The 144,179-nt window shown below is 31.0% G+C and overlaps 15 protein-coding genes across 32 annotated transcripts; 6 read left to right on the top strand and 9 right to left on the bottom strand.

Annotated features, from left to right (window-relative positions):
* The first annotated feature begins 52,188 nt into the window (after nt 1-52,188).
* LOC123193699 (respiratory burst oxidase homolog protein D-like) lies at nt 52,189-56,900 on the top strand. Its single transcript, XM_044606776.1, has 11 exons — nt 52,189-52,973; nt 53,062-53,218; nt 53,309-53,357; nt 53,476-53,589; nt 53,682-54,107; nt 54,200-54,583; nt 54,782-54,993; nt 55,076-55,178; nt 55,294-55,367; nt 55,760-56,265; nt 56,534-56,900. The coding sequence occupies exons 1-11, from the start codon at nt 52,346-52,348 to the stop codon at nt 56,641-56,643; spliced, it is 2,763 nt and encodes a 920-aa protein (XP_044462711.1). The 5' UTR covers nt 52,189-52,345; the 3' UTR covers nt 56,644-56,900.
* A 6,165-nt stretch (nt 56,901-63,065) lies between these two features.
* Nucleotides 63,066-66,662, bottom strand: LOC123192885 (TVP38/TMEM64 family membrane protein slr0305). The gene is made up of 2 exons (XM_044605582.1): nt 66,345-66,662; nt 63,066-63,678 (listed from the first exon to the last, which is right to left on the bottom strand). The coding sequence occupies exons 1-2, from the start codon at nt 66,644-66,646 to the stop codon at nt 63,192-63,194; spliced, it is 789 nt and encodes a 262-aa protein (XP_044461517.1). The 5' UTR covers nt 66,647-66,662; the 3' UTR covers nt 63,066-63,191.
* A 291-nt stretch (nt 66,663-66,953) lies between these two features.
* On the top strand, nt 66,954-72,382 carry LOC123192882 (pentatricopeptide repeat-containing protein At5g16860). Of its 16 annotated transcripts, none has more exons than XR_006496956.1 (4): nt 66,954-67,090; nt 68,214-71,014; nt 71,166-71,252; nt 71,352-72,382. XR_006496956.1 is itself a non-coding variant. In XM_044605581.1 (3 exons), the coding sequence occupies exons 2-3, from the start codon at nt 68,429-68,431 to the stop codon at nt 70,991-70,993; spliced, it is 2,472 nt and encodes an 823-aa protein (XP_044461516.1). In that variant the 5' UTR covers nt 66,954-67,090; nt 68,214-68,428; the 3' UTR covers nt 70,994-72,382. The 16 variants fall into 16 exon arrangements, 4 of the variants coding, with proteins under 4 accessions (XP_044461516.1, XP_044461514.1, XP_044461512.1 ...); XR_006496955.1 differs by having other exon boundaries at nt 71,327-72,382; XR_006496954.1 differs by having other exon boundaries at nt 68,214-71,048.
* Nucleotides 72,383-76,827: 4,445 nt separating this feature from the next.
* On the top strand, nt 76,828-77,912 carry LOC123192605. Its single transcript, XM_044605216.1, has one exon. The coding sequence runs from the start codon at nt 77,018-77,020 to the stop codon at nt 77,804-77,806; it is 789 nt and encodes a 262-aa protein (XP_044461151.1). The 5' UTR covers nt 76,828-77,017; the 3' UTR covers nt 77,807-77,912.
* A 7,706-nt stretch (nt 77,913-85,618) lies between these two features.
* Nucleotides 85,619-88,231, top strand: LOC123193239 (pentatricopeptide repeat-containing protein DOT4, chloroplastic-like). The gene has a single exon (XM_044606090.1). It carries the CDS (start codon nt 86,105-86,107, stop codon nt 88,067-88,069), a length of 1,965 nt encoding a protein of 654 aa, XP_044462025.1. The 5' UTR covers nt 85,619-86,104; the 3' UTR covers nt 88,070-88,231.
* Nucleotides 88,232-88,374: 143 nt separating this feature from the next.
* On the bottom strand, nt 88,375-90,581 carry LOC123192026 (calnexin homolog 1-like; the record flags this gene model as incomplete). Its single annotated transcript, XM_044604504.1, has 5 exons — nt 88,375-88,745; nt 88,826-88,948; nt 89,060-89,131; nt 89,229-90,352; nt 90,434-90,581. Coding segments are annotated over 5 exons (1,608 nt in total), but the record flags the coding sequence as incomplete, so codon positions are not given.
* Nucleotides 90,582-91,064: 483 nt separating this feature from the next.
* LOC123192223 (DNA replication licensing factor MCM2) lies at nt 91,065-96,177 on the bottom strand. Its single transcript, XM_044604698.1, has 16 exons — nt 95,904-96,177; nt 95,624-95,814; nt 94,864-95,205; nt 94,536-94,755; nt 94,243-94,450; nt 93,947-94,081; nt 93,666-93,857; nt 93,404-93,576; nt 93,123-93,311; nt 92,907-93,023; nt 92,624-92,708; nt 92,384-92,536; nt 92,140-92,265; nt 91,828-92,010; nt 91,554-91,721; nt 91,065-91,456 (listed from the first exon to the last, which is right to left on the bottom strand). The coding sequence occupies exons 1-16, from the start codon at nt 96,095-96,097 to the stop codon at nt 91,340-91,342; spliced, it is 2,793 nt and encodes a 930-aa protein (XP_044460633.1). The 5' UTR covers nt 96,098-96,177; the 3' UTR covers nt 91,065-91,339.
* A 2,364-nt stretch (nt 96,178-98,541) lies between these two features.
* LOC123193578 lies at nt 98,542-99,322 on the bottom strand. The gene has a single exon (XM_044606616.1). The coding sequence runs from the start codon at nt 99,211-99,213 to the stop codon at nt 98,644-98,646; it is 570 nt and encodes a 189-aa protein (XP_044462551.1). The 5' UTR covers nt 99,214-99,322; the 3' UTR covers nt 98,542-98,643.
* An 8,257-nt stretch (nt 99,323-107,579) lies between these two features.
* Nucleotides 107,580-108,392, bottom strand: LOC123192025. The gene has a single exon (XM_044604503.1). It carries the CDS (start codon nt 108,390-108,392, stop codon nt 107,580-107,582), a length of 813 nt encoding a protein of 270 aa, XP_044460438.1.
* Nucleotides 108,393-109,361: 969 nt separating this feature from the next.
* Nucleotides 109,362-111,997, bottom strand: LOC123193727 (probable 3-beta-hydroxysteroid-Delta(8),Delta(7)-isomerase). The gene is made up of 4 exons (XM_044606812.1): nt 111,754-111,997; nt 110,149-110,295; nt 109,933-110,041; nt 109,362-109,846 (listed from the first exon to the last, which is right to left on the bottom strand). Exons 1-4 carry the CDS (start codon nt 111,884-111,886, stop codon nt 109,582-109,584), a joined length of 654 nt encoding a protein of 217 aa, XP_044462747.1. The 5' UTR covers nt 111,887-111,997; the 3' UTR covers nt 109,362-109,581.
* Nucleotides 111,998-113,525: 1,528 nt separating this feature from the next.
* Nucleotides 113,526-114,203, top strand: LOC123230331 (60S ribosomal protein L27a-3). Its single transcript, XM_044656508.1, has one exon. It carries the CDS (start codon nt 113,608-113,610, stop codon nt 114,046-114,048), a length of 441 nt encoding a protein of 146 aa, XP_044512443.1. The 5' UTR covers nt 113,526-113,607; the 3' UTR covers nt 114,049-114,203.
* A 631-nt stretch (nt 114,204-114,834) lies between these two features.
* LOC123230330 lies at nt 114,835-116,764 on the bottom strand. Its single transcript, XM_044656507.1, has 4 exons — nt 116,482-116,764; nt 116,258-116,333; nt 116,047-116,142; nt 114,835-115,356 (listed from the first exon to the last, which is right to left on the bottom strand). Exons 1-4 carry the CDS (start codon nt 116,649-116,651, stop codon nt 115,027-115,029), a joined length of 672 nt encoding a protein of 223 aa, XP_044512442.1. The 5' UTR covers nt 116,652-116,764; the 3' UTR covers nt 114,835-115,026.
* Nucleotides 116,765-120,315: 3,551 nt separating this feature from the next.
* LOC123192282 (probable protein S-acyltransferase 7) lies at nt 120,316-124,733 on the top strand. Of its 3 annotated transcripts, none has more exons than XM_044604767.1 (6): nt 120,316-120,462; nt 120,568-120,733; nt 121,295-121,477; nt 121,891-122,193; nt 123,645-123,878; nt 123,978-124,733. In XM_044604767.1, exons 2-6 carry the CDS (start codon nt 120,629-120,631, stop codon nt 124,416-124,418), a joined length of 1,266 nt encoding a protein of 421 aa, XP_044460702.1. In that variant the 5' UTR covers nt 120,316-120,462; nt 120,568-120,628; the 3' UTR covers nt 124,419-124,733. The 3 variants fall into 3 exon arrangements, with proteins under 3 accessions (XP_044460702.1, XP_044460704.1, XP_044460703.1); XM_044604768.1 differs by having other exon boundaries at nt 120,329-120,462; nt 120,559-120,733; XM_044604769.1 differs by lacking the exon at nt 123,645-123,878.
* A 2,395-nt stretch (nt 124,734-127,128) lies between these two features.
* On the bottom strand, nt 127,129-129,557 carry LOC123230393 (zinc finger protein GAI-ASSOCIATED FACTOR 1-like). The gene is made up of 3 exons (XM_044656579.1): nt 129,389-129,557; nt 128,550-128,946; nt 127,129-127,948 (listed from the first exon to the last, which is right to left on the bottom strand). The coding sequence occupies exons 1-3, from the start codon at nt 129,555-129,557 to the stop codon at nt 127,129-127,131; spliced, it is 1,386 nt and encodes a 461-aa protein (XP_044512514.1).
* A 7,546-nt stretch (nt 129,558-137,103) lies between these two features.
* Nucleotides 137,104-140,087, bottom strand: LOC123230292 (potassium transporter 5). Its single transcript, XM_044656445.1, has 7 exons — nt 139,938-140,087; nt 139,628-139,850; nt 139,266-139,553; nt 138,834-139,147; nt 138,598-138,712; nt 138,259-138,513; nt 137,104-138,173 (listed from the first exon to the last, which is right to left on the bottom strand). Exons 1-7 carry the CDS (start codon nt 140,085-140,087, stop codon nt 137,104-137,106), a joined length of 2,415 nt encoding a protein of 804 aa, XP_044512380.1.
* Nucleotides 140,088-144,179: the final 4,092 nt, after the last annotated feature.

Genomic DNA, 144,179 nt, shown 5'->3' with positions numbered 1-144,179 from the left:
TCTTGCGTGTAAGGTTGGTATGTTTAGATACCTAGATTTTTCTTTGGTTATATAGGAATAATCATATTTTTTCCACCATTTAACTTTGAATTTCTTTATTAATCAAGGAATTTGGATGCTTAAACCAATAATTTCATAGTCCCATGAAAAAATCCATGAGAGATGGAATTTAGATGAGAAATGAAGAGCTAGTCAAAAATAAACTTCTCCATGGGGATATTTGAAATTTGATTTAAAAAAATTATAAGATTTTTAAACAGTTTTTAGGAAGATTTTAGACATAAGGCCAAATAATCTCTATCATTAAATAAACCAGTATGAAAATTTGAATATTATGTTTCTTTTGAAGTAAATCATCCAAAAATGTATAAATTGATCTTTTTGACAAATGAGGGCATGAAAAGACGTATTTTGGTAATCCCTATATGTATAATTAGGAGGATCAAACATTTGAGAAAATTTCTTAAATTTTACAAGATCTTTGCCCTAATAAGAAGAACTAAGGACTTTCATGATGTGGAGACATGAATGAGTTATAAACTTAGGATTTTATTTACATTAGTAATGCTTGAATTAATAAAAATCCAAGTCTACTAAAATAAATTCATAAAATTTTTGAGTTTTTCTTAAGTTACTCGGGATGTAATGGAATACCTTTGGAAAAACATTTTTAATCAAAATCTTGAAATTCATCTTCTAAGATCATGACAGTTGTTGATGTTTTTTTTTCAAATATTTTTGTCCTAATCTTAGGGTTTATACAGCAATTGCAATAACTTCAATTTTTTTGTTTTTTGAAAGGATAATTTTAGCTGTTTTTTCTCATATCTTCAAAAGAAAATTTTTCAATATTCTAAAAAACATTGGGATTTGTAAAAGCGATTTTGATAAATTGTTCTAAGATCTTTTCTTTTCTTCTTTAAGTGTTTTTCTCTTTAATAATGGCTAACGTCATTTTTGGAGTTTGTTAGAAAGATTCTATCCAAACTTGAATTCTTTTGTCTTTGGAACTCAGAGAAGAGCTAGTTGAGACAATTCTTTTTTGCTTTTAATTTTTCTTTTGTTCTTCTTCCTAGGGAACAATTTCAAATTAGGTTTCGAGCCCACAGCTTTTTGCCTTTCTCCCAGTGAAGAATAATGTTTCAAATTAAACAATGAAGCTTATACTTTGATTGGAAACTATTGACTAGCAGACATTATTAATCTCTCATTTTTTATTTTTTGGCAAAGAGAAATCTTATCTAAAACAGACCACGTTATAGTTACTATATCAGTTTATCAAAATTTTAATCTTGAATATTTTCAGAGAAAATTTAAATTTTTACTCTATTATTTAGAATCTCTTTATTTGTCACTCAGGACGACGTTATTAATCTGATTAGAATGTTTCACAAGAACAACAAGAAATTGAAGAAGTTAACAGCATGCCATTAGTCCAGTTAGTAGCTCAATGCAATGCCACGCTGTTTTGACAACAAATGATTTCATATGAAACTAAGTTCTTTCAAGGTATGAACTGCAATTAATTCTCCCAGATGCTGAATATCCTTTAGTTAGTGAAGCAATTTGGCGTTTCAGCTCTTTGGAGACCTTCTTGATATGCGAACAAGTGTTTCCAAATAAAGAGAAACCAACCGAGCTGGAAGAGCACCTATTCTCCAAAGCTTTCTTGAGTATTGAAAATAGTTCTGGATCTTCACTTACGACCTTTCCTTGAATGCTATGAATCACAACAGAGTCATCATCAAAAATTTCAAGAACAATCTCAGCGTAAGCTTCATTGTTACCGTCATCGCTGTTTCTCATTTTCATCTCTGAAAAAAGATTGAACCTGGAGCTCATTTTGCAGATAAAAGAATGAAACAAGAAGCAAGAGATCGAAAGAGAAAATTTTATAAGTGTAAGGCGTCTATGAAAAGACTTTTAGTGTCGAATTTGATATGGATATTCTAATTTATACGCAGATATATATAGGTTGAGAAGTTTGTATGTGGATGCTAAGAGAAAAATTTTGTAGGAAAGTAGATGCAGACAGTCAAATAGAACAGAGAAGGTTGTAAAAGAAACTTCTAAATCATATGATCTTTTAATCAAACGGTTCTTACTCGGTATAGAAAGATATAACTTTTCTAAAATGAAATAATTATGGGTAGGCCACTTAAATTAAAATGTGAGAACAAAACTTTTAGGCAAAAATAAGGTAGTAAAAATTAATGATTCGGTTATGCATCATTTTCCATGCACGTGGAAAACAATTATAACATTTTTTTGCCAAATTTTTTAAGGTATAAATGCATGTATGTGTCAGCAGCTAGACCATGACATAAAAAAATTACAAAAATACATATGTATGTGTAGGATATTTATAAATATTTTATTAGAAAGATGTCAATAACTACCTAACTAAAAATGTATATAACTAAAAATGTACAGTCGCCTTAGTTTTAAACAAAGCAAAGGAAACGATAACAACTCTACGAATTTTTTATACGTCATTATTACGACATTAATGTGTCAATATTAGAATTTTTGTCATTTTCTTCAATTTTGATAAGCAACATATATAATTAGCAAATTTTTAAAATGATTATTCAAGCTATAATTTTATTAGTTTAGTGCATGAGCAATGTAATGCAGTTATAAGCTAATATTGAAGAATTTTTTTAAGATTAATATGGATATTTATAAAAATAATAATATTACGTATATATATTTTTTAAATATATAATTTGATTTATAGATGATATATCATAATGTAATAACTAGAATTATTTTGATTACACAATTCGACCTCTCCCGGCCATTTGTTATCTCTAAGTTGAATAGATTTTAAAAGGCCAAACGACTATTTCCCACCCAAAGTTTGATGTTTTCTCAAATGTCCTCCTTTTAACTATGGAAACATCAAATATCCACCCATGACCGGTTAGATTTAACAAAACCCTAACGTCTGAAAATTTTATCTCTTTTTGTCCCCCTAAACTTTAAAACCTTAAATTTTTCCTCAGCCTAAGTTTTAAAAAATGGCAGTTTCACCCTAGGGTTTGGTTTTGAAATCTCTGACGACCGTTCCGGCTCCATTGTCGACGACCTCTCCCTCCCGAAGCAGTCTCTCCTTTCGGCGAATGTTTTCCTCCAATTTGGAGGCTCGATCGACGTCGGAGACGCCTTGAAAGACAAAGAACTTCGTCGGAGAAGATGAAGTTCTTCGTCTCCCCAGACGAAGACGAAGACGAAGCCATCGTCTTCGTTCGGGAAGATGATCGTCTTCCCAGAAAAAGACCTATGGGAAGACAATCGTCTTCCCAAATGAAGACGACGGCTTCGTCTTCGTCTGGGGAGACGAAGAACTTTGTCTCTTCGTCTCCCAAGGCGAAGATGAAGCCGATCGAGCCTCCAAATGGGAGGAAAACATTTGTCGGAAGGAGAGGTTGCTTCGGGAGGGAGAGGTCGTCGGCAATGGAGCCGGAACGATCGCCGGAGATTTCAAAATCAAACCCTAGGGTGAAACTGCCATTTTTTAAAACTTAGGCTAGAGAAAATTTTTAGTTTTTAAAGTTTAGGGGGGCAAAATTACATTCTATTTTAGTTTATTTTTAATATTATATCAAAAATGACGATTTTACCCTTACCACCATTAGGGTTTTGTTAAATCTAACCAGCCATAGGTGGGTGTTTGGTGTTTCCATAGTTAAAGAGTGGAAACTTGAGAAAACATCAAACCTTGGGTGGGAAATAGTCGTTTGGCCATTTTAAAATATCAATTGTGTCAATAAGAGAAGTAAGACTCAATCCTTTAATATTTCCAAAACTAGCATGGATTTATGGCAAACAAGACTTGTCATCCAAATTCAAAGATGTGTACATGTCTTTAAAATCAATTAATGTCAACTTTGATTCAAATCTTGAATTTTTTTTTTTGTTGCAATGTTTGTCATTATGGAAAATTAAAGCAAAATTCCTTTCACAAATCAAAACCACAATCTTCTAAATTATGTGTCATAATTAGACTTACATATAATATGTTATAATGTAAATAGAATGATTTTGATTACATAATTTGGCCTCTTCCAAGCCTTTTGCCATCCTAAGTTTGATAGATTTTAAAATATCAATTTTGTCAATTAGGGAAGTAAGACTCAGTCCTTTAATGTTTCTAAAACTAACATGGATTTATGGCATACAAGACTTGTCATCCAAATTCAAAGATGTGTACATGTCTTTAAAATCAATTAATATCAACTTTGATTCAAATCTAATTTTCTTTTTGGAATGCTTGTCATAATGAAAAATTAAAGCAAAACTCCTTTCACAAATCAAAATCACAATCTTCTAAGCCTCTTGAACTTATATGTCCAGATGATTTTAGTAAATTTATTTGGATTTTTTGTCTTAAAAATAAGTTTAACGAAAAATTAGCTTTTCATTCTTTCTATAAACTTGCACAAAGATAATATGATACTATAATTAAATACATTAGGTATTGTTTTCAGGTATACTATCCTTACACACATCAACAAAATAGAAGATCAGTAAGAAAACATAAATACTTGTAGAAATAAGTACTACTTTATTAGCACAAGTTCGTCTTCCATTGAAATTTTGGTGGTTGGCCTTTCAGACCTCTATGTACCTTATAAACAGATTGTCATCCTCTATTCTTGGGTTTGTTTCACCTTTTTACAAGTTGTTAAATTAACAGAATTCCCGACACTACAACAAAAATAACATTTATTGGGCTTTTTTTTTTTTTATGGCATTTGATGAAAAGCCACTTGAAGATATGATGAGTCAAAATTCGGTAATTTTTAATGCTTTTTCCCCAAAAAGAAAAAGTAAAGAAAAAAGATACATATAGCAATTTATTCTCGAATTGGAAGTGAATGAAAAAATAGTAATACATAATTTTAAAAAAAAAAGAGAATCTAGGATTATCTATTCTGAATATTCAATGTATCTATTCAATGAACTTAGGTCCTTCCAAGGCATGAACTTCAGCTTATTTTATCTGATCAAAACGCCTTGTGAGTGAAGCAATGAGTGTATCGAGCTTTTGGTAAACCTGCTTGATATAGGAACAAGTGCTTGGAAATAAAGAGAAACGAACTGAAGACAAGGACCTATTCTCCACAGTGATCTTGTTGATCAGCGAAGCCAATTCTGGATCTTCAAGAACTGCCCCTCCTTTAATGCTATTAATGGCAACAGAATCCTGAAATATGTCAAGAATAATCTCAACGTATGCTTCATTATTATCATCATCACTGTTGCTAATGACCATCTCTGAACACAGATTGAACCTGGCACTCATTTTTCAGATCAAAGGATGAATCAAATTCCTGAAAGTAATAAACAGGGAGTTTGATTGCTTATGTGGGTGAAAGATGAACAAGTTTATATAAAACAAGAAGAGAAGAAACAGAAGATTTTCAAAGTGTTAATGACTCTGAGAGTTGGATGTGATACTGGTCAGCCTTATGCTGCATATACACACATATATATAGGTTGAGATTTTTAGAAGTTTGTATGTGAACTGGAACAGAAGAATGTTATGGGAAAGAGATGAAAGCGGTCAAATAGCTAGAAGAGAAAACGGTTGCAACAAGGAACTTATGAAACATAGGATGTTCAAATCAAACGGTTTTCTACTCGGTATGGAAAGAAAAAATTAGGTTCCATGACGATAATGCTTGCGTATGACATAAAATATCGTAGAAAAAGTTGTTTTGAAGTAAAGAAGAAGTTGAATTTAATTAAGATGAGATATTTCTACTAAAGCTTCAACTTTTATTTAAAATAAGTCAATATATTGAAAAAACTTGCGGCTAGCCTACTTAAAATGTGAAAAAGAAACTTAATTTTAGGCGAAAGTTAGGTGGTAGAGTGCAATGACTCGTCATTATTTTCCATGCACGTTGAAAACAAGTGCTATAAGATTTGTGCACTTTATCATCTTTTAGATTATACGAGTATACGTGTCTACATTATGCTGTAACCACAAATTAATAGATAAATACATTAATTTTTTAGGTATATGTTAGGCTATACGAGTTAGAAATATTTCTCCAAAGATAAAAAAGATGTTAATGGCCAGCTAGCCAACTAAACTAAAGGTAACGATTGGTCAGAGGACATATGCTCTGCTTCAAAAATACGTATAAAATATGCCATGGTTTTAAACCGTAAGTACCTTTAAATATTGATGTAATATTAAATTTATAAGTTAAAACAAGGGATGCTATAAATTTAAGTTATATAATATAGGGTTTAGGGTTTAGGATTTCTAGTGACCTTTTCATTCAAAATATAACTTGAAATCTAATGACATTTTTTGTTATATGATAATTGGGTATGAATAACAAAGTGAGTAAACAAATAATTTACCTAATAAAGAACAGTTACTATTTTGTTTAACATTTTAATTTCTATTTTCGTAAATTTACATTTTTTTATTACTTTTAATTATTTTATCATTAGAAATTATAATAAAAACTTTTTTCCTTTGATTCAAACACTTGTCATGTTAATTTTCTTGGATAAAATTATATATACATTATGAGGAACATTTTTTTTTTCTGATTTTTATGTTATTAAAAAATTATTGTTTTGACTATTTTACTTATAATTAGATAAGACAAAAAGTATTTCCAGTCTTTCTATCAAATTTGATGTGTTAGATAATAGATTAGATTATCATTTTTTCATTTATAAATGAAAATGTAACTATGGTATAATATTTGACTTATAATATCACTTGTTTTGAACTTTTAAGCCTAATATATTTACATTCAACTTTAAACGTGTTTATGTTTTAAAGCCCTTAATTTATGTTAAAGAGATTAATTTTATCTCACTATAAAATTGAGTTATAAGATAGGCATAGCTAGGATTTAAATTGTGGATCGACATAACCTAATAAAATTTTAAAAGAATTCAAAGATAATTACAGTGTTAATATTATTCTTATTTTCAATTTGTTTTAATTCTGACAAAAACTAAAGATCTTTATTTATTGACCAAGTCCCTCTCACTAAGTTGGACTTCTTGAGCTTTGAGCCCGTTTCGTGGTTCAACATCACCCTAAAGCTAAGCAAGGAAAGAGGCGATTATTTTGTTAGCCAGTGTTAATTATTTTCAGTGCTAAAATGCACCATATAATGATTATGCAGTATACTTATATTCGTGTCGATCATTTATTAAGCGTTTTCAGTTTTTACCGGGTTCGTTGACATGATCAAAGCCAAAATTAACAATTGTCTTACTATTTATGAACCTTAATCTCTGCGAATTCCACTGCATCTGCGCGCCGGGTTACCGTCATTTAAAAAAAAAAAAAAAACAACTCTATCCTCATTTGTGCTTAGCCTATCAACAACAAAGTAATGAAGTTTTTTTTATAGTTTTATTCCTGTAATGAAGTTTTTTTTTTACATGAAAATTGATACTCCCTAAAAGTAAAGAATAAATATAAATAAAAAAGTTAACAGTGTTCCATTGCCTAATCAGTAAATTTGCGTATTGAATGCATTTGCCATATTTTTTAATTTTTTTAACAAATGATAAAACAATGTCACTTCACAATACACAAGACAATGTCATTTTACATAAAATATATAAAACCTAACATAAACAATGACAAGTTGCATTTTTTTTTTTAAATCGAAAATCTCTTATAATCTTTTTTTTTTTTTATTTCTATTTCTCATCATCAATTCATCATTTTATCTTTCAGTTTCTTGATACTTAAAAATAACAATTCACATCTTGATTTGATCAAGATGAGAAATCTATTACTTTGTTAGATTTATACTAACATAATACTGCAATGATAAATTTTGACTTTCACTACTTTGATTGTAAAAGAAATTTGAACTTGATTGATAATGGTTTAATAGATCTATGTTTATCTCAATCATTTGGTGTCATAGTCTAATCTTGATCCATAAGTGAAAAAAATATGCAAGCCTAATTAATATTATTTTGTAATACAATCATAAGAACTTAAAACTTTTTCAATTAGGACAAATGATGTAGGGTAATATAAATATTTCAAAGATATAATATAATTTCTTTAGATTTTTAAATATATGGTTTAGCATTTTTTAATTAATTAAAATGTTTTTTATTTGAAATGATGATATCTATATAACTTAAATTTGATTCGGCCATAGAGGATAAAGGTAGAATATAAATAATCTATTCTTGTTAAAATTCTTCATTTTAAACAGAAAAAATAACTATTGTAATATTTAATTAGATATGTTGTGTTTGAGAGATTATAATTGAATCTTAGTTATGTATTGTGTTTAAAAATATTGATACTATAATTTAAAAATTGATTATGTATTATTTTATATATATTGGGTCTAATGTCAATTAAATAATTTGATTTGAAATATTATGTTGATTTTAATTAGATATATCCATAAGAAGTGTTAAAATTATAATTAATATTGTCGTATTTTTTTTAAATGTATTAGTAATGATGTATAGTATTAAACTCATATATACATATTTCATATTTTTTCTATATCTAAATTTTATAAATGTATTTTTATAAATAAATTTTTTATTATTTATTATATTATATTTATATCATTTTTTTCGTTCTCGTATATACTATTTAGGTTCCATTGGTCTGGTCATAGCTCAATGAAATGCTATATTGTTTTGACAATGAATGATTCCCAATTCAGTCAAGTTTCAGATTTAGCTAGGGGTTTGTTCTTCATTTTTTCAGTCTTCACTACTTCAGCTTAGAAGAAGAAAGAGATCCAATGGCTGTGTTTAAGCCAAAATGTGTTTCCCTGTTGTTTTTCTAAGGTTGAGATTTATTTTTCACCACAGTTGCCAGCCTGGTTTCCTCCTTGTCATGTACATATACAGCACAGTTGAGAATGGCTGTTAGTCGGTTACTGAGATTTCAGAAAGTCGGTAATTCTTAGATTTTTGTTCCCCTCCCAAATAACTGTGGGCAGAACACAAGTTGCCACCTCATTATTAGTTGTGTAGTGTGAAAGATTTATCCCATAACTTCAACAAATGAGACTTGACCAAATATGGGAACTACATATATTTTATTTTTCCTAACTTTACAGCTATCTCTTGCTTAATTTTTATTTGTCATTTCTTTTTTTCATGTAGAACGTTTTTTAAGCAAACCGTACGATCTAGCTATTCATTAGTAGATAATATCATCATTACATCATCAATATTCTTTGCAGCAAGCATATGTTTCTCAGTTTCTCTTCATCGTGATCATTTTATGGAACTGCTTTGAGCAGTTAATAAGATATAAATGAATTAATTAAGAGTGTCCATAACTCCTCTACTTTTTCTCTTCCTTGATCCTTGTACACACACAAATTTCAAAATTCTTGATCAAACATTAATATAATTAGCCTTAAAGAGTAGTTTGAGTAATACTGAAAGAGATTTCAAGCATATATATGTGAACAAAGCTTCAAATTAACTCTTGATTTATTTAATGAAATAATTATTAAGTTACTTGTTTGGTGTGGCTAAGATTATCCTAAAAGAAAGGTTTGACCCAAATAAAGTATTTTCGTTAATTTAAAAAAAAAACATTAATAAAATAAAAGATATGTGGTCATAATCTTGACACAAATCCACACATATGTAAGAAATGTTTTCATCGTGCATAGATAATGTAAAGAAGTTAGCCACAACTTTAGCAGCGAAGGTTTGGGAAAAATTAACTTTTGCTATGACTATTGATTAGTCATGACACGCTTTATCATCTTAGAATCTCCAAGTAAGAACCTTTTGATTTAAAGTTATGTGGCAAATTAATTTTCATTTTCTTCTCGCGTCATTTGACCACCGTCCCTTTCCTTTCGCGTTCACATTCAAACTTCTACTCATATATATATATATATATGCAAAACCATGTCCACTGCCTTCCAACTTTGAAAGTTATTACCAAATCTCCTTTTTCGCTTCCTGTTTTAGATAAATTTCTTCTTTGATCCGCAAACGATGAGCTCAATGTTCAATCTTTGTTCAGAAATGACGATGAGCAACAGTGCTGATGGTAATAATGAAGCATACATTGAGATTTATCTTGACATCTTTGAGAATTCTGTTGCCATTCATAGCATTCAGGGAGAGGCAGTTCTTGAAGACCCTGACTTGCGTTCAATGGTCAAGAAGACTTTAGAGAATAGGCCGCCGTCCTCCACCTCCAGCTCGTCTGGTTTCACTTTGTTTGGTTCACAGATAAAGAAGCTGAAACACCAGATTGTTTCCTTCGCGAAAAGACCTTCTCCAGCTCAAGCATTGAAACGACTCAAGTTCTGTCGGTGAAACCATTGGATTCATATTAAACTAGATAAACGCTTACCATTTCTTTTTTCGTACATAACAAGTCTAAAGATCACAATTCCACTTATTAAATTATGTATGTCCTTTGTATCATTCATTTCCAGTTCAAGCAATGATAAATAAGTTCTTATACACATCAATTTTTCTTTTCCTTCCACCATTTTGGTGCTGCACATAGCTACTAATTTTTGTAGGAAGGACTGCTCAACAATTGATTAAAGATATAAAATTCATAGTTTAAAAGGGTAAAGATTTATTCAACAATTTGATAATTGATAATTGACCCGTTATAATTTTTTTTGTGTTGAGTGTTGCAGGACAATGTCATTTACTTGTACTAAAAAACTTACTAACTTTTTCAGTGAAGTACTCTCTGAAACTTTTAAAATTTATTTATTTTTAAGTAGACACAATTACTTGAGTATGAAAATTAATAGGATATAATGTAATAATTTGTATAAACTAATATAAAAAATGATGATTTCAATGTTAATATATTCTCTATTTGATTTGATACGAAGTAATAACTAGTCTAAACTGATATTAAAATTGGTATATAATTTTGTATATCATATGTGATTGGATGTTATTTTATGTTTAATTCAAATTTATTCAATCATATGATAACACATATTAAATATATATTTATTTATATATTCAAAATAGATATGCATAATTTTATTGATATATAAATATTTTCTTGAGAGAGGAAATACATATTAGGTTTTTATCAACATTCTTTGAGCATATTGGGGTAGCTAGTCTTGCAAAATTTGTGTATGTGATTTTCATTGTTCTAGGCAAAATGGTTTATCTTCATCCACTTACAAGTATACACACTCAATAGTTGTGGCAAGTGGAGGTTTCATTTATTTAAGCTAAGGGACTATTTCCACCTAAGTTTTAGTTTAATCTCAAAAGCACACCCGCGACAATTCAAAAATCCAAACGTCTACATATAGACTAACTTTTATTAAAATTTTCAGTTATTGATAAAAGTAAAATCGTCATTTTACCACTAAATACTAAAATCATAAATGTTACTATCATTTCCTCCCCCTCTAAGTTTAAAAAACTAGCAGTTTATCGCTATTTTCAAAGTTTGAAAAGTTTACATTTCACCCTTAGGCTTCGTTTTCTTTTTCTGGCCACTAGTATTCTAGCTGATAGTTGACACTTTTCACCCATATTTCAGATCTGACCCGAAGGATGACCACCCGCCACCACGAAGGACAATGTTTATCATTTAGATCTAAAAGATGTGAATCACCCTTCATTGCATCTTCCCGATCTAGATAACGAAGGGTTATCCTTAATCTGAGAAGATCTTCAAACAACCTTTGTTGAAGAAGATTGACGGCTAGATTCCCTAAGCCATTGAAGATTAAACCTATAAATAGAAAGAAAAAATGAATTTTTCAAAACTTAATCATAAGAGAAATTATTAATTTTCTAAAGTAAGAGGGGAAAAATAATATAAATTTTTACGATTTTAGGATTTAATGATAAAAATGACAATTTCACTCTTGCCTCTAATTGAAAATTCTAACAGAAGTTAACTCATAAGTAGGTATTTGAGTTTTTAAACTGTCACGGATGTGCTTTTGAAATTGGGCTACAACTTGGATGGAAAATAATCCTTTGGGCCTTATTTTAATTCCGCAATAATGATTTTAGTAGATGTTTTATATTGGTTTATTTAAAATAGATATAAACATCTAATAGTTGGTATTAGAGTAAGATACACTTGTCTAATTATTAGTTTTTATTCTGATTTTATATATTTAACAAATTGTTGGAGGATAATATATGGAATTTGTGACTATATACATTACAAAATCTGGCTATTTTATTATTAAAATTATATAATTATTTGTGACTAGATTGATGCCATTTTGATCATGATATGGTAGAAAATTAATGGCACTTTAATTATGATTGTCGAAAATGAGAGAAATGGTTCCTCACATATAGGAAATTACCATTTAATATTGGACAAATTATATGAGTCATGGTGGATATGGACTATAATTCCGTGTTTGTGACTTCTTGAAAAGATTGTGTCCCATTCAAGACTTCTTCTTCAAGCAATAAGGTAGCTTCTCGACCTATAGGTTGGTGTAGTACTTATCTACTAATCTCTTATCATCCTAATGGATGTTACAACAATGAGTATGATCTATGAGGAGTTTTGAGTGCATAACAATTTACCATCTATTTCTAGAGTGTGTGTTATATTGTAGAAATTCTTTACCTCTTTGCATAGATGAACACCCCATGGATAGTTAGGAATCCATAATGGCTAGTGTGGTTGTAGGTACTAAGCTTGGTGTTCCACGACAATAAATATGTTCTTGACATAACTAATGTCTACTCTTAGATATTTTCTAGCATATATGATGCCTATCCGAACTGATTTACAACATTCCATATGCTTTTCCTTTAAAGATATTATCATCTTAGATGACTAATGCCCTCAACTTCCAGTATTAGTCAGATACCTTACTCCTGATTTTAGACATTCTAGATGTCTTGTGAAAGCTTAATTGAATCAACAACCTAAACATCTAACTTCTACTAGTGCACACAATACAATGTTGATCGGGCTTACGGTTAACTATGCGTCAACACCTTGGCCACACAAAGAATTTGGTTGCAATCCCTCTTTTTCTATGTATGCATAGCTATGAGACTACTAATTAAAAACCATCATCGGATGACCTTACCATGGAGCACGTACATGAAACATCTCATTGACCATATGAGGAATAAACTAATGCAATTTCCCTTTTTATGCGCCCTTAAATGAAATGAACCATTTGACACCTTAGTGTCAAGTGTATGAAGTATTTCACAGGTATCTAGCTATAGCCTAAATGCTTTCACTCGGATTTGTGAGCTAGAGTTCACACAACAGTAACTTCAAACCTAGGCCATGATCACACTGTATGGACCCCTGAATTACTTATCTTATGCCACATGGCACACAACTAGTGGCTATTACTGGTTTATTTAATTGTCTCTTACTCATCATGACTTTCTTTAATTCAACTTGAATCTGCTTTGTTCAAGGTCCAACTCATATTCCACATAATCATACATTTTTTAAACTAATAGCCTTAATTTTAATGTATTCTTCTTGTGATGATTTCTTTTTTCCTAATTGCTACCATAGGGGAAAAAAGCAGCTGTTGGTTTTGGAGGAAAGGTGACGAACTAGCATTTAAGAGGATGAGGAAAATGGTGTAAAATTTGTGATATAAAATTCTGGTAGGATCATGCAATTAGTAAAACTGATACAAAACTATAAGGAAGAGGAGAAAGCTTTGGTATTTAGAATTTCAAACTACCAAACTGAAAGATATAATCAATCATTATTTGGATAATTTTTAGTTGATCGTTTAAATTTTGTTTGTTTATTGCTTGAATTTTGTTTGTGGAAATCTTAACTTGTTATAGGTTCCCTTTAGTGTGATGCTATTAACAAAAATTCTTTGCCAAATTTCTTAAATATTGTGTCACCAAATTCTTTATAAAAAATTCTATTTCATGATCTAACAAATTTAAAATAGGGAAAAAGAATTCAATTATTAGTTGGGCACACATGAATTTATGGAAATATACCGTTACAACATCCTATTCGTAATTTTTGTTTTCAAGTTTTGTAGTTTGATAAAAACTTTATGCAGAAAATTCAATGTGTTTTCTTATGATATTATCACATAGACATTGTTTGATGCTGTGCTATTGAGAAGTAATTAAGCAAAGGGAAAATGGAAGACTACTTCAAATTTGTGGGTGAGACAGTTCAATTAGCAGTTGTTATCAATAAGAATCACTCTTTGAGCAAATGTAGAATGACATTCGATTTCAAGGGTAGAATGTTTTTGTTCATCATAAAATGTAGAATAGCGTTCAATTTATATTTGCAATGTGAAATGCAATAATATTAGAGAATCATTATTGATGGAATTACTTTGTTGCTATTTTAAATGGCTATATTTTATCAATATTTTATCCTTTGCAAGAGTTTCAACGACAATGGCTATGTAGAAAATAATAAATGCGCTTAGTCATGTAAACCTGTTATCATTAGGCATACAATTTAAATGCAAATCTTTCAACTGCTAATGTTGAAATTATTATTTTATCTTGTATAATAACTTATGCAGATTATTTTAAATCATGTTTTATGTAGCAACCGTGGAAATTATTTTTATATGTTTTAAATGGTTGGTGGCGTACAAGAATCAGCTACTACATTAACAAAACTAAATTAAAAACTTATAAAAATTGCAAATAAGTTTACAAATCAAAGTCACACAATGACTACAAATATCAATCATATGTTAAAATTGATGAAATCATGAACTAGAAAATGAACAAGCTTCGATTGAAAATATTAAGAGAATTAAAATATACAAAAAGACATTAAATTCAATAGATCTATTTTTACAACATGATCCACAAACTATCCCTACTTTCCTTATTTAATCAGCAAAAGTTTCATAGCTGGTGTTAGACCTATTACAAAGCTATCTTTTATCATTTACATGTCTATATGAAACAAAAGAATTCACACTTATGTATATGTGCACTTGACAAATGACACTTTAAAATAGTTCTCATACAATATTAATGAAATACAAACAGTTTGTTACCATCATAAAATAATACCTTGAAAAGGGATTAAACAAAACTTCAAAAAAATATTACCATAATATTGATCAATGAAAATATGATTATAAAGAAATAGAAGTACTCTCATAACATTTAAATGAGAAGAAACATTCTCAGATTGTGTTTGATTGCACTCGTCTATCTTTGGAACTCTAATGCAACACCAACACCAAGTTTAGAGTTAGTTAATGAAGAGTAACTAATTCTAACACTTGTTTGATTTTAATTCTCATAACATAGCATGCTACATAATTATTCAATCGATACAATTTATATATATTGATGATAAATAAATCAAAACCTTTGTTATTTTAACATAAGTACAAATGAATATACAAACTTGAAACATGACCAATCAATACATCATATTGGTGAATTCTAAACTAGACTCAAATAATATGACTAAAATTTCGCAAGATCTATAAAGCACTCAGAAAAAAAATCACATCTTTAAGATGTCTTGACTAATCAATATACAATTAATAAGTCTTGTGTAATGCTTAATCTCAGAACTCCAGGTCTAGGCTCCACCTAGTTAAAATGATATCAAGCCAGCACATACTTATCAATGCACAACAAAATCCACAATGTAGAAAAACTGCATATAAGCAATGCAAAACCTATACTAATCACTAACATAACAAAGCTAAATTCACCATGCCATGCTACATATGGTACATAAAGGCATCCTTGGCATTTCACAAATTCCATAATAAAAATATTGCCCAATTATGCTTAACTGTAGCCATTAAATCTTTTTTAACTATAGCAATCAAGCTTTTACTCTCTTTTTAAAATGTAATTCCCTTAATCTGATTAGGTTTGAAACCTAGGCCTCTAAACATCTACAATTAAATTATTACATCATTAATTACAAATTAAATTAAAAAGAATTTTAATTAAAAAAATAACTCAAAAACGTTAAATCATGTTAAGAACCAATAAAGAGACGAAAAATAATAATGATAGTTTCATGAAAGAAAGTTAAAATCATGTTAAGAATCAATGAAGAGTTAAAAAATTAACTAACAATAAGAATCGATGAAGAGTTAAAACAAATTAACATACAGTTTTCTCCTTCACATCAACTGAAACCTAAGTGATGATGGTTTCATGAAATGACAGCCAATGTTGGTTTTAAAAATCGACGATTGACGATGGTGGAGGTGGAGGGTGGATAGCTGTTGGGAAGTTTTGCAAGGGTTAAGATAATTTAGATTTGTAATTAGGTTTTGTTTTTTCTTTTAAGATAATGTCATTTTGGGTGTAAAATGTTTAAAAAATAATTACTATATGTATAATGTGGCAATCTGCTAATGTGGTAGATGACATGGCATTTGTCACGTTAGATGCCACATCAATGGATACCAGATTGTATATTCAAACTGAATATATATAATATTCATAAAATTATAATTTGATTCTCTTTTATGGGCACAATCCAAAAACAAATTCAGTAATTATTTTGGTTTTTTAACTTTAATTACGCACCTTACATTTGTATTAGTATTTTTATATATAACTCCACTCATTTGTTTTTCTCCTAGTTTATATTATAATATTTTAAATAATATCCCATTTAGGGGGCGTTTGGTTTGGTTAATATTTTATTACCAAAATAGAAATATTACCTTGAAGATATATTACTTTAAAGATTACTGGGTATAAATGATTACTATGTTTGATAAAATTTGATAAGTATAAATAATTATTGTGTTGGTTAAAGGTAAAAAAATATTACTAGTAAATTATTTTACTTAAATGCCCTTGAATATCATTATTTTTAAATATTTTTTATATTATTTGTCATATTAATTAAAAATAAATTTCTTTTTGTCTCAAAAAATTAATAAATAATAATATAATTATAATAAAATCAAGATTACTTTGATAATATTTATACACCTAAGATGAAGGTAGTAATCAGATTACTACCTATATTACATGCCACATTAGTATTGGTAATAGGAGATTACTGTAATCTTTTATTACTGACAAACCAAATAAGGGAATAAAAGATAGATTACCAAGGTAATCTTCAAAAACCGGAACCAAATGTCTCCTTAGAGTTAATTGCCCAGTTTCCCTTTAGGAAGACATAAAGAGTCTTCTCAAAATAATTACAAATAAAAGCAGATATAAAGAAAACATTTAAAATAAATAAATAAAAAATTTAAAATTCAATCAAACTGTACTATATTGAAAACTACAAAATTTGTCTTCAATTCATAGACAAGCATTAATATAATAATCAATCTATGCTTTAGTGTAGCTGTTTAGGCAAGCTGTTCACAAGATCATAACGGCATCATGCTTTAGTGTAGCTGTTTAGGCAAACTGTGCATAAGAAACTTATCGGATAGAACTTTGTCAATGCATCAAACCTTGGTGGGAATGAGTCTTTTAGCCTATATTTAATTATACTCTTATCAAATATTAATGAATACATCAATTTGGGGTTGATTATAATATTCACACTTCTGAATAAAATATACACAAATGTTATATTTGTTTTCAACATGCATGGAGAATTCTAAGTCTTCATAAATTCAAATACAAGAAGCTCCTTACCAGAATAAAAGAGTTTGAAGAAGCTGTTACCCAATGAAACTTAAAAGTGATAAAATAAATATACATTAATTGGAGACTGTCTAGACAACTCCAGCTATGTCTTTTGATTAGTCACGACACGCAAATATTATCTTATAATCTTTAATTAAATTATTTCTTCTCTTAAATTTGAACACCCCACTTCCCCTGAATCTTCTCTCTTCGTGTTCATACACTAATACTATCTTCTACTCTTATATATACATGCATAGCCATGGCCAACTATGATATCCAAAACAACTCTAACTTGTTGCAAATTCTTCTCCTTTTCTTGCTTCTTGCTTTTAAAATTTATAGTTTTTATGTGCAAATGAGCACTGGGTTCAATCTTTATTCAGAGAATAACGATGATAATGAAGCATACATTGAGGTTTTTCTTGACATTTTTGAGGATTCATCTGTTGCCATTTATAGCGTTGAAGGAGAGGCAATTCATGAAGATCCAGAATTGCGTTCGATGGTGAATAAGGCTTCAGAGAAGAGGTCCTCCTCCACCTCCACCTCCACCTCCACCTCCATTGGTTTCTCTTTGGTTTCACTCACAAGAAGACTTCTTGGCTTAACTTCACCAATCTCATCACAATCCTGATTAATTGATGAAACCATCTAGCTTTACAGAATGATATCACCATTGGAGCTGTATCTTCGTTCTTAAAACTTTGAATGTGTAGTGAATTGTTTTATTTTTGTTATTTGATTCAATAAATATATTAGAGAGCATAGCAAGTTTTATCAAGATCAATTATATACCAAACTCTTTGAGTAACCCATGCACCCATAAATCATACATATGTAAACCGAGCCTTAATATGTAAAATAACAGTTAAATCCGTACTTTTTTATTTATTAAATTTCATAATTTATATATTTATCAATTCTTTAATATTTAAAAAGAGTGAGATTTTAGCAGTTTATATGAAAAATTTTAAACGTATACAAAACTTTAAACTTTCAAAAATCTATTGACTTAAATCAAACTGTAAACTTATGAACTTATCAAATTGAACAATAACAAACTTAAATAACTAAATTTGAGGTACTTAAACTCAAATTCGGTCAGTAATAATCAAGCTGAGTCATAAGCAACGATGAGTGACTCTGCTCATTTGCAACCATATTGTACCAAGGTGATAGAGCCTAGCTAAAGTTTAGTAATTAATTAATGCAACGAAAATATTTAGGTATAATTTTTTCATATCTAAAGTTGTTAAAAAAATGACATTCTATATTTATCAGCACTGATTAATAGAAGTAGGAATTTAAAAAGAAAAGTTTACGCAAAATTAATATATTTTGCTGTGATTAGTCAATAAATTAACATAGTTTTGAATATATATTCATATTATATGGATTAGTATAATGATGTTATGATTTTTGAGTGTTTATATATTTGATTATTGCCCATGAAAATTATTAATAGCCACAGTGAATGATTAGGTATGAATATATTGCTTTGATTGATTGAGCCCATTTGGTATAAACAATTTATTGACTCCTAGATTCAAAAATAAATCTCATTATATACCACATGCAAATCACAATCCTTTAAACAATATTAAATATTTAGACTGATAAACTTGATTTTGGCTAGCCTACTTAAATTATGTGAAAAAGAAACTTAATTTTAGGCGACAGTTAAGCAGTAGAGTGCAATGACTGTCATTTTTTATGGAGCATGGCTGTGTTTACATACTTTTTGTTTGTGCACAGATAACAAGTCATCATATAATTGGATATTATTTTATTTTTAATTCAAAATAATTCAATCACATAATAATACATCATCTGTATATCTAATTTGTGTATCAAAAATATACATACATAATTTGATTGTTTTTTATGCAAGTTTAAAACAACTATTAGATTTGTGCACTTCAGCATCTCTAAGATTATAAGTTTATGTTATAACTATTTGTCCAAGATTAAAAAGATAATAATGGCGAGCTAACCAACTAATTATGTTGCTCATGCTGCTCAAAAAGTCGTCCCTGCGCATTCCTTGATGACTCGGTCTTTTAGTCCACAGTATGCCCAAAAAATCATACATCTAATGAGTAATATTAAAGAATTAGTAGCTAAAGATGATGATCGGTCGACATATCCTCATCAGAAGACACATGGCCTGCTTCAATAATACCCATAAATTATTTCCCGGTTTTAAAGCATAGATCCCTTTAGATACTGATGTAATGTAACAATTAAATATGTAAGTTTAAATAAGTGATGCTATAAATTTAAGTGAAATAATTTATGGGTGACCTTTCATTCAAAATATAACTTGAAATATAATGACATTTTTTGTTATATGTTGATTGGATATGAATAACAAAGTGATAGAGTAAACAAATAATTTATCAAATAAAGAATACTTAGCATTTTGTTCAACATTTTTTATGCTTTTTTCTTAATTATATCATTTAAGTATTTTTATTATTATTTTAAAACATTTTTCCTTTTATTTAAAACACTTACTATATTAATTATATGTAAATGAAAAACATTTTTTTCAGATTTTTATATTATTAAAAAATATTTTTTATTATTCTTCTTATAATTAGACAAGACAAAAAGTTTTTTTTTAGTCTTTCTATCAAATTAATGTGGTAGATAATAGATTATATTACCTGTTGTTATCTTTTGGATAAAAATTTAACTACATTGTAATATTTGGATTTATATTAAACGTTAAAGGTGTTTATGTTTTAAAAACCTTAAATCATGTTAAGGGGAATAAATTTATCACTCTATACAAAGACAAATGAGTATAACATGGGCACAGCTAGAATTTAAATTGTGGATTGGCATAACTTAATTTGATAAATTTTTTAAAAAATTCAAAGATAGTTATAGTTTTAACATTGCTCCTATTTTCAATTAGTTTTAATTCTGAAAGAAACTAAGGATGTTTGTTTGTTGACCAAGACTCTCTCACCAAGCTGGACTTCGTGAGCTTTTAACAATCCTTGGTTCAACGTCACCCTAAAGCTGAACAAGGAGACGTGACTATTTTTCTATCCAGTGTTAATTATTTTCAGTGTTAAAATGCATCACATAATGATCAAGCAGTTTACCTATATTCATGTAGATCATTTATTAAGAGTTTTCGATTTTAAATGGGTTAATTGACACAAACAACGCCAAAATGAATAAGTGTTTCAAAATAAATAAGATCAAACTTTTTATTTATCTGATTCAGTAGTTATGAGGTTAGTCACTAAACCTAGGGTTTTTCCTATTCAATGTGATTGATTTGTTCTTGAAAGTGATGGACTGACTCAGATGAAATTTCTTATTTAAAAAAAAAAAAACAAGAAAGCTTATACTTACAGAAAGGAGGTTCAGTAGTTCTAGGGTTAATTTTTCTCCGATCGCTGCACTCCCAAAAACTGGGGCAGAAAACAAGTTGCCACCTTATTATTAGTTTTGTAGTGTGAAAGATTTTACTACGATTCGAGACTTTACAGCTACTTCATGTCTAATTTATACTGATCATTTCAGTTTTTCATGTAGAACTTTTTTTACGCAAACTGTACTATCTAGATATTCATAGTAGATCAACAAAATTCTTTGCAGGAAGCACATGTTATTTTAATTTGTTTAGGTAATACTTTGCATCTCTTTCATGAGCCTTTGGTGAAAGAGTAAGAACTAAATAAATTCGATCAATCCTAATTTTAGGATCTATGCATTAGTTATAAAACATTGAATTGAAAACTTTAGGGTGAAAAAATAGTTAAAACGTGATATATTTTGAATTTGCAACATTACCAAAATTACTTATATCAGAGTGATTAATCTTTTAATCTTAAAACCTTCCTTAAATGATAACTTTCAATAGGTAAAGATAGATTATATGAGTTCAAAAAGAAGATCTAGTCAATATATATAGTAGTTTATTGAATCTATATAATCCAACAAAGCTTAAAACTCGCACTAATACGTTTATATAAATTATAAACTATTATAATTAAACCAATAAAATAATTAATGTAAAACTATATTAAAAAATTTCCAAACATTGAAAAATACAAACTACATCTAATAATAAAAGAATCAAATTACTTTCCTTAAATTAAAATCTCTATTTTTTAATCTGAATTAAAAAAAAAATCAGGGTATATATATATATATATATATATATATATATATATATATATATATATATATATATATATATATATATATATATATATATAAAATTAACAATACGTGGTTATAATGTTGACACATATGCACTTTCACTTCCAAAGATGATAAACAAAAATGTTTTCATCGTGTATAGATAATAGAACAAAACCCAAAGTTTAGTATACATCTAAACTCTCCCTTGTTAACTTTCTAAATACTTATCTATAAGTCAATTTGTATTAAAATTTTAATTATAATTGAAGGTAAAAATATCATTTAACTAAAAATCTTTAAAAAAAATTAAAATTTTATCACATTTATCTCCTTTAGTATAAAAATCTAACAATTTTCTCTTACTCAAAGTTTGAAAAATAACCATTTCCCCCTAAAGTTTTCTACTCTTCTTTCTGACGATCATTCACCGTCTCCCATTGTCGATTGTCTTCTCTCCCACATTCTCTCTCCTTTTCCTCTTCGATCGTCGTCATCAAAGACGAAGACAAAATCATTTTTATCTTAGATAAAGACGAACAGTCTTCATCTTAGACGAATACATATTAGACCAAAACGGCACGTCTTTGTCTTATACGAAGACCGTTCGTTTTTCTTTAGTCTCCAACAAAGATGGTCAGAGAAAAAAGGGATAGAGAGACTGTGACAGTATAGGGTAGAAAGAGAAAGTCGTCGACGACAAAGATGGTAGTCAGAGAAGTAAAAAAAACAAAACCCTAGATTTGGGGGGAGGAATGTGACTTTTTAAAATTGAGAATAGTAAAATTATTAATTTTTAAAATATGTAAGAAAATTTTAATAAATTGTATAATTTTTTTAATATTATTATTAAAATGATAGTTTTACTTTTATATATAAGGGAGAATTTTAACCAAAATTAGTTTATGGGTAAAATTTTTGGCTTTTAAAAGTTAACATTCAGGGAGTTTGGAATTTAATTAAACCTTGGGTGAGAAAAAGTCTTTTGGCCCTAGGTAATATAAACAAGTTAGCCGCAACTTTAGCAGTAACACTTTAAATTCAACTTCTCTTAACTACCAACAAAGGCCTTCTGGAAAAATTAACTTCTACTATGACTTTTTTTTAAGTCATGCCCGCTATCCCACTTTTTAATTTGAAGTTATGTCCACGCCCACCCCCCCTAAACTTTTAAACTCACACTTGTTAATTTTCAAAAACTCAAACTTCTATTGATGAGCTAAATTTTATTAAAATTTTCGGTTAGAGTTAAAGGTAAAATTGTTATTTTGATAATAATATTAAATATATATATATAATTTATTATATTTTTCCCTCAAAATTTTAAAAACTAACAAATTTACCTCTGAAAAAGGTTTTTCAGTTTTGAAAAATCACATTTTCACCCCCAAACCTCAAGGTTTTTTTCTTCACTCTTCTGCCACTGGTGATCTCTTTTTTTAACCCTAAACCGTCACCGTCGCCATCTCTTCACCCCTCCAACAAGAACCCATTGTCATCTGACTTGAAAACTCATCATCATCTAAATCTGATAAATTTAGATGAATTGTTTGGACAACATCATCGTTTAGGCGAAGAAATCTCAAAGTGGTTTCTCGTTGTTGACAGACGATGCATGAAGGAAGACAATGGACGAAGGATGAACGAAATTGACAACAGATGAAATGTCTTTGCTTGATTTTGTTGTTATTCCTCGACAATGGATGAAATCAATGATGTCTAGAGAGAGAGGGAGAGTGTTGGGAGGAAGAGAGTGATGGTGACAATGACAAAAAAACTCACTGGAAAATTCTAAGAAAAAATTAAAACCTAAGATAGAAATTGCCACTTTTCAAATTTTAGGTGAGGGGAAATTATAAGATTTTCAATTGAGGAGCGAAAATATGATAAAACTTTAGTTTTTAAATTTTTTTATTTAATAACAGTTTTATCTTTAATTCTAACTGATTTTTTAAACAGAAATTAACGATAGAGGTTTGAGTTTATTAAGGTTGAAGGGTGTGAGTTTAGAAACACACTTAACCTTGGCCTTAAATTATTTTCTTCTCCCGTCATCTGACCACCGCCCCTTTCCTAGAACTTTCTTCTCTTCGCGTTCATATACAAACTTCTACCCTTATATGTACATGCAAAACCATGTCCACTGTCATCAAACTCTCAAAGTTATTGCCAAATCTCCTTTTTCGCTTCCTGTTTTAGATAAATTTCTTCTTCCCATATAAGCAAACTCCTGTCAGTTTCAAGAATGATGATGATTAACAGTGGTGATGGTAATAATGAAGCATACGTTGAGATTATTCTTGACATCTGTGATGATTCCGTTGCCATTCATAGCATTCAAGGAGAGGCAGTTCTTCAAGATCCTGAGTTGTGTTCACTGGTCAAGAAGACTTTGGAGAATAGGCCGTCCTGCACCTCCAGCTCGCCTGGTTTCACTTTGTTTGGTTCACAGATAAAAAAAATGAAACACCAGATTGCTTCCCTCGCGAAAAGGCCTTCTCCAGCTCAAGCCTTGAGACGACTTAAAGTTCTTTCGAGGAAACCAGTGGATTCAAATTAAAGTAGATAAACGCTTACCCTTTTTTTTCAGTACATTTCAATTCTAAAGATTACAAATCCACTTGTTAAATTATGTATGTCGTTTGAGTTAAATAAAATATATTTGGATCTCATTTAATTTAACTCTAATTTGATTCGATTTTGATTTGATTTAATTCAATATCATTCTAATTTAATCTGATTTTAAAATCTGATTCAAATTTATTATAATTCTGATTTGCTATATATTATTTTTTTCTATTTCATAGTATTAGGATTTTATTTTATATTATATTGTAATATTATATATTATATAATATTTCTTCAATAATATCGATTAAATTCACAAGTCAATTCATAATTCTACATAGTATTAAAGCTATAAAATCTTTTTGTATTTTTCAGTTTTAAAACTAACCTTTTACCCTTGCACAAGTTTTTTTTTTTTTTTTGGTTTTTCTCAGTTTTAGAAATTGACCTTTTGCCCCTTACCTAGGGTTGAAACTCTTCCTAACAACATTCTTCCTCCATCTTCGACCGTCTTCTCTATGCATGAGCATGTACATGAACTATTTCGCTCATGACAACACCACATGAGAAATAAACTAATACAATTCCCCTTTTCATGCACCCATGAATGAAATGAACTACTAGACATCTTAGTGTAAAGTGCATGAAACATCTTATAGGTATCTAACTATAATCTATTTGTAAGCCAAAGATAACACAACATTTACTTTTGAACTCGGGCCATAATTACACTGTATTAACCCTTAAATTACATATCTTACATCATATTGCACACAACTAATTTATTAGTGTTTATTTAATCGTTTTTTATTCATTCATGACTTTTTTTGAGTTCAACTAGAATTTGCTTCATTCAAGGTTTATGTAGTCTTTCACATTGTCTTATACTTTTCTTTTACTAATTATCTTAATTCACCTTTAATATGCTTTTCAAAGATCCCTACTTCCTACATGTAATATAAGAGGTAAATTTGTAATTTGATTCTCTCCCAAAAGGATTTATTAATTGTTTTGGTTTTTTAACTTTAATTACGTGCCTTATATTTGTATTAGTATTTTTATGTTTAACTCCACTCATTTGTTTTTCTCCCAGTTTATATCATATAATTTTAATTACTCAGTTTGCCTTTAGGAAGACAAAAAGAGTCTCTCAAAATAATTGCAAATAAAAGTAAATATAAAGAAAACATATAAAATATATAAATAAATAAATAAAAATTCAATCAAGTTGTACTATATTCAAAATGTAAAATTTGTCTGCAATTCTTTAGTGTAGCCTTTTGAGGCAAACTGCACATTCTGGACGCCGATATTAGATAAGATCATCACGGCATCATAAAGTATTTGGTTTGGCAACCACCGACATCTTTATTTGAAGTATACATTTAATTACTCTAACGGGTCGTTCGGTTTTAGTTTTTGAAAATTATCTTGGTGATCTATTTTTTATTCTCTTGTTTGGTTTATCAATAATAAAATATTACAGTAATCTTCTATTATCAATACTGACGTGACAGTTAATATAGGTGGTAATCTGATTACCACATTCACCTTAGGTATTTAAAGATTACCAAGGTAATCTTGATTTTATTATAATTATATTATTATTTATTAATTTTTAGAGATAAAAATAAATTTATTTTTAATTAATATGACAAGTAATATAAAAAATATTTAAAAGTAATTATATTCAAGGACATTTAAATAAAATAATTTACTAATAATCTTTTATTACCTTTAACCAAACACAATAATTATTTATATCTACCAAATTTTATTAAACATAGTAATCATTTATACCCAGTAATCTTTTAAGTAATTTTTCTATTTTGATAATAAAACATTATTCAAACCAAATGTTCTTTAAGGGTACGCACCAACTAGTTTGGTGCGATTTTGTAGTTTTTTTAAAATAAAACAAATTATTTTAGTTTTTAAATTAAGTCAACTAGTGTGGTGCGATTTTATGAGTGTCCGCATGTTTTTTTTTTTTAATATATACAGTTACTTATTAAAAAAAAACATGCATGGAGAATAATATATCTTCATAAATAAGTTTCTCACTTTTACAAGTTTAAAGAAGCTGTTACCCAATAAAACTTGAAAGTAATAATAAAATATACATTAATTGGAGACTGTCTATACAGCTTTAGCTATGACTTTTGATTAGTCGCGACACGCAATATTATTTTATAATCTTAAATTAATTTATTTCTTCTCTTAAATTTGAACACTCCGCTTTCCTTGAACCTTCTGTCTTCTTGTTCAACTCTTATATATACATGCATAGCCATGGCCAACTATGATATCCAAAACAAAACTTATTACAAATTCTTCTCCTTTTCTTGCTTCTTGCTTCTTGCTTTTAGAATTTCTAATTTTATGTGCAAAATGAGCACCGAGTCCAATCTTTTTTCAAAGAATAAGGATGATAATGAAGCATGCGTTGAGGTTTTTCTCGACATTTTTGAGGATTCATCTGTTGCCATTTGTAGCATTGAAGGGAAGGCAATTCATGAAGATCCAGAACTGTGTTCGATGGTGAACAAGGCTTTGAAGAAGAGGTCCTCCTCCACCTCCGCCTCCAATGGTTTCTCTTTGGCTTCAGTCACGAGAGACTTCTTGGATTAACTTCACCAATCTCAGCGCAATCCTGATTGATTGATGAAAGTGGCTAGCTTTACAGAAAGATATCACGATTGGACCTGTATCTTCAACTTTTAGCTATGAATGTGTAGTGAATTGTTTTATTTTATTTTTATTTGATTCAATAAATATATTAGGCAGCATGGCAAGTTTATCGAGATCAATTCTATACCAAACTCTTTGACTACCCACCAATAAATCAAACATATGTATACTAAGTCTTAATATCTAAAATTACAGTTAATTTTTATTCCTTAAATCTCATTAAGTTATTTATTTACCAATTATCTTATATTTGAAGAGAATAAGATTTTAGGGATTTAAATATAAAATTTTTAATTTTTAAGGATTCATTGATATTATACTCAAAACTGTAAATTCACAAACTTATCAAGCCAAATAATAACAAGCTCAAATTTAGGTAGGGAGCCGAACTTGGGTAGCTTAAACTCAAACTCAGTTTGATAATAATTTATCCGAGCCGCAAGCAATTTGTGAGTAACTTAGCTCATTTGCAACCCTATTGTAACTAAGGTGATATTACCTAGCTAAGGTTTTGTATTTAATTAATGCAATGAAAATATTTAGGTATAATTTTTCATCTAAAATTGTATAAAAAAATGTCATTCTATATTTATTACCACTGATTAGTTGAGGTAGGAATTTTAAAAGAAAAGTTCATACAAAAATTAATATATTTTGGTGTCTTTAGTCATTAAATTAACGTAGTTTTGAATATATATTCATACAAAACTATATGTAATATTTTTTATATATAATTTGAGTATATAAATAATATATCATCATACATGTGAGTAGATAATTTTGAATTAAAAATAAAATAATATTCAAATTTATAATAACACATTATCTATATACGTAAATTGTGTACTATATAAATTAGTATAATGATGTTATGATTTTTGAGTGTTCATATATTTATTTATTGTCCATGAAAAATATTAATAGCTACAGCGAATGATTGCTATGAGTATACTGCTGTGACTGATTGAGCCAAAGATTTGGTATAAACAATTTATTGACTCATGGATTCAAATATAAATCTCCTTTATACCACATGCGAATCACAAACCTTTAAACAATATTAAATATTTAGAATTATATATCATAAATCATGATAATAAAATAGTTCAAGTGACGCTGTTGTCTTTTTCACTTAATTCTGCTATTTTTTTTATATTTTATTTTTACAATATATAATTTGACAATTCCTTCCATTAGATTTGAAATTACTCCCATCGTGGTGAAATATGGAAATTAATTAAGAAAAAGGTAGGTGGGATTGCAGAGATACAGATCATTCATGACTGGAACGAGTAGCATAAGAGAAAAAGACTCCACAGTCAAACAAATAAAATAAAGTAACTGATCTTAGTCAAGTTTAATATTTATTTTCTTGTATGATAAGTATGACTTAGACATTTTAAGTAGAACTTTGAAAGTCCGCCGTCTCATGGAAGGTGAAGCCGCGTTCTCTGATAAGCCACTCTTATCTTCTTTCCTATTCTTACCAACTTGCCTTTGAAAGGCAGCTCTTTGCTTCATTATTTTTGCTCCATGCTCCATGCTTGTCCCCATTTGTATGACTTCAAACCATAAGACATGACCGTACATTTTTCTCATTATAGAAGCTGCTTTCCGACTGCCTACCCACTGCATATATTTTTCTTATTCTATTCATTATGTATGTTGATAGCTTTTTGGGCAGGCCGTGCATTCTAGACATTATATAACATTAGATAAGATCATCATACCATCATCAAATTCGTATAACCGATTAAAGCTTATATAACATTATTTATAAGTTTTTAGAGTCAGAATAATAACAACAGAACAATGATACATGTATCCATTTTTTGTATTCAAAATATTTATACATAGTTTTATTGATAATAATAATATAATCATCAAATATTTTTTATTTACAGCAATATTATTTATATATACTTTTGTGTATATAAATAGATACACATATAATATATTATTATATGATTTAATATTATTTTATCATTAATTCATAATCACTCAATGACATATTATATATATATATCTATTTGTATATTCAAAAATAGATAAATATAGTTTCACCCTATTATTTATGCACTATTTGTGCCTAGAATGCCGACACATCACATGCATATACACACGCATGCATTGCGAGCAAAAATGTTATAGTTGTTTTCAACGTGGATGGAATTTCATTCAAAGATGGAATGAAAAGTAGATAAAAGCCAAAGCTTCTTTTTATTAAGTAGTAAATACATAAATCTTAAATTCTAAGACTAAATTTCATTACTCTTGTGACTTTTCTTTAGTCAAATCACACGTAAGCTTTACCCACAGTGATCAAACCGAGTGAGAACCGTTTGATTTAAAGACCATATGATTTTGAAGCTCAATTTTCCAACCCTTCTCTCTTGTGTTTGACCATGCATCTCTTTCCTTCAAGTTTCTGATCTTTGAGTGTTCACATACAAATCTCTTTACTTATATATACATATTTAACCATCTACACTATCACATTCAACACTCAAACAGACTCAACATCTTCTTCTTCGACCTCTTGCTATTTTTATTTGTTCATCTTCCTTCAGAGATGATAATGAGCAACAGTGGTGACAATAGTACTGAAGCGTACGTTGAGATTACTCTTAACATCTTTGATGACTCAGTTGCCATTCATAGCATTCAAGGAGAATCACTTCATGAAGATGCAGAATTGTATTCGTTGGTGAAGAAGGCTTTGGAGAACAAGTCCTCCTCCTCCATATCCACGTCTTTGTTTGGAAACAGTTGCAAGCGCATGAAGAAGGTCTCTCAAGAGCTGAAACGCCAGCTAGCTTCACTCACGAAAACACCCTCTGTATCGAGGCGTTTTAAGCAGACAAACTCAGCTGCTGCTCATGCCTTGAAAGGACTTAAGTTGGTTGTATAGAGATCATTAATTATATATTCTGTTTAGTTTCTTGCTTCTTGAATTTCGAAGCATAAATTTAGTTCATTAAAAATTAGGATAATGTAGTCCGTTATTTAATCTGATTAATTTGTTCTTTTCTACACAAAAAGCATGTGGATTCAAATTTAATTTCAGTTTATAGCTTCATTTTATGGGATTATATTCATAAAATTACTGGAGATAAAAAACTTAAATTTATCAGTTGGGGTTCATTTCATCCGACTTGGGAGATTCTTAAGCTTCAAAAATCCGAGGTATTTTTGAACAGTATTAAATATCATATTTTAATTAGACCTTTTTATTATTTTTAATGGCTTTTTTTTGTAATTATAAATTATTTAATATATTTTAAATTATTTAAAAATTATAATAAATGGAAATTTACAACTAAACTCTTCATACATTTTAGTAAATAAATTGAATAAATACTTGCTTACATATTTAACTATACTAGAATTAAATAAATTTTTTATATATATAGAGACACACACACACAAATTTCAATATTATGAAACTTTATATATGCTAATATTACTTAATAAATATTTATTATTTAAGTTTAAATTAATATTTATTTGAATTTTATTAACTTAATATTGAAATGTGAAGCTACATATAATTGTCAACATATTTAAGGCTATGGTCGTGGACTCATAGATTAATTGGGCTTGTCATGAGGACCAAACTCTTGGACAACACATTTAGATGAATTATTGAAGGCGAAAGCATATAAAATTATGCGTGATTATTTTAAGTATATAAATAAATATGTATTTGAAATATATTTTTATATGATTGAATAATTTTAAATAAAAATAAAATAACATTTAATCATATAATGACACACATAAATATATACTCATTGTTTTATAAAAAAGTTAACAAAAACAACTAAACTATAAACAAGATTAAACTTTACATATAATCTTGAGGTCATATGATTTATAATTATAAATTGTCATTATTTATATGTATAGTACATTCATTTTATAAACAAATTTCCCAACATTCGCAATATTTAAAGCAATAATTTTGGGGCATATTAACATATCAAACAATTGGATGATTTAAATCTATTTTAATCCTCTAGATTAAAAAACAAAAGTGGATGGAATTAATATGATAACAAAAAATTTCTTAGAAATGCTCTTGTGGTTAAAATTACAGCAGTATGAGTTAGTATATAAAACAATTGGTGTACATATATTCTTTGTATATAGATTGAATGTTTAAATAATACGTAATTATATAATTATATATTAATTTATTTTTAATTTAAAATTATCTAATCACATAATGACATATCAGATATATATCTAAATTATATATCAAAAACAATATTAATGTAATGTTAATCCTTTCCTTTAAAGTTGTTCGATAGATACATTACAAACTCGTTATTTTTTTGGATAATACATTTTTCTTTACATGTTATAAGGGTATTTTTGTCATTTCTTTCAATGTACCCCAATTATACTGTAATTGTTCCAATAAAATTATTTAATGCTATAAATTCAACAAGTATCTCAAACTGTCGGTTTGAAATATATGAATCTGATTGTAAATCACATGCAAATTTGAAACTGACAATCAATATTAAATGTTGAGAGCTTGAAATCAAAATAATATAATCGATGTGGGACCTTTTCAATAGCTTAATTCTTCATTCACCAGCTAATCTCCATTGTTCTCATCTGCTTGTATGTATTATACGTTAATTAAAACATGAGCTTATATTATTTTCATCATATTTTTTACACCGGAAATTGCCTAATTAAAATACAAGACTCTTTCCTAATCCAACCATTTATGCAATTAAAATACAAGATTTTAAGGGATACATGGTTAATAATTAAATAATAAAAACAAATAATAAATATTATTTTTTAGTGGTTATAACGTCCAAATCTTGACCAATAAAATCCTCTTATTTTATAAATTTTAATCAATCTTTTGAATTGATCATATATAATTCCCGATGGCTAGTTAGATAAATAAATAATATATAAAATATTATTTAAATTTAATATTTGAAAAAAAAAACGTGATAATTAATCTCTAATATGTATAACAACTATTTTAGAAATATACGCATAATCCGAGCACATGCATAGAAATGTTGCAAAAATATACTAAAAGAAAAAAATTTTCCTGTAATATCTTTCTGTTAAGATTTAAAAAAAAATAAAAGACGTCCAAAAATATGTATATATATGTGAGATGTAAATAATCTAAAGTTTTAATAATAAATGATTTTTTCTAAAGATATCTTATATTAATATATGAGGTAGTCCTGGTAGTCTGTGTTATATTTATATTATATCAGTTTGAGTTTTGTATTAGAAACTTTTAATTCTAACCTGATCTAAATTATAATTATATTAAAATTTTTAACCTTAACTTAATCATTAAATATTCGAGTTAACCCGTTCTGATACAAATTGATCTAAAATTATCTATTGTTTTCATTCTCCAAATTGTTTTAATCGTTTTAATTTTTTTGGCTAAATTACTTCAACCTTCTATTTGTAAAGAATAATACTATATGCACAACCATATACACAACTTTGTGCACAAGTAAAGACATATTACTATATAATTGGATATTACTTTATTTTTAATTTGAATTTATCTAATCACATTGTGACATGTCATTGGTTTTGTACAAAGTTGTGCATATGAGTTGTGCACATAACATTACTCATTTGTAAAACACATCATACAATATAACATTTTATCTTATTTATAAATAGTTTACAAATTACATATAAGACATTTAAAACACATCAATAATCTCACTAACCAAATTACATTCTTACTACTTAATGATAATATAAAATATTTAAATAAAAATAAAAAATAATATGGGTAATTACAATTATATAAAAATATAATTATATACAATCTATAAAGATTTCAACTGTTTATGTTGTCTTTCAACATTTCTATAATTTATCTCTAATAAATTCTATTAAAGTAATATTTCTCCAAAATATTCGAGTTGATTTAGGTTATGTCGAGTTATTTTCGTGTGAATTCTAAAACTATTCGCTTAATTTTGAGTCACATCAAATTGACCTAAAATAAATTTATATAAAAAAATTTAACTCTAACCTAATTTTTTTTCATATCTTATCATGTCTTATTAAGGAGTGATATTGAAAATTGTTAGGTTTAATATGAGGAGAGGGGCATGCATACTCTTCTTATTTGTGAAGGCAAAGGACTATTTCCCACCCAAGTTTTACCCTAATCTCAAGAACATACTTACATCAGTTGAAAAACCAAAAAACTCATTCATAAACTAATTTTTATTAGAATTTTCTATCAGAGTAAAGGGCAAAATCATTATTTTATTATTAAACCCTAAATCTTAAATGTTTCTTCATTCCCCCCTAAATTTAGAGAACTAACAATTTTCTCTCATTATTAAACTTTAAAAAACTATATTTTCTCTCAAGGGTAATTTCTTCCATCGTCAACCAGTCTTCCCACCATCTTATTCTCACCTGGTTGACATTCCCACCTGACTGATTTTGTCAGATGAAGACAATTTATCTTCGTCTGATGAAGAGATGAAGAATACATCTTCTTTGTCTCTTTGACTGGACAAAGATGAATCATCTTTGTCCGACCGACAGATCAGCATCAGAAGAACATTGTTGTCTTGAGGAGTCATTATGCTCTTATTTTGATGATAACAAACTAATATGTCCCTAAACATATTGACTAATGATTTTACTTGAGTGTGAGCTTAGATTGCAAGGATTTATCTAATGCACTTGAAGGAGTTTCAAGATGGAAATGAAAGAGAAGAGTCAATTGAAGAATTATTGAAGATTTGAAGAAAAACTCAAGTGTTAGGTAGATATATTTGTAATTTAGAGCATTCGTTTTGATTAGAATATTTATTTGCATGGGATAGCTCACTTGAAAACTCATTTTCATATCTTTCACATTTTGGGTTAAAATGTCGTTTTTCAAACTTATTGGTTTAAGCCAATTCTTTCACCAAAGTTTATTAATTCTTTTAAAATGATGAAGTTTTGTGAACCACATTTTTATATCTTAAAGTTGGTTTTGAAAGAATTTTCAAAATTGGGTTAAATTGTCACTTTTCAAAGTTTTAGGGGTCAAATTGCAGTTTTTGAAAATCCAGGGGGTAAAATGTAATAAAATTCGGTCGACCGAATTTCACCGACCGAATCAGCTTCCGAATTATTCAGAAGCCATGTATTTTGGCTTCAGAAATTCGGTCAACCGAATTAAATTCGGTCGACCGAATTTTGGTTTGAATTTTTCCAACGGCTAGTGCCACGTAAGCTCCACGGAAGTGCCACGTCACATCCGGTTGACCGAATTCCATCCGGTCGACCGAATTGTGCGTTTTCTGGAAAATTAAAACGGCTATCTTTGTGCACAACGGTAACTTTCCTTATTTTTCCCTATATAAACCCAATCAATTTCGTTCGAAAACAACTTTTGCCACCAAAAATTTTCATATATTTGAGAGCAAATTTATTTTGAGCTATTGACTTGCAAACTCTTCTCTCTAATCAAAACCCTTGCTCATACACTTTGTAATTTCATTTGCATTGGGTTGTACTAAGCTTTAACTTTCATATACACTGTTGAGAGAGGTTATATTTCAATTTCATACTAAAATTCGTGCTATAAAAGAGTGAGGTTCACTCTTGGAGAGATTAGCAAATTTCTAGTGAGAGAAATTGAGCTTTAACATTTGTAAAGGTTAATAGCACCTTGGAAGCTATTTTGGTTGTGAAGAAAAGCTTGGTTGAGGTTTAGTCAACCAAGAATTAGTGGAATACTCCAAGGGAGAAAGCTTGGAGGAGTGGACGTAGGCCGGGTTGAGCCGAACCACTATACATCGCGTGTTTGATTTTCTCTTCCCTTAAACTCATACTTTATGTTATGTTATTTTGATTGTGTTGGTTATTTGAAATATTTTTAGTTATTCTCATAAATTGGATTAAGAATAGGCAATATTAATTGATTTGAATAAATTGTTCTAATTCTCTAATTAGGTAAAGATTGTTTTAAATTGCCTAATTCACCCCCCCTCTTAGGCCATTCGATCCTACAATTGGTATCAGAGCTTGGTTGCTCATTATCATAAACTTAACTGTTTAGAGCAATGGCCATGAACCTAGGAAAATCCCATACCGTTAGTGAAGGGCTTGCCCCTAATAGACCGCCATTGTTTGATGGCACCGGATATGCCCATTGGAAAAATCGCATGTCAATTTTCCTTCAAAGTGATTATGAATTGTGGGATGTAGTGCAAGATGGACCTTTTGTTCCTATGAAAGAAGTGGATGGAAAACAAGTGCCCAAAACTAGGGAAGAAATGACCCCTCAAGATAAGAAGAATATTGCCATTAATGCTAGAGCTATGAATGTGTTATATTGTGCATTAAATGAATATAACTTTAACAAGGTACAAGCTTGTACCTCGGCTAAAGAAATTTGGGAATTATTGATGGTGTCAAATGAGGGGACTTCACAAGTCAAAGAGACTAAAATTAGCATGCTCACACACTCATACGAGTTGTTTAGGATGAATGAAAATGAAACCATTAGTGACATGTTTGATAGATTTATTACTATTGTGAATGAATTGAAAAATCTTGGCAAAGTTTATACTAACCAAGAAAATGTCAAGAAACTTCTTAGATGTTTGCCTCCCTCTTGGGATCCCAAAGTAACGGCAATCGAAGAAGCAAAGGATGTCAAGACTCTACCTCTTGAAGAACTTTTAGGTTCACTTCTCACTCATGAGCTTACTATGAAGCAACGACAAATTGAAGAAGTGGAAAAGAAGAAAAAGAGTATTGCCTTCAAATCATCAATCAAAGAGAATGAAAAGTTCCTAGAAGAGGAAGAGGAGACATCAAATGATGAAGATGAAGACATTGCACTCTTGAGTAGAAAGATTGGAAAGCTTCTAAGGAATAGAAAGCTAAGAAGAAATGGAAACTTCATAAAAAAGGATGTTTCTAAAGGTGAAAGGGGAGAAAGACAAAGGAGGGAACAAATTGTGTGCTATGAATGCAAGAAGCCGGGACACATCAAATATGATTGCCCTCTCCTCAAAATTGGTAGATCGAAAAAGAAAGCAATGAAAGCTACGTGGGATGATAGCGATGAAAGTGAATCCGAAAGAGAGGATAATGAAGTGGCCAACATGTGTTTCATGGCAACTACAAATAATGAGGTAACTAACTCTAACTCATCTAATACTTTTGATGATTTAGATGACATAGATGATGAGATAGATGAAAACCCCTCATATGAAGAGTTATATGATACACTTGAAGAGATGAATGAAAAACTTGCTCTTTGCATGTCTAAAAATGCAACCCTTAAAAAGAAAAATTTTAATTTGGAAAAGGAAAATGAATCCTTAAAGAAAGAAAATGAAAATCTTAACCAAAAAATCCTTAAGCTTAAAGGAAAAGAAAATGAAGAAAACAAGTATTCCATTTTTGAAAAAGAAAAACAAAAGTTTGAAAATGATCTTTGCATAGCCAAAAAGGAAAAAGAAATTATAGAAAATGAAACTGAAGTTTTAAAAAGGGGAGCAAAAGATTTAAGTGAAATAGTTTTAAAATTTAAAAATGGAAAAGACATTCTTGAAAAAATGCTTGGTGTGCAAAGGGGAGTCTTAAACAAAAGAGGACTTGGTTATAAACCTTTTATCAAGGCAAAATATTTAAAAAATTATTTTGTTAAAGCTTCAACTTCAAGTGAATCAAATATAACTTGCAATTATTGTGGAAATAAAGGTCATATCTCATCATCTTGCCCAATTCAAAAGAAACATCATATGGGCACTAAGAAAGTGTGGGTTCTTAAGGGAACAAAAACTAACCACAAAGGACCCAACATGATTTGGGTACCTAAGTCAAATTCTTGAATCTTCCATTGTGTTTAGGAACCTAAAAATAAAAGGAAGAAAAGCAAATGGTTCCTCGATAGCGCTTGCTCAAGACATATGACCGGAGATATCTCACTTTTCTCGACAATAAGCAAGAAAGATGGAGGTCATGTCACCTTTGGAGACAATGCGAAGGGTAAAATTATTGGCATTGGAGATATTGGTAACAACTCTCATATTATCTTTGAAAATGTTCTTTTGGTAGATAGTCTTAAGCATAATCTTCTTAGTATTAGTCAACTATGTGATAAAGGATTTAAAGTCATTTTTGAGCCAAATAGTTGCACTATAGAAAATATGAATGATGGAAAAACAAGTTGTGTAGGAAATAGAGATGGAAATGTTTACACTATAAATGTAGAAAATGCATCTCATGAAAATCTATGTTTCTCCGCATTGCATGAAAATAGTTGGTTGTGGCATAGAAGATTAGGTCATGCTAGCATGGACTTGATTTCAAAAATCTCCAAGAAGGAGCTTGTAAAAGGTCTTCCGAAAATAGACTTTATTAAAGATAAAATTTGTGATGCATGTCAATTTGGTAAACAAACAAAAAATTCTTTTAAAAGTAAAACTCATATTTCTACATCTAGACCTTTACAACTTCTTCATATTGATCTTTTTGGTCCTTCAAGAACCGCAAGCCTAAATGGAAAACATTATGCTTTTGTTATTGTTGATGATTTTTCAAGATTCACTTGGGTACTTTTTCTTGCATCAAAAGATGAAGCCCTCCATGCATTTTCAAAATTTGTCAAGAAAATACAAAAAGAAAAAGAAATGCATATTTCTTGCATTAGAAGTGATCATGGGGGAGAATTTGAAAATCATTTATTTGAAAACTTTTGTGATGAGCATGGTATTGAACATCAATTCTCTTGTCCTAGAACTCCCCAACAAAATGGTGTTGTTGAAAGAAAGAATAGGACAATTCAAGAGATGGCTAGAACCATGTTAAATGAAAAAGCTTTACCTCAATATTTTTGGGCGGAAGCCGTAAACACCGCATGCTATGTTTTAAATCGTGTTTTAATAAGACCATCTTTAGATTTAACTCCATATGAACTTTGGAAAAACAAAAAACCAAATATTGGTTATTTTAAAGTTTTTGGATGCAAATGCTTTATTTTGAACACAAAAGAAAACTTAGGAAAATTTGATTCAAAATCGGACATTGGTATTTTTCTTGGATATTCATCATCTAGCAAAGCATATAGAGTGTTTAACAAAAGGACACTAGTAGTTGAGGAATCCATGCATGTTATTTTTGATGAATCTAATCCTTTAACTAGTGTGCAAGTTGATATTGATGATGATCAAGTTAAAAATGGTGACCAAACGGAAATTCATGATTCACCAAATGATGATAAGGATGAAGCAAAACAAGAGCTAGAACATGAAGAAGATAAAGATGAAGATCTTCCTAAGGCTTGGAGATATGCAAATGCTCATCCTAAAGAATTAATTATTGGTGAGGAAAATCAAGGTGTTAAAACTAGATCATCTTTTAATCTTTGTAATAACTTAGCATTTCTTTCACAATTTGAACCAAAAACATTTCATGATGCATTAAATGATGAATTTTGGATTTTAGCCATGCAAGAGGAACTAAATCAATTTGAAAGAAATAATGTTTGGGAACTAGTCCCTCGTCCGGATCATCAATCCGTTATTGGCACAAAATGGGTTTTTAGAAACAAAATGGATGAATCCGGAGTGGTTGTTAGAAATAAAGCTAGATTAGTGGCTCAAGGCTACAACCAAGAGGAAGGAATAGATTTTGAAGAAACTTTTGCACCGGTAGCTAGACTAGAATCCATTAGGATGCTTTTGGCATTTGCATGTTCCAAAAATTTTATTTTATATCAAATGGATGTCAAAAGTGCTTTCTTAAATGGATTTATCATGGAGGAAGTTTATGTTGAACAACCTCCCGGGTTTGAAAGTCATGATTTCCCAAACCATGTTTTTAAACTTCAAAAAGCTCTTTATGGTTTAAAACAAGCACCTCGAGCATGGTATGAACGTTTGAGTAAATTCTTGCTTGAAAAAGACTTTTGCATTGGAAAAGTAGATACTACATTGTTTATTAAGAGAAAAGAAAATGATATTCTTTTAGTTCAAATTTATGTTGATGATGTCATTTTTGGATCTACTAATGTCTCTTTGTGTGAAGAATTTTCTAACCTCATGAGCAAAGAATTTGAAATGAGCATGATGGGAGAACTCAAGTATTTTCTCGGACTTAATATCAAGCAAAGCAAAGAGGGTATCTTCATCAACCAATCTTCATACATCAAGGACTTATTAAAGAAGTTTGGCATGGAAGGACTAAAAGCTTCAAGCACACCAATGAGTTCAACTATCAAGCTCACCAAAGATGAGAGTGGGCCAAATGTTGATGTTAAAATGTATAGAGGTATGATTGTCTCTCTTTTATATTTGACGGCTAGTAGACCCGTATTATGTTTAGTGTATGCTTGTGTGCTCGATTCCAATCATGTCCCAAGGAATCTCATTTAAAAGCCCTAAAAAGAATCTTCAAATATTTACATGGCACTAGATTTTTAGGGTTGTGGTATCCTAGAGAAACTTCTTTTGACCTAGTGAGCTATTCGGATGCCGACTTTGCCGGAAGCCAAGTCGATAGAAAAAGTACTAGTGGTACTTGTCATTTTCTAGGTCATGCATTAGTTTCATGGTTTTCAAGGAAACAAAACTCCGTAGCTTTATCAACCGCGGAAGCGGAATATATTGCCGCCGGTAGTTGTTGTGCTCAAGCCTTGTGGATGCAACAAACCCTTAGGGATTATGGAGTTAGCTTATCTAAAACTCCAATCTTGTGTGACAACACAAGTGCTATTAGCTTATCCAAAAATCCCATTCAACACTCTCGAACCAAGCATATAGAAATTAGATATCATTTTATTCGAGACCATGTTCAAAAGGGTGATATTTGTCTTGACTTTGTATCCACCGAAAATCAACTTGCGGATATTTTTACAAAACCTCTTGGAGAAGAACGTTTTTGCAAAATTAGAGGTGAACTTGGGATCATGGAATCACCACATTAGCATTTGCACTTAAATATCATTGTGGTTGTGGTGTTTTGGTTGAATCGAAAGTGTCAAATATGCCTTGTGTATCATTTCATGTTTGACCATATTTGATAGTTTCCTTGTACCAATTATTCTTGTATTGATTTTTGATGTGTTTGATTTAATTTTTCCTTATATTTAGCATCAAATTTCGTTGTATTTTATGTTATTGAGTCAAAATTGCATAGTTGGATCATTTTGGGTTGTTTATACTCAATATAGGACAACAAAGTGCATAAAATATACACCAGAATTTTGCAGAATTCGGCTGACGAATTGGAAAATTCGGTCGACCGTTTGCTACAGTGATTCTGCAATGTATAAGGGCAAAATGTTTCTCTACCTTTTTTCATCATGTTTCTTCAATTTTTTTTTCTTCAAATTGGTTCCCAACATTTTTTTTTTCTACACTTTCTAAACAAAATTATCTTTCAAAAACATCATAGTTCACCTAAATTTTTAATAAAATCTCTAAAGATTTTAGACCCTAAAAATTTGAATTTTGCTCCAATTCATCCAAAATTCGGTTTTTGTCTTAAAATTTTTTTTGGTTATTCTTTTTGGATTTCAACTATACCATTGGATTTCTCTCACCATTTTTAACTTGGGTGTGTATTCAAATTTCAAATGTGAGAATGTTCATTTACATTTTTGCCCTTGTACATACATTTGAAGTCATGGTGCATTTCATCTCATTTTATTGCACTCAATATGACATTTATACTTCTTCTCTATTTTCCATTTGAAAACTTACTCTTGTGCTTCATTTTATTTAAGTTGATACTTATGTGATTAGTTTGTGCATAGTTAAGCACTTGTTAGTTTATGTGATATATTCGTGTATTTTACATGAACCTACATTTTACATTATCTAAGCATTAGTACTCTTACTTGGATGATTATGATTGTTTTGATTTTTTTATTGGTTTAGCCTTGATAATCATATCCTCTATGTATGTGTTAAGGTATTTTAGTCTCTCTTTGCCTTGTGGATATATATCTTGCTTATTTTCCTTTTTATAATGACAAAGGGGGAGAAGTTATATATGTTATATTCTATATTTGATTACGGATACATTTGATTATGATTATGGATGTGATATTTAATGTCTATGGATTTTCCACATGCTTTTATGTTTTATCTTGTTTGAATTGTTAATGCTCTTATTTTGATGCTCATACTTATTTAGACATTATATTCATGCACTATGTCTTGATGATTATTTTTGGACCATTTTTGTAATCATTTGCTTTTCCCTTATCTCTTTGCTTATCTCATTTTATTCATTGTCTTAGTCTTTTTGATAATGACAAAGGGGGAGAAAAGTTTGATTGATGATTGATACTTTCATTTCGTTGATATTGTGGTTATTGTGGATATCTTGATAAAGATATATATGTTGTGAATATTTTGATGAGGATATATGTGATTGATGAGATTAATGTTAAACATATTATTATTTGCATATATTCAGGGGGAGGAAACTTGATTTTTTAAGGCGAACTCTTGCAAAATTTTTTTTTAAAATCAAGTGTTTCTTAACTTCAAGGAAATACATTCATTGATATATTTTACTAAATTCCTTGAAGTGCATATGTGTTTGTCATCATCAAAAAGGGGGAGATTGTTGTCTTGAGGAGTCATTATGCTCTTATTTTGATGATAACAAACTAATATGTCCCTAAACATATTGACTAATGATTTTACTTGAGTGTGAGCTTAGATTGCAAGGATTTATCTAATGCACTTGAAGGAGTTTCAAGATGGAAATGAAAGAGAAGAGTCAATTGAAGAATTATTGAAGATTTGAAGAAAAACTCAAGTGTTAGGTAGATATATTTGTAATTTAGAGCATTCGTTTTGATTAGAATATTTATTTGCATGGGATAGCTCACTTGAAAACTCATTTTCATATCTTTCACATTTTGGGTTAAAATGTCGTTTTTCAAACTTATTGGTTTAAGCCAATTCTTTCACCAAAGTTTATTAATTCTTTTAAAATGATGAAGTTTTGTGAACCACATTTTTATATCTTAAAGTTGGTTTTGAAAGAATTTTCAAAATTGGGTTAAATTGTCACTTTTCAAAGTTTTAGGGGTCAAATTGCAGTTTTTGAAAATCCAGGGGGTAAAATGTAATAAAATTCGGTCGACCGAATTTCACCGACCGAATCAGCTTCCGAATTATTCAGAAGCCATGTATTTTGGCTTCAGAAATTCGGTCAACCGAATTAAATTCGGTCGACCGAATTTTGGTTTGAATTTTTCCAACGGCTAGTGCCACGTAAGCTCCACGGAAGTGCCACGTCACATCCGGTTGACCGAATTCCATCCGGTCGACCGAATTGTGCGTTTTCTGGAAAATTAAAACGGCTATCTTTGTGCACAACGGTAACTTTCCTTATTTTTCCCTATATAAACCCAATCAATTTCGTTCGAAAACAACTTTTGCCACCAAAAATTTTCATATATTTGAGAGCAAATTTATTTTGAGCTATTGACTTGCAAACTCTTCTCTCTAATCAAAACCCTTGCTCATACACTTTGTAATTTCATTTGCATTGGGTTGTACTAAGCTTTAACTTTCATATACACTGTTGAGAGAGGTTATATTTCAATTTCATACTAAAATTCGTGCTATAAAAGAGTGAGGTTCACTCTTGGAGAGATTAGCAAATTTCTAGTGAGAGAAATTGAGCTTTAACATTTGTAAAGGTTAATAGCACCTTGGAAGCTATTTTGGTTGTGAAGAAAAGCTTGGTTGAGGTTTAGTCAACCAAGAATTAGTGGAATACTCCAAGGGAGAAAGCTTGGAGGAGTGGACGTAGGCCGGGTTGAGCCGAACCACTATACATCGCGTGTTTGATTTTCTCTTCCCTTAAACTCATACTTTATGTTATGTTATTTTGATTGTGTTGGTTATTTGAAATATTTTTAGTTATTCTCATAAATTGGATTAAGAATAGGCAATATTAATTGATTTGAATAAATTGTTCTAATTCTCTAATTAGGTAAAGATTGTTTTAAATTGCCTAATTCACCCCCCCTCTTAGGCCATTCGATCCTACACATATCAACAACATCAGAAGAATCTTCTGATATAGATCTGTCAACTAGACAAAGACGATTCATCTTCATCCAACTGAAGAGATGAAGACGACAAATCTTCTTCACCCGACGAAATGGTCAAGTGGGAATGTCAGTCGGGGGAGAAGATAGTGAGAAAGTCGACTAAAGATGGAAATGGCAACCAGTGGTCAAAGATGAAAGAAATTACCCTTGGGGATATGGGGAATGCAGTTTTTTAAAGTTTAATAATGGGAAGAATTATTAGTTTTCTAAATTAAGAGGAGTAAATAATATAAATGTTTAAGGTTTTAAGATTTAATAATAAAATAATAATTTTACCATTCACTCTACTGGTAAATTCTAACAAAAGTTAATCTATAAATGGATATTTAGACTTTTTAACTAGTATAGGTATGTTTTTGAAATTTAATTAAAACTCGGGTGGAAACTTGTCGTTTGCTCTATGATAAAATGTGTGTGAATGAGGATGCATGTATGGAACGAATAGTAAAAGAAGAGGAAAAGAGTCGTTGTCAATGAATAAAATATCCATTAACCTGTACAAATTTCAGCTCGAACTTTTTCAGTTTGACTGTTATTTTCGCTGAAACTTGAAACTCATCCGTTTCAAGGAAGGTGAAGTGAAGCCGCGTCTTACGCGGTCAACTTCCACTCACCAATTTCCCCTTCAATTAGCGCCGGCTCTTCCTAAAACATGTGTCCATAATTTTTTAACAACTATTATTTATTTATTTATTTATATGATTCTAAATAATATAGAACAAATCTAAAAAATCAAACACGGTCTTGCTTCAGATGTCATCATAAATCTACTCATGGATCAAATAGAATTTTGCTTCAATATATCTTAACAATTGATATATATATATATATATATATATATATATATATATATATATATATATATATATATATATATATATAACGAGATATTTCACTTGAACCGAACCATTATATTGAATGAAAACTAATCATACTAAATAAGACAAACTCAAAGTTCAGTGATTAATCTTATAACTATCAAATCAAGTAAGTCAAAAATATTCTTGCAACATGTGAGGAAGACCCAAGTCTATGATATATGGTGGGCCTAATTCCTCTTTAATATAAAAATATATGTATGTAGAATGACTATCCCTTCATCCCTTAAATTTGAATATCAAAATCATTTTTTGTTTTAATAATTAAAAAATATTTTTACTACTTTGTTTGTATAATATATAATTATAAAATTAATATCATTTATATCTATAATAATAATATAAAAAAATAAACTTATTTTAAATTTTATAGCTTTTATCTTTTAGTGGTTGGTTGGAAAACAACTAAAGAGGAGAAGATGTGAGTTGCCGATTGGAAGTTGTCAGATAATGGAATCTAAAGGACGATAAGTGAAACCCACCCCACCCCACCCCACCCCACCCCGATCATCATGGTTGTTTCCCCCTCACCTCAACCCTATTCCAAATTGATGGCGCTTGCTTGCTTGCTTTGTCATTGACTGATACGATCCCAAATGCAAGGTATGAGACTTGGATCCCACATTGGAAAGTATGGGCAACTAGTGTGGGGTTTATATGGCCTTGAGCTCTCCCATCTCAATAGCTAGCTTTTGAGATGTGGTTCTCCTAAGGTTCGTATCATTTGGTATCAGAGCCATCATCATGTCTCTCAGTTGCAATCGTGCGGCGCGGGTGGTGACGTCGGCATTGCAGTGTTCGCCCGGGGCTAGCAGGGCGCTAGCGCACAGCCAGCCCACGTGGGCGCCGGGGCTGCGGAGCGTGGTGGTATGATACGATCCCAAATGCAAGGTATGAGACTTGAATCCCACATTGGAAAGTATGGGCAACTAGTGTGGGGTTTATATGGCCTTGGGCTCTCCCATCTCAATAGCTAGCTTTTGAGATGTGGTTCTCCTAAGGTTCGTATCATTGACAGACTAGGAGTTTTAGTTTGGATTTGCCAACGTGGATTGCTCTTGTAACTCATCAAGGGTGGATGGATTATTTGCTGCAGCATTCTGAATAATGAATCATCGCCAATCCAAAGGTCAAACTTATTATTATAAGTTAACCACGGCTCAACCAATTTTATAATTGGGGTAGGAATTAAAGCATTTTTTGATTACTCTTTTTATAATTAATTATTAATATGTGTTGAAAAATAATGTGTTCTTTAACTTTAATAAAGATATATAATAATATTTTTGTCTTTTTATCAACTTTATAAAAGATTAATAATAGATTTTATTAACAAATTTAACTAAATAAATTTTCAAGATGAAAGGTGATCATTCATCTAATCTAATATTTGGAATTATAAAGCCCACATTTCACTTTTTCAAGTTAATAAAGAGTGACTGACAAGAACAAACAGCATTAACATTCACTTTGGCTAGGCATTTGAATGCATGTAACATGCAATTGAAGTAATACTAATTCTAAAATTCATACACCATTGAACCAAAATTAAAGAAACTATACCATCTAATTCAGAAAGGTCCCCAAAAATTCAGAAACAATTTTTACCATCACATCACTTTCCATGACTCCAAGGTTGGGAAGGTGAAGAGGGCGTCAAAATCAAGCCCAGAACTCCCACCGTCACCCATCACTGACGTCTGGAAGTTAAAAGGGCCTAACTCAACACCCACCCCACCTACTGGCCCTATCTTTAGAAAATATTTGAATTCATATTTTTTTATAGATAAAATCTCTTCTCTTTTTACTTAAACTATCGATTGAAGTTGAAACATATAATTCTAAATCACACTATATTACCCTATAAAATATTCTTGATATCAGATTTTTTAGTACAAAAATCATAAAGAGTCTGAAATTTTTATTAGAATTTGCTTCATTTTATCATCAAGAGGAAAATAATGTACGGCTTTCAAATACGTGTTCTTGACTTCTTGGTCACATAACTCTTTTATTTATTCTACAATTAAATTGATGAACAGATGAAGTCTTCATTTTTTGTTAAATTATTCTCAGCTCGTCCTCGACAAATCTTCGTAAGAAGCATAGCTCGAATTAAAATGCTTCCAAATTCTACCTTTTCTAATATATTTATCATATTATAATAACTATACAAATGTTTTGGTGTAAAACCATGCGGTAACAAGAAGCACGCCAAATCAGAAAGATTTTATATATATATATATATATATATATATATATATATATATATATATATACACACACACACACACACACACACACACACACAAAAGAGATAGAAAGTTTTTTTTTTTTGGGTGATGGGATCGAAAAAATTGATATATGTTACTACTGAATTTATAAGACTACACTGTAAGCAATAAATAATGAGTTATTGAGTATTTGTAGCTAATTTTTCCAATCCTCCCTTTCCTTACTCATTGTTTGTATTTATAGTGATCAATAAAATTATAAGCATAATTTTATATATAAATAACGATATGTATCAAAAGTTTTTGTCTAAATTTATTTAGACAAATTTTAAGTGATTTTATTTTTTAAATAAATTTAATTTTATTTATAATAATACTTTTTTTGTTAATTATATTTGACTCAATATAGTATTTTGATAATTTTTCTTTTGAAACATATGTTATGTTTGATAAGTTATGTTCCAAAAATTAAAAAATTTATTCAAAAATAAATTAATTTTTGATATAATATAGATTGAAACGAAAAGATATATATAACTATAAAAAATGAGTGAAAATGTGAATAGATGTGTATAAATATGTATGAATGCATAAAGAGTGTAAATACACAAAGAATATAGATACGATATGAAAATATTATAATATAATATAATATATATACAAAATATAATTTATGTAAAAATTAATTCCATATAATATATATTATATTATATATGCAAAGATGTAAGTACTATCACACATTTCTATTATATATATAAAATTAGTGTGAGGAGTGCATGCAAATGTGTGTACTTTTTTGTACTTTTATATTTATATATATAATATAATATATCAAGTATCTATATGTATTTTATGTATTTGTATACATTTATATGCATCACACATATTTATATATATTTATACATATTTTTTGTATTTATATTTATCTTTTTATTTTGATTTGTATTATACTAAAAATTAATCTGTTTTTGAATAAATTTTTAGATTTTTAAATTATAATTTATCAAATATAAAGTATGTTTCAAAAAAAAAAAAAACCAAATTTAATGCAATTAATAGAGAAAGATACTATTTAAAATTATATTAAATTTATTTAAAAAATTAAAATTACTCAAAATATATTTTAAAAAAAGGATTTTATTATTTATGTCCTGGCTATCAGGCAACTGAAACAGTTTTGCTTTTTAGATGGAATTATAATTGTGCGGTTTGGTGACTTGGATGACATTGATTCTCAGCTTCAGTTATGTTTGTTTTGTTTTTTTAAGTTTTTGTAAGGCACACCCACCCACAACCATCTTAATATTATCCACGCAAGTTTAAAGATTCTCAAACTCCCATTTATTAAGTTTTAAAAATTTAAATATTTATTTATTTGTTAAATTTTATTATTATTATGAGATGTAAAAATGTTATTTAGATATTATATTTAAAATAATAATAATTTATCCTATTTTTCAACCTTAATTTTGAAAAATTAATAATTTCTTATTTATTTTAGTTTTAAAAAATTATTTTTTCACCTCATTATTTAAAGTTTCTATATTTTAGGGTTAACAACTATTTCACAAAGTTAAAAAATATTGTATTTATACTCTCAAAAATACATTTTCTCTTTCTGACGATCGTTCTTTCTAGTACATCGTCAACTCTACTATTAACACCTTATTTTTCTCTTCGATGGTTAGAAGAAATTTGATCTCTTATTTTTATGTTTAAAATCTTTATCTTTTATCATTTAAACTACTTTTAAATGTTATTTCGAGAATGTTAAACAAAATATGACATACATTTTTATTTCTTATCATAATGCGGATACATTACAGGAGAAATGTGACCACTTCAGAAAGAGAAGCTGAATATGGGAAAGTTGTAGGTCAAAATTAAAGAGGTGGTTTCATGTAATTTCAGCGTCCACATCTTCAGCTTTATTCTCGAAGCGCAAATGAAACCTCCCCAGGTTGACATGCTTTAGCTCAGTGTGGGTGTGTGGTCTCACTACAGGATTTGCTTTTGGTTCCTTGTTAGTGGAATTAGGCCAAACAAACAAAAGTTAGTGCTTGTGGTTTGCCGTCCTTCTGTCCTTCCTCTTTTTTCTTTTGTGCCTTATCTGGTGCGATGGGGGATTCCAAACAATTCAGTATATTTTACACCAAATAAATGCAACAGAAGCTACTAGGTCAGCCATAATGCTGATATATGGTCAAGCGCAACGAAAGATGTGCTTACATAGAATTTGATCAGGGTGAAGCTATCCTTTCGAGTGTTTTTGGTTAAGTGATTGGACTGTATTATTTTTTCCAATAAAATTATATATATATATCAATTTTAAATACATAAATAAATATATATATATATATATTTATATGTATAATCATATGATTGAATGATTTTAAATTTAAAATAAAATAAAATTCACTCATATGATGATACATATAAATATATATATAATTATATATCTTAAGTGAATACACATAATACTGCTATATTGTTTAGAGTAACATTTTGTGCAAAAGCATCTTATAAAATGCTCAAAATTAAAATTACTCAAAAAATTAAAATTACTCAAAATAAAATTATAATTACATGTTATTTTGTCTTTGTTTTTTAACTAATTTTTTCAGAATATTTTTTTCACTCATTTGTCAAAGTTAAACATTAATTTTCAGAATATTTTTAACACTTTGTAAGATTTATAAGAAACTTAAAATCACTTACATCTCTGAAAATACAAGTAAATTACATATTTACCTAACTATATTATACTTTTTTTATTTCCTACTCATTTAACATTTTTTTTCTTTTCTCTCTTTTCTCATTTCTTGGCCACTAGAAAACATTTAAGGGAGAGTCAACAAATCTGACCACTACCTAATCGTTTTGCCCTTTCCTTTAACATTGATCAATTGTGATTTTGTTGGATTTGTTTGATATTGTTCAGTCAAGAGGTTTGGTCTTGTTGCAACATGAGATCAAAAGTAAAAGTTATTAGGGGTCTCATTGCCACCTACGCAAGCCTCGAAGCTCAAACATGAACAGTTGTTGCCCTATCTAACTTCTTGAGCTGTGTCTCACACACTTAGATCTGGAAGCTACCACTTTCAGATACGCCAACAACCACTCGACATTGCTCTCGTAGTGTCTGCTAAAAGGAGGGAATTAGCACTAGCTATTGTTGCACATGTATTGATTGTCAAAGGCACTACATGCAACCTACGAGCAACAATCGTCATACCTTCAGATTTCCTGCAATTTTCCATTGTCATTTCTCATCCAATCCACACCTTTATAGTCGTTAGGATTTAAATATGATTCGACCATCAATCGGAAGAGGGGTTGACCCAAAATGGACCCTTGCTCGGGTCAAAGCCCAATTCGATTATTAAAACATTAATTTTTAGTTTTTATAATTATTGACTATTAATATTTTAAAATTTTATAAATTTCTTTAGGACAGGGTGTTATTTAGCTAAGTAAAGACAAAAAATATTTTTGTCTTTTCACAAATTTTATATAAAATTAAAAGGATTAACCAATTTTATTAATAAATTTGACTGAGAAGTAGGTAAACGTACTCTTCAAATTTAAAGGGTAAAAAGTCATTTCATCAAAATTTAGGTGAGAAATAGTGATTCATCAATAATATGTACTTCATCATAGCAAATTAGCTGCTTTCCTAGTATCAATTATAATATCTACAAAAATAATAATAATAATAATAATTAACAAATTATTTTTCTAAAATTCGATTACTAATCAACCAAAACAATCACAAACAAATACGATATTGAAGAAATTAATACGATAAATTCAATCAATCGAATCATAAAACAGGTTTACAAATAATTTTTTTTTCTCCGTAGCCTGTTAATCCAGACAACCCGCTTGTTAAACAAGTTAAATAGATTTTTATCAATTCATTCAACTTAAACCTAATTTCTGAAAATAATCGTCTCTACATTTTCTGAAAATAGAATCGATCATAAAGAGTCAGCATTTACGTAAGTCGTATGATTTGAAAATTTATCCCCCATTAAAATGACTTCAACAAAAACACTTTTGACCGACTAATAAAGGCAGAATATAAAGATGTTTTACACATTTTTCCTAACTTCATCGCGGCAAACTTCATTTCAACAGCTGTTTGGGCATTCATACATTCATTCTAGATGATAATTTCATCTCCGATTCATTAGTTTAATTATTTACAAGCTTTTTAGTTAGGTATCCATTGACATCTTCTTTTCCTTATATGTTTCTAATAAGAGATAGAATAGAATCTTTATATTTGTATTCATTTCTGTGTGGTTATAAAACTGACACTTCTGTCTTGTAAATTGTATGAGCGAAAATGTTGTAGTAGTTTTTAACGTGCATGGGAAATTAATAGTGTGTGTATATATATATATATATATATATATATATATATATATATATATATATATATATATATATATATATTTATATTTATATATTTTTGACGAAAAGACTTATTCTCGCCCAAGGTTTGATGTAAACCTGAACTCATATACACCAATTTTTGAAAATTTAAATATATGTCTCTCTGTTACATTTTATTGTTATTGTCAAAGATAAAATTATTGTTTAATAAAAATATTTTAAAAAACTAAAAATTTATCATATTTTCCTTAATTTAAAATTTTAACAAATTGTCCTCTCCCAAAGTTTAAAAAATAAGTATTTCTCCCTTAGAGTTTTTCTAACCACCATTGTCGACGACAATGACAACAACCAAGTTCTCTCTCCATCTTGGTCCATCCTTGACAATCACCAATCAATAACGATGTTTTTCTTTATTTTGATGAAGAGAATTATTGTATTATCATGTGATTGAACAATTGAAAATTAAAAATAAAATAATATCTAATCATATAGTAACACATTATTATTTTTATATATAATTTTATTATTTCTTTTTTTCATATTATTTAAGCACATGCTAGGCATAATTTTTTTACCTCAAAGAGATGATTGATAGAAGCCAAAGCTTCTTTACTAGTTGTAAATATCTTAATTCAGCTCTGTTTTTTATTTTTATTTTTTAATGACTTTCTAAACAATTTTTTCGTATGAGTGCTGGTCAGTTACGACACGTATATGTTATTATCAAATAGTATGGAATCTTGTTCATACACCTTAGTATGGAATTTTGTTCACACTCGAAGGAATCATTTTCTTAAAAAGTCAAATTTTAGACGAATAATTTCATTAATTACATCAAATCAATAATCCCTCACAATTTACATGTACTTTGCATACATTAAATCAAATCAATAATAGTGTGTATTCAAAAAAATTTTATACAAATTTTTGCATTTTAAGAAAATCAAATGACTTTAAATTAAAAATTCAAGGGTAATGAATGACTAATTATAGGAGATAAAACGATATCGTATTTACAAATTATCAAAGTTGAATTCTGGATTATACATTTAGTTGAATCTAAGGCTGATGAGTCTAAACCCTAAACTCAATTTGATCAGACGGTTCCAAAGTCAATACAGACAAAGAAGAAAATCATGCAAAAACATCTCCCCCTTTGGTATTTATTATTTATTTTAATCATTTCGTATACAAGTATTCATGCGAAATAAATTCCCTACATGCAAAAATAAATAAATAAATAGTAATATTATAAACATAATTTTTATATATAATTTTATATAAAAATAATTAATAATTATATATTTTTATATAATTTTATAATTAAAAATTAAATATAAAATAATATCTAATTATATGATAATATATATTATTATTTATATGTAAAATATATTAAAAGGTTAAACACGTAACTTTATTAATAAATTAAATGCCGTTAATATACGGTCTAAATAGTCAATTTCACCGGCATCCCTTTCCTCCGACCTTTCTTTTCACGTTCTCCCTTATTATGCATTATAAATACACCCTCCACCAAATTCATCATTTAGAGTGATAATCTTGGAGCCCAACACTTCCAAAATCTTCGTCTTCAATCACCCTTTTCTTTCCCATTTATAAATAAACTTGTTATTTCTCTTCGTATCTTTCAGTTCTAAAGTGAATTCGACTTTTTAGTGGGTTTTATCTTCTTCAGCATGAGAACAGAGGACGGGAAAGGCGCGTATTCGGAGAACAATTCCGATACCGAGAGCATTTCCAGTGACAGAACCGCTTTCAGTGGCCCTCTTGGCGCAGCTATTCACAACAACAAACGAGCGTCGAAGAAAAGCGCGAGGTTCAATCTTTCTCCAGAGATAATAAACGCTTCAAATCCAGAAGCTTCCAGCAGTAATCCTGCTGCTGAAGATGAAAACTACGTTGAGATTACTCTCGACATTCACAACGATTCGGTTGCAGTGCATAGCGTGCACCATGCTAGCGGCGGAGCAGCTCTGCACGAGGATCCGGAGCTGTCTTTGTTGGCGAAGAAGACGTTGGAAAAAAAATCGTCTTCTGTTCGTTCTTCCTTGTTTCGCAGTACGTCGTCGCATCTTAGACAGGTTTCACAGGAGCTAAAACGCCTCACTTCGTTTACTAAACGATCCAGCAGGCGGTTTGATCGCACAAAATCAGCTGCTCAACGCGCCTTAAAAGGCCTCAAGTTCATCACTGCCAAAACTGGAGCTTCCGGAAATGGATGGCCGGCCGTCGAGAAGCGATTCGACGACCTCACCGCCTCCACAAACGGCATGCTTCAGAGCCCCATGTTCGGCGAGTGTATAGGTAACATAATCAATCAATAATCTCCAAGAAATTAAAACTACGAGGATTATCAGGGTAATTAATCACTTTATTATCGATTTGAGTACAGGCATGAATTCGAAGGAGTTTGCAGGAGAATTATTTAAGGCGCTGGCGAGGAAGCATAATATAACTGGGGATTCCATTACAAAGGCACAACTAAAACTCTTTTGGGATCAAATTTCTAATGAAAGCTTTGATTCCAGGCTGCAGACTTTCTTTGACATGTATATTTTGTTTTTTGCGATTAAGATTGATGTTTATTTTCTTAGTTATATGTCATTTTTTACTAATTACACAATTATTGGTGATTAAAGGGTTGATAAGGATCATGATGGAAGAATCACAGAAGAAGAAGTCAAAGAGGTCGGTGAATTAGTTTATTGGTCAAATCAGTTCGTTCAGATTCACCAATAAGTGTAAAACTTGCTGACTTTTTTTTCTGATCAATTAACAAGTTGAATTTGGTTTTGTTTTTTTGTAGATCATAACTCTTAGTGCTTCTGCAAACAAGCTGTCAAATGTTCAGAAGCAAGCAGAGGAATATGCAGCTTTGATTATGGAAGAATTAGACCCTGATAATGCTGGATACATTATGGTAATTAAAAAATTACTTGATTAGTTCACAAATTTGACTTATTAATTTAATTTTCTGATGTTAAATTATGTAATTAATTAATGTTTAAACAGGTTCATAACCTGGAAACACTGCTCTTGCAAGCACCAAATCAATCTGTGAGTGTTGGAGATAGTAGAATTCTGAGTCAATTACTGAGCCAGAAGTTGCAGCCTACACAAGAAAACAACATTGTGACAAGAAATTATGAGCAAATGAAGTACTTTTTTATTGATAATTGGCAAAGAATCTGGATTATGATGCTGTGGCTGGGGATTTGTTCGGGTTTATTTGCATATAAGTTCATTCAATATCGACGCAGAGCTGCATACGATGTGATGGGGTACTGTGTTTGCGTGGCCAAAGGAGGAGCGGAAACACTAAAATTCAACATGGCTTTGATACTGCTACCAGTTTGCCGCAACACCATAACTTGGGTTAGAAACAAGACTAAATTAGGCCTGGTGGTCCCCTTTGATGACAATTTGAATTTTCATAAGGTAACAGCTTGCAACAAAAGCAACATTTTCGATGTTGTTTAGGGTTGACTTCACAAGTTGCTGATGTGCCCTTTTGGTGTAATTTTGATTAGGTGATTGCTGTTGGAGTTGCAATTGGAGTAATTCTTCACGCTGGAGCTCATTTGACTTGTGATTTTCCAAGGATTCTTCATGCATCAGAAGAGAAATATGAGCCTTTGGAGAAATTTTTTGGGGATCAACCAACAAGTTATTGGTGGTTTGTTAAGGGAGTTGAAGGGATAACAGGAGTTATAATGGTGGTGTTGATGGCCATAGCTTTTACCCTCGCCACCCCTTGGTTTCGACGCAACAAGCTCAACCTCCCTAAACCCCTAAAAAAACTCACCGGTTTCAATGCTTTCTGGTACTCGCACCATCTCTTCGTCATCGTTTACACTCTCCTTATCGTTCACGGAATTCGTCTCTATCTCAATAGAACATGGTATCACAAAACAGTAAGTATTAATTTAGTTAAGCAATATTATATATTCATACACGAATAGATATATACATGATATGTTATCATATGTATACTTATTTATATATTTAAAAATATATGTACATAGTTTTATTGAATTCAATTATATTGCTCTTTTTATTTAGAATCAAAGTCCTTTCTTAATTTGAACTATTTATGTTGATAATGATTATAGACATGGATGTATCTGGCCGTGCCGGTTCTTCTTTATGGCTGTGAGAGGCTGATTAGAGCTTTTAGATCAAGCATAAAGCCAGTTAAGTTTCTAAAGGTTGCCGTTTACCCTGGAAATGTATTGGCATTGCACATGTCGAAACCTCACGGCTTCAGGTACAAGAGTGGACAATACATGTTTGTCAATTGCGCAGCTGTCTCTCCTTTCGAGTGGTGAGGGGTCTATAGATTGAGTAAATTTTAATCTACTTCTAATTAATTGTGGCACCATCAATCTAATTAATTAAATCAACAGGCACCCATTTTCTATCACTTCAGCCCCCGGAGATGACTATCTTAGTGTTCACATCCGAACTGTTGGCGACTGGACTCGACAACTCAGGACTGTTTTCTCTCAGGTTAGCTAATTATCTTCAAATTTCGTGTATTATTATTATATAAATAGAATAACGTTATCTTCTGAATGAATTATGCAGTATTAAAGTAATTCTTCTTATTTATATATATATTTAGGTTTGTCAGCCACCACCCGCTGGAAAAAGTGGACTTCTTAGAGCCGATTTCATGCAAGGAGGAAGCAACCCAAGGTAAATACACATTTAGTCATTTTCTTTTATAAATATCTTCTTTGTTTCCAAGGATGTGGGTCTAGATTTTAAAGTAAGAAAAAGAAATATTATTAATCAAAAGGTGGCATAGTGTACATTTCATGAATCAGGATGATTTATATCTTATAATTTTTAGCGATAAAATGGGTAACTTATATTCAAGAATAAAAATATAATAAAACAATATATACACACTTTTGAGTGAGTATTCAAAAGTATATACATGTAACATTACTCATAAAAATATATAGCTATTATGTTGATTGATTGTTGGAATTATTATGTGGATTGATTGCTGAATTTATGTTAATTTATGGCTGAAATCATATTATGATTGACATTATTATACTAAACATATTGATTAAATGCAGCTTTCCGAAGATTCTGATAGATGGTCCATATGGGGCACCAGCACAAGACTACAAACAATATGATGTGTTGCTACTAGTGGGATTAGGGATTGGAGCAACACCCATGATCAGTATTGTTAAAGACATTATTAAAAATTTGCATTCGGATGAGGATTTAGATGTCGAAAGTGGGAGATCATGGCATAGCAAAGAATCCTTCAAAACACAGAAAGCATATTTTTACTGGGTGACGCGCGAACAGGGTTCATTCGACTGGTTTAAAGGAATAATGAACGAAGTGGCGGAGATGGATGAGAAGCATGTAATAGAATTACATAACTATTGCACCAGTGTGTATGAAGAAGGAGATGCAAGATCAGCTTTGATAGCAATGCTTCAATCTTTGCAACATGCTAAGAATGGTGTGGATGTGGTCTCAGGAACAAGAGTTAAATCCCATTTTGCAAAGCCTAATTGGAGACAAGTTTACAAGAGCATTGCTCTTCATCACCCTGATTCTAGAATTGGTAAGTTCAATTTATATTTTATATAGCTTGAGGGATAGCTTGAATAACAATAGAGGTGATTCCAAACTTATAATATTCTTTAATGATATTACTTGATATTCATAAATTAAAATTCTTGAGTTTTACCTAAATTCAGATAAGCTCAGCTTAGAATAGAGGATACTGATTCGCCTTTCACCTACTCAATCCACTTTTCTTTGTCTGCCAAATCGTTGAAAATTGAACAAATTAATTAAGTTTGATGTATTGTTTTATGTGATTTATGCAGGAGTTTTCTATTGTGGACCACCAGCACTAACAAAGGAGCTAAAGCATTTGGCTTCGGACTTTTCCCACAAGACATCCACTAAGTTTGATTTTCATAAAGAGAACTTTTAAACAAATTAACGGGAGGATAATGGAGATGGAGAAGATGAAATTGAGATTGGAGATAATAATTTTTTAACGCCTTGTAATCACCAAAAATTTCATCACGCAATTGCGAAGAGCCATGTAGTGTATCTTATAATTTTTTTAGTTTTATTTATAATTTAATTTAGTCCAAGCACATGTCTTAATGGGGCATCACCTTTTTAATAATGAAAGAGATAACCTTTGTAATCTTTCTGAAAATTACAATTAATCATGTTCAATAATTCATCTCTCAAAGTCCAATCTTTCGGCTACCAACTGTCTTCTACTTATAGTATTAGGATGGGAAATTTACCAACAAAAATACAAAATATTTTTATAAAAAATACACTTAAAAAGACCCTCAATAAATCGTTAATCATTCAAAATTGTTCGTACTCATCAAATCATTAAGACACAGCACACATTGATTTATTTTTGTGTGTAAATTCAAATGCACATGAAAGAAGAAATTACACTGAAAAGAATGGCAAGAAAAAGAGAAAAAAGTAAAAGCATATATTAATTTAAATTCGTAATAAAAACAATGGTCCTTAAGTTGTGCATACATATTTTGATATGAAGAATTAAATTATCAATTTCAATGTTTTGCATGACTGAGCTAAAGTCCATACCGTATAACGATTTGTTAGACTTACACATAAAAATGTACTCCACGTTTAAATTGCCGCTAGCTAGGCTTTGTTTTTTCCTTTGCAGAAAGTGGGGGTCATCATGTCATCATCCACAGGAACAGTGGTAACAATAATTGAGATGGTTTTACAAGTGAGTGGGTTCGATCATGATTTACAGCTTTTGATCTGATATACTGGATTAAAATATCTGAGAAGATAGTTTAGCTACAATGGCATATGAATCATATATATCAATATGGTATGTGATTATTGGATGAAGGTCTTGCCCCATCAAGCTAGTGACGGATTTACATTTTGTGCGTGTTCGAAAGAGATGACAGCGGATCAGATCTGTCACCGTCCCATTTCCGTTCCCATTCTCGTAGAAAAAAATTGTTTTTCCATTTCTGCACCGTTCTTGATACAAAGATAATAAGGTATTTTCATCCCACCCCACAAACAAATGTTCTCTCCTTTCCCAATTTATATTTTTTTATCTCTATTAAAAAAATAAAAAAATATTTATTAAGTGTTTGAATATATTTATAATTATTTTAAAATTTTTAAAGATAATTTAATATTTAAGAATTTAAAAGTATATAAAAAAAGACGTGTCAAGAATATATTTATTTTCATCCTTAATTACAGAGATTTTGATTATTCTCATTTTCGTTTTAATCTATATTTTTATTAAAAAAATTTATCCTTATTTCAACAAAGACAGATTGAAGAGTTGGTTTGAAAATTCGAATCACCATCTTTGATATTGGGGATACATATTCTTGAAATTTAAAAGTTATATCCATAAAAAACCCTAAAGATTTTTATCTAATGTCATTGTAGTACATCCTTATCATGTTTGTTTAGATCCATAAGAGCAATACATTGATACTTGAGAAGGATTTTCAATGAAATTGATTCAAACACGGCATATATAAGTTGTGTGTGACTTTGATTTATCCTATTGTTTTTAAAAAAATTAATAAAGGTGATAAATTATGATATTATATAAATCAAATGTATTGATGTGGCATATATTTATTGGATAGATGCATTGTCCCACCTAAAGGGGCACATGCCCCCTTCAAATTTGAAAAGGCCATTGGACTATTTTTCATCCAAATTTTGATGTTTTTTCAAAATCACATCTATAGAATTTAAAAAATTTAAAACCTCACCTATGGGTCAATTAAGTTAAAATTTTATGTTAGAAACATAGATAAAATCGTCATTTTACTAATAATATTTAAAAAATATATCAAATTTATTATATTTTCTCCACTAAGTTTAAAAAACTAACAATTTCACCACTACCTAAAATTTTTTAATTTTGAAAAGTCACATTCCCCTCTCCAAACCTAGGGTTTTTCCCTTTTCCCCTCCAACCACCATTTGTGATGCTGACGACCTCTTCTCTTAACCTTAAAACGTTGGCCTACACACAACAGGACACAAAGACCTCCCCTCTCCAAATCTCTTCGTTTTCAATGAAGAGATCGGTTTTTTCATCTTGAAGAGATTTGGAAAGTGGAGGTCTTCGTGCCCTATCATATTCTAACCAATGTTTTAGGGTGAAGAGAAGAGGTTATCGACACCAAAGATGGTGGTTAGAGGGATAAAGAAAAAAACTTTAAATTTGGGTAGATAATTGTGACTTTTCAAAGTTAGAAAACTTTATGCAGCATTAAGTTGTTAGTTTTTAAAATTTAGGAAGAAAAATATAATGAATTCTATATTTTTTTAATATTATTAGTAAAATGACGATTTTATCTCTGTCTATAACAGAAAATTTTAACAACAATTAACTCATAAGCGAGACTTTAGATTTTTTAAATTTCATGGGTATGATTTTATAAATACATCAAAACTTAGGTGGAAACAAGTCCCTTGGCCTTTGAAAAGCATAACTTCAACGTCATAATCATGTTACGTTCCTCCGTATGAACAACCACAACAATTCTTGAGAAGGTTTTTCAATGGTTTCATTTCAATCACGATATATGTGTAAATGACAATGATTGAATTTGTGTACTGTTATTAAGAAAATTGAAGATAATCATTCAATCAAATTATTATAGAAATATAGTGAAAAGAAATTGAGAAAAAGTATTTATAACCTACCCTATTTTAGTAAAACTAAATAAATACAACTAGGGGAGGAATGTAACTTAGGGATTCAATCAATATGACTAGGAATTAACTAAATAAGCAAATAATTAAGGAGATCATAATTAGATATTTTGCTATTAGAGTAATATTATGTATACGAATTTTTAATATATAATTTGAGTATACAGATAATATGTTATCATATAATTGAAGATATTTTATCTTTAATTCAAAATCATCTAATTATATGATAATATATTATGTTTATCCAAAAGTGTATACATATAATTTTATTATCCTTATAACTGTGAACTATGTTGTAAGATATACTACTATCATCTCCCTTCAAATTCAATATGGTAATATATCAACCATATAGAGCTTGTTAATGAGAGTACTAAGTCAAAGAGGTATGTGAGGCTTGGTAAATATACCTGTAAACTAATTTTGGTGGAGAACTTAAATAAGATGAACAGTATCCTGAAGCACATGATGATGAACAAAGTAACAACCAAACTTAATATGTTTAGAGCATATGAAAGACATTAGTGTGAACAATGTAGATGGCATTGTGATTGTTGTTGTGTAGCAGACGAATAAGAGATACTCATATCATGAAGTGGCTAGCGTAACCATATAAGCTCAAAAGTAATTTCAGCAAGGGCGCAAAACTCAGATTTGGTACTAGATCGAGAGGCAACAATTTGCTTTTACAATATTAAGAGAATCACCATTAAAAAAAAGCAATTACCTATAGTGGAGCATTGTAGTGGATCTCCCACCTAATCAATATTAGCATATGTTGTCAAATTAAAGGAGGGATAATTTTAGTAAAGGTCTTGAAACAGTGTATCTTTGACATGTCGGAAGATGCAAAACACAACATAATTAGTAGTAGGAGAAGTAGAGATGAATTGACGCATAATATTAACCACATAAGCAAATATTAGTAAGATGAAAACAACTCTCAACCGACAATAAAGGATATAATCACTAAAGGGAATACCATTATTGGCTAAATAATGAGCGTTACGCTCAATCATAATGCTAACAATCTTAGTATCAATGATGTATACACAAGAAATAAGATATGTGACATACTTTTTTTCTAAGATAGGTGATACCTGTATTGATCAGACGAGACCTTAAAGCACACAAAATAAGTTAATCAACCAAAATCTTTCATTTTAAATAGATGTTAAGAAAATACTCATAATTAAAATCCTCAGTAAAATTAAATGTCTTTATAAAACTAGAAAACTCTTTTTATTCTTCGAACTCTGGAAGTTTTTCCACTCATCTCATGAACTTTTCTTCCAAAATTACATTCTTCACAGAAATGAACGTTCAATTGCAACAAACATGCAAACCACACGTATAAATGTATTCTACAATTGACAAATTAGATGCATTGATGTGATATATTGTTATGAGGCCAGCATCTAATTTGAATATACCTATAAATCATAAGTGTGGGTGTGATGTACAATTGCTCGACAAATATATATACAAACTTTTAATTTTTTAATAATACGAGAATGAATAACAAAAATAACTGAGAAGAGAGGTGGTTGGAGGGTCGGCCAATGGCCTTCTTGGAGTGGCCGTTGAAAAGTGGTTATTAAAAAAAATCAAATTTTAGAGAAAAAATTATAACCTTTCAAACTTTGAATAGAAAAAAAAATTTAGTTTTTAAATCTAAAAGAGAAATGTAATATTTTTTAGTTTTTTTTTATTTTTTAAACTAAATAATACTTTTATCTTTAATTCTAACCATTAATTTTAATAAGTAGATAAATATTTGAGTTTTCAAAAATGAATGAATAAGAATTTATTTTTTCATTAAACCTCGGATGGGAAATTATCCTTTGGCCAACTTTTTGTTTTTTGGGGTAAGTTCGATGTTTATGGGATCAATTATTTGCATCACAAAAGTGTTGTTGAAAACAAATAATAGAACAAATAAATCTTCCTTTTTGACATAATAATCCCAATTAAGATTTGTCAAATGTAAACAATAGAGACTTGCTTCAACTTATTGAGAAACTTTTGCCAACAAACACCCTTCAATCACGGAATGGAGTCCTAGAAAATTCACCGACCAGATTGCAATAATACAAAAAAAATGATATATTATTATATGATTGAATAATTAAAAATAAAAAATAAAATAATAATTAATTATATAATAATATATTATTATTTGTATAAAATTATACATAAAAAATTATACACCTAATTTTATTGATTTAAAATTATCAAATTTTATTTTTCTTTTTGTCCCATTTGTTAAATACGACATTTTATCTCCTTGGAAAACTTGCAGTACTTTTCTACGTAATTGAAGCATAAAATAAAAATGGGCTATATATCAACAGTCAATTGTTACGCAAATAGAACAGAACAAAACCCAAAATCTGAAAGTAACACTTTAGCTTCTTGATAGATTTGAGTTGTTTGACTTTGAACTTCGCATACATACTTTTGATACACAATTTACATATACGTTTTTTATGCATCATCATATGATTAAAGAATTTTGAATTAAAAGTAACACTCAATTACATAATAACATATCATCTGTGTACACAATTATATACTAAAAATGTATACACATAACATTACTCGTTAATTTGTATTTCCCGATAATTATCAGAGTATTTCTATATTCTTAACAGGACCTATCGTACTAGACCAAATTGTATTTAATTCATAATCTGACCCTCATTCTCATGATATCTGCAGCATCAGGAATATGGAAAACTCCTATATAATCAATGGTAACCTTAAAAGAAAATCAGTGATATGGATAATACAGAAAAGGACTCATATAGTTCTTGTATCATGACAAATTATCCTCAGCTACTCAACAAACAATCATCATCGGATCAAGATATCTAATAATTTGAGAATAAATGTTTTATAGAAGGCATTACAGCAATTGAGTTTTCAGACTTCAATTCAGCCATGGCATAAACTTATGATCCATTAGAGAAGTGCCCGTGATAAGAACTTCAGGGTAATAACTAATAATTTTCTTATACAAAGAAATCTCCATGAGATTCTGAAGGCCATCCTTTCGCATTGATTTGGATGGTTTCTTCAGGATTGTTCCAAATAAATCGTATGTGTTCCTATAAGACTTAAAGAAGAGGTGTCCTGTTGGTTTCATTCTGCTAAATTCAATAAATCTATTCTATCTTCTGGAATTTTAGACTAATTCACTACCTTGAACCTTAAATTCTATACAATTCTACAGTAAACGGAGAATTAAATATTCTACACCTGTACATAAAAATAGTCAATGAAGCAGTCTATCACACCATGTATGCGAAGAAACAGTGACAAGCAAGGTAAGAAATTGAATTTAGAATAAACAAAAAAAAAAAAAAAGTAATTTAGACTTAAGTATGCAATTGGTCTCCTACTCCAAGGAATAGAGATGGAGTGTTGCATACAACATAAACTGACAAGCAAAGCAAAGTGGAATGCAGATCAACATTTAGACTTTGCGGTCCAATGTTGATTAGAATTTTTGTTCCATTGGTTCAAAAATTTCCAACATTAAGCATTTTCCTTCTGCAAACTTGTTTTACTTAATTAACCTGACAAAAGACTTCAAAGTACCTCTTTGTGATTAAAGAAAAGAAACACAAAAGAAACCAATTTCAAACCTCAAACAAGTTTATAATTCAGATATCAGCAGTACATCATAAATATGTTGGTCCTGAAGTTCCAAAACGTGATGTATATAGATAACTAAAGTGTGCTATTGTGTTAATAAAAAATCAGTTATTGGCTATTTTTCGCACCCTTTCTTTTTCCACCTTCGGAGGAATGAGAAGAGTCTACATTTCTTTTGGTGTCAGGACCTTGATTACTAGAAGATTCGGTTACTGCAATATCAGTAGAGTACTTTTTGATCCGCAAAGAAATTGCTATGCTCGATACAATCCCAAGTAGGGGAAAGAGGTAAGACCAAACCTGAGATTTTTTTGAGCCAGATGCTGAAGCCACAGCAGCACCAGCAAGGCTGCCAATAGATGTGTTCTGTAAGATCATTGGCAGACAACCAATAACAGTGGGGAGCAAAAAATCCACCAGGAAACCAACTTTGGTGGCAGCTAAGGCATAGTTTATGACATATGAGGGCATGGGCGAGAACCGTGCAAGAAGGACAAATTTCCAACCATCTCGTTCAACTCCTTTTGAAAGGATACGGAAGTACTTGTTACTCTGAGCCCAATTCATTGCTGATTTTGAACTCCTGAAAATTATCCTGAAAAAATGCACAATGTCTAAATGATTCTAAAAAGAAATTGAAAAAACCACAAAGAGAGAAAGAAAGCAAAAAATTAGCCACATGAAGACATATGAATTGTAATGATTTAACAGACATGGACAAATCTTGTGAAGCCATGGTTAATTTATTTCTGTTTTATGGTTCAAGGAGTTCTCTCTAGTGCACATTACAAGTAATTGGAATTATATGAATTCTATAATATAATTCCAAAATTCAGTTCCAGATAAACTAGGAAATTTTAAATATGCTCAAGTGAAAATTGCATAATTCCAACTAGACAGTTAAATTCTGGATTTCTCATCTTACCCTCAATTTTATCACTCAATCAATAGTAAATCCCTTCTAATAAATAGATTACATTCTTGCATCTTGTACATTTAAAAATAAACATTTCCAAACGGTTATTCTTTGACTTGTTTCAAAATGCCAACCTGCTAAAAAATATAAAAACTGTTCAGTATTAAAGCCGTCAGAACTTTCGAAAGCCACTAAGACATTTTTGTTTGTAGATGGAAACTATAAAACTCTCAACACTCAATATTTTTTTACGAATTATTTAAATGCATTCACTCCATTAAATCAACTGCAACCTCCACCATTCTCCCAAATCATCAGAAAACTCTATTCCTATTCTCTCAGCCAAATTGCATGATTCAACGTTAGGTGCTACATTATCAAATGATACCCTTAGCAGATTGCATAAATAGGTTGAATTTTCAAATTCATCAAGGAAAGAAAAGCAAACTAAACTATGATTTTATTTTTGAAATACTAACCTAACAAATTTCTGCAAACATCAATGTTTAAAAACAACTATTCTATGGTAGAATAGTTAAACAAGCTTTTTATTTCTTTTCTCTTTTCTTTTTTATTTCTAAGTAACTTCAACTTAATGTTTCTTAAGTAAATGTTTCCTTTTAAAATTTACAAGTTTTGTAATTATAAAAGAGAGAATGATATATTTATTTGACATATTTTTATTTTTTAATGTTTCTTGGGGATCAGGAAGGTTCCTTAACAAGATAGCAAACCTAACCAATAAATGCTACTAACTTGTAATGTTCTTTAACTGATATAACGTGTACATTTTTGAGTTCCAAAAGTAAAACACATCATGGCCATTGAATACTGCTATCAAATCTGGAAGATAACAATATATGGGAACCAAACTTACAAACTAATAAATAGTCATTCTCTCACACAGACATCTAGATTGAATTTTTAAAATCCACACTCAATTTTCATAGGTACGAGTTGTAAGAGTTCACAGAATTGTCTTCTAGGGAACTCAAGTTGATAAAGGCAGGCAAAATTTAGCAAGTTTCTATCAACTTAAGTCTTCAAGAGTCATTGTGTATAATTAAAATCCATAATTAAGGTCTACATCTGATAAATTTCATATATACAGCATTAATTTCTAAGGCTTCCTCATCCAAAAAGAAACAGAAAGAGTAATACACCTTGTAGGCAAACAAACAATGTCTTAAGGTCTAGATTCAATCAAGAAAAACTTTATGCATACACCACAACAGCACAAGTGATATGAACATATTTATAAATAGGGTCTAGGACTTCCCCTTCAAACTTACTTAATCCAAATAAAACACTTGAAAATTATTATCAGACATTCTACTCAAATGAGCAAACCCTTGATACTACTCTAAATAAATTTTCCACCCAGAATTTGGAGAACAAAAATCACTGGTATACACACTATTGACAGGTTTACTTATACAAAATCAAGGCAAATATCTACCCTTTGACTGATAAATACAAAGCTGTCAGAATTGCATTCTAAGCACATGAACAAACCATTTAAAACCAACTCAAGAAAATATAATTCATTTTTTATCATGCATAAAAAATGCATCACAAAAGACCAACACAACACTTTAAATCTATCCTAAAATCCAGAATTCCTGTAACCTTCAAAATTCTAAGATTTTTCCTATTACAATTTCTGAACGTGTACTGATGTATGAAAAGTTACACCATATGTAAGATTTTGTATATGCACTATTTTTCCTCCGACTTTCAGACTATTAACAATTACATTTCAAAAGCTGTAGATATAAAATTTCAATGCACTTAAGTTTGTATCTTCCCGGATTCACTGACAACATTCACTTGAACTTCTCAATGATTTTACACATAAAATACACAAAGTTACAATCATCAAAATATACTAAAGTCAGTTCAATCATGAACAACTTAATATGAAATACCAAATCTTCAATGATCTCAAACTTTCCTGAACTTCTAAACAATAAATAAAGCAAACAGATGCAACTACATTAAGCAACTAATATTTTATCACCAACTATTGCTACCACGCTTACAAAAACAAAATCCCAACTTTAATCCTGCAGACTGCTGAAATGACAAGTCCACCATGACTTAGGACCCAAAGTTGTGATCTGACTCATAGTATTATGTCGATCATATCACCCATTCTTTAAAATGCCAACAATCCTCTCAACCAATAAATCAAATATCTAATCTGCAAACAAATTTTACTCACAAACTACTGAAGCCGATACCCAAAAGAAAAATCACAAGCAATCTACTAATAACCAAAATGGGTCAATAAAAAAGACAAAAAATAGCCTTAAAAATCAAGAAAGTTAAAAGAAAAAAATAACCTGCCAATCAAGAAGGAGAGAGAAGCTCCGAGAAGCTTAGCTGAAAAGACACAAAGCACAGCGGGGAAGAACCCGAAAAGAAGAGAAGCAGCGGCCTCAAAGAATACGGCGTAAGGCAAACAAAGGGCAATGGTGAGAGTGTGAAGTCCAACAAAAGCAGGCATCGCCCAAACGCCGAGTTGATCGGACCACTCACCCAGAAATTTGATTATGGAATCCTTGTCCCATCCGTATTGCTTGCTTAGTTGCCTTAATACTGCTACTACGGCCACTATCAATCCTATTTTCCACCCTTTCGCCATACTTGTTCTTGTCTTGGCTTGTGAAAGACTCTGCGAAGCTTTGCATCGAGACGCAGAAGACGTGAATCATGACTTTGTTATTTTCTCAATCATATGGGCTCAAGGTCCATTTCTCAAAAAGCCCATCAGTAAAATTCTCTCACATAATTTTTCATCTGGAGAATGTTCGTCAATAACAGACAAGACAAAGAAACTGTGTCTCTTTTCATTCAAGCCATACCAAGGAAGCAATCCCAGCCTAACCTAACTCATCACTCATCACACTTAATCGAAATCGAACTCTCAGCTATCCCCTTTCTCTCCGCCATCCTCTTCGGTCTCCGCCGTCGGCTATTCTTTGATTTTGGCTGTCGACTGTCATCCTTTGTTCGTCTTCTTTAGTGTCTGACAAAGGTTGTGTCACCGGCGTTCATATCAGAGTCGAACGATGATCTACCGTAATAGGTACTGTATTCTCTCATTGTCGTTAGACTGTGATAATATGTTTGTGAATGTGCCTGGTTATCTTTTGTCTCTTTGATGTGCGTTGAATAGATGTACTGTACATTAGTGCTTCGTGCATTTTTGGGAATCAACTTATAACCCTTTGTATTCCTTTCATGCCTGTGATAATTTGTGTTTCTCCATCATTAGTTACAGACTTACAGACAATATATAAGAACTTTCATAAGCCTCCTCAAATTCACATTAATTTTTGTGATATATCCCAAAAGCCAGAAACATAATGGATGCTTTAGACGAGGCAACAAAGGTAGGTGTTGCCGAACTGGAAAACATTATCAATGAACAAAACTGGATCGTGACAGCAAATCGAAAAGTCCAATTGCTAATAAAAACAATGCCCACTAAACTATAACTCCCATAAAATAAAATTGTAAACAACCACAATAGATGGACTGAAGAAAGGTGAAATTATCAATTCAAAGTCAAGATTTAAGGATCCAAAACAATACTACTATTATTATTATTTAAGTTAATGAGTAACAAGATTATTAGTGCGACTTTTTATACATGAATGTGATGCCAATATAAAACTAGAGTTCAGTTCTTTAAAATGCAACTTGTTAGACATAAACCATTTAAACATGTGTGTAATTTTATTGGTTGAATTGAAATGAAATCATTCTTTCAGCTATGAAATTAGGATGTGTAATTTTACATGTTTCCTACATTTTTGGGAAAATGTGTTTCAACGTTTCTGTTTATGCATATCCACGTTTCCATTTTCGTGATAATTAGGGCAGCTTCTGTCTTGCAACAGAGAAAATGTTCGAAAATAAATAGGTTGATGATTTAACATCTTTAGATAATAATAATTGGGTTCTATTTTTGAGAATTATGTATAATTATTGCAATGTTTTAGTGTTATGATAGGTTAAACCTAAATGGTTCTTACAGTTTGAATTGCACACTTGCTGTTTGTTGAAATGCTTGAGTTAGGATTCTGTTTAAGTTAATTTTTGTTGATAGTTCGATAAAACTTGGAGAATTCAATGTTCTTTGACTATGGTTGTTTGAAGTTAGAAAGTTTAGTGATGATGGTTATTCTTTTATTTTTCGGGTGCAGGTTTGTGAATTAAGATTGTTTTTGTATTGCATGAGAAGAATTGTTGATCTGATGTTATAGAATGGTTATGACAAGTTGGATAAACATTGAAATCTTGTGATTTTGTTGCGGCTGTATTTATGAGAATGCCTTTTAGTTGCTATAGAACTAAGACCATCTTCTTATTTTTGCTCCACGCTGAATAATCATTCTAATCTCTGGTGACTAGTATTGGCATGCTACACCATCTTTTCCATGTTAAGCTTAAGGCATCATTTGCCATCGACCCCTTTACCATCATTAAATACCTCTCCTCCACAACGCCTTTTATCACATCTTGTCTGCTAAAACAATGCAAATCCTTAACCCAAACCTGCCTCATCCATCAGCAGGTGGTAGTCCAAAACTTTACCCACATCTGTACTTCCCACCTCATTGGTGCTTACATTTTCCACAACTCTCCTTCCCATGCTCTATCCCTTCTGATACGCATTTCACCCTCAACGTCCTCTGTCTACTGGTGGAATGTTTTAATCCGTCGTGCTGTTAACCTTAGGCTACTTGACAATGCACTCCATCTTTTCCTCCTTATGGTGAGGCTTGGATGGCATCCTGATCAGTACACTTTCCCTTTTGTCCTGAAGGCCTACGGTGAGCTCAACTATTTTTGTAGTGGCTCTTCCGTTCATGCTCTGATTTGCACAAGTGGGTTTGATTCAAATGTCTTTGTTTGCAATGCACTAGTGGCTATGTACGCCCGATGTGGGGCCTTGGACTATGCACAACAGATGTTTAATGAGATGGATCAAAGAAATATTAATGATCGTGTTTCATGGAATACAATTGTAGCGGCTTACATGCAAAGCGGCAATGTAGAAACTGGGTTTTTGTTGTTTAATAGAATGACTTATGATGCGAAAGTCCAGATGGATGCTTTTAGTCTAGTCAATGTGCTTCCTGCATGTGCATCCATTGGTGCATGGTTGAGGGGTAAGCAAGTGCACGGTTATGCAATGAGGAATGGATTGTTTGAGGATGTGTTTGTGGGAAATGCATTGGTGGATATGTATGCAAAATGTGGAATGATGGAGGAGGCGAAGAAGGTTTTTGAGAGGATGAAGGTGAAGGATGTGGTTTCTTGGAATGCCATGGTTACTGGGTATTCTCAAATTGGTAGCTTTGAAGATGCTCTTGGGTTGTTTGAGAAGATGATGAAGGAGAAGATACAATTAAATGTTGTGACATGGAGTGCTGTAATTTCAGGATATGCACAGAGGGGGCATGGTTACAAAGCCTTAGACGTATTTAGACAAATGCAGTCTTGTGGGTCAAAGCCAAATATTATTACTCTTATGTCACTTCTTTCAGGTTGTGCTTCAGTTGGAGCATTGCTTCATGGGAAGGAGGTACATTGTTATGCTATCAAATGTTTTTTGAGTTTAGATCTAAGCAATTCAGGAGATGATCTTGTGATAATTAATGCTCTGATTGACATGTATGCTAAGTGTAAGAAACTCAATGTGGCACATGCAATGTTTGATACAATTGCACCAACAGAAAGGAATGTAGTGACTTGGACGGCCATAATCGCTGGTTATTCTCAACATGGGGAAGCCAATGATGCACTAGGACTTTTTGCTCAAATGGTACTGCATGATAGATTTGTAAAGCCAAATGCTTTTACTTTATCTTGTGTTCTGATGGCTTGTGCTCATTTGGCTGCACTGAGGTTTGGTAAAGAAATTCACACTTTTGTTTTACGGAACCAGTATGAATCAAATATGCTATTTGTTGATAACAGCCTGCTGGATATGTATTCAAAATCAGGAGATATTAATGCTGCTAGAGTTGTATTTGATAACATGCCACAAAGAAATGCTGTTTCATGGACATCCTTGATGTCAGGTTATGGTATGCATGGGCATGGAGATGAAGTTCTCTACCTTTTTGATGAGATGAAAGAAGGAGGTCCGGTGCCTGATGGCATAGCGTTCCTTGTGGTGCTTTATGCTTGTAGCCACTCAGGAATGGTTGATGAAGGATTAAATTATTTCTATGGCATGAGTAAGGAATATGGTATTAGCCCAGGGCCAGAACACTTTGCTTGCATCGTTGACTTATTGGGTCGTGCTGGTCGTTTGGATGAAGCTATGAAACTTATAAAAGATATGCCCATGGAACCAAGCCCTGTAATTTGGGTGGCACTGCTTAATGGTTGCAGGATCCATGCTAACATAGAACTTGGGGAATATGCTGCAAATCAATTGCTAGAATTGGAGTCAGAGAATGATGGCTCATATACGTTGCTCTCAAACATCTATGCAAATGCTGGGCGTTGGAAAGATGTTGCCAGGATTAGATCTTTGATGAAACATACTGGGATTAAGAAGAGGCCTGGTTGCAGCTGGGTACAGGGAAAGAAAGGCACTGCAACCTTCTTTGTAGGTGACCGGACGCATCCACAGTCTCAACAAATATATGAAATCCTTGCAGACCTGATTCAACGCATTAAAGCCATGGGTTATATCCCAGAGACAAGCTTTGCACTCCATGATGTGAATGATGAAGAAAAAGGTGATCTTCTTTTTGAACATAGTGAGAAATTGGCTCTTGCATATGCAATCCTAACTACAGCTCCCGGGGCACCTCTCCGGATCACTAAGAATTTACGCATCTGTGGTGATTGCCACACTGCAATAACATACATATCCATGATTATTGAACATGAAATTATTTTGAGAGACTCAAGCCGCTTCCACCACTTCAAGAACGGATCTTGCTCCTGCAGAGGCTATTGGTGATGCTGGAATGTTACTTGTCCAGTTGAGTAATTAAATGTACCAGAGCTTTTGAAATGTAAATTTTTTTATTTGGTGCACTTTCGTTTAAGTTTTTCAAGTCTTTGAAGTCAGCAAATTGAAATAGTTTGGACACTGCATTTTTTGTTTTTTATTTTTTTGTGTCTATTTAAAGGTTGTAACGGGTTCAATATCCTTTTACTGAGCAAGGATTGGTAGCAGAAAGTTGATGACCAACTCTCGCCTGTCTGCGACACAATTTGTAAGTTGAAGCTCCCATTGTTACATTTTCTCTTTGGAGAGATTCAGACTAACTCATAAGTCAATTGTTCGAAGACATGAATTTTTATGGCCACTGCAGGGAGATCAATGCAAGTTTTTTGTCAGTGCTTATGTTTTGTAGAATAAATTTGTTTCCAGGATTTTCATCTGCCATATTCTCAAGCTTCCTGGCACGTGTAAGTCAATTCTTTCTTGAACTTCTCTATTTCCAAGAATTAGTAAACACTTCGGTTTCACTTCAATTCTGTACTTGTAAATTTACTGTGCTGGTCTATTCTAAAAGAATTTAGTCCCCGATTTTATCATTTATGATGTAGAATGTTCGGATCATATGTTTTGCAAGTTCACAGCAGTCAATGCCTTAAAAATTATGCAGAAACCACGAGGATTTGATTGTTTATTGACCAACACGCTGTTATTTACTTACCAAAAAAAAAAACATGGATGTCATTTTCATTTGAGGAATGTTGCTCTTGCGATCTTCCTTCAAAAGCCAGGAGGTTTCAGTGTTTTTCACCCAATTATATTGTTGCTCTTGTTTCTTGCAAGGACTTGTGTACAGGACTTTTTCTTTTGGATGGAGAGTAACAAATTCAAGCTTCTGCTACTTCTGCACAAATTCATGGTTCACCTCCTACAGAGAATTTGTTCTGAGAAGCTCCATTGATAGGAAAAAATAACATTTCACCTCTCGAAGTTGGAAGACGGGGTTGAGTTGGATGCGATGGTACTCTGCTTTGATTCTATGAATATAACCGATGAATGTGTATGGTTGTGCGGTGATTTACTGGCATTGTGTCATTTTGTTACCAAACGATACACATTCTTCGAACCGAGAACTCAGGAAGGTCTGTTGATCTGTAGGCTATCGGTTTGTTGAGGAGACAACGGCCTCTTGTCAATTTTCAGTTCTCAGGTAGGATGGCTATCAATTTTTTTTAGCTTTTGACATGAATTCTGTCTTCAGCAGCATCCATTTTGTGCTGGGTATTCAACTTCATTTTCATTTTAAACAGAATTGGTCGCTTCTGTGGGATCATTTCGAATGAATTTGTATTGAAGTGGCACAGTGCTCTTAATAATATTTGAAATTGAATTTTTTTATGGAAAGTTATGTACATTTTCTTTTAATTTTGTTTTTAAATAAAAAAGGGTCAGGCCATAATATATATTTATCAACTTAAATTTTTTTATTCTAATAGTGATTTTAATTTACAGTCTTTTAACTTACAAGTAATTATTTTTACTTGTGTTTTAAATTAAATAAAAATGGAATTATTATAACTTAACCCTTTTAAAAAATGTCCTTCAATTATTAATTACCCTGAAGGCCGTTTGATTTTCAATTAACAAATATTATTTTGATCAATAATAAAATATTACAATAATTTTATATTATTAATAGTAATGTGATAATTAATTTAGATAATTATCAGAGATTTGATAGATAATATAAAAGATAATATGATATAAGATAATTTCAATTATTATAATTATATTCTTATTTATTAATTTTTAAGATAAAAATAACTTAATTTTTAATTAATATAATAAATATTATACTAATATAATTTTATTTTTATTAATTAAATATTTTTATATTTATTAATTATACTAATCATTCATATTTAATACTCTTCTAGAATCGTCATCCAAACAATCAGTGGAGTGATAATTTGAATTAAATTTCAAATACGAGCCATATTGCTTATTGCCATTTAAATTTCCATCCAGTTAAATTCCAAATGTGAAACACATGGATATTCAGCCATTTAAAATTTTCCACCGAATTCTGTTGAAAACTGACGTTTGTGTTGTCTCCTTTAGAGAAAAACAAAACACGTGCGGTTTCAGAGTCAAAGGTTTTAGGTGGAATTCACATCTTTCATCCCCCAGGCTCTCGATTGTATTGTTGTACTATTTTGGCCATGAATATGACCTCAATCCATATCCCTCTCTCCCTTCACCGACGTCAAATCGAACACAAACCAACCCTATTTTTGACATTTTCAACATAAGTGGAAGTTCCACCTAACTGAAACGTTCAACTTTATTGTATATCATTTTGTCACCTTCATGTGTTTCATGAATGTTGTGGGGCACATAATTTATCAATGGATAATTTGTTATTAGCCATTAGCAATTTACGTAATGTTTCTGATTTACTCAATATAATAGTTTTGGGTTTATATACCATACTCCAAGTAAAAGTAGATACGAACTAAGTCAAGTCTGAATACTTTTTTATTTAAGTTTGATTCGAATAAAAAATAACTCGATTCGAATTTGTCAACACATTATTAAAGGTGATTTGAGTTTAGCTCGAATTTATGGATCAAATTTATGACTCAGATATATGATTCAAATTTATAATTTAAATTTATGACTCATTGAAAAAACAATATCGTTTAATAATTATTTAATATGATTCAAATCGAGTTATGAGTTAAGTTCAAATTGAATTAAACTATCTATTTAACTCACAAACTAAACTAAATTGAACTCTTTATAACTCAAATTTAGTTCAATTTTAAAATAAATCGAACATTTTAACTCAAAATTTGATTCATATTTAAAGTAAACGAATTTAAATTGAATCAAATCAAACTGAGCTAACTTTTGAACTTCAATCAACTTAGTTTAGATTCAACTTTAACCCTAGGGTTTTTCGATCATGAAAAGAAAATTAGGTAATATTTTATGAGAGTAGCTATTGAACACGCTTTTATATAAAAGAATTTATAAACAAAGTTTTTACATTTTTTGATAATTACTTTCAATTGTCTTATCATGTTTCTGGCCAGCTTAGTTTTAAAATTAAAAAAAAAAAAAAAAAACCCACATCCATTACTAAGCACATATATTATTAAAAGATTTTCATATTTTATTATTAAAATATTGAATTAAAAATCAAAGTTTCAAAATTATAAATTAAATAAAATGAAAATATAAGCATATTTATAAACTAATGAGTAGTTTTTTTTTTTTTTTAATCTCTCTAGAATTTACCTTTATTTATGCAAGTCTAAGAGTTCTTTTGGTACAGCTTTTTCAAATAGAGCTTACTAAAGTAGAGTTTTTAATAAAAAATTTAATAGTTATTTGGCTTAGCAAATGTAAACAAGTTTTTTAATTATAATTTATCAAAAAGGATTTTAATATAAAAATAAAGAGTAATTCAAAATATTATTTTTTGTAAATTCAATATTTTTATTAAGCTTAAAAAGTAAATTAAAAAATAGTTTTTATAATTGTAAGAACAAACCTAAAAATTTCAAAAAAAACAAATATATAAATTTGAAAAACCAGCTTATTTACCCATAAAAAGCCAATCAATTAAACACTCTCTAATTAATGATAAAAAAATTAATCATTTAATTATAGGCTAAAAGATTATGTAATTTCAAACTTCTACCTGTCAACTTTTAAAAACTCAAAATCTCATCTATGAGTAAAATTTTGTTAAAATTTTTAGTTAAATATTAGGGTAAAATCGTTATTTTAATAATATTATTAAAAATATATATAATTTATTATATTTTCTGCCCAAATTTTAAAAACTAATAATTTCATCTCTATCTAAAGTTTTTCAATTTTAAAAAGTCATATTTTTCCCTTTAAACATTGGGTTTTTTTTGTTTTACTTCTTCAACCACTATCTCCAACTCCGATGACCTCTCATTTCTGCTCTAAACCAACGTTAGTGTCGTTTGTCACATTTCTCCACCCTAAATCATCGTTTAGACGATTGTTTGGATACATCACTCATCTAGACGATTCATCTAGATGATGCATTTAGACAATTCGTTGAATATAAATAAAAATTGTTTGGACGATGAGTCTCTCCAACCACGAGACATAGGAATGAAATTTTGGATGGCAAAAGAGGGTGATCATGAGGATAGGGTTTTACAGTGGCTTCGTCCAAAATTTCTTTGGTCATTGCCCTCCTCTACCGATGATTTAAAGTGGGGAAATGTGACAACTGACGTCTTCGTCTGGGGAGGGGAAAATGTGACTTTTTAAAACTAAAAAACTTATATAAAGTGAAATTGTTAGTTTTTAACATCTTAAAAAAAATATAATAAATTTTATATATTTTTAATATTATTATTGAAATAACAGTTTTATCCTTATATTCAATCAAGAATTTTAATAGAATTTGATTTATTAGTGATATTTTAACTTTTTGAAAGTTGATGGAAGCAAGTTTAAAATTACATCAAACTTTTGGCCTTGAGTCTATCGCTTAACTGTTTGATATGTAACTGACAAGGAATGAGGTCAATGGTCTAAATTTGAAACTCCGAGAAATGCCTCCAGGGAAATACTAAATATCAGCTATTTTGGCTTGCAATTATTTATTTAGTTATTAAAAGAATAAAGTTTTCGAGTGAAGTGAAACCTAGGGAGGGAAGGTGAGGTCCAATCAAAATCTAAATTGCTCACTGGGAATTGTAAAGTGTTGTCACCCTTTCCTCAGACCAAGCAATGCAGCACGGGAAGGAGAAATCTAACCATATTCTTTTCTAATTACAATTAATCGCTTTTATTACATACTTAATTACATGATACCCCCTATTTCTTAACACTTTTCTTCTTTATTCTTAATTTTTTTTTAATTAATGTTATTAGTATAATTTCTAAATAATTAATTGGGTATTCAGATATATGAGTAAAGGTCTAAAAACAAGAATAATTTGGACTAGAAAGTTATTTGAATAGGATTAATCAAAGGCTTAAAAAAAGTTGTCAAGAATTATGGGCCAAAGAGATAAGTAGTATAATCTCTTTCTAAACACCACCAAAGCTTATAGCTTTAAGAAATTATTTTGAAGGACCATAGCTATTTGAAATCATCAGCTACCCCCCATCACATACTTCTAAAATCATCACTTATTCACCCTTATCATGTTAATTTCCACAGTCAAGAGATATAAGTTCATGGATGTCTTTTTTTAATCTATAAGGGATTAATAATGATCTCTCATATAATGAATGCAAATCAAGTCGACCTAAGTTCGAATATACCTTTAATCTGAATGAATTGAACTCAAATTAAAACTTTAACGTATCTCAAGTTTAAGAGTTAATTAATAATTTATCTTGTTAACTTTATAATATATCTTATTGATATTACTATTCATTACTTTAATTAGTTTAAACTTAAACTATACGTTATAAATTTGATACAAGTTTGAATTGACTATTTTTTCAGATTTAATGTAATTCAAATTCATCCTTACTCATAGTGTGAGGATTTTATCAATAAAACCATTGTTTACCTCATTGATCAATTTTACTTTTTGACGATTAGATTTTTCTAAATACAAATATAGGTGATTAATAGGCTTTGCTAATAAAATCATTACTTACCTTTATTTTTTAAAAGCTAAGGAAACATGGGGACTTTCTGTAACTTTTTAAACTCCGGGGTGGTGTGAGAAATGACAAATAAATCTTAATTCGCTTCCTCGTGAAGGCGGGATCCAATTCAAAATTCCATTTGGCCTCAATATTGGCGTTCGGATATAGGCAATTTCAGTCAAACTTCAGAGTGTCAAACTTTCAATTTTTAATACAAGCTTCTTCTGACTCTCTTTCTCATCTCTTTACAGGTTAATAATAAACCCACCCCTCTCACCAAATCCCTAACCCATCGAAATCATCGTCTTCCTCTCTCTCTCCTTGTATAAACTCATCCCTTCCCCTTCTCCTAACGGAGAATATTATTAGTATTTGCTGATGGGCATCAAGCTTTTGAATCTCCAGATGATTCCATGGTGTTTACACTTTTTGGGTAATCCCATTTCTTGTTTACAGCTGCAGTCTGAGCAGTCGAGTGGCCGGACGATAAAGCTGATAAAATCTGATGGCTTGGTCAAGATCTACGACCACCCTATCCATGTTTCGGAGCTCATGATGGAGTTTCCGAAGCATCTCGTATGTCGTTCTGATTCGTTTTATATCGGACAAAAGATCCCCGCCCTGTCGGGATCTGATCAGCTTCAGCTCGGCCACAAGTATTTTCTTCTCCCTAAACATTGCTTTCAATCTGTTCTTTCCTTCCTCACCATCGCTTCTTTTGCATCGCCGCAAGCGCAGTCGTCTTCGGCAAAGTCGAGAAACGCGTTTCTGAAGAAGGCGGCGTCGTGCCAGCCGTTTGATATACAAAAATCTCCTTCTGGGTGTGGGAGAATACGCGTTTCTGATGAGTTTATATCGCAATTGATGGAGGAAGGAATAATCAAAGAGGAAGACGAAGAAGAAGAGACTTTTAAGAGTAAAATATGCACGACGGCGCAGTTGCAGAAAGATTACACACAGCTGGTGGGTTCTTCACGGCAGTGGAAGCCGAAGCTGGAGACGATAAAAGAGAAAGAAAAGAGAAGACTGTCATCGTTTGGAATAAAGAGAAGAAAGAAATCTCAATCAAAGGGAAACCATCTTCATCTTCATCATCATCATAACATAACTTCAACGAAACCTCCATTGAAATCCAAGATTAAGATTAAATCAAGAAAGGGCTGGTAGTGTTTCGAGTTTTGTTATTATTATTATTATTTTTCTTCTGGTTCACTTTGTAAAATCATCATACAAGTCTACTTCAGATTATACAAAAAGAAAAAAATTCTCAAAATTCTCAAATTTATTATTATGTGAGTTTTTTTTTTTTTTAATTTAAATATTATAATCGATTTATGCTATTATTAAGATAAAATTCTACCTGATAAAATACAAAAAATTGATTTTTTTTAATAAAAATAAATATAGTAAAGAAAAATATGACCATGAGTTTGTATAAATAATTTACGTCCAAACTATGTGCATTTAATTTTTAACTTTTAATTATCTAATTAATTATTTAGATTATATGTTATTATATATATAAATTATTTAAAATTAAAAATAAAATAATATCTCATCGTAATCTGCCTTTAAGAGATAAATGAGATAAAATTAATATAACCAAATTTGTGAGAAGTTTAATGGACAAGGATAATTTTAAAATAAAAATAAAGAAAAATTTTGATTAATAATGTTTTCTATGAAAATAATTTAGGCATTAACTTTTTTTAATTAAAATTTGAGTTAAAATTGAACATTTTTTTTTTTTAATTTTTGTTAGGTACAAATCTCTCTCAATCAACTAAGTATTCATCATTGGTTCTTAGAGGGTGTTTGGTTTGGGTAATATTTTATTATTAAAATAGAAAGATTATCTTGAAGATAGATTAATTAGAAGATTACTATGTATAAATAATTACTATATTTGATAAAATTTAATAGGTATAAATAATTATTATGTTTGGTTAAAGGTAATAAAAGATTTCTAGTAAATTATTTTACTTAAATGCCCTTGAATATAATTATTTTTAAATATTTTTTATATTATTTTTCATATTAATTAAAAATGAATTTATTTTTGTCTCAAAAAATTAATAAATAATAATAAAATTATAATAAAATTAAGATTACCTTAGTAATATTTAAATACCGAAGATGAATGTGGTAATCAGATTACCACCTATATTATATGTACGTCAGCATTGGTGATAGAAGATTACTGTAATATTTTATTACTGACAAACTAAATAAAAGAATAAAAGATAGATTACCAAGGTAATCTTTAAAAACTAGAATCAAACGGCCCCTTAATTTCTATTTCATGGGTTTCCCTCTACCTCCCTTGTTTTTTATGTAAAGTATGAAAATTAGTTTGGGTTTTGGTGCATGATATTGGGAATCGGTAGTTTTGATTGAAATTAATTAAAAAATATATATAATTAGACCAATCATTTAAAAATGCAAAATTCTAGATGGTCAAGAGGGCTCCTAGATGAAGAGAAAACGTCCAGAATTACAACAATTTGCATACAACAATTTGCATGGTGGATCTCTTAAGATTAGACGCTTTAGTAAGAAAAATGCACATCATTTGTCATTATCATCTACATGAAATGAATATAATGGAAAGGCTTAAAAAGAGCAATTCTATACGTATTGATGTTGTTGGGTATATTAAATATTATTTTATTTTTAATATAAAATAATTTATTTATATAATAATATTTATAACACATGTATTTAATTATTTATTTTAATTAAATATATGTAAATTTATTGGACCAGAGAAAATATGCATGTTGTTTTTTGTTGACGTAGACGATAATGTGAGAGCCGTATTATACGTAGTATTATCATTAAGGATGTGTATTTCAATTTATTGCATTTCCAAAAGGACGTAATTAATTGTATCAAGTTGGGTAGGCAGGATTGGGAGTGATTGGTGACCAAAAATTTCAAAAGTTAAATGGACAAAGTAAGAGTCAAAGAAAGTCACCAAGTTGGTATTGGTGTAAGTATGCGTGCGTCCATGCGTGCGTGTGTCTACTTCATACTTAACGTGCGCCGTCATCCAACCCACTCTGTCGTTTCTACTTGCCTCTCACGTGCGCTCCTTTTCTTCATATGCATGCACTTCCCCACCAAGCACATGCTTGGTCAAAATCGGTCAACGAATCTTAGTCAAATACATAATTTTAGAAGATTGTATTATAAAAAGTAATAAAATTATATTTACTAATTTTAAATATATAAATATGTATATATTTATTTATATTATTATATAATTAAATAATTTTAAATTAAAAACAAAATAATATTTAATCATATAATGATACATATAAGTATATATATATTTATGTATATAAAATAAATACGTATAATATTATTCTATAAAAAGCTTATAGGAACATTTACAGATACATGTTTATTTTATAATAAGATTTTGTTGGATAAATGCAATGAATATGTGGTGTAGGCAAATTTTCTCATCTTCATGTTCCAATTTTGAAAAATAGCTTTAAAAAAAAGGGGTAATTATTCATTGTTTTTAGGAAAGCTGATACTAGTCAATTCGGAGAACGACATCGTTTACTATTCTATTCTATTATAAGTCCCATGTCGCTATCATAATTCTCTCATCAAAAGTTGTTATTAATCGTATTGTAATGTAAAATTTAAGGATAAGCTTATAGAAAATTTATTAACACGTAGATAATAACAGGGCATTGTAGACTTTTTATGTGTTGGCAATTACAAACAATTATGTTAATTGGTTGCCCAATTTAAGGATGAAAGTGTCTATTTTTTAACTACGTGGGGGTAATATGTTATTTAAGACTATTGTTATTATTAAATGTGATGTGCCATATTGGTCTGCATATGTTACCTGGATTACATCAAAGCCCTAGAAATTATTGAATGTGAATTTTTGAATTAATTGAAATTCTAGACTCTAGAGCCCCGTGAAGCTTATTGTTAAGATAAATAAATATAATTGGTTTCTTGTAGAATTGGCTATGTTTTTTATTTTTTCGATTAAATATTAAATATGTGGGTAATGCATCCCACTATTATTTTACACAATAGATCTCCTCACTTTAAGAATATATATTAATTTTTAGGTACAGATATTATGTAATTTTTTAAAGGCGAGTAGAACTGGATTCGAATCGAATTTATTCAAGCTCAAACTTAAACTCAATTCGAATGAGTCCGAAACAAGCCAACTTCAAATGAGCTCGAACTTAAGCTCAAGCGTGTAACTTCGACCTCGAGCTATTTGTCAAGTTCGCAGACTAAAAATTTTAATACAAAATGATGTTATTTTGATCAATATGTATTAAAACGACGTTTTTTTAATAACGAGTTAGTTAAAGTTTAAGCTCGAATCAAGCTCCAACCGAGTTTGAGTTTATTTGCAGTGAGTTTGACGAGTCTAAGCTCGAGCTTGAGCTTGAGCTCAGTTACTATAAATTGAATCAAGTTCAAGTTCAAGCTTGGGTCGACTCGAATCCAACCCTAAAGGCGAGTAAATAACATTTTTTTATTCAAAGTTTGTCCAAAAAATATGTTTTCATAACTAATTGGTATAAATACACTTTTTCATCAAAAATCGAATTAAATTGAAAATAATTAACGACATAAGAGTATAATAATAATTTTATTATTCATTAATTTAAAAAAAATAAAAAGAACAATACATTTTAGACATCACCTTAAAATTTTGAAGGGAAAAGGACTATTTTCCACCTAAGTTCTAGTTGAAATTTAAAATCATATTTGTGACAATTGAAAAACTCAAACTTCCACCTATAACCCAATTTTTGTTAACTTTTTCTGTTTGAAATAAGGGTAAATGGTCATTTTACTATTTATATTAAAAATATATAAAATTTATTACTTTTTCCCTCTCAGGTTTTAAAAACTAATATTTCACCCTTGCCTAAAGTTTTTAAATTTTGAAAAGTAACATTTCACCCCCAAACCTAGGGTTTCTATATTTTTCAAACTCAGTTGGCCCCCATAACTTTGAAAAATAATAGTTTCATCCCCACTCTTCAACTTCAGCGTCCGACATCTCTTTTGATGTCCTCTCCGGCCTCCTCCTTCTCCTGAGTCGACGGTAGATTTCGTCGTATATTATAATGAAGAGACGAAGATCTCTTTGTCACATGGAGATGTGATGAAGAGATGTCTCTTCATCACACAGTGATATGACAAAGAGATGTCTCTTTGTCGCACCACCTACTGTCAGTTCAAGAGAAGAAGAAGGTCAAAGAGAACGTTGGAAAAGATGTCAAAAGCTAAAGTTGAAGAGTGAGGGTGAAACTACTATTTTTGAAAGTTTTGAGGGGCAGTTGTAGTTTGAAAATATGGAAACCTTAGATTTGGAGGTGAAAATGTTACTTTTCAATTTTTGAAAATTTTAGGCAATGGTGAAATTGTTAGTTTCTAAAACTTAAGAAGGAAAAGTAACAAATTTTATAGGGAAATTATAATAAATGGCCAAATTACCCCTCTATTAAGCAAAAATGTCCAATTTTACTATTTCTAAGCAAAAATACCCAAATTCCCTATTCCTAAGCAAAAACACCCTAATTTTTTTTAAATACCAAAATTACCCTTCATTACATTTATATAAACTCTCTCACTCTTACTCTCATTACATACATTTCTTATATCACTTAAATACTCATTTTCACTCTTATTTTTATTTAATATCAATTATTATGGGTTCGTTGGGAAAGAAAAATTCGTATTTCTAAATTCGAATCGAAAAAAATCAATTCATGAAAACTAGATTGAAAATAACATGTTATGAATAAATAGATATATTGAAATACCTTAGAATGTCAATAATCAAAAAATTACTTGAAAATCTAAAAAACAGACCTGTATTTCGAAAACTACACGTTCAAATAGATTATGAACGAGAAAACCGAAAAATTGATCAAAAAATTCGTAATTGCATCGTAAAACATATCTAAAAAAGCACATCGTAATTACAAATATCAAATTTAAAAATTACACATAAAAAAAGTTTAGCCCGATTACAAACAAACTCAAAATCATAAAAATCGAAAATCCTAAATTTGATAAAATAAAAAAATTGCATAATACACATTGAAACAGTTTTATTTTGGCCTCCTTCTGGATCTAAGCTTCGCGTTGATATATTACAGTCCCCGTAACTCTTTTTGAGTCAAAAGTTATGGTCGTTCAAAGTCTGTTTCATATAAACCTGATAGTTTTAAAAAGGTTAGTTTTCACCCAACCCACGGTTTTCACGAATTGTCCCATTGTTCAATGTAAAATGTCCCACGGACCCCCGTGGATCTCCCCCTGTTCCCCCTCCCCCTAAAATTTTGAAAACGTTAAATTTCCCCCCATCCCACGGGCGCTTGTGAGAGATTACGCAGCGCTAGCAAATCTAACCCATTTTCAGGCCAAATATCGTCATTTCAACCTCTAATTTTAACACAAATCAAATCTACACATCCAATAACACAAAACCCCTCAAGAAATTCAAGTAAAACAATCAAGAATTAAAACATTTTATGCATTGTTTAAAATCAGAATCCTAAATATTCAAACCTCAAAATCTTCTTCAAATCTCAATAATCCTAACAATAAATTGATTCAAACAATAAGTGAGATGATTTACTATCCTTCTTTGTCTTTTTTGGTTATAGAAAAACACGAAAAATCAATGAAAAAGATGAAAACCCGTTATGCCTGTGAGAAGCCCGTGGGAGACCCAAATTTTGCTTTGATTTTGAATAGTAAATCCATGAAAAATGTGGAGTTTATATATAAGGGCAGTTTGGTCATTTTCTAAATTGAGAGTATTTTTGCTTAAACCTTAGAATTTTGGGTAATTTCGCTTAACACCCTTTAATTTTGGCCATTTAATATAATTTCACAATTTTATATCTTTTTAATATAAATAATAAAATAATATAAAGAATTATATCAAACTTGAATAAACTTATTTTGAATCGACCCCTAATTAGGTGTAATAATTATTCTCTTCTGTGGACGTTTTGAGTTGTTAAAGAGCCGGATATACATTTCTAACCTTAAAATTGTATTAAAAAAAATTTGTCCTTTTTATATTTTCTTCACACGAGCAATTTTTTTATTGTAATTTTTGTCCGTTAATATATTCTTCACGTCAATAATTCTAGTCAAAATTTTAAAAAAAGAAAGGCAGAGAATTTCCAATATATATGTAATATTTTATTTAAACATAGTTTAAAAAACTCTCATTTAATAATATATTAAGATAAATTATTAATTTATTTAATTTAATAATTATGAATCGATCCTTAGATCTAAAATTTATTTTATTTGATATAATTAATTCAACCTAAAAAATGATAATCTGATTTAAATAAGATTTTTATTATAAAAAAAATCTACAAGATGTCAGCAATCAGGTTGCTTATTATTATTTGCTAATTTATTTAATTTTTTATTTTCTCTAATTAGACAATCTCTGACTACAAATACAACATATAAAAAGCTTGGCAGACAAGAATAATTATGAAATTGAGCTCAAATTGACTATAAATTAAATTATATTTTGTCATCAAAATTTTTTACTTGGTTTTACATTGATTCTAGAAATAATGAATTTAAAAGATACAAGTCAATTAGAATATATGGATGGTCAACAAATCTGTTTTACCAGACTTTTGCGAGTTAAGCTTTAATTAGTATATATTTAATTTTTCTTAGTATTTTTTTAATATTATTAAATGTATAGATTATAGAACTTTCTCAGAATAATATTTTTTAATCTAACGTTTGGTGAGGTGAGTGCTTCTCTCCAAAATATAACATTTGGAATTTCGTTTTCCCATTTTTATTTCATTTTATCACAAAAAGTGGTCAAATTGGTAGACAACGCATTATTTTCTTATAATTAATATATTGCTAAAAATATTGAAAAAAATCATTAATCTTTTATAAAAGGCCAAAAGACTATTTCCCACCCAAGGTAAGCTGTATTATCAAGTTTTCTTTCTTTAACTTTGATAATTTCAAATACTTATTTAAGAGCAATTAAAATTAACAGAACCCTAACCCCTTGAAATTTTATCTCTTTTTACCCCATAAATTTTAAAAACTAAAAGTTTCCCCTAACCTAAGTTTAAAAAAATGATAGTTTCACCCTAAGGTTTCAAAACAGTAAAATTTATCTTAAAATGTAATTTTGATATATAAATTATATATTATTATATAATTAAATAATTTTAAATTAAAAATAATTTGTAATTATATAATAATATATCATCTATGTATTTAAATTTAATATATATATATATATATATATATATATATATATATATATATATAATATGAGTCATTTAATAAAATGTTTTTTTTAATAATTAATAACAAGTATTAAATCAACCTAATTTAAGTATTTAGTAAGCCCTGACATCTGACAGATAAGAGTAATGTTATATCCATACTTCTGAATATATATTTGGATATATAAATATTATATTATTATGTAAACAAGTATTAATTTATCATTAATTTAAAATTATTCAATCATATAATAATATATCTATTTAAAAATGTATACAAACAATTTTATTATAGTTTTATTGCTTAAGTTATTATCCTTCGTAATAAAAAGTCTCAAATCTCTTTGCAAGTTAAAAGATATTCTATCCGTGCATTTTTCTTTTTATGATCGAACTCTATTTGATACAGAATAATCTTCTATAAAATTCTTTTTACAACTAAAACCTTATCCAAAATTGTTAGATAAATGAACTTAAGATACAATGACTAAACTCAAAAATATAGTAATTCGACCTATAATTATTGTATTAGGTATATTGAAATTTTATTTTTTTTAATATCTAACTATTTAATTCAAAATTAACCTATCTAAATTTTTTACATGAGAGGTTATACTACTTTAAGTCTTGACTTTTATGAAGAAAACTTTTCGTTTCATCACTCAAATTAACTGCTGAGTTCGACCTGTGAAATTATTATTTGCTGAAGTTCTACCTAATCATGCTCCTGAAAGTGAACAAGAAATTTGGAATTTCACCAGAAAACTTGTCCGTGCAATTACAAGTTCCGAGGATTCGAAAGCTGAGCAAGATCAGTTGGAATTGCAGAATCAAGAATGTTCGCCGGCCATGGTGGTAGTGGTTGTGTGAAATTGAAAAATTGTGTCTAATACTGGAACTCCAAATTCATTCAAATGTTACACGTGTATGAGAATACCCGGCCATCTTCACACGTGCGATAATAGCTCAAACTCTTGTTAAAGTGGCATTAGCGTGCACTTAAGAATCTCCGCTCAAACTGAAGGATCTATTCTTCCTCACCAACTCAGAGTTTCGTTTTAGCTTAATGCTCAGGTCTGGTTTTATTTATTAATCATTTGCTTTTGGCCGTCGCAGATTAGTGCTAAGCATTAAACCCACAAATCCCAATAAACAACGAACCAAAATGATTAGCCTTTCATCACCACAGAGCTTGTGTTTCTTGAAAACGAAAAGAAGCAAAACCCATCACAGTAGAACCCAAAAACCCGTAAAAATCACTTCCACCCACCAACTGTTCGACGAAAATCCTCTAAGTCTAAGAAATACATTTTCTTGGAACAATCAAATCCAAACCTACCTCACCAACAAACAACCCCACATTGCTCTCTCTATTTATCATCAAATGCTCCTCCGTGGCGTTCCTCCTGACAACCACACGCTCCCTCGAGTTCTAACCGCCTCTCGTTGCTCTGGTAACTTGAATTTTGGCAAACAAGTCCATGCTCATGTTTTTAAATTTGGGTTTTCTAATAACCTTTATGTTATTACTGCTTTGATTGATTTTTATGGTCGGCTTGAAAGCGTTGATTCTGCCGAATGGGTTTTTGATAAGTCCGTTAATAGCGGGTTTAATTCGGTTTCTTGGACAATGTTAGCTAGGTTGCACTTGATGCAAAACAAACCCGATTTGGCTGTTGAATTGTTTCATAGAATGGTGAAGTTAGGTGCTGAGGTGGATCATGTTGCATTGGCGACTGCCATTAGGGCTTGTGGTTTGTTGAAATCAATTCAGGAAGGAACAAAAGCTCATGAGGTTGCCAGGAAATGTGGGTTGGAGTTTGATGTATTGGTGAGTAATTCATTGTTGAAAATGTATATTGATTGTGGTAGTACTAAAGATGCACGTGCAATTTTTTTTAAAATGCCGGCTAAAGATGTCATTTCATGGACGGAAATGATTGGTGCTTGTGTGAAAAACGGAGAATTTAATGATGGCTTGAAATTGCTTCGGCTGATGGTTAAAGATGGAATAAAACCTGATTCACTGTCATTTTCTAGTACTCTTCCAGCTTGTGCAAGAATGGCTGCGCATAAGCTTGGTAAAGCGATTCATGGTTACTTGCTTAGACACGGGATTGAGTTTAATATCATGGTCCAGAACGCTATCATGGACATGTATGTCAAATCAGGTTATGTTCAATATGCGTCGAATTTATTTATGGGGATGAAGGAGAGAGATGTTATATCTTGGACTGTGATGATATTTGGTTATAGCTTACATGGACAAGGAGAGGTAGGGCTAAATTTGTTTCGTGAAATGGAGAAAGATTTGAGCAGTGAAATTGATCAGTTCACTTATGTTGCTGTTCTTCATGCCTGTAATACTGCATGCTTGGTTGAGGAAGGATGGTTTTACTTTAACCGCATAAAGGCACCTAAGGTCACACACTGTGCTCTGATGGTTGCTATTCTTGTACGTGCTGGACTCTTTGATGAAGCAAGGACTTTTATCAAGGAAAGTCAGATTGAAAGGTATCCAGAGGTGCTGAGAGCATTGCTGGATGGGTGTCGAATCCACAAGGAAGTGAAGATAGGTAAAAGGGTCATTGAGCAGCTTTGTGAGTTGGAACCTCTTAATGCTGAGAACTATGTGGTTCTATCAAATTGGTACGCTAACTGTGCAAAATGGGACATGGTTGATAAAGTGAGAGAGACAATTGGAGATATGGGATTGAAGCCTAGGAAAGCTTATAGTTGGGTAGAGTTCCGAAACAAAATTCATTTATTTGGTACCGGTGATGTATCCCACCCAAGATCAGAGGGAATACGCTTAGAGTTACAGCGGTTGATGAAGAAATTGGAAGATGAAGGACATAGGCCCAATCCTGATTTTAGCCTCCATGATGTAGATGAAGAACGTGAGAGCATTCAAATTGGACATAGCGAAATGTTGGCACTGTCTTTTGGTCTCATTAGTACACAGGCAGGGGCAACTGTACGCATTACTAAAAACCTTCGAATGTGTCACAGTTGCCATGATTTTTCAAAGTTAGTATCTAAGACAGTGGGGCGGGAAATTATAATAAAGGACCAGAGTTGTTTCCACCATTTTAAAGGTGGACATTGTTCATGTGGGAATTTTTGGTAGCTCAGTATTTAGTCACTCGTGTCACAGGGTTTACAATGTGGTTTGACATCTGATATTCCAGTTAGGCTTTATGATAGAAAGATGCTTGAGTTTTATGTAAACGGTTTTCAAATTCACAGTTTTTTAGTGAATTTTTCAAGGACTAACATGGATTATTTGGTCTGTTGCCATGCATGGTTTGATCATCTGGGCATATATTGAAGAAACAGAGATGTGGTGCAGGAAATAGCACTATTTATCACCTTTACCATATAAAGAGATTCTCTATCGAAGCTCTGCGAGGATGAGTAGAGATGGATTTCTAGTTGTGGACAGTGAACTGTCAAATCAAAATGCATGAAGAGAATTACTTCAGAAGAAGTACACGAGGGATTATCGGTGCAAGAGGGCTTTGCCTGTTTATAGTCCAGAAAGTACTCTGCAACAGAACTAAAATGAAAAAAAATTCAGATTACTACAAATAATTTAGTGATAAAAGTTCCTAACCTGATTAAAATTTCTTAAACAACAAATGGAGGCCATTCATCTGCCTCGTTCAAGCATCTTTTTCACCAGACTTCTTACTAGGACCAGAACATGCAGCTTTCTCTTTCTCAGTCTCAGTCTCTCCTTCCTTTTTGTTGTTGTCCGAAGTTTTGGCAGCAGCTTTGTACTTTTTCTTGTCAGCGACATTGACCTGCATATTAGAAGGATGAAAATGTCTGTACAAGTGTGTCAAGCCATAGTCCCAGCAATATGTTTGAGTTAGTGGCTTACACTTGCAGGTGACTTTTTAATGCTGAAGATAACTGTGAAGGAAATTGTCATAATCACAACGATGATGGAAATGAAAACGCCTAGTGTTGATTTAGGTTCGTCTTCTACCTTCTCAATGATATCCTGCAAAATACAGTCCTTGTCATAAACCTTCTCCTAGCTAGATTAAGTAAAACAGTGTATAGAGCTACATATTTCTGCAAAACTTATATTTAGACAAGATTGTTGACGCACAAAAAGGTGATGTCTGTATGCTTCCATGTAAGGGTGGTCTGCTATCCGGAATAGCATTTTGAGCGCCCATTGCTGCAATAGTTATTAAGAAAAATTAGTTATGGTGGAAGTGATGTGAAGTTAGTATAATATGAAGAGATCCTTGTGTATTAGAGGAATTTTAGCTTACCTGGAATCTGGTGACAAAATCTAAAGAGGCAAGTTCCTGGGCTCTCTGTTTCGCTTTTTCTGCTTCGTACTTTGGCTTCCATGTTGTCTCCCTGTAACTGCTAGCAACGTGCTCATCCCTAGTTATCAGAATGTTGTCGAATAGAAGACCATCTTGCATTGTCCAGATCTCAATACCAATAGCAGCAATGGGCTCAAAATTTGGGGTATCAGTCTCAAAGTATTTAGGGTTTTGAATCATTCGGGGTTTCCAAAATCCCCGGAATTTTGGGTTTTCAATGTGAGGGGGCTTCCACTTTCCTTTATAAGTAGGATTCTTCTTAGCGGGTCTCTTCCATTTGCCACAACCAGGTGCAAGAGAACACTCGGGGTTAGGAACTTTTGGGGCTTCCCATTCACCATCCTCCTCATCATCCCAAATTTCTGGCTTTGAAGCATCAGGATCATCGATCTCCAGAGGCACATCATCTAACCAGCCTTCAGGTTTTACAGCATACTCATCTTCGATCATTGGAGGCGCATCCTCATCCCAGTCATCAGGCTTTGTCGCCGAAGGATCTGGAATTGTGGGACGATCATCCCAGTCCTCAGGCTTCTTATCCTTCTCATCAGGAATCATATAAGGTGGAATCAATGGCGGTTCAAAATCATCACCAGAAAGCAGATAGGAATTCCTTCGCTCATCCCCATCAACAAGAATGGAAACTCTATTATCTGGACTTATTATCGCCGTGTAGACATGGGAAATCTTGTCGGATGGCACAGAAGGAGGCTCCTGGAGGTGATGCTCAATGTACTCTCCATTCTTGGGGTTCTTGTGATTGAAAATGAAGTGAATTTTGTCTGTGGAGCCACATCTGTCAGGTCCAAACATGATGGAATATGGAGCTTCACTGTCAAAAAGCTCGACTTTCCATGCAGACTTTTGGGGTCTCAGGAATTTCAAGTAAGCACCACCACATTCTAGCCCATTTTGGAACCTAACTTCATACTGTACAACAATTTTTTTGCCTTTCAATGTCACTTTCTTATCAAGCTCTTTGACGATGGCATATTTTTTTGCCTTTTGACTCACAAGAAGCCCATAATCTTGATGCCCCTCACTCTGTGAATTCTTCCACACACCTATTCAAGAGCCAAAATTGAATCACAACCATCAATAAAGGATGTCATTTCACAATTATTCATGAAGATGAGAAAAATAACCTTGATATTCATCTTTTTTAGAAACAATCCATCGGCCATCAAAAGGTTCGTCAAATGACTCATAAAATATCTGAAAGAGAAAAAAATAGGAGGGAAAATAAGTAGAAAATTCTGATATATATACAAACAGAACAAGATGATGAGTGCATAAAAATATACAACATCAGAAGAAGCTTTGATCTTGAAAACAAAAAGCAGAAGCAAAATGGTTGCCACTCTTTGCATTCTTTCAAAAAAAATAAAATAAAATAAAACCAAAACTTGGACAAAAGTAAAATCTTTAAATTTTGTAATTTTACCATGAATTCTTATCTTAGCGACAAGTGGGGATCACTTTACACTTATTTTTAGTTCTTATTTTTATTGTAATTTCTTAGTGAGCCAGATCACATTAATTACACTTATTTTTTAAATTAACTTTAATTTTAAGTTATTCTCTTATACTTATTTTTATATTTTGTTATGATAAAAATTATTACCAACAGGAGGTACAAAATTCATTTCATTTTCGTTTCATTATGTTGAACAAATTATAAATCTATGCATTAAAGAATTCAACCATACTTTTTTCCCTTGGTAAGAATGAATAAATACGTTCACACTTAATAACTATGTTTCATGGGCATGGGCATGATCAAAATCATAAATATATTCATACACCTTTCATATTCATTAAATTTTCAAGAGTTAAACAGAAAGAACTAAGAGTTACAGATTCATTCTAATACAATATAGAGTAGGACATATACTGGATCTTGTTAGACTCTTCTCTCTGTGAAACTAATAACCAGTCTAGATTGCTCTTCCACCACCACCACCACCACCACCATGACAGCTGCATAATTTGTGGAGAAGACACTGATGAATGATTGCCTAATGAGTAAAACTCATGCTGAAAATGTTGCATTATCTTGCAAGCCGGTGTCTGATTATTCCTCGTTCTTCATCCAACTCAAAACCAGCTCCCGAAAACTCAGCACTAGTGAAGAATGGCTGTAGATCATAGATTTCACGTTCTTGTGCCTGTACAGAGAGCAGTCAAACTCAAATGTCAGTACTGTTAATGCCTCTAGAAGCTAATCTGGTGAGAACTTTGTCAGAAGTCTCAAGTTTTTGTTACCTTGTATTGGAGTTCTGCAATTTTAATGTCAACATGGGAAAGCGTTGAAGTGGAATTAAACCCAGAAACAATTTCTTCAAAGTGCAGCGCATTCTTCACAAGTTCACGAAGAAGTTCAAGCAGCAACCTATTGTAGTCTTTCTTGAAAGTCATATACTTTCTGAAGCTCTGCAACAATGTTAAATTTTTATCAAACAAAATTCTCAAAAAAATTATAGTAAATCTATTTTTGCATCATTTCTATATAACTATGTGTAAATCTATGTAACAATACCTTCTGCAAAGCTTTTTGAACGCCAAATTTTTGTGTTGAGATAAATGAATCAAGTAAAACACGAATTGCCATGTCAACATCTTCTTGTATTACATGTTGCCTTAGGTGCATTCGGGCATGTGCCTCAGACATTCGTATCATCGATTCTATGTGCCTTACAGCTATGGGGACTCCTTGACCATGCTAATGGTTATTATGAAAGAGACAAAATGTACCATCAGAATATCAATAAGCAAAGCAACTGCATAAATCACTGAGCTAGAACATGAACATGTGTGAGCATAAATCAAAGGGGAAAGGAAAGTGACTCACTGAAGATTCTCTCCTAAGCTCAGCATAAACATGTGTGAGCTTATCCATGTCAGAGTCATGCAACCTTGGGAATATGTTCAACTTTGCATAAGTAATGTATTTCTTAAGCATATCTTGAGAAAGAATCTGAAAAAAAAAAAAATGAAAAGAGAGTAAATCTCTCAAAATTATTGAAGTAAATAATCAATAGCAAAAAAATCTACGGAAGCAGACTGAAAGATGGTGTAGAGATTAGAGTATAGACCTCAGGGTCAGCTAGCCTATCAGAGGCTTGAATATCTTCTCCAGCATCATTCACAGATTTCTCGTCTAAGTTCGTGCCCTTGGGTTGTGACTTGGAATGGCTATCTACTACAAACTTTGCAAGCATCTCATCAGTTACAGGGTCAACCACATCCTGAAATTTATAAACAATTTCCTTCTCTGTTAAATCCAACTAAAAGGTAATGTGAATAGAGAAAAAATGAGTTTTCAGAACAGCAACCTTAACAACACAGAGAACATCGAAACGGGAGATGATAGGATCTGTCAGTTCAACATTTTGTGAGAATGTTTTTGAGGAATCGTATCTGGAAACATTAACAGATAAGATTTATCAATTGAAATTTCAAGTACGTAGGAAATTATTTTAGCACACTCAATCTGTCTGTTTGGTAGCCAATTGATATAAGAGGGGCTTGGCTTTAATTGATTGTTTTAAATTTTTAATCAATATACAACCAATGAATACTTTGGACGATCCCAGATAAACTGATTATTTTACATACCTTCCTCCAATTGGATTTGCAGCAGCAATTACAGAGCAACGAGCCTGAAGAGAAGTAACAATCCCAGCTTTTGATATGCTTATACTTTGCTGCTCCATTGCTTCATGAATGCTCACCCTGATAGTGTTGATGTTCAGAAAACTTCATTGGAGAAGGCAGAAGATTGGAAGTTTAAACCAAACTATGTAAATTTAGAATAGACTTGCACAGCCTTACCTGTCCTGATCATTCATCTTATCAAACTCATCAATGAGACAAATCCCTCTATCAGCGAGAACAAGAGCTCCTCCTTCAAGGGTCCATTCCCTAGTGACTGGATCTTTGTGCACCGCTGCTGTCAAACCTACAGCAGAAGCCCCTTTGCCAGTAGTATATACAGCTCTCTGCCCCGTCTTTTCAACATATCTTAAAAAGAGAAAAACCAAGAAAGATGAGATGCATGATCACAATCATAAAGCTAATTAAGCTATTTCAAAATAGATTATAATAGTGCCTACTTCAGAAATTGTGATTTTGCCGTGCCTGGGTCACCAAGGAGAAGTACATTTATATCCCCTCGAAGTCGGTGTTTCCCTTCAACATTCTTCTCTTGACCTCCAAACATAGCAAGAGCTAATGCAGTTTTTATGTCCTCATGGCCATAGATAGATGGTGCAATTGACTTGATGATCTGAAAGATTTAGTTCATAAAACAGATAAAAAAAGGTTCTTGCCAATGGTGCAAGTGCATTGTTGACAATATTAATTTCAGTAACATACCCTTTCTCCAATCCGTGGGTCTTTAGCCAACTTCTCGATCTCTTCTTTGTCTTCCTGGGTAAGCTTGTAAGCAGAAAAGAGATCATGCTTTTTTGTTACATGGTTAGCTTCAACCACAGTAGAAAATACAGGAAATCCATTCTTTGTGTTCAAGGACAAATCAAAATTATTTGTGTATACACCTGTGACCTCCTGAAATAAATAAAAAACATATATATTACAATAATAACAAAAATATAATGACCAAGACAAGGAACAAGCACCCAAGAAGAGGATTTTACAATTTCTTCTCCAGGGCGGGCACAATCAATCAGATCATTCAGCAGTATGACTTCCTTGTATCTTGGGAGCCGTCCTGCAGGCACAATTCCTGGGCTCTCTTGGAGTGTAAGTTTCTGATAATTTCTGTATATAGTCTGCAACATGGCATGAAAGATAAACATATCAATTTCGACTTGCATTTCGTTAAATTCTTACTGTCATATGTTTTCAGTTAATACAAAATACAACATGAAAGTAAGAATTTTTTCAACAGAAGAAAGGGCCACTAACAGAAAGATATTAGAAGGATCATCACCTGTTCAATGTTGACAGTGAATGGCCCTTTTGACTGGCATTCAGGACAAGAGCCAACCTTGACTTCTGAATAAGAGTTCTGAAAAAATGGCCCCAAAATGGCCCCACACTTGTTGCAGTCGTATTTTACTTGTTGCAATTGGGGAAAGACCCCAGAACGTCTAGTCACAACTCCCCCAATACGAATCATGGTGTTCAAATGGATTTGTCTGCAACCACAACCAAAGAAAATTTAAGGTAGAGACCATAAGGGGTAAATGTTTCTTTATTGGATGGAATAGACTTAAATGTTACCTAATGTTCCGAATTTGATCATAAACCGGTAAGTTGGTTATTCGAACATATATCTTTTGATGAATGTTCCTATAGTTTGGATGTAAATCAAACACAACTTTCCTAGCAACTTCTTCCATGACATCTAGGACAGATTGAGGGGCATCGGCCAGCCATATAGCAATGTTGGGATGAACATAGATGAATTGCTTGTAATCAATCTCCAAACTGCATTTATTAGCTGCAGAAGCAACAGTAAATGTGCAAAATTTAATAATTAATCTCCTATTATTTCAATTCTATAAATTCACAAAACAAAAGAAAAACTGTGCAGGAGCAAACTCTTTACCTGATACCATCTCATTGATCAAACGTACATATTCGAAATCTCCCTGGTCACTCTTGGCACTCACATATGTTAGTAAGAATTCCCTAAATTTTTTAGCAATGAAACGTCGAACTTCATCCCGGGTAACCCACTCTCTCAATGTCCCCTGAACACGATACATCTCAAACTCGGCTTCATCCCCATCATCATCCTCATATGGATAATCGTCAGTAGCATCAGTCATGGGTACATCATCTCTGGACTGCCGTGGTGAACTTTGCATACCATCAGTATCATCCTGGCTTCTTGGTCTGAAAGCAGTTCTAGACCTTTTGGAAGGCCTATAGTTGTCGTCATCAGTATCTGCATTCCAAATGATAGAAACCCAACACTATAATATTTTCAATAACTTTTCTTTATCAATTCTCAATACCCAACAATTCATCTTTTCCTACACCAATTTTCCAAACTGAAAAATGCTGTTAAACGATACAACTTTATTACTCAACAACTGCACACTACAGCACTATGAACAGATATTCCCCCCAATCCTTTATTTCAATAGAAACTATGAACTACAACAAACCACAACTTTACCAAAATTACAAGAACAACAGATGAATAATACAAAAACTGATTTTCCTTTTTAACAATTCAGCAGGCTACAAAATCCCACCAGAAATTGTATCTCAGTTCCATTTCTCAATAAAATAAAATTATAAAAAATTAACTTAAAAATGAAAATAAAACTTTAATATAAATATGATAAAAAAATCCTTACCCTGATCATGAAGAAGCTGAGGAAGCTTTTTCCGGTTAGGGTTGGTTAAAACAATACCATCACGAGCATCAAGTTCCGTTTCGGCCGCCCTTCGATCCGCCATAATCTGATCAAAATCTCTGTCGTCTTCGAGAGATTCATCCAGTCCAAGTGACTCATACTGATCGTGTTCATCCATTCTCCGATAATCACTGCACCATATTTCATTTCCTCCAATAATCAACCACCAAACCCTAAACAAATTTAATATAACTAAAATTAACCAGAACTTATAACTTACTCCATGAAATTGTCATTGTACAGATCCTCTCCTTCTTCCTCCTCTTCAGGGACGTCCGGCTCGTCTCTGATGATCTCGGGGTCCACCGCCGCCTCATCGTCCGTCGAGTAATTCTGGCTGGTGTTCGGTGGGAGCTGGTCAGAGTTGAAACCAGCAGACGTTGGTGAATCGGGCGTTGATGGAGTATCAGCCATTGGGTTATTGATTGTGAAGATGATGGATCGAATAGACACTTTGGTTAGGGCTTGAGATGGAGAAGTAACAAAGTGTAAGGGATTTGGCGGGAAATATTGGCGCCAAAGGTGTGTGTTGTTGGGCTTTTTTAGTTACTAAGTACACTTACATAAAACAACTTAAATCCGGCTGGGTTATATATTTGGAAAGTGATTTTTAGCCCACACTTATCTGTTCAAGTGTCCTCCCTGACTTAAAACACTGATTTTATGTATCGAATTATATCTCATTATTTTAAAATTATTTAATTATGATATATCATTTATGTATTAAATTATATTTTTAAAATAATATCATAATACTTATTATTTTTGAAACAATGAAACTATGTGTACCCATTTTGGGTACACAAAAATATATATACATTTATATGTGTTATTATGTGATTAGATGATTTTGAATTAAGAATAAAACAATAATCAATCATATGATGACACATATGAGTATATATACATTTGTGTATCCAAAGTGGGTACACATAGTATTGCTCTTTTTGAAATATACAATCAAATCAAATGGATGGAACCTAAAAATCACTTTTTTGTATATTTAAAAAAAAAAAAAACAGATTTTCTAGGTAAATCATATATGCAATGCAAGGTGCACCATAAGAATTAACAACTAGAATGGTATTTTTCCAACTTTTTCCCATAATTTTGGTATATTAGCAACGATTTTTTAATAAAAATTAGAATTCATTTTTGTAAAAATGATTTTATCACATAAGTTGTTCTAAAAGATATTTTGCATAAAGCATCAATAAAATTCTTTTTTATTTGTACTTTTTTTTCATTATTAATAAATTCTTTTTATCAAGTAAGTTTTTAAATATGTTTTTTTGGCTATATCTATATAATCTATAAAATATTGGTTTAAATTGTTTAAACACATTAAAAATAAGCTATTTTAATAGATTTTCCTTATTATTGAAATGGTAATATTTAAAGTCTTGAATTGGGAAGTAATATTTTTGTAGAAAAAGAAATAACACAATCCCGATTCACACAATTTTTTTCGCATGACTTACTCTATTCACCTCTCTTCTTCAACCTTAAAATTACGATTTAGGATTTTTGGTGTGATTTTATGGTTAACATAAGGTTGTAAAATGAGTTTAGTTTACGGTTCAAAAAATATGTTTCGGTTTAAGTTATAAAATAACCTAATATATCAACAAATCCTTATATGAACATTGATGAAGACTCACCTATGTTAGTTTTCCTTAGAAGAGGGGACTTTGTTCTCATTCCTCATAAAAACACATGAATTAAATATATTTGACATGATAGTATGTTATTGACTAATCTATATACCCGGTAGAATGACCCCTTGATGTTGCGTCTATCACTCATATATTTGACACTATAAGGCGGAATAACTATATCCCATGGAGGCACCCACCCACTCTCACCCAATCATAGACAAAGACGTTTTTTTTGTAATTAATTTCGGCCAAATAGAATGCAACTATCTCAATGCCTTTTAATTAATGTGTGTTGACCTTCAACTTATCATATACATTTAATAACTTTTTGCGAACACAATGTTATATTGAATGTGACATACTTGATGACAACTCTTATGTGTCAAACATTTGAAGTAATATCATTTAAACATATCCTACAGAACACAAGAAGAGAGATAAACAAACTAATTGTAATGCGATCCAATATATTTGAATTTGAGCTTTCACCAAACCTTGGGTAGGAATAAATCTTTTGACCTTTTCATTATTCTTCTCAAAGTGAAGGTCGCAGTTTTGGGTGGGATTTAACCGGTGATTTGCAACTTGTTTATTGAAGCTGCCACGTTAACCTTTAATGGCCACTTTAATCAAAATATATAAAATTGGCCTTTAATTTGCATGCATTAAGATGACTTTTTGGGCGGCTTGGATTTCATCACATTTTAAAGTATTAGTAACTGGAGGCAAATATAATTGGTTTAATGACCTGTAAAATAACTTGAATCTAGGAAAAGCATGAATCACTGCCCTTATGAATCATATTATCACCATTAATACACCGAATTTATTTTTACCGAATTCGAATTCACTGAATTGGCATGCTTAAATTATCCAACAGAAGTTATTGCTTCCTGGCTAAGACTTCAAAAAAGAAAAAAACAAATCAAAAGCTACTTCATACAATAAACATATCAGTATACCTCACAAGATTCCTGCAAATCTAGCTAACATATTAAAGAAAAACAGCTAGATTCTCCTAAAACATGAATATCAAAGCACTTCCAGTGGTGTGCATCCTCCGTTGATCTCAACTTTTCCCAACTTTGAACTTTTTGTAACACATGCACATGCAATACAATGTCTTCGTTCAGATAAAAGCTCAGATTTATTGTCGATTAAAGCAGTTTAACCAAATCTACTGATCTCGAATCCCTGTTAAGCTGAACTTTTCTGCACTTTATTTATCTTGTAATACATGAATTGTCACAATATTACTATATTTACTTAAAAATTAAGTGCTTTTAGTTTACTTTCACATTTTCAAACCCCTCTGGCAAGCATTTCTTGGAACCTCTTGAAAGATTCAAGCTTCTGTAAACGCATCTGTTTATGAAACCTCTTTATGAACAAATCCGCTACATGATCAATCTCTTCTTCCAAGCTGAAATCATTCCCTCCTCCTTCTTTAGAATTTTTCACCAGATCGATAATCGACCCGCCCTGATCATCGTCATCATCATCAGACTCGAAACCATCTTTGTTGAATAATGAATGAGTGGGATCCGGATACTTCTCGTCATGGTCATTGTAGTACTCCTGCTGATGCGGGTAGCTCGAGCTCGACTGAGCTGGCTCCATGGCAGCGATGGCATTGTAGAGAACAATGGCTTTGCTCTGATCAGCTTCATGATCACCATGGTGGCCGAGGAGGCCATGAATCTTGTTTGAGATCGAACCGACAAGAAGTTTCTTGCCCTTCATTAATGAAAACATAACGAGGCGAGCCTTGGCCGCGTTGGTTTTGTTCTTGATAGATATGGATTTTGCTTTAGCGATAGAACTCAATAGGCAAATCACTTTCTTGAAGAAAGTTGAGGCCCTGTTCTTCATTTTTGGACTGTTATGAAACAGCAATGAATTGAAGAAGCTGAAGTTAAACCAGAAATGTTAAGGAAGAATAAACGAAAGGTTAGAGATTAGGGTTAAAAGTATCTGTGGATGGCATGAAGGAATAAGGCTCTATTTGGTGGCTTTAAATAGAAAGCGAAAAGCGCCACTCCAGTTTCTTTTTTGGGGCTTAGGGTAGTGGGATGAATGTGAAAGTAGGTGATCAGTGAATAAGCAGAAGCTTCCCAAAGCAGAAACCGTGCATCACACAATAATTTAAGGTTGGATTCGGATTCACCCGTATTTGGACTCAAATTCGACCCAATTTAAAATAGGGAAATTATCAAAAATAACCAAAATACCCTCCCACTAAGTAAAAATGCCCAAAATCACTATTTTCAAGCAAAAATGTCCAAATTTACTATTCCTAACAAAAATGTCCATGACTTTTTCTAAAATATCAAAATTACCCTTGCTTTCATTTATATAAACCTCCTCACTCACTAGAAGGGGTTAAATGAAATTTTATTAAAATTAAGAGGATATTATGATATTAAACATTATAAGAGCATTATAAATTTCTCAATGAAATTTTAGGAATAGATAATTGAGAGGTTAAACGAAATATTATTAAAATTTGGAGGGTATTTTGATATATCGACTCGTATTTTTTAGATTTCTGAAGAATTTTTCGATTATTGTGATTTTAGGGTTTTTCAACTTTTAAAATTCGAATTTCAGTTCTATTTTTTCGAATTTCACCTTTTTACGAGATATCAACTCGTATTTTTCAGATTTCTAAAGAATTTTTCGATTGTTGCCATTTTAGGGTTTTTCAACTTTTAAAATTCGAATTTCAGTTCCATTTTTTCGAATTTTATTGTTTTACGATAGATCGACTCGTATTTTTCAGATTTCCGAAGAATTTTTTTATTGTTGCCATTCTAGAGTATTTCAACTTTTAAAATTCGAATTTCAGTTCCATTTTTTCGAATTTCACCGTTTTACGATAAATCGACTCGTATTTTTCAAATTTCTGAAGAATTTTTTGATTGTTGCCATTCTAGGGTATTTCAACTTTTAGAATTCGAATTTCAGTTTCTTTTTTTCGAATTTCTCCGTTTTACGATAGATCGACTCATATTTTTCAAATTTCTGAAGAATTTTTCGATTGTTGCCATTCTAAGGTATTTCAACTTTTAGAATTCGAATTTTAATTCCGTTTTTTCAAATTTCACTGTTTTACGATAGATCGACTCGTATTTTTTAGATTTCTGAAGAATTTTTCGATTGTTGTCATTCTAGGGTATTTCAACTTTTAAAATTTCAATTTCAGTTTTGTTTTTTCGAGTTTCATCGTTTTATGATAGATCGACTCATATTTTTCAGATTTCTGAAGAATTTTTTGATTATTGCCATTCTAGGGTATTTCAACTTTTAGAATTCGAATTTCACCGTTTTACGATACATCACTCAAATTACATATAGAATGAAATCAAATACATATCTATATATAATGACAGATAAAGTATATCGTACACATACGCACATACAATAAATATATACATACGAACATATGAAGAACGATAAACAAACAACGAGGTAACTAAATATACATCCGTGACCTATTCGATACAGTGAAAATACAACTGCGACGCTAAACATCGACGCATAGAGGTAGACGACTCTCGGGTAAAATCGTAGCTCCGTGACAACACCAAACACTCAAAAAAACGTAACATAAACACGCCACAGTCATTGGAGCTCAATTCCTACTGAGGGACATCTGTCGCTCGATACAAAGCGAGGGAATTACGTCGTGGAGTCATCCTAGAAGCTATCCAAAAACTCATTGCGTCTAATAATGCGGGAATGAATGTCATATACGGTTGTATACGCTGCTCAAGAGACCCCATATTCTCCGAATATGATACCTCCGAATCGTATATCGTAATCGATCACTCACGAAAATCTATAACTCCGGTGACCCAATATACTTTGTCAAAGTTTATAGGGATGTGAACCTATAAACAATGACAAATTTTAGTTAATTATCGTTGTCGTCAACCAATTCAATGTAATAGAAATATATATACACTATACCTGATCAACCATCCCCCATGGTTTGTATAACAATCACGGGGTGTATGTTGCCTCAACCATCCTCGTGAAAAGCCTCGAAAACTTAAACTTGTCAATCGGTGTGGTCTGTCAACTCTTCCAAGCCATCTCAATATGGCCTCCAAAGAATATGTGGGCAGTCGTCCAACGCTGGGAAACAGTCGCACTGTGCTCGTCCTGGTGCCGACGTAATAAAGCCAAAAAAGAATCCACATGCTAAATTGGTATAAACAAGTTCACGTGTTAGTTATTGATAAATATATCAAATTTTTTACCAAATTATATAGTATAGACAACTTACATCGTCGGTCAGCCACTCGCGCAACTCTACAATAAGTCGCCAAAAGCTGTCCTTCGACTTCGATCCGATGAAGTAGACATCATGCGTGTCAGAAGTCGTAACTCTGGTATACCATGTAAGGAAAGATTCCTCACGCTTTGACGCAGAGGATGGAATGGTCGGGAGTTGCCGTTTCGCCCTCCCTCTGAATGGATTTGTATACAGGGTGCGAACCAGTGAACCCTTCTGAACGATCCAACCACGTGCTGTACGAACCAGCTGCATGATATAAAAAACTATTAATTCATTATTTCATTCTACATTACAATTACCATTAATCGATTTATTTTACCTTCTTTTGCGAGAATTATCTTACACAAATTTTAAAAATTCGTTAGACATTCAAAAAAACAAATATGTAAACAAATGTATTCGTGAAAAAAACATAAAAAGAAAAAAATACGAAATAATTAAAAAAGAAATGACAAAACTTAACAAATAAGATTGTTCGAATTCTAGACATTGAAATACCTTAAAATGTCAATAATCAAAAAATTGGTCGAAATCTAGAAAATACGAGTCGATATAGCCAAAAACGGTGAAATACGAAAAAACTGCAATGAAATGTGATTTTTATAAGTTGAAATACCATAGAATGTTAACAATCAAAAAATCGACCGAAAATAAGAAAATATGAGTTGATATATCCTGAAATAATGAAAATCGAAAAAACGGGACTAAAATTCGAATTCTAAAAGTTGAAATACCCTAAAATGACAATAATCAAAAAATTCTTCGAAAATCTGAAAAATATGAGTCGATATATCGTAAAATGGTGAAATTCGAAAAAACGAAACTAAAATTCGAATTCTAAAAGTTGAAAAATCCTAGAATGACAACAATCGAAATTTTTTTCGAAAATCTAAAAAATACGAGTCGATATATCATAAAAAAGTGAAATTCGAAAAAAAAATGAAATTCGAATTCTAAAAGTTGAAAAACCCTAGAATGATAACAATCGAAAAATTCTTCAGAAATCTAAAAAATATGAGTCGATATATTGTAAAATGGTGAAATTCAAAAAAACGAAATTGAAATTTGAATTCTAAAAGTTGAAAAACCGTAGAATGGCAACAATCGAAAAATTCTTTGAAAATCTGAAAAATATGAGTCGATATATTGTAAAATAGTGAAATTCGAAAAAACGAAACTGAAATTTGAATTCTAAAAGTTGAAAAACCCTAGAATGGTAACAATCGAAAAATTCTTTGAAAATCTGAAAAATACGAGTCGATATATCGTAAAACAATGAAATTAAAAAAAAACAGAATTGAAATTTGAATTCTAAAAGTTGAAAAACCCTAGAATGGCAATAATCGAAAAATTCTTAGAAAATCTGAAAAATACGAGTCAATCTATTATAAAACGGTGGAATTTGAAAAAACGGAACTGAAATTCGAATTCTAAAAGTTGAAAAACCCTAGAATGGCAACAATCAAAAATTTTTTCGAAAATCTAAAAAATACGAATCGATCTATTGTAAAAAGGTGAAATTCGAAAAAATGGAACTGAAATTCAAAAACACGAATCAATATATCCTATAAACGAAAAAATCGAAATATTGAGTTGAAATTACATCATTACATCGTAAATTGTACCAAAAAGCTCCAAAATTCAAAAAATTGAATCTCAAATTTGAAAATTACATATAGAAAAACCGTAAAACAGAAAAAACGGATATAATATTTGAAAACTACACGATCAGAAACCCTAGAAAACAAAATTCTCAATTTACCCCCTCATGAAAATTCCTTTTTAGAACAGGTCAACTGTTATATGGCAAATTTCAGAAAAACCCGCTATATTCTAAGGAATCTCCCCCGGCTCCCCAATATTTTAACAAAGCTTTTTACCCCCCTAACCCACGGTCAATGTCTGCTGACCGTGGGAGAAATCATTTGACCGTGGGAAATACTGTTCCCACGGTCGGACTGCCCATCCTTCGGCAGCCATTTTTGGCCAAAATTTGGTTGTTTTGGCCTCCGATTTTGTCATAAATCAAATATACACGTTGTATAACACAAAACCCCTCAATCAATTCAACGAAAACAACCAAAAATCAAAACATTTTAAGCATTGTTCGAATCAAAATATTTTAAGCATTGTTCAAATCAAAACCCTAAAATTTCAAACCTCAAAATCTCAATCAAATCTCAATAATATGACCAATACATTGATTCAAACAAGATTACGAGAGATATACTAACCTTCTTTGCCATTTGTGGTTATCGGAAAACAGGAAAATCGATGGAAATCTGGTCAACCGTGGGATGATGACCGTGGGAAAGTGGAAAATTTTGAATTTTCTTTGAATTTACATAGTGAAATGAGCGTGGAAAGTAAAGAAATTTGTTATGTTTATATATGGGGGCAGTTTCATCATTTCACAAAACCTCAGCATTTTTGCTTAAACTTGAATATTTTAGATAATTTTACTTAGACCCCCTAAATTTTGATTATTTTTTATAATTTCCCTTTAAAAGAAGCTAATATTGAGTTGAATTACAATATAAATCAAGTTCGAATTGAACTTGCCTCAATATAATAATTAAGTTAAAATCGGTCAAACAATACTGTTTAATATATATTAATAAAAATATCATTATTTTGGCTAATTCAAACAAAACTTTTTTAAATTCATGAATCTAACACCTTTTAAACTTAAATTTAAGTTTAAATTTGATAGTAAAAAACCCATTAAATTTAATTTTGTCTAAATTAACCTCATTTTATATTCAATCTAACTGAGTTGACACTCGAAACAACCTTATTAATATATTTTTATTAAGTAAAAGTTTATCCAGAACCATTTTTTAAAATTAACAATAATAATATTATATATATATATATTTAAATATATATATAATGTATCATTATATAATTAAATATAATTTTATATTTAATTAAAAATTATTTTATCATTTATTGATATACATTAAATATGTATCTATTTATATATTTAAATTGGGTATGTATAGGATATGTATAGTTTTATTGAATCATTAAATAAACAAGGTAGATATGGTGTTAATTACTTGTATAATGCATTTTTATGAGGGCATTTTCTTGGCTTAAACATAATTTTCAAGTCGATTAGTGGCAAATTATTGACATACTAAGTGGAAGGACTAAAATGCTAGTATTTAAAATAAATGCCCTTACTAAAAACAAAAGGGATAAAAATGGAATACTGCTTAAATTGTCTATAAATGGAAAAGTAAGGGCAGTGTGGTAATTAGGAAGATGTTAACATAGATCTTGGCCAAGGAGATGCCACGCATGGTGGATAAGAACAAAATTTTTTATAGTAAAAGACAGAAAATTTTGCATCAACAAGAAATAAATTTAATGGGTGTTTAAAATGTCTCTTCCTTTTAACCTTTCTATTGAAAGGAATTTATATAAGTAGATATTAGAGTTGCATGAAAAATAGTTTTAGTAAAGTAGAATAGTATAATAAACGTTATTGTGGAGGAAAGTAATTGCATTTTCATTAACAAAAATGAGTAATTGATTTAAAAAAAAAAAAGACTTTTCAGATAAATTCGGGATTTGGACTATTTTATAGGCCAAAGGACTTATTCCACAACCAAGGTTTGTTATATTTTTAAATTAATATTTATTAATTATTGAAAACTTAAATACTCATTTATGAATGATTAAAATTAATTATATTTTAAAGATAAAATTGTTATTTAACTAATAATATATTAAAATAATAAAATATTATTCATTTTTTTTTTAAATTTAAAAAACTAATAATTTTTTTCGTGATTAAATTTTAAAATATTATATTTTCTCCTAGGGTTTCTTTCTTTTCTCTCTCTTTTTTCTAGAATTGATATTGGAAAATAGAGGAAGAAAGAAAAGAAACCGTTAATTTTAATAAATTTAATATTTTAAATTTTAATTATGGAGGAAAATGTAATATTTTAAATTTTAATTATAAGAGAAATTGTTAATTTTTAAAATTAAAAAAAAAATAAATAATATTAATTGATTTTATTAATTTTAATAAATTATGAGTTAATATTTAAATTTTTAATAATTAATAGATATCAGTTTAAGAATACAAAATCTCTTGGTGGGAAAAAGCCCTTCGGCCAATTATATATCATAAGACATTAAATTTCATATGTTGGGAATATACCGACAGTAAATGACCAATTTAAATATTAAGGAGCGTTTAATTCGAATAATATTTTCTTATTAAAATAAAGTGATTATTTTGAAGATAAATTATTTATAAGATTATTGGGTATAAATGATTATTAATTTAATAAAATTTAGTAAGTATAAATAATTATTGTGTTTGATTAAAGGTAATAAAATAATAGTAATAAATTATTTTACTTAAATGTTTTTTGATATAATTATTTTTAAATATTTTTATATTATTGGTTATATTAATTAAAAATAAATTTATTTTTATCTCAAAAAATTAATAAATAATATTATACTATAATAAAATTTAAGATTACTTTAATAATCTTTTAATACTTAAAGTGAAAATAGTAATCAAATATCATTTATATAATTTATTAAGTTAGTATTAATAATAAAAAATTATTATAATATTTTATTATTAATAAATCAAATAAGATACCAAAAAATAAATTATTATGATAACCTTTAAATCTTATAATTCAACCACCTTAACTTACAAGTCCCTCCAAATTGAGTAAAAGTTTTAGGGTTAAAAAAGGGATTTATTACGTCATTGAATAGTAAATTTATTGACTTGTAAAATCAAAAATTTTTCATAGCCGTCATAGTTAAGTGAAGAAAGGCAACACCAATGAGTCCTGTCCTTGTCTTGACTTGGTTATATTTTTATTAATTCATAGGTATATACTTGAAATATTCTTTGTTCAAGTCTTAAGGAAACACCAGGTCAAATCATCTGAGCTTTTATTAATTTTTTATTGGCCAAAAACAGTTCCCACCCAAGGTATACTCTATTTCCAACAGCAATTTAGGGGTTTTATAAAATTCCAAAAGAAGACATCGGTTCTTTGATTCAAGAAGACAATTCATCGTCTAGAAGAGGACTTATCTTTTTTAACAAAAATGGAGTGTTAATTGTTGAAGAGAGAGAAGTTTTATTAAAAAATTATAACCTTAACAAGAAAATATAATTTTTCAAAATTTAATCTTTAAAAGAGTTATTAGTTAATAATATAAAATTTTATATTTTTTAATATTATTTATTAAATAATATTTTTATTTTTTATAATTAACAAATTTTATTAAGCTTAACCATTTGTAGGTAAGTGTTTAAGTTTTTAAAACTCTACAAATATAATTTAAAAATTGACCAAAACTTAGGTGAAAGTAAGTCTTTGGCCTTTTTTATATTATTATATTCTTTTTAATAAGAATTTATTTTGTTTCAGGTAAAAAAAAAAATCAAATGTCAATAGATTTACAAACAACATTACTAAACCTTCTCTCAACCCATAATAGTTAACCACATGATAACGCTGTAAACATAAGTAACAATTGAAACTTCACCTCGCTATGCTTGTAAGTCTACATAAACTTATGATTTGGAAGAATACTCGTTGAATAACCTATTGGAACTTAATTTTTTTGTATTGTATATTGCATAATACATTTAAAAATAAATAAATTAATAAAATAATAACAAATTATAATTAATATATCATCGTTTTAAAAAATATTATAAGCATGTTTAAAAATTTTAAATTTTTTATATATACCTCTAATAAATCATTATTTTCTCTATAAATGTATATTAACTCATACCAACAATATGTTTCATATCTATTATATGTATATTGTATTATTTTTTCACCTATATCGTATTATGTTGTCAAATACAAATGACCATGTTTGGAAGCCTGCCGGCGTGGTTACACTTTCCAAGTTGAAATATCGACCCTGCCTAATGCCCAATTCCAGAGCCACCATACAAATTAAAGCCATAAGTTGGCTCCAACATGTACCATGATCCCGGAGTTTGCATGCATGGTGACATGTATTGATGACAAAATGACCCTTTTGACATCATTCCAGGATGGATAAGTTGCTGTCTTGGCGATAACACCGGCGGATACTCAACTTCTGCTGTTGATCTATACTCATAATTTGGCAAAGGTGAAGAATAGCCTGGTAAAGGGGATTGAATTGGAACATGAACAAAATCCAGTGAAGGATAACTAATTTTCTGTGACTTATCATCGTCTTTCACTGAAGGATACTGAACTTTTGCAGAAGAGTGATCAGCTTCTGGTGGTAAATTTATTTCAGGGGAAGCTGTTCCATTGATTTTATAAGAAAAATTCAGAACCCCATTAGGCTTTCCATCGCGGCCGCGAACTTGGTACCTGACAAACCTCACAGCTTCAGTGAATTCATCGATCAAATCCTGCAGAGGAACCCGAACTTTCCCAATAATTTTGTTGCCACAAACAACGCCTGCACAATGCAAATCAAAGCTGACAAAAAGACGGCTGAAATCATCACCAAGAGGTCTGAGATTAAGCTGCAACAGGTGATTCCACTCAGGATGTGAACCTCCCTCTGTGTCTGTGGGAGTCTTTTGGCGCTCCAGAGACTTCTGCTGCTGCTCTTTCTTCTTCAATTCGCTGTTGACGATGGAGACAACTGCATACACAGATAGCTTCTGGAAGAAGTTAAAGGCTTTGAGATCATTGCAGGAAATAACTTTGAGTTCCAGGGTACTCCACTCCATCATCTTTACCTGTGGTCAGTTTCCAGGGTTCCTGGTAACAAAGAGCAAAAGGAAGAGAAGAAAAAGGATATAAATTCAGAGGCTGAGATCTGGTCTTTGAACCATTATACACGCCATAGACTTATTCTATTGTGTCCCACATTGGCTGACTTCCACCAGAAACCAAAACCTAAAAAATTTGAAACCGTAACACTTTGACTAAGTCTAATTGGCAGCGACTGAAAGTTCATATGAGTTATGAAGTCTTGGTTCCTTTAATTTAATAGACACGCTCAAATCCGAAAGCAAATCTATATCATTGAGACCTAAAATGAACAATATCTACTCAAAAATCTCCTAAATTGAGTGACAATTAAGTGTGTAATTGAGGTAGAAGATGGTTTATTTGAAACCCAAAAACAATTTTTTTGAAGATTGGTGGGAAAATATGTACTCGGATGAAAGTTTTGTACTCAGATAAGTCTGAGCAAATAAAAAATCAGTTTTGACTAGGTCAACATTCAAGGAAGTTGTATTGTGATGTATTTATATCGGACAAAATACAGAAGCGTCCTCTGGGGTAGAAACTTAGGGTTTCACGGTGTGAAAATGTAGGGAGAAAGTGAACTTGAAACGACAAGATAAAGGAAATGTTTCCGAAAGATGCTCATCAACTCACCTTTCACATTATGTCCGACTGAATTAAAGTTTTCCTGTTATTTAAAAAAAAAAAAAAACGCTAAAACCCAGAGATGCAAATTGCCATACAACATCAACTAAATCCAAAAGGCAATAGGCAAGAAGTTTGACACATCTCATCTCATTGCTATAATTTGTCTCTCCTCATATGATGTTAAAGTGTCACCAGGCTCAGGCTTGTTATCAACTTAAAAACTAGCCTGTTTTGTGATATTTTACCCATCCTTTCAAGCAAAGATCAAACACAATATTGTAAAAATATCGTGAGAAGAGTGACAGATTAAGACAGATGACTTGACAAAGAAAGGTGGCTGATCAGTGCATCTACTTCATCAAATTAAGCACAAGAAGTTGCCGGGAAAATTCAGATCGAGCTGATTATCACAAATTGTTGTTTCAACATAAATCTGCTTGAGGTTTAATAAATTAAGAAAGTTACATTATATGAAATAACACAATGAGATGCATCATCTGAAACTACCATGATCCCAAATGAAATAGACTGGATGCTACCTCAACGAACTTTGGTCTTCTTCTGGCCTTGGAGTTGAACAGCTGCACATATCTTTTTCCAGCACCGGATACATATGAGTGAAGGTATTACAACCCAGGACGCATTGGCAGCAACGTAGTATGCATAGTAGTAATATGGGCTTGCAGCAAATTTATCACCTTCCAAGTAAGAAGTTATGAAGTATACAGCAGTACCATAGAGCTGGCCAAGAGAAATTGCAAATTGAAGTATGTAGCTATATGACTTCCCTTTAGCTATAGCAATCCTGCAGAAATCAGTAACTATTTGCAGCATTAATCATATGGAGTTTTAGGAAATAGAATACAAGCTTATCATTTTGTTAAATCTTACACTGCTAGAAGACTTGCAGGGCCCTCCAAAACTGCAGTTAGTCCTTCGACAGTAACAACTCCTGCATCTCTTGCTGCATATCTTGAATCACCTTTGCTGTATTCCTTCCCTGTCAGCTTTCATGTATGAGTATCGTATACTAAAGGACTTATGGTTCAGGGCACTCAACTGCCTTTTACGCTAATCATCATATATGAAAAGAAAGAAATGACTTACAAACTTCAGCCAAATAAAAGCCAGACTTCTCCTTGTAAAATTCTGGAGAGAATGCAAAATAACCCTCAAGAATCAAGTGGGTAAGGCCGGTGAAAGCCCACCAGCACATAAGCCATCTGTCAATCTTTGATATTTTGGATGGCCTCCCTGGTACAACATTAAAAAAAAAATCGATGTCTGAAAAGTTGAGAGCTTGAAAACCATACTATTTCTCAGGATATCAAATTTATGAACAAATTAAGACAGTATAGGCAAACTAGGATACAAAACCACAATAAGTTTCCATCATAAGAACAGCATAAGAGAGTTACAACAGTTACAAAAACATAAAAAATAAAGTAAAGCTTCAACAAATCAATTCGGTGTACAATCCAAAATTTTTCTTCCCCAGAAAATAAGGATATTGAAAATTTGAAGAAAAACCATTTGGAAGTTCTCCAACCCAATTGAAACTTGAGAACCAATGGAAAAAACGATATCTCTAGTATTTTTTTGTAAGACACTATCTGACGAATCACGAAGCAGACTTCACTAGATTTGAGATGAAAAACCCCAAATCCTGTTTATTATAGTCAAACTAGAAAAGATTGCCAAACTCAGAACAAGGAAGCAGTACACTGGGGGCTATTCTATAATATTGTTACAGTATGATGTCACTGAACAAGTATAAACAACTTAATACATAAACACTAAAACATTCATCAACTTCTAGCAACTCCATCAAAATTTGGCAGGCATCGTCACCTTCAATAAATAGGTCAAACTCATACATCCTAATCAGTTGAAAACAGCATGATTGAGCCAGTTCACAACAATTGTTCAATAAAACTTAATCCATAACATGTTCCACATTATCCTTCTGTGCTAGTCCATTAACAGTACCAAAACAAGTGTTGTACGGCTCAAACTGTAGCATCATTGAGCCAATTTTCTTAATTCATTCAACTTACATAATTAAGTCAAACTGATCTGTGCCCTTAAGCATGACTCAACCACAAGACCTCTTGTACAAATCCAAGAGATACAACAAACTAAATATTACTTTTAACAGGACAGTTCATTCCCTTCAAGTGCCCTTTTTTTCGTATAAATTTACAAATTTAAATCAAATCCATCCACCTGGTGCTAGCAAGATACAATGTCCGGCCTGATAATTATATCATAGTGCCAATTTTTCTTTACTGTTTCAAACTTATACATTTAACTCAAACCCATCGAGCACGATTCAATCTAAAACCTCCTGTACAACTCGAAAAGATACAGCCACCTAAATATTACATTAACAGAGCAGATCATTCCCTCCAACTTTCTTTCAATTTTTTCTAACTTCCGAATTTAAGTCAAATCCCTCCCCGCCTAGTGTAAGCACATTCAATTTCAAGACCTCCCGTACAACTCCAACAGATCCAAACCTACTTAAGTAGTCACTTAATTATCTATTCCAAATCTCTCAACACATTTGAAAACGAAGAATAGAATCAAACAACTCAAAGAGTATAAAAAATTCAAAACATAATTATCATTTAATGAAATTTCAAGGCCAAAAATTTAAAAAAAACAAATCTAAGATCAGTAGCAAGTAAAGCAAAGAGAGAGGAGGCAAACCAGAGAGAACCCAGACGAGGAAAACGACGATGAAGGAGGCGATGCCAAAGACAGCAAGAATGGTGGACTGAGAGAGGAAGTTGGGGACGTAATCTTCAAGTTTCAGATCTGTGGGCGCATAGGGATGGCTCATTTTCTTCCAAAGTTAAACTTGTACACATTTTGGTTCGCTATTTTTAGTGTATTTATTATCACACATATCTGAAGACTCAACCCATCAGGCCAACGACCTCGCCAGCCAGACGATTGCCTAATTGAAATTATGTAACGTTACCTAAAACAGCAATGTTACTTAGAATTAAGGCAGCTTTATCCTCTCAGTAATATCATTACCTCGTTTGGTTCCATTTTGATAATCTGATTAACACACACAGTTTCGGTAATCTGATTACACAAGCGAGGTATTAATTATGGGTTAATTAACAAAATCTCCCTAATTAATTTTAAAAAAAATTTAAATATTTATTTATCAACTATTATTATTTGTGAAATCTATTAATAATGAGGATATAATTATTATTATATTTAATATTAAAGATATAAAATGGAGATTACAGTGTTAAAATAAATCATAAAAAAAAATGATTATAAAAAAAAACAATTATTGGGTATAGCTATAATTTTTTAAAAGAGAATATAACGGTTGTGTTAAGTGAAAATAAAACCTCAACAAGAAAAAAAATTAAGTTTTTAAAATTAAATTAATAAAAAATATTTTTTTATAAATAAGTGAAAAGAGATAAAATTTTATATTTTTTTTAAAATTATTGATTATAAATAACAATTTATTCTTAAAATGGGTTTGAATTGAATAATATTTTATTAAAAAATAAAAATTTATCACAAAAGTAGAATATTATTGTATATAAATTACTATTATATTTAATAAAAATAAATAATTATTATATTTATTAAAATTATTTTATTTAAGATATGATTAGATATAATTATTTTAAAACATTATTATATTAATTTAAATAAATTATGACCATTAAGAATCTCATATGTTAAATTCAAATGGTTCATTAATGTTTGACTAAGGCAAAAGATTTGTGCTATTTTGAAATTTCAAAGACAATTTTAGTATTTGATGGTACAATAAAATTATGTATATGTCATAAAATTATTTAAATTAAAAATAAAATAATATTTAATAATAAATTATTATTATTATTATTAATTAAATTAATACATAATTATTAAACAGATATAATAAGATAGATGATCAAAGAAGGGACAAATCTAATGCCACAAAAAGGTAAATGTGGTGTGGACAAGAACTAGAAAATAATGATTTTTTAGGTACAATTTACACCATCCTAAACTTGAATATGGGGACTAAGAATCGGAATCACTTGCTATTACTAATAGACGTGGGAAGGAGATGGGTCGGCAAAGCCCCCCAATTTTTTGGCATAGTCATTGCTCCAGGGGTCTTGGAACAAAACCCACAAGTTAACTCGATCTATAATTTTACAAGTCAATCCATAAAAGATCCTTAAAGGTGTGACTTAAGGCCTTGGGCTGTACCATACTAACAGGTCAGCTTGATCTGCTAAAGAGGTTAGACACGGTTTGGCTCCTAGACATGATGGGCTACAATGGAGTTGGCAGACATCACAAGGCCCACTGCCTTGATAGGAAGATTGTTGGGCTTTTCCATCTTTAATTTTACTTACCCGAGAAAACAAAAGATTGTTGGGCCTTCATACACATCTTGAAAGCCCATAAACAGGTACCCACCACCAATTCCAAATCTGCAAAACCCTAGCCGCTCGCCACATAAATTTCGTCATTCTGCTTGACCCCCTGCGCCCTCCCATCGACACATCCATCCTCAAATCTCCCGAAAAAATGACAACCCGATTCAAGAAGAACCGGAAGAAGAGGGGCCACGTGAGCGCTGGCCATGGTCGAATCGGGAAGCACAGAAAGCATCCCGGAGGCCGCGGAAACGCTGGAGGGATGCACCACCACCGGATCCTCTTCGACAAATACCACCCGGGATATTTTGGTAAAGTGGGTATGAGGTATTTCCACAAGCTCCGCAACAAGTTTTATTGCCCCATTGTCAACATAGACAAGCTCTGGTCGTTGGTTCCGGAAGACGTCAAAGAGAAGGCTGGCAAAGACAATGTTCCTTTGATCGACGTAACGCAGTTCGGGTACTTCAAGATTTTGGGGAAAGGGGTTTTGCCGGAGAACAAGCCTGTCGTTGTTAAGGCGAAGCTGGTGTCTAAGACGGCTGAGAAGAAGATTAAGGAGGCAGGTGGCGCGGTGGTGCTTACTGCTTAGGGTTACTTTGGTAATTTTCATCTTTTTTCAACCGTGTTGGGACTTTCAGAGTAAAGATTTTGATATAATGTAGTTTTAATTTTAATTTCATTTCTACATAATATTTTGTCACGACCTTATTTTGTTTTCAGTTCAAAAATTTATATTTCCGTAAATTGTAGATCATTTCAAGAATCGAATTATCTGGATTATATTGGTGATGACATAATAATTCATATATTTTAAGAAATGATTTTTTTCCTAATATTTTTCGACACCACATTAATGGTAGGAAAAACATCGCTTCATGAAATCCCACAACACTTGGGTAATTAAGAAAAAATCTCGAACACCACAGGCAATCAAGAAGAAATTAAGAATACCTCAAGGTATCACACATCTGTATCATTGACGAATGCATGCTTTTATATGATGCACCAATATATTGTATCTCATTGGGGTAGTTATTGATATTAACTGTAACGTATTGGTCCGAAGCATGTTGACATGGTACCTTGGATGTTTTTGTGAAACCACAGTCTTCGATCAGGATTCGAAGTTGATGTCTTAGCTTTATAAGCTTGGTATACATAGTATTATATATTGTTTGCTTGTTTGAATGTTTTGATGGAAAATCTTAGTCTTGATAGAAATTGTTTTCTTTTCATGAATTCATGATATATATTAAGAGAAGTTTTAATTATGAATTCATGAACAATAATATTTTCAGTTAACTTGTAATCTACTACCTAGATTGGAACCAACATAATATTTGGCAGTAGAAATTAGATTGGAACACTGATCCCATTATAATAAGTTCATAGCATAAGATATATAAGGTCACACTTGTCAATATAACTGTGATTACTTACATGATAAGCCTATATACATGCTTTGAAATATTTGACATTGAACACAAATAATCGGACTTCTTCTGGTAATATTAGAATGATACTGCTGATCCACCAAACATTAGTAATAGGATCTACACAACAAGCTTCATTTCTGTTTTCTAGAGTTAGGGTTATCCTTCCTTTTAGTGCCTAATTCTGCGGCACATTTGGAGGCCATGTCCATTGCACGAGATAAACAATACGCACCTTTGGTTATATAATCATTGTTGACTATTTTGGAGCCAACATGTTCTGCAGCCTGCTCAGCTGCAGAAACCAGTGATTTTGTCTGGTCCATAACAGCTCTACCTTTCTCTGAGAGCTTGAAGTTTTCCTCTAGCTTCTCTCCGGTTTTAGTTAACACTTCAACCCCTTTTGAAGCAATAGCTTGCATCTCAGCATGTATTACTGGAATAAATCCTTGGTTTTCATTCTTCTGCACAAATATGGAACTCATTATTTATGCCTTATTTAGAAGAGCTGAAGTTTATTGAAATAACTTTAATAGAATCATAGGAAATATAGACTTTGCAATTGATACATAAATCTAGTGGGCATACTCCGTTTTTGGGTCTGCATATAAAATGTTTACAAACCATTATCACACACACAATACATTTTGGTTGATATATCACTGTTAGTCTGTTAAGATGTATAGCCTTACCGTATATCAACAGATTACCTTGTGTACATTTTAATTATCCTGTCTAGTCAGAATTTCCTTTCTTGTGTTACTTCAGATTCATTTAGTCTAGTTCATGGTGCAGTTCAATACTAGTTTAATCAATATTCAACTTTGCTTTCTCGTATCTTAGCTTGTTTTCTGACATGGTAGTAGAGCTTCCTCTCACTCCCTAGATGGATTTATTTCGTAGAGAATAGCACTATTTTTTCTCTATTTTTCGTGACATTGAATAGTTTATATTATCATTTGCGGTTGAAAATTCAGAAGTTAGTACATGAAGAACTCTGTTTGGCATGAAATGAGAAAATTGGGAACCGGATGAATTATGAGTTAAAGAATTAGGAAGAGCTTGATATAACTTTGAAGGACATAACCTAATTCAGATGCAGAAATAACTAGGAAGTGCTTTCTCTTATTTTTGTAGTTTTTAGGATTTCATACCTTCTTGGTGTCATTAGTGAGATCATCTGGACTGAGATGATATTCTGAGTCCTTTGCAGGTGAGACACGAATTATTTGGCCACCAAAAGCAGCTTGCTGAGAACAAGTGAAAACATCACTGAGATTATTGCTCAAGTAAAAATTTCTGAAAAAAATGATCAGAAGAGATTCCTGATCGTTATACAGTAAAGGGTAATCCTTTCCTGCTTACATCAAGCAGAAGAGCAGTTTGAAATGCATATGGCTGTACGAATGTCACCAAGGCCGTCTGTGATTCGTCTTTATTTCTGCAAGAATATAATCAAATAACTGAACAGTCTGCCTCTTTTATGAACCTCCTAATTTTTCCAAAATCCAAACCTAAGTTCCTCCGTAAAGATTTAAATCTTGTGAGAGTTCAAGTCTAGACTTTTGCATCAATAAAATTTATGTTACCTACGGAGCTGAATTTTGTTGACAGTTCCGCAGTATGAGAAGAAGGTATTGAGTTCTTCCCGAGTCACTCCAGAGGGAATCCTGGAAACCTGAACAGTCAAATTCATCGTATTCATTATGAGTATAATTTTTTCACGATCGATTGGCACCTTTTCTATGTAGCCTTCCATGATTTCCGACTCAGGAATCAGAACCAGACCAAGAGGATGAATAATTTTGCAGATGGAGAAATGAAAGGGGCTTGGAATTTATTCTCCTCCCACTAAAGTTGCCATAAAAGTTGTTCTCGATATTCCAGATAATTTTTTGCCAAAGGACACAATATTCCAACTTATATGCCAAGCCCTACTAGATTAAGTTAAGGATGCCGAAATTTCCAGCAATAAAATGTTTGCTTTAGGAAGCAATGTGATGTAAACTATCGGACATTTATATATTTTTTTTATTTTAGTACTTAATTGGAAAATTAGTTATAGTAACCTAACTTTATCAAGGCTAGAGGTGTCAAGGGGTTGAATCGACCCCCTTAAAAAAAGCATGACTTGTAGGTTGTGTAGACACTCATCAAGAGAGCAATTCTAATTTTCGATCAATTTGTGTATAAATAACTCTGTTTCCCTTCAATATCGCCCTCCTAGCTTTATTGCACATGTTCTATAACAAAAGCATACCCAATTACCAGTAACACACCCATGAAGCAAATAACCACACACACCCATTCTTGTGCTCATACATTGTTTCTACCACACTCTCCAACCTAAAGTCATGACAAATTAGTTAATATAACATAACTTGTGAAAGAAATTTAAAAAAATGTATAATATAGCGAATTGACCCATTAAAGGCCTACATAGGCATGAGCTATAAGGCCCATGGCCATCTTCCGATGGGTCAACATGAGCCTTTTGATGGGCCTTGACATGACATGTTTTGTCAGCCCAATAGTTTGTGCTAAATACGACCTGACACAATCTATAAACGTGTCTAATTGAGGTTAAACTATGAATTATACGAATATGAACAAAATCTCAATTTAATACCCTGTTTAACCTTTATCTCTAATCTTAAGAACTCTAACGTCTCGACATTTTTCATTTAAAATTCAATTAAAATTAAAGAAATTTGGCTAAAATATAATTGTTTTTTCAGCCAAAGGACTTATTCCCACCCATAGTTTGTTGCATTTTCAAATTAATATATGTTACATATTTAAAACTCAAATACTTATCTATAGACAGTTAAATCTAACAGAACCAATTAAATCAGTTAAGTTTCAAGAGTAAAATCATTATTTTAGATAAAAATATATTTAAAATAATAAAATATTATTAATTTCCCCCCTGGGTTTAAACAACTAACAATTTCCCTTTAGATTAAATTTTGAAATGTTACATTTTTCCCTTTAAAGTTTCTTTCCTTTTCCCTCTCCCCTTTTCTAGCGTCATCATCGGTCGACTTTTCTCTCTCTTCCCTTGTCAACATCGGGAACCATAACAAACTGGTCTCCATCACTATATAAATAGTAATATTGTTAACCAAATTTCTGTAGCAAATTGTAATTAAAAAAAAAATATATGAATAGTAAATTACTATTTAATTAAACACAACAAAAGTTAAAATACAAAAAGCTAAATTTAATTTAATTACATGCTTTAAAAGGGTGAATTTGAGCTATGCTTAAGATTCAATTTGTTCGAGCTAAGAAATATTAGGAAACCCTTTATTGTTTCAAAAATGTTGAGAATATTTTTATAAATAGATGTAATATATTGAATTTCACTTTTTATGTAATTTATATGTCAACGATGATATATTATTAAATAATTAAATAATTTTAAAATAAAAATAAAATAATACCTAATTATATAACAACATATTATCATTATATTTAAGAGTCATACTATATGTATATATTTTTAGTACACAATTTGAGTACATAGATAATGTATTATCATATGATTAAATATTATTTTATCTTTAATTTAAAATTATTTAATCGTATAATAACACATTATTTATATAATGAAATTATATATAAAAAAAAAGTGCCCATAACTTTTTTTTTTTTTTTTTTTTTAATATCTAAATTGCTATTCTTTACAACAGCTGTCAACCTTATTCACCTAAAATTGTTGGGCTCAAGGAGTTTCACAAAAGTTGAAGTGGAGGAGGAAAGAAGATTCTCCTCATAAGAGGCCATGAAATTGCCTTTAGACTTTCTCTTTATCTATATGACTCACCTGCAAATTCTAATCAACTTTAATTCTCCCCTTTTTTCTTGGTTTTTTTGACTGATTAAAAGTTTAACAGATCAATAAATATATAAACAGCTTTAAGCTATTGGGTTTGAATATAGGAAAGTGTTCATTGTTTAAGAAAAGATCAAAGTATATTAACTTATTTGAAAGTACTTTTTTCTTTTATGAGCAGAAGTATTTACTTGAATATTTATTTATTTTATTGCCAATATAGATGAATTTGAATAATTTCCTAATTATATTTGACTTTGAGTATGTTTCTGCTATATTTTAGTAAAATGTTTTATTTTTCTAATATTATTATCAAATATCTAATGGGTTATTTCTAATTGGACAAAAGACTTATTCCCACCCAAGGTTTACTCAATTCCTAAACTTTCACTTTTAAAGTTTTAAAAATTTAAATATCTACTCATCATTCAATTTTTATTGTGATTCTTTGTTAGGATTAAGAGTAAAAACATTATTTAACTAATAATATTAAAAAATATAAAAATTTATATAATTTCCTCTCATGGTTTGAAAAACTAACAATTTTTCTCAAAGATTAAGTTTTAAAAATTACATTTCCCCCTTAGGGCTTCAAGTTCTTCCTTCCCTTTTCCAACGACCTTCCATCTCTATAATTTTGTCTTCTCTTCCTGTGACTAATGCAATCCATCTTTGACTACCTTATCTTCTTGACATTTGTCATCTTTAGGTTGTCGTCATAGTTGAATAAAGAAGGAAATCGAACTATCCTTTGTTTGGACGATAAAGGATTCATTATTGTCTGAATGAAGATAAAGACGAAAGCCATCATTGGAGAGAGAGCCTTCATCACCGAAGGGAGAAAAAAAGTGTTATTATCCATCATTTGTAGAGGAGAAAGAAGATGACTTGACCAAAGTTGGCCGTCGAAGAATGGAAGGAAGATTTTAAATTCCTAGGGGGGAAATGTACCTTTTCAAAATTTAATCTTGAAAAAATTTGTTAGTTTTTCAAACCAAATAGGAAAAATAATATAAATTTTTATATTTTTTAATATTAGTAATTAAATGATATTTTTATTTTTAACCTTAATAGAAAATCTTAATAGAAATTAAATGATGAATGAGTATTTAGATTTTTAAAACTTTGTCAGTAAAAGTTTGAAAACATACTAAACTTTGGGTGGGAATATGTCTTTTGGCCAACATGAAAAGTATTTGTTTCATTCTTGTACTTAATATTGAAACGAGACTCTCTTAAGACAGCATGTATCATGATGTTAATTTTAGATGAATTTATGGAAAAATAACATAATGAGGAAAAATAGGCAAATAATATTTTTTCTTTAGTTAACTTGTGACAGTAAATAATGACTTGTAAAATAGAAAAAAAAAAAAACTATAATTTTATAATTATATATAATGACCCATATCACTATTCTAATAATTTTACTTAAAATTAATAATAAATATATTATTTTTGTTAACGATTCATTTGATTTATCTTATTCTAAAAAATTTGTATTATTTATTATATTTTTGGGAATAATATTATGGCCCTAGTCGCAAAACTCGGCGATCCGAGCTGTCTGTGCACAGCCACTACTCTTTTTTTTTTTTTTAAATTTCATTTGATTATAATATTATTATTAATTTAAAAAAATTAAAATTATTTTGTTGTTTATTTCTCCGTCTTCTCCGTCTCTCTTGCTCTCCCTGCTCCTGAAACTTAGGGTTTCTTTCAACTTCTTCAGGTACAATTTTCTTCTTAATTTAATAATTCATAATAATAATTATCGTAATTATTTTATTAATTATTGATTTAAACTCTTAATTTTGGTTAATTTGAGTCAATTTAGGGGCAGATCGATCGTAGCAGAGCGGGGTTGATGGAGTGATTCAATAGAGGAAATTTTAACAATGTATTCAACTCCTAAACCTCCTAAACTCTCCGAGTCTAATAGCCGAATCTTCGACGACAATGCCTCCACTCTTCACCTTTATCAAGTCTGGAAAGGAAACAATGTGAGCTTTGGTTTGTTTTTGTTTTTATGATGAAATGTAGGAACAATGTGAAACGTTCGATTAGAAAATTGGTGAGTGGTGTTTGTACTCATAAAATGGCTGTGGAGAAGACTTTACTTGGTACCCACGGAATCACCAACCTTAATCAGAAAATTAGAAAGGTTTATTAGAAAAGTTTGGAAATTAATTTTCTCATCAAATTTAATTTCTGGTAAATGAAGAGGATATGTAGAGTGGTGTGTGTACTCACGTCATGGGTGTCAAGAGGAATTTACTTAGCGAAAATAGCTTCTTTATGTTCGTTTTTTAAGATAGGCTTCGTTTCAAGAATTAGAAAGGCTTATCAGAAAATTTAAAAAATGGTATTTCCCATCAAATTCAGTGTCCGTTCAATGAAGAGGACATCTAGTATGATCTTTACTTAGAAACTGGGTTTGAAGAGTAGTTTTTTGGTGCAAATAGCCTGTATTAGTTTTTTAGATGGATTAATTTGGGTTGTTAATTTAACTTGTGATGGTTTGCTGACAATGTGATGAAATGTGTTGGGTTGTGATGTTGCAGAAATTTTGCTTTGGAGGGAGACTGGCATTGGGGCCTGATGTGCGGTCAATATTCCTTACACTGTCTCTGATTCTGACTCCAGTTACCCTATTTTGTGTTTTTGTATGTCAAAGCCTTAAAAAGGAGTTCAATCATGATTTTGGGAATCTTATCGTCATTATCTGCATTCTCTTATGTCTATATGTGAGTTGTTCTTCCTCTTTTTTACCATGTTTCTCTAATTGTTCACCTTTTGAAATGCCTTGAGTAAACTTAATGGAAGTAAAGAGATATGGAACCAAGAATCATGCAGTTCAGTTTACAGAATTCTGAAATGTCAGTTTTACTTTTCCAATGACTCTTCAAGATTTAGTAAGTCAATTTGGTTCTTGGGAACCTAAATATTGACAATATAATGTTTCTCTTGTCACTAGTGAAGTTGATATTTGAACTGTTTTTGAATTTGGGTTAAGGTTGAAACAAACTTCTCTTATCATGTAATTTATACATTAAGCAATCAGTGTCTTTGTATACTTTGTAAATATTTCCTTGGTGAAATTGTTTTGAAGATCTGATATTAGATTTTCCTTTTATACTGTTGGCTTGTCAAATTGCAGGTTGTTTTTCTTCTCTTCCTTACATCTGGAAGAGACCCTGGCATTATTCCTCGTAATTCTCATCCTCCAGAAATGGATGAAGATGGGTCAACTATCTCTGCAGATTGGCTAGGAAGTCAAAATTGGGGTCACACGATACCACCCACAAGAGACGTCATTGTTAATGGAATGATAGTTAAGGTGAAATATTGCCAAACATGCATGCTGTATCGTCCACCACGATGCTCTCATTGTTCTATATGCAACAATTGTGTTGAGCGTTTTGATCATCATTGCCCATGGGTGGGGCAATGTATTGGGAAGGTATGTCTAATTTAAATAAGCTTGCTGCTCTTTTATTAACTTTATTTTAAACTTTGAATAATTACTTCTTGGGGTTTATTTTATTGCATTGAAATGGTCATGAATTGCTGAAAGTATTATGGATAGAAGAAGGCATTGGGAGACAAGGAAGAAAGACAATTTATTGTTCATATATTATTGCTGTTATCAGTTTGTATCTCTACATACAAAAAATATAACTGTTTTCAGTGGCCAGGTGCTAAATTAAAAGGTTCTATAGAAGTTGTTGTAATGTTACCCAAATAAGAAAATCAAACTAAAAACTGAATATAACTTAACCAAGTAACTCAAATAATTAATATCCCTAATATAGAATATTTCCTTGAACAAGAAATGAGTCTTAGGTCTTGTTTATTAGTGATTTAATAGAATTAGCATATGTCCATACATAAGAATATACATTCATAGGAAGTGACGAAAAGCTCTTAGTTAAGTGGTTCATCTTAAAGTTATTTGAACAAGGAATAACCTGTTCTTAGGAAGGATCAAAACCCTTCTAATTAAGTAGTTTATTTTAAAGTTATCTATGATATAAACTCTTTTTTCTGTAATTGTTCCCAATCCAACTCCCAGTTCATCTTGTATTATCTGTTACATGTCTGCTACTACATCATAATTTGTAAAAATCCGTATTCAAAATTTTGTACTGGATGAGATTATAAAGCTGTTTCCATAGTTTATGCACAATCAGTCAAACATCCTTTAATGAGACATTGTACTAGATATTCTCTCTAGACAGTGCAGCTGCAAAATTTTTATTGATAACTCAAACGGGTTAATCCTAACATGGATGTCCTGGGACTAATTTGGATAATTTGAACTTTTAATAATGACCAAAAAAAAAAAAAGGAGTAAAACTATGTAATAGTAAAACTATATTGGAAATTGTTGTATCTCCATTGAAAATGTACTTGTTAAAATGGTTGCATGATCCTCACAGAGAGATCATCTTAGTAGTTTAAGAATTAATTCTAATGTAAAATGTGTTTTATCTGTTGTATATAAATTCTTTATATTAGTAAGATTCAACATAAGTAACCCATACACCCAGTTTCTAAATTTCTTTATCAATGATTGAGAGTTCATCTGTTATGAAGTTCCTTAATTTTGGGAAAGGTGTCTTCTCATATTATTGCCTGCTTGTTTTGCTGCTTGGATCCTTTCAAAACAACCCTCTTGTTCCCTAATTTCAGATCTCTGGAACAACTTTATCGGAATAAAATATGTACGATTTCTTACATCTGATCTAAAATATTTTCTTAGAACATACTTAGAGAATGAGAATTGCTTAATGCGCTGATAATGTTTGCATCTGATCTGAACCTTTCATTTTGAGTATAGTTTCACTGGTTCTAGGATGTATTCTCCAATCCTAATTTATTGACGGTAGTTTTTTTTTTTTTTGGGGACAGAGGAATTACAGATTCTTTTACATGTTTGTGTCATCTACAACCGTGCTATGCATATATGTTTTTTCCTTCTGCTGGGTAAACATCTCTCACATAATGCATAAGCACCATACTAGTCTTTGGAAGGCTTTGGTGAAGTCACCTGTTTCAGGAATTCTGATTTTATATACATTCGTAACTATTTGGTTTGTTGGAGGTCTGACAGCATTTCATCTCTATTTAATTATAACCAATCAGGTTCTTATTTTCAATGTACTTCAGTTTGTTACTCCTTTTTTATTTTTCAGCTTTATGTCGTAGTCTTTTATTGAATATTCTTTTATATTGTTTGCACAGACAACGTATGAGAATTTCCGGTATCGGTATCACAGGAAGATGAATCCCTATAACCGTGGTTTTCTTCGAAATATTGTGGAAATTTTCTTTGCAAAAATTCCAAGTTCTAAGGTCAACTTTAGGGCCAAGGTTAAGGTTGATTCATCTGTTGTTTTTGCAATGTCATTGGGCCGATCCAGGAGCCCAGAAGTGCCCAAAAGAAGCTCCAACGTAGATATGGGAAAGCGGCAAGCCGTTGCTGCTGAGGACTTAGAAGACATACAGGGTCAGCTTGATAGTGTCAGTGGGTTACAGAGGTGTAGGACCCAGCCAATGCACGCAAGCTGGGATCTCAGGAATGACTGGGAGAACACATCTAACATGCAGACGTTGGCTGCTGAGTTTGGTATGGAACATGGTGTATCAGATAGAAAGTTGGTGGCTATTGATAAAGTTGGCTGATAACCTAAATTGCAGTAGCAAGTGGGTGATATTCTGAAATTAGAGCTCCTAATAGATTTGCGCACCTGGCTGATTGAATCTGGTACCGAAAATTTCCTTGAACAAGAAATTCATTGGTGGGTATTCATAAAGAGAAAGGAATTATTGGGTTTTGGTTTAGAAAGACTTGCTTTTATTATGAATGCATAAAACTATGTGCATAAACAATGAGCGCAATCTTGTGCACAACAAATAATATGTATTATGTGATTAGACAATTTTGAATTAAAGATAAAATAATATCTAATTATACAGCGATATGTTATTGTTTGTATACAAGGTTGTGTTCATTGTTTGTGTACAAAGTTGTGTTCATTGTTTGTATACAATGTTGTGCTCATTATTTGTGTACAAGATTGTGCTCATTATTTGTACACATAGTATTACACTTTATGAATACTCAGGGGTGGCTGGTATTGTGCTATTCTGTGTTCCATTTTTTGGGGATTTAGTCATGCAGTAAAAAAACCGAAATCCTATTGTTAAATCATTGATGCAATGCATAAGTTTTTTAAGCGAGTTCCCAATATAGATTCTCTTTCAAATTCTTTTATTTTTCCCGTAGGAGAAGGCTTGAGCTCATTGTTGTAGAAACTTTGTAGTAGTTTTAACTCATTACGGCAGATCATTTCAAAGAGGCCTCTCTGAATTAGAAATATATGTTGCTTCCCAGGTTGGAAAACTGCCATAGGTGTATTCGTGTTTCGATGGTTGTTGCCTTGTTGGTATTTTTTTATTTGGTTTGAAACTGGGTTTAAAATGGGAATCAAATATTGGTCAACTTAGGGTTATTTTTGTAATTAGAAAAATGTTAGTACACATAGTGTTAATTAATCTTTTTCTGAGTTTTTATGTTATGCTAGTGTTGGACAAAATATTTTCTGAAGTATTTGTTTGTGACGTTGAGCGTATCTTACATAGGAAATGGTTGTCACCAGTGGTATTAAAATAACTAGGGTTATATTCGAATTGAGTCGAGTTTGTCTAAACTTGAGGTTAACTCAATTTTAGTGAAACAAAGCTTGAGCTTGAGCTAGAGCTCGTTCTATAGGTGTTCAAATTCGATTTGAGTTTAAACTTGAATTGAGTTTTAAGTTTAGTTCGATATTAAAATGATATCGTTTTGATGTATATGAGTCGAAATGATATTATTTTAGTTGATTTACATCCAATTTTTTAAGCTCACGAGCTTTACGAATTGAACACTTCCAAAGTTTGAAATTAAGTTAAAAAATATTGAGATTTCAAAGTTTAAGTTTGAATTTAAATTCATTTAAGTTTAACTTATTTTGTTTTATTCGAACTAAGTTTAAGTTCGAATTTAAACAAACTCAGTTCAAATCTAATCTAAAAAAATAATAGCAATAGATAATACAAAATTGTTAAGACGTTTGCGGGCGAATTGATGGATAAAATTAGCCTTTTTTTGTACAGGAACACATTTTAAAAAGTTTTCCATATTTAAGTTATTGGAATGGGATTCTATTATTTAACAGTTATTTTTGTTAGGTATTAAAATATAGGGATATTATTCATTAAGGTAAAATAAAAAAAACAAGGGCATTTAACTTATATCTGATAAAATTAAACAAATAAATGGTAAAGATCCTTTAATTAAGCAAATGGTAACTTTTGTTTATACAGATAGGCCATAATATCCCGAACTATAAGGTTAACCTGTAGTTTCTCTCTATTTTCAGAAATTGTTTGCTGTGAGTGGCCATGATTCCGAGAATCACCATTATCAGATTAAATTGATTTCTATCTGATCGTCGATTAAGCAATGTTATAATGTTATGTTTATCAATTTTTTAATATATAAATAGATAATTACATATTGTATTATTATATAATTTTATATTATTTTATCACTTTTAAAATAAATTTATTATTTTCAAAATTGGTATATATAGTTTTATTGGTATTCAAACATAAATATTTATAGGTGAAATGGATTCAACTCTTTTTTTTTTTTTGGTTGGCTATGGTGATTGGACCTTAATATATATTAATTGATTTTATGTAATATAAGTTTCGGTTTTCATAATGATAGGTTAATATATTTTCGATATAGTATAAAAACATAAACCAGACGATAGACCTAATAGCTTAAAATGTTTTTGAATACAAGTGACAATGCACTGGTCCAAAAACAAACAATCAAATGACAAGCGTAACAGTTTATAGTAATTGAACTTGAAAGAGGGTATTAGAGACTAAAAGAAAAGAGTCTCACATTTAATAAAAGTGAGTAAAGTAAGTGATATATAATGTGGTAGATTGGATCTTAACACTAGCGAATTGATTTTATGTAATATACGTTTCGATTTTCATACTTATAACTCAATATATTTCCGACACTTTTGAACACTCTCCCAAGTCCCAATGCCACCAAAACCCTGCTTCCCGGCTTGATGTTTCCCGACGTCAGGTCTCTTTTCTGCTCGTGGTGGTGGTTATAGGAAGACCAACTCAAAGATGACACTATTCTTTTGAGAATCTTTAAGCTGCATTTATGGATATTAGCTAGTTAAGATGGAAACTGTTACACGTTATAACCAGTACTTAGCAATACACAAAACTGCATTGCATTTGCATACTTTCACAAAACATAAAAAACAATTAATGTTCCTTAATCTCTCAATCTAACATCTTAAACTTCAATTTCTCTCTACCAATTTGACTGCAAATTTTGCAGGCTTTGCTGATGCTGCCCAATTTGATACCCGCCAAACTCAATTAGGTTTCCATCATTGCTCCTTTTCTTCCCAATACCAGAATACCCTCCAGGCTCCACTCCCAAGAAATCGAGTGTCATTTTCTCATTTCCTCCCATGTACATTTCTTCTTCCAAATTTCCATTTTCCGATTGCATAATCTGAGGATGAGGCTCGAACAACGCGGCCTGAGAAATGTTATAACCTTGTCTTGGATCTCCAGACTCCACGTATAAATTACTTGTAGCTGTCGCCATGTTGCTGCAGCTTCCTGACAACATTGAACCCTCCTGAATTGATCCTGAAGAGGTCATGTTGCTGGTAGAATAGCCTGAAAAGCCTTTAAGAAGAATCGGGGCGATGGTACTGTCGCTGATTTTAGCACCCATTTCTGCCGCTTTCTGCAGCAAGGCGGTTGCGGATGTGAAGGCTGAGTTGACAAGTACCATGGAAGAGACATTATTCGTTCTGGGAATTCTCGGATTAAGAAGGGGATCGAGATTGGTTGAGATCATGACTCCGGCTGCTGAGCTCAGAGATAATGGCCTCAGTGAAGAGTCCATGTTGTCATGAGTAGAGATTGAAAGGTTCATCATTGTGTTGGTGTTCGTGTATGAGGCTGCAGAATCAGAGCTTGGCATTGATGAAGTGAAGAGTTCTTGGGCTTGGTTCTGTAACATTCCACCGGTGGCAGCTGCAAGGTTGTGGTTCACCTTGTAATTTTCCTCCGTCAATGCATCGCAGAAGGCTCTATGCGTCACAAAGCTGTCCTTCCTGAAAAATACATGCATATATGTGCATAAATCAATTATTTGTTTCAAAAGAATTACGCGCTAGAGGAGTACATAATTCGGTTTAAATTATAAAATCGAACGAATATTTTAAAATTATAGTTTGATTTGGTTTAATTTATAAAATGGTTTAATTTAAATTGATAAATTTTTGAAAAATAGTTTTCAGTTTGAATTATAATTTAAATCATTTTTTCAAATCGAAGTAAAACATAAATTGTATTTAAAAAGAAAAAGAAAGAAATATATATATAACAAATTTTTCAGTAAATAATCTGATATACAACTTGTTGTTTTCATGTTTAATTTATCATTTTCTTTACATGTATATTGCATATATATTTTATATATTTATATTATATTTTAAAAAATTATAATTTAATTAATTTAATTAAATAATATATACTTAAAAGGGAATGATTTTAATATATTAAAACTAAACAAAATTATATTTTTTTAATTTGATTTAATTTAATTTGAAATATTAAAAAACCCTCAGCCACGTCAAACCAAACTGTGTTCACTTCTAGCGCTAAAAGCTTAACATGTTTTAGGACGTTTGAAAATAAAATTAAAAGTTTTACCTTGAGAAAATAGTACCACAATCGCAACGATATTCCCTAGTCCCACAAATTTTTGTGTGAGCTTTCCAGTCAGATTGAACAGCATAGCGTTTAGAGCACTTATCACACTTCCATTTCTTCTCTCCATGCTTTCTGCAGAAGTGCTTCTTGATGCCTGTTAAGTCACCAAGAGCCCTGCTTGGATCATGATGCACACAATTAATCTCAGGGCAAACATAAACCCTCTTCTTAACCTGCGTGGTTGGCCTTTGCTTCAACTTCCAGGGCAAGTTATGGCCTCTCCTGTGAAGCTGAAGGTTTTGATCTCTCTGAAATCCTTTATGGCACACTTCACACATGTACCTATTGGTTGCCATCAGCGTCCTTGGAGATAATGCCACAACTTCTGCATCTGGGTCTGCAAAAATTCCCACATAAAAACAAATAATTTAGCAAATTAATTTTCGTCAACCTTTACATACGTGTCTCTCACTATATCGCTTCTTAACTAAACTAGATTTTTATTTTTAATTATTTAATGATTTTGATGGTTATTTGCATATTTTCTCTTGTTCTTATTGTTTTTGTGATCATATTGAAACTATTGATTTTATTTGACTTAAGAAACGTTTGAGCAAAACAGATCTACTAATTCTTTGATTTAGTTAGTGAAAGAGATCTTGAACTAACAGATGCGAGAAGCTAAATAGAAGCTGAAAAAGAGTGACCGGGCAATTCAAGTTCATTAATTATCATGCTATATATATATAATACATACAATCATATTCAATGCGATGAAATTGTTTGATTTTAAAACGGATACGATGAGTGATTAAACAAGAGATGAAGCATGGAAGAACCTGGATTTCCTGGGAGATTTCTTTTCTTTTTTGAAGAGGTGGTGGAAGGCATGGAGCCACCACCAGCACCGCAATTTTCAACATGAGAAGGGCTTCCATTAGAAGACTGAGATATAATAGTGCTTTGAAGCTGTTCATCTTCCTCAAATTCCTGAACAAAGTTTGACATGTTTTGAGAGCTCAGATAATTCTTCCCCATGTTGAATAGAGGGAACCTCAGGATATATAGCTGGCTGAGGTCCTGGAACAGACAAGAAGAAGAAAAAAATTCTACACCAACATCATCCGATAGACCATTCTCCATTCTTTTTTTTATTAATTTGATATAGAATTCTTTGATAGCAATATATTTGTATATATTCTAGTAATTTTATTTTTAATTTTCGGTAAAATAGACATTTTAAGTTGCCTCTATTTGTCCTACATGCAATGTAAAACAGTGATTAACAAAACTTTATGGAAACGGAACTCTGTTTGTTATTTTTATTAATAAAATTATAGATATACAATTTAAATATATAAATATATATATTTAATATATATCATTAAATATATATTTATTTATGTATTTAAAGTGGATACACATAAAATTACACTATTTTTTAAATTGCTCAAGCTGTAGCCTGATAAAGCCATCCCTGACTCCGCCCTTGCCTGCACGCTCAATTATAATTAATTATCCTAAAGATGGAAGATCAAAGTCATATCAAACAAACCCTAGGTTAATGCCAAATTATAATGACCTAATCAAAGGGTGCAGATCTTTCGAAAGGTGCTTGCCGTTTATGTGTTTACATTAAGAATTAGTTGAGACTGTAAATTAAACTGATATGATCTAAAGAGTTCGAGACAAATTAATAAAGACTGAGAAAATGAAGCCATAAGGAGAGATCCGAATAAAGAGACAAATTTGGCCTTCTATTTTGATTATTTTATGATGTTGTGCCTACCTGCTTCACTGTTATCCACCTGTGATATCCATCACGACTTGGCCTATATTTGCTCGTCATTCCTATTTGTCATTTTGTTTGTGAATTTAAATGAATTTACCATGATAAATAAACATAAATATAATTAATTAAATAGTCTCTCTTAGTTTAAACAGTCTCTGTTTTACTAATATCAGTTTTTTTTTTTTAATTTTCAGTATTTTTTTAAAAATAATACTATATATACAAACAAATTATACAAAAACTAAAATGGCAACACCTGATTGGCTAATTTTGAAGTACAAAAAAAAAAAAAAATCAAACAATCACATTATTTAATTATATGTTGACACATCAATTCATATAAAAAAATTTATACAATCTGTTGATATGCATAGTTATATTCAAAGCTCAAAGAAATTTAATTTTCAAATAAATATGAATTTCTACACTAAGGAGTTTTCATATAATTAAATATGACATCAAATTGCTACCAAGGTTTTGTTGTTTCTTTGTTTTTAGTCCCAGCAGATTGTGTCTGCAAAGGGGAAACATTAAACATCAAAGCTTGTGTTGTTTATGCAATAATACAAACAAACTTCATAGTTAGAGATATTGAGAGGTGCCTCAACACTAAGACTAATTACACTACTAAAACAAACAAAAAAAAAAAGCTATAAAATTACTATATATAAAGAATCCTTATAATTAATCTTAATAAACCAAAAGTATGTTCTATGATTAAAGTGTCTTAAGAACCCGTTTAAATGTCTTACGTAACTTGGAAATTTGATCAAGCTAGTTTTTAGTATTGAAAAATGATAATATTAAGTGAATTAGTTCTGTAAAATGTTAGCACAAAAATAAAAGACTTATTTGTGTAACAAAAACCAACAACTCAAACATTGCAACTTCGCCATCACGCCCTACACTTGCAAACGATTCTCTCTTTTTTCAACTGATTGTAAACCCAAAGCTCCGATAAGATGGAGAGTATGAATTTAAAAATTGATAAAAAGGACATGTAAGTACTATGACTTGAATTTCCTTTTGTATGATTTAAAAGATTGATGATCCATGTTAACTTCCTCTGGATTTGATAATAAATGGAAGTTGACCATTTCTTTTGATTGAGGATTCTTAGCAATAAGATTTGATTAAGGGTAATATGCATATATTATTGTTGAATGATTTGATCCAAAGCATACGCCACATTCAAGCTACTCTAGCCAAGGCAGAAGATCATCTTTCTAGGCTTTAACCTGATAAATACACCCTTTTCTGAGTTTGAAAATGAGTAAGCTTCTTTATATATGGGGATACAACATATGGGCAAGTCTAGTTGATTAAGCACACTTTGAATAGATGGGTGAGGAAAGGAAAGAGATGTGGTTGAGGAAGAAAATGACGAAAAAAACAAAAAGGAAAAAGATGGGTGAACAATGTCGGGTACCCAGCACCAAAATCAAAACTGATTTTGTTTTTGATTTTGTAGGTTTCCAATAAGATAGATTCCTATTCATATAGGTTCCAATTCCAATTCTTACAACTTAAGAACTGATTAGTTTTATTTCGTACTTTTTTAGCAGGGTATCCAGACTCACTCACCCTTATGTACGACACTTTGACTTTACCCTTTCAATGAGGTAAACCTACATGTAAGTCATTCATTGGCTTGAAGTTTACTAATTTCATCATGCCATGGACTTAACAGTGAAGTAACTCTAATTCTTGACCAATTAGTGTTGGGATGGTCTAATTCCTTCTTCATTGTCAACTATGAAGAACTTCTCTTAACTGTAAAAATGAATTAAAGATTTCAGTTTCTTTATAGCATTGAATTTGATTTCAAGAACAAATTTATAGTTACATTGCTCTATATATGTAGTTAGTTTTTGACAGGCTAGCAAAACCTGTCAAAAACAATTTTGATCTCAGATACTATCTAAACAAATACAAGGTTGATGAATTTAAGCGACTAGATTAGTTTCTATTTTGGAAGGAAAAAGATGAACAGAGAAGTTAAAACTCTCTACTCTTTTAATTTTGAACCAAACATGTGTAAAATGTTTCTTTTGTTAGCGAAATAACGGGTAGCATTGTCAACAACGAGTAATGGGTAGTTGTTTTTAATCTGTATCGTTTTCTATTAGTTCTGTCAACAGTGGATAGCTCAACATCGGGTAGTTTCCTTCATAAGCTACAATTGTTCATCACCCTATCTTAAGATGATCGAGATGACTATCTTGCCTTTACTTTTGCTCATAAATTAAGCATATTGATAAAAAATAACAATCTTCTTTGAAGGAGTTTAAATGATCTTCATTTTAACAATAACACTCCATCCTTATACTCATTACATCAACTTCTCAGTAATAATCCTCCCTGAAACTCATCACATCAGATCAGTCTTTCAAAAATAATCCTTCTGAAAAATGATTAATAAACATGTTTGCTAGTGCTTAATCCCTTTTCTTATATACTAGTAGAAGGAATCAATATTTCGTTGGCTAGAGGGAAGAAACCCTAACTTTAGTTCTTTACCGAACACCTTTCCCTGATAAACTGAATATCAATTTTGATGTGTTTGGCTTTTAGCATGTTACATGGGGTTAGATGCTAAAACAACTGCAGTCATATTGTCACATCATACACTGTTAAAATGTATTTTGAGTATAAAATACAATATTCTGGGCATGTATGTGTAATGACGAACTTAGGATTTTTGTTGAAGAAAAGCCTTCACGGCTCTTCCATTATTTGTCAATCAAGAAGTGAAAACTGCATTCACATTATCATACTATAATAAACTGTTAAGACACATTTTAGATATAAAATGCAACATTTTGCAATGAAAGACTTAGGATTTTTTTTAGAAAGGTCCTTTGCAGCTCTTCCATTATTTGTCAATTAAGAAGTGAAAATTAAAAGAAAAAACTTCAAACCTTGATTAAAAGAAAGAATACAATAATACAAATAATTTATTTACATAGAAAAATCTTTTTAGAAAAGAGGGAAAAAAACAACCACACAATTGAAATACAAAAATTACTAGATAAGTAGTCAACACCCATAATTTACATAAAATATTTTACACAAATTTAAAGTTTAATCACAACTGTGACATGAGTGAAGTAGTGGACTACAAAAATTACTAGATTAATGGAAATATTGGTAATCTCTTAATTTTATGATTAACTCCCAGTTACTTAACAATAAAGATGACAATTTCGGTTTGACTTTAGGGGCCCCAACCCTTCCAACCCTAATAGAGAGAAGATTCACCAGTAGAAACGAGTAAAGGGATGGGAACAGAAATGAAAAATATCCCCACAATCGAAGACATAGATACATATTCCCCTTCCCGCCTAGCCCACGTTCCTGTTCCTCTCTCCGTCCCCGTCCCCATCCCTATCCCTTTATATTAATATATTTATTTAAAATACTAACATATCTTTATAGTTTTAGATTATTTATGTTTTTCAAATTTATTTAGGTTTTTGTTGCACATATTAAAATGGTTAATATATTATATTTGTGACATTTGAAATCGTTAGTTGATTTTAATTTTATGTAATATATTTATATTGTGTTTAGAGAGTATAAAGAAAAGATTTTTCTTTAAGGGTACGGGGAGTGGGTTTTTTTTTTCATGGGGACGGAAAGGAAATTTTTCTTCATGGAGAGAAGATGAAAAATCATTTTCATTCCCATAACAAGGATGGGGTAAAGACGGGGATTAATAACCCCTACGAGGACAAGGGACAAGGATTGAGATCCCTTCCCCTCTCCTCCTCGTTGCCATCCCTACTCAGCAACTTTCTTGATAGCAAATTATGGAATATTTGACACAAAAATTAAGAACATGTAGTCAAAGAATTTTATAAAGGCCAGAAAATTTATTCCCACACAAGGTTTAATCCATTCCTAAATCTCTACCTCTAAGTTTCAAAAACTTAAATATCCACCTATCAACTATTAAAATTAATAAAATTTATTAGTTTGAAGGGCATAATTGTTATTTAACATTTAGTATTAAAAAAAAATCATCTCCTTATCCCTCTTAAATTTTAAAAACTAACAAATTTTCTATAAGCCTAAGTTTTGAAAACTTTACTTTTTTCACCTAGGGTTTAGTTTTTTTCCTTCCTTCTTCGGTGACCTTCTTTGTCATCAGTTACCTTCAGCTTCCCACCATCTTCTCTAGCATTCTCTCCCTTCCCGGTGATCTCCTTGAAGAATGGCGATCGAAGAATCATCGAACCAAAGCATGGGTCATGCGCTTTGTTGATCCATGCTTCGATTTGACAATGGTTCTCATCATTTGTCGTCATTGACTCCCAAGCCATGAAAGTCTATCTTCATCTGAAACATTTGTTGATCTGTCCATTGCATTGTCGAATCGATTAGTCAATAACTGATTCAAGGATTATTTGGCAGCCATTCTTCAAGGAGATCAACTGGGGGAGGAGTGAGCGGTGGAGAAGAAGATGAGTGGAAAGCCAAAGTTGGTTGTCGATAGAGAAGGTTGCTAAAAAAAAGAGAAAAAAAAAAAAACCAAACGCTAGGGAGGGAAAATAAAGTTTTCAAAACTTAGACCTAGAGAAAAATTATTAATTTTTATAATTTAAAGAGGAAAAGGAGATGAAATTTTATTTTTTATGATATCATTTAAATGACAATTATACTTTTTAAACTAATAAATTATATTAACATTAATAGCCAATATATAAATATTTAAGTTTTAAAAACTTAGTAAGTGAGAATTTGAGAATAAACTAAACCTTGAGTGAGAATAAGCCTTTTGGCCTCTTATAAATGAATGTTAACACTAACCTGCTAATAATTCCAATCGAAATAAAATTCAAATTATATTAGAATTTTCTGATTCAATCCATAAATAGTATAAATATTAATCAAATATTGTAGTATTAAACAATTGCAAACTATCACCTTTCAACATTTTTACACGTATCATTTATTAGGAAAAAAAAAATCATATATCATTCATCTCTGAAAATTCAAAATAAATTAATTGATTTATCAATCATTACAACTTACAATAATAACAAATCTATCAAAATAATTTACTAGACTAGAGATCAAAATCTTAGACAAAAATTAAAACAATATTAATTAAAAATCTTTAAAATATAAACTAATACTAAATTAAAAATATTTAAAAGGTAAACTAATATACCTTAAGGTTAAAGGATTGAATTGAATTGTAAAAACTGAAGAAATTTTTGATAAGGTGGAAGTTTGGAAGTGTGGAGAAATATGGGGTGTGTGGGTGTGGGTGTGTGTATTGCAGCTGTAGGCAGTTCAAAATGTGGTTGATAAATTCAATTTTGGTTGATTATAAGGGTAATATATCTTTTTATTTTAATTTTTGAAAAAAAAATCTTTTACTGGGTTGTATATGATTGAGATGAGAAGAATTATTGAGGTGAGAAATGGGCATTGTCATATGATCAATGGAAGTAGGTTACAAGGAGATAAAAGAAGTGAAAATACTATTATGTGTTTAAATCCAAGGTGACTTTACTCACTATCTTTAAAATTTTTTTAATTGAAGGTTGGGTTTCACCTACCTTCACAAAGGCTCAAGTCTAGCTCTATATATGTTTATCTTATATCGTTTGGAGAGGTTAAAAATATGTATAGTAAAATATTTTACTCTTAAATTGTTGAGATATATTTGAATACAAAACCTAAATAAGACTGAATCCATATAGAATTTCATGCTGCTTTAAATAAGGTTGTAATCATTTATATTTTCCTCCAAAATCAGATTGCAGGTACTTCTAACAAAGTCTAAAACTGTTTTTCAGCCATAATATGAAACTGTTGAAAAGCCATTTTAACCTCACTTTTGACTTTTAGAGGACACACATGCATACACACAACACAAGCACAAAGTGAAAAGTTCTCACACATCAAAATATATTAATTATATCGAAATAATATTATATATATAAATAAATTTTATAAATTTATCTATGTAAACTAAAATTTTAGCATCTAATTAAATGATTTTGTAAAAGAAATAAATAATCATATATTCAATCATAAATTATCACCTTAGTTTGTATAATAATGAGAGCCTTGTAATGTTTGTGTGACTGTGGAAATGATAGATAGCTGGTGATGTTTTCATATTCATAGAAATTGCGAAAAGCAAGTTTTCCAGTGGAATCAACTTTTGTATCAACTAAATGAGACACGTGGTTCAATGCAAAAACTTAAGAATGGCCTATCTTTCGGTGCCAAATATCCGTAGATTTGTTTAGTTGAACAAAGGAAATACAAGCAATAAAGTTTATGAACCTCATCGAAACATTAATATTCTTAGCTAATAGAGCACTTGACATAGAAGTGTCAACATTATTTCCCTTAATATCATTTTGTTCTAAGCTAGGTACGGATCAACTTCAACTTCTTTTCAAACTTAGGGCAACCCTTAGGATACACCTTGAATATCAACTGTATCCATCAGTTCAGCACTAATGGCCTCTGATTCAACCAAGAAATTGAAGTTGTTCCGATATGAAGAATATGAAGTGATTGTTCATTACCTACAGAAAGTTATTTAGATACCTTGTAATCACTGTGTATGGACAAATTGGAGAGATCAACTGTGATGTGATGTAAATTGTAAAGCTCTCCGCTATTAAAATATCAAGCATTATCATTTACAGCACCTGGAAACTGTATCACAGTTACACAAGATTTTTCAAGGAGCAAGCCATGTACAGAAAATGTAGTTGATTTGAAGAAAATCTGTCAGATTTCATAAGTCATTCCAACTTTGACAAGCCTGCTATTTGGAATTTCCAACATTTTCTCATTTCCCCTGAAATTTTTCCTGATAAAATCGTAAAGATAATTGACAACCATCCTTTTGATAAAAGATGAGTTCTGTTTAGCCGTAACTTCTGTTCCTCCCAGAAGATACACTACTCCGTTCTCCTTTGCTCTCTGGACATATTGCATCTCCGCTTCAGCTCCCTGGAGAGGTGGACCAGAGATCCTGTTGGATGAATTCACTGAATTGACAGCGTTAAACGATTTAGTTGAACCCGAAGAAAAGCTCAAAGTTGAAGCCGCAGCCTGTTGAAGCGATTCCTCAATATGAACAGTTGATCCTTTTGCTCTCCCTTCATTATTAACCAACAAAGTGGAATGCTGTGGGTTGGTTAATGGCTCAGAAACTGCTTCAGGATTTCCTGCTTCCAAGAAGTATTGCTCTAGGCGGATGAATTCGCTTAGGTGATCGATCAATTGAGCCTCAAACTCAGCAGCTTCCTCAATAATATCATTATATCCATATCTAACAACACAACGAAACATCCTGTATTCCTTTGGTTCAACATATCGAAACAAGAACCGTTCGTCTAATGCCACCTTGCCAACTGGAAAGGACTTGATAGAAATGACGACAACAACCGAATGGAGGGAAGGAATGTTGGCGAGAAAGTGAGGGAAAATCGGAGGAATGCCTTGGACAAGTTCAGAGTATATAAGTCCCATTCCAGGAACTCTATTTACTTTCGGATCCGAAACCAAATCTCTGATGTATTCACTGGAAACTTTGTTGTTGAGCTCATAAACATATATTTGTCTGTGAACATAGTGCCATATTCCCATAATAATCATCAGGACTAATGCAAATGCCAGTGGAAGATAGCCTCCTTGTTTGAATTTGTAGAGAACAGATGACAGATAAACCCCTTCAACCACCACATACACCGCGAAGAAAAGAGCAATTAACCAGATACTTATCTTCCATACCACAAGCATTATCAATGTAACCATAAGTGTTGTGATCAACATCACAGTCACCACCGCAATTCCTACATCAAAAGTAATTTCTTTTAATAAGATATCAAACAAATGTTCATCGTAATGCAAATTGCAAAGTACCGATTTGAAGCTTACCATATGCATTTCCAATCTTGTCTGTGGTTCTGAAGCCTGCAGAGACAATAACACAGGCAATCATAAGAACGTAGTTGATTTCCGGAATGTAAACTTGTCCCTCATACTTGGTTGAAGTGTGAACAACTTTAACTCTGGGGAAACAACTCAGACTCAACGATTGAGTGACAATTGAAAATGCCCCAGAAATCATAGCTTGGCTGGCAATAATAGCCGCACAGACAGCCACCACAAACATTGGCCAGTATATTGGATCTGCGTAACATTACATATCTAGTTTTATTAAGACTCATACTATCAGATTAAAGGCAAAATTTCGATGCCGAAAACTATACTTACGAGGACATGATTTATAAAATGTGTCCGCCACGTCTTCAGGAAATTTTCTGAGGTAAGCCGCTTGTCCAATATAAGCTAGTAGAATTGCTGGAAACACAATACCAGAGAAACTGATCTGCAATTTAATGATGAATTTAAGTACAATTCAGAAATCAATGGCAAATAAACCCATGTTGACAATTTGAGTAGAATTTTGTGTTTGTTGTAATGAAAAGCATTTTAGATCTCCCACTTACTTGAATTGCTCGAACATTGAAATGACCCAGATCAGCAAACATTGCTTCGTTGCCTGTTATGGCAAGAACAACTCCACCAAGGGAAATCCATCCATGGCTACCGTTTCTTTTGAAGTAATCTACGATGTATTTTGGGTTGAAAGCGCGTAACACACCAACGTCATATGTAATCAAGTTGTAGAGCCCGATCCCACTTATGAAACAGAACCATGTGAAGACTATTGGAGCAAATGAATATCCCACTTTATCAGTTCCAAATCTTTGAACAGAGAACAGCACTACCAAGATTGCTATGGAAAGTCCCACAACAGCATCTGCACAAAATCTCATAATCATTGAGATAGACTTATTTATCTGGGTGAAGAAGATATGCTTCTAATTCATACTCTTCTTGACGATGAGTAAGTGGATTACCTTGATTAAGTGTGTTACCAGTGCCAACAGACTGAATCCCACTGACGGCGGAAAGGACTGAAATACAAGGAGTCAAAACTCCATCTCCGATCACCATGGAAGTTCCAAGGATAGTGACAAGGAAAAGAACGGTTTTCGCGTAAGTACTCGTCTCAAGCTTCTCTTTTATTTTCTGAGCTCGTTTTAACTGGCTTGATGGGGTGTCAAGTCTGTAATTCGATAGCTGCCTGTCCTCAGGTTGATCTTTCGGAATTAAACTCACCTTGGCATATCGGCATATTAAGGAATAGAGTGCAAATGTTCCACCTGCATAATATACATAAATATAATTAATTACCTGAAACATAATTCGAATGGTTAAGATATATAGCAAAACTAACCATCTCCATTGTCATTTGCCCACAACACAATGAACACATATTTGGTCAAAGGCAAAAGCACAATAGTGTAGATAATGAGTGACAACACTCCAAGAATATCGTCATTATTTTTTATGCCATCCGTGAAAGTGCTGGCATAAACATAAAGTGGAGAGGTTCCGATATCTCCATACACAATTCCAATGCTCTGGAAAGCCAAAATCAAAGTTGTCCTCCAATCACTCTGTTCAGAAAACCATGGAATCAATTTTCGTGGGAGCCAAACACAAACCAAAAATCCTGAAACTGTTACATTTATTTTAGTACAAACCTTGGAACGATGATCATGCGTCCCGGAAATTCTTCCAGCCTCCAGATGTAGAGACTCTATGCGACGCAGCTTCGCCCATGAAAGCTTTTTCCCTTTCAGGTTTTTCTCCACTTCCAAGGTCTCAATAGTTTCAGGCTTACTCTCAGCCATTTTCTGCCTCAGGTTTTGTCAGTGGGAAGGTGGCGGATTTTATGGTTTACTTCCATTGTTGCTTTATGGTTTTATAGGCAAAAAGTCATACCTACTGCATTATTTTAGTTCAATCATAAACTATTTAGACGTGTTACTGACGCGTAGCAGTATATTTATATAATTTTTTTACATTCCTTCAATTGTTTTTCCTTAATTAATTTATGGCCAAATGACAATTTCCCACCCAAGGTATGTTGTAATGACAAGTTTCCACCCTTTAACTATGGAAACACCAAATACCCACCTATGGCTGGTTAAATTTAACAGAACCCTAATGCCTGAAAATTTTATCTCTTTTTGCCCCCCTAAACTTTAAAAACTAAAATTTTCCCTCAGCCTAAGTTTTAAAAAATGACAGTTTCACCCTAAGGTTTGGTTTTGAAATCTCCAACTCCATTGCCGACGGCCTCTCCCTCCCAAAGCATCCTCTCCTTCCGGCGATCTCTTTCCTCCCATTTGGAGGGTCAATCGGTATCGGAGAAGCTTTGAGAGATGAAAAACTTCGTCAGGGAAGACGAAGTTCTTCGTCTTCCGATGAAGACGAAGCCGTCGTCTTCGTTTGGGAATACAGTCGTCTTCCCAGAGGTCTTCTTCTAGGAAGATGGTCATCTTCCCAGATGAATACGATGGCTTCGTCTTCATCTGGGAAGACGAAGAACTTCGTCTTCCCTTCTTCGTCTTCCCCGACGGAGTTTTTCGTCTCCCAAAACGTCTCCGACATTGAACAACCATTCAAATAGGAGGAAAAAGATCGTCGAAAGGAGAAGATGTCTCAGGAGGGAGAGGTCATCGGCAATGGAGCCGGAGATGTTGTCGGAGATTTCAAAACCAAACTCTAGGGTAAAACTGTTATTTTTTAAAACTTAGGCTGGGGAAAAATTTTAGTTTTCAATGTTTAGGGGGTAAAAAAAATTATATTTTAGTTTATTTTTTAATATTATAGAGAAATGATGATTTTACCCTTACCACCATTATTTTTAACTGATTATGGGTGGGTATTTAATGTTTTCATAGTTAAAGAGTAAAAACTTGACATTACAACATACTTGGGTGGGAAATTGTTCGTTTGGCCTTAATTTATTTCTTATGAATATGTCAAATTCATGTGTATAGTTGACCTCTCCAAGATGACCAACCGGACTGAGCCCCCAATTGGTGCATACTCTTTGTCAACGGCAATTACAAAATTTTATATATAATTATATTGACATCATCATAACAAGTGTAACCCAACTTACCTTCTCCTTTAATTTTTTAAACTTAGGTCTTTTCGGTTTAAAGGCTAATAATAATTTAAAATCGATTCAGATCAAATTAATTATTAAACCCAATCAATAACTTGTCCGATCCAGGTTTTGAAATGCTAATGGTGAGGATTGTTGATTATGCAACAAATTGTCAATGAAAATTAAATAATAATACACAAGCGAATAATACTAGATATATTTATTTGTGTAAATTGATATACTTTAAATTGGATTAATAAATAATAAAAAAATTAACTCGAAAATATAAACAAAATGTGTTAAGGAAAAAGTAAAACCACAGCACTTTGTAAATTTAGTATACATATATAGTTTTATGTGTGTGTGTGTGTGTGTGTATATATATATAAAAACTTAATTAATAATTAATAAATAAAAATAAATGCTTTGACTATAAAAAATATATTATCTCAATTTATATATAAATGTAATGTATGTATATATATAGTAATACGGAATTTAAAAAATCCAAAATGGGCTATGGCTGAATAGCTTATCATTTATGATAAAAAAAAACAAAAAGGATTAACTTTACAAAAGTGCACAACGCTGAAACTTAAAAGATTTTTCATTTTACTCCAATACAAATTAAATCAAAAAATTAATATAAAAATCACCTCAATAAATATTATTTTAATTAAAAATATAAATAATTGAAAGTCAACTATGGCGAAATGGCTTGCTATTAATTTTATGATCGTTACCATATAAACTGCTTGTGCTGTAGTAAAAGAAAGAGTTTCTGTTCACAAGTTATAAATTATATCATTGGAGATTCCAAACTTAAGCATGGATGATGATGATACTAGGAATGAGACAGAAATTTTTATTTTTACACCAAAGAATGTCTGAATTTTTTTTTTGTTAACTAAGTTATTGAAAACAAAATTTTATCTAAATCAGATTATTTTATTGAAAATGGAATAATTAACCTTATATTTAATAGCATATATAAATAAAATCAATAATTTAATTTTGATTAATTTCTTAACGATAATCAATACTTTAATGAGATGGATTAAAAATAGTAATTTGTTGGTGCCATGGCCAATAGTTAAAATAACGTAAAAGAAAAAGGAAATATACATTAATGTAATTGACAAGAGTTGCTATAACTTACATACATCGATGTGACATTATTTTGTATTAGCATGTCATTTATTATATTTATTAAATATATATTGATATCTATTTAATTTATAATAATGCATCAATCTGTATATAAATATTTTTACATCTAATATATTATTTGTAATTAATGTATGGCCAAATGACTTATTCCTACTTAAAGATTATTACTTTTCTAAGTTCTTGCCTTTTTAGTTTTGAAAATCTATTTTTTTATCCAAAAATGGTTAAATTTAATTAAATCTATTAATTTTAAAATTTTATTTATTTTTCCTCTCTTAAACTCTAAAAACTAACGATTTCTCTCCTAAGTCAAATTTTAAAAAATAATAATTTCTCCTATAGGATTTAGTTTGCATTCTCTGACGGCTTCTCCCTCCTGAGGCTTTCTCTTCCTCCAGTAGTCTCTCTCTTCTTCTATCCTCCTTTGGCTAGCCATCCAAGGTGGAAGACAAAAATCGGAAAACAAAGTATGTCTTGGCTTTGTCTTCCCATAAGAAGATGAGATATTCCTAAACAAAGACGAGATATCTCATCTTTGTTAGAGAAGATAAAACTAAGAGATGCTTCTTCTTCCTATCTTTGTCTTTCACCTTGGATGTTTGATCAAAGGAATATACAAAAAGAGAAAAATCGTTAGAGGAAAAGAAAGCCTTTGGAGGGAGAAATCGCTAAAGATGGTGTCAGAGAAGGCAAAATAAACTCTATGAGAGGAAATGTTGTTTTTAAAACTTGATATAGAGAAGAAATTATTAGTTTTTAGGGTTCAAAAGAAAAAAGGAGATAAAAAACTTAATTTATTTATAATATTATAAGTAAAATAACGATTATATCTTTAAATTTTTACAACTTATAAATGAATAAAAAAGTATTTTAAAATTAAAATATGAGAACTTGCAAAAACAAAATGGGTCATAATATATCTATTGAACCTATTATGGGTCAAATATAATTATGAAACCGCCCATCTCGAAAGGAAACATCACCGCAGGAAAAACAAAAAAAGTCTTATCTGGTGGTTTAAATAAACATAATTAAAATTTAATTGAAAGAACCTATTAGTATCCTGGTAACATAAATCAATATTTATGCAAAACTTATGTAATGTTAACCATTAACCGTAGAAACCAGGTACTGTATACAAATTGATTAAGCCAATTGTATATAATGAATAATAAAAATTATGTATATTTATTTTAAATATATAAATAAATACATACTTATATATAATATTACGTAATTGAATAATTTTAAATTAAAAATAAAATAATATTAAATTATGTGATAATATATATAAATATGTATATAAAATAAATACAAATAATATTACTTTACAATCAAAGCCAAAGCAACATAATTGTCGATCGACTTAAGGCACTACAAGAAAACACATTGAATGGAACTTCTTTTTTTTCATCCTTTTGACTTGCATCATTTTAATGCGTGTCTTCAGCATACAGGGTAAATATAAAATTCTTTCCAAATATAATATGCAAGGAATTGCATCCTTAAAGTCAAATGATATATACCGTGGCGTGAGAATTGGGGATGCATGAAAGTAACCTGCATTTAAAAAAGAAAAATTACTAGTTTAACTACATTATTGCAATTTATTATATATTTTTTTGTGAATTTCTGAAACAATAATGCATTAAAA

The sequence above is a fragment of the Mangifera indica genome, chromosome 12 (genome assembly GCF_011075055.1).
Source record: "Mangifera indica cultivar Alphonso chromosome 12, CATAS_Mindica_2.1, whole genome shotgun sequence".
Lineage (NCBI taxonomy): Eukaryota > Viridiplantae > Streptophyta > Magnoliopsida > Sapindales > Anacardiaceae > Mangifera > Mangifera indica.
Note: the sequence above shows the minus strand (reverse complement) of the source record. Positions and strands in the feature narration are given on the sequence as shown.

What these genes read in the sequence shown, in the direction of transcription:
- LOC123193699 (XM_044606776.1), top strand. Translation starts at nt 52,346, where the DNA reads ATGAGAACAGAGGACGGGAAAGGCGCGTATTCGGAGAACAATTCCGAT. An exon ending in GAACATGGTATCACAAAACA is followed by an intron (nt 54,584 to 54,781) that starts GTAAGTATTAAT and finishes TAATGATTATAG; the next exon opens with ACATGGATGTATCTGGCCGT. An exon ending in GCTGTCTCTCCTTTCGAGTG is followed by an intron (nt 54,994 to 55,075) that starts GTGAGGGGTCTA and finishes TTAAATCAACAG; the next exon opens with GCACCCATTTTCTATCACTT.
- LOC123192885 (XM_044605582.1), bottom strand. Translation starts at nt 66,646, where the DNA reads ATGGCGAAAGGGTGGAAAATAGGATTGATAGTGGCCGTAGTAGCAGTA. An exon ending in CTCTCCTTCTTGATTGGCAG is followed by an intron (nt 63,679 to 66,344) that starts GTTATTTTTTTC and finishes GCATTTTTTCAG; the next exon opens with GATAATTTTCAGGAGTTCAA.
- LOC123192882 (XM_044605579.1), top strand. Translation starts at nt 68,429, where the DNA reads ATGCTACACCATCTTTTCCATGTTAAGCTTAAGGCATCATTTGCCATC.
- LOC123192605 (XM_044605216.1), top strand. Translation starts at nt 77,018, where the DNA reads ATGGGCATCAAGCTTTTGAATCTCCAGATGATTCCATGGTGTTTACAC.
- LOC123193239 (XM_044606090.1), top strand. Translation starts at nt 86,105, where the DNA reads ATGATTAGCCTTTCATCACCACAGAGCTTGTGTTTCTTGAAAACGAAA.
- LOC123192223 (XM_044604698.1), bottom strand. Translation starts at nt 96,097, where the DNA reads ATGGCTGATACTCCATCAACGCCCGATTCACCAACGTCTGCTGGTTTC. An exon ending in TCACTGTCAACATTGAACAG is followed by an intron (nt 94,082 to 94,242) that starts GTGATGATCCTT and finishes GCCATGTTGCAG; the next exon opens with ACTATATACAGAAATTATCA. An exon ending in AGCTTAGGAGAGAATCTTCA is followed by an intron (nt 92,011 to 92,139) that starts GTGAGTCACTTT and finishes AATAACCATTAG; the next exon opens with CATGGTCAAGGAGTCCCCAT.
- LOC123193578 (XM_044606616.1), bottom strand. Translation starts at nt 99,213, where the DNA reads ATGAAGAACAGGGCCTCAACTTTCTTCAAGAAAGTGATTTGCCTATTG.
- LOC123192025 (XM_044604503.1), bottom strand. Translation starts at nt 108,392, where the DNA reads ATGATGGAGTGGAGTACCCTGGAACTCAAAGTTATTTCCTGCAATGAT.
- LOC123193727 (XM_044606812.1), bottom strand. Translation starts at nt 111,886, where the DNA reads ATGAGCCATCCCTATGCGCCCACAGATCTGAAACTTGAAGATTACGTC. An exon ending in CCTCGTCTGGGTTCTCTCTG is followed by an intron (nt 110,296 to 111,753) that starts GTTTGCCTCCTC and finishes ATGTTGTACCAG; the next exon opens with GGAGGCCATCCAAAATATCA. An exon ending in CCTGCAAGTCTTCTAGCAGT is followed by an intron (nt 109,847 to 109,932) that starts GTAAGATTTAAC and finishes TGATTTCTGCAG; the next exon opens with GATTGCTATAGCTAAAGGGA.
- LOC123230331 (XM_044656508.1), top strand. Translation starts at nt 113,608, where the DNA reads ATGACAACCCGATTCAAGAAGAACCGGAAGAAGAGGGGCCACGTGAGC.
- LOC123230330 (XM_044656507.1), bottom strand. Translation starts at nt 116,651, where the DNA reads ATGGAAGGCTACATAGAAAAGGTGCCAATCGATCGTGAAAAAATTATA. An exon ending in AACAAAATTCAGCTCCGTAG is followed by an intron (nt 116,334 to 116,481) that starts GTAACATAAATT and finishes ATATTCTTGCAG; the next exon opens with AAATAAAGACGAATCACAGA. An exon ending in AAACTGCTCTTCTGCTTGAT is followed by an intron (nt 116,143 to 116,257) that starts GTAAGCAGGAAA and finishes ACTTGTTCTCAG; the next exon opens with CAAGCTGCTTTTGGTGGCCA.
- LOC123192282 (XM_044604767.1), top strand. Translation starts at nt 120,629, where the DNA reads ATGTATTCAACTCCTAAACCTCCTAAACTCTCCGAGTCTAATAGCCGA. An exon ending in GCATTCTCTTATGTCTATAT is followed by an intron (nt 121,478 to 121,890) that starts GTGAGTTGTTCT and finishes GTCAAATTGCAG; the next exon opens with GTTGTTTTTCTTCTCTTCCT. An exon ending in TGGGGCAATGTATTGGGAAG is followed by an intron (nt 122,194 to 123,644) that starts GTATGTCTAATT and finishes TTTTGGGGACAG; the next exon opens with AGGAATTACAGATTCTTTTA.
- LOC123230393 (XM_044656579.1), bottom strand. Translation starts at nt 129,557, where the DNA reads ATGTCAAACTTTGTTCAGGAATTTGAGGAAGATGAACAGCTTCAAAGC. An exon ending in AAATCTCCCAGGAAATCCAG is followed by an intron (nt 128,947 to 129,388) that starts GTTCTTCCATGC and finishes GAATTTTTGCAG; the next exon opens with ACCCAGATGCAGAAGTTGTG. An exon ending in TGTGGTACTATTTTCTCAAG is followed by an intron (nt 127,949 to 128,549) that starts GTAAAACTTTTA and finishes TGTATTTTTCAG; the next exon opens with GAAGGACAGCTTTGTGACGC.
- LOC123230292 (XM_044656445.1), bottom strand. Translation starts at nt 140,087, where the DNA reads ATGGCTGAGAGTAAGCCTGAAACTATTGAGACCTTGGAAGTGGAGAAA. An exon ending in GGCAAATGACAATGGAGATG is followed by an intron (nt 139,554 to 139,627) that starts GTTAGTTTTGCT and finishes TATATTATGCAG; the next exon opens with GTGGAACATTTGCACTCTAT. An exon ending in GATTCAGTCTGTTGGCACTG is followed by an intron (nt 139,148 to 139,265) that starts GTAACACACTTA and finishes GATTTTGTGCAG; the next exon opens with ATGCTGTTGTGGGACTTTCC.